Raw genomic sequence first — 144,179 nt, forward strand, 5'->3', positions numbered from 1 at the left:
AAACAAAAATCATCAATAATCCTGTGACTCGGAAGTGATTAGGCATGCTGGAGATGGTCAGTGAAGGATCAAAGACAGAGCTCTAGAACAAGAGGCCAAAGAGCAGAATACTGGAAGGAGTCAGAGAGTTGAAACATTTTGCAACCATTAGAAAAAGACTGGTTCAGGAGATTCATCGATGGTTGCTAAATACAGGGGTAGTGAATTTAATGAGAAGCAAGATATCTGCATGGTCTCAAAGTGTCTCCCCACAGACAGATTATGGGGGGGGGGGGGGGGGTAATAATGGACAACTGGACAAATTATCATGAAGATGGGTATCCTATGCCTCTGGATGTAATAGTCTGAGAAGGCCGCATCAGCTATGGTAGTACTATAGCTAGGGATACATAACATGAATCTAAACAAGAAGAAAAAACACCAGTAAACCCAAATTGATTAACATGCTATAAAATAATTGGCTTGCATTTTTCAAATGCCAAGTTAATGAAAAACAAAGACTAAGGAACTAGACCATATTAAAGAGATTACATAGATTAGGCAACTAAATGAAATACATGATCCTGGACAGGATCCTGTACTAGAAGGGAAAAAATGCTAAATAAAAAATTATTTATTGGAACAAATGACAATGCTGGATTACAGACTGTAGACTGTATTGATGCTAAATTTCCTGAATATAACAGTACTGTGGTTGTGCAAGAAAATATCTTCATTCTTAAAAAATACACACTAGCCGAAACCGGTTTGGCTCAGTGGATAGAGCGTCGGCCTGCGGACTGAAAGGTCCCGGGTTCGATTCCGGTCAAGGGCATGTACCTGGGTTGCGGGCACATCCCCAGTGGGAGATGTGCAGGAGGCGGCTGATCGATGTTTCTAACTCTCTATCTCTCTCCCTTCCTCTCTGTAAAAAATCAATAAGATATATTTAAAAAAAAAAATACACACTAAGGTAAAGGGACATGAAGTATACAACCTAGTCTCCAATAGCTCAGAAAACATAATGTGAATGTATGTGTATGGAGAGAGAGAGAGAAGAGAAGGAGAGAGAGGGAGAGAGAGAGAGAGAGAGAGAGAGATAGCACATTTTAAAAAATTGTTGAGTCTGCATAGAAGGAAGTTTTCTGTATTATACCTGATTAGGCATCTTGGAAATGGTCAGTGAAGGATCATCGTTTTTTGTAAATCTGAAACCATTTCAGAGTAAATCATCAAAAATTAGAGAAGAGGAACAGGGTAAGCTTTTACACTTTTTACATAAATTTTGTCATTTGGCTTGTTTTTCCTAAGCAAGAAATATCACCATTTTATGAGAGAATATAGGATCAAAAAAGATTAAGAGACCACTTCCAGAACAGGAGTCTCCTTGTTTCTATACAACCCCATTATGTTGCAATTCATTGGCCAAAATGTTTCTAATTCCTGAAAGCTTCAAGTTCACACTGTCTACAGCTACTACTCAAAATCTTCAACTTTTAATGAGTTACAAGGCTTCTCTAATAAAAGCACTATAAATTTCAGCAAATAGAATAGCATATCCAAGGGCTTGAGAAAGTAGCATATCCTAGTGTCTAGGTGCAAATTCAGTCAGTGCAGTGTTCTAGCGTGTGTGTGAGTGTGTGTGAGTGAGAGTGAGAGTGAGTGAGAGAGAGAGAGAGAGAGAGAGAGAGATCTTGAGCAAATTAATCATTTGTGCTCCAATTTCCTAAATGGCAAAGTAGGATCAAAGAAGTATCTGGTACCAAGCAATAGAATTGTTAGGCACACTGAATGAAATAATAAAGGTAAAGTATTACGTACAAATGTATAAGCACTGAATAAATTTTAGCTATTTTTATTTTAATTCAACCTGTTTAAGTCACCTCAAGTGGTCATAGTCAAATCATACAATTTTTCCCCCAATATCTGACAAAATAGGATATCAGAGGCTCTAAGAGGAAAACATCTTAGATATTCACAAACCTGAAAAGTAATTAATTGTAAGCAAATCACATTCAAAACAGGCTGATGCAGACTTATGGATTAATTCAACAGCTGAAACCTTTTGCTAATAAAGCTGTAGAGCTGCAGCAAGCTCCTTGTTAAAACAATCCATCATCTAAGTGCACAGATGAAAAGAAATTAGTTATCTTACTGTTAAATTTTTCTAACCTCAGAACAAGGAAAAAAACAAAACAAAAAAACCCCTGCATTTTATATGCTGCATATAAGATTTCAATCAGCTTCATACAGTCAAAATTTAATCCCAATTTCAACTCCTAGCACTGCCCTCTCTTGTTAGTAAAATTTAAATTAAAATTTAATTATCCGCTTTGGCACCTCCAAAGTCAGGAGCACAGGTACTTTACCTTAATTTAACATGAATCCAGTGACAACCTGTTATGTGACCAAAGTGTTTAGTACTGACAGATTAAAAATAAGAAAAAATGTAAAAATGATGACAATAAAATGTAAAGTTACTATGATTCTTTAAGTTTAAACACCCAAAACAAAACCATTTGGAAACCATTTTTCGGTGGTACTTACATTTATTTCTCCTTAACTTTTTAAAAACAAAGTGAATATTGTTTAGTGTTCATTTTTACAAAATCACATTATTAATTTACAGAATTTTAGGTTTGTTCATCATAACACTAAATACTCTCCAATCATATGCGTATTATTGGTTGCGACTGGAGGGGGGTCTGCAGGGCAAAGGCTATTGTCCGAGAACATCAATGTCTGCACACACAGTCTGCCCGCTCACCGACGCCTGCACCCCTCCTTGCTTCCACGCCAGTGGTTTCCCATAAGCAACACTCACACTCCCGCTCTCCCTCTCACCTCCCCGAACTCGCCAATATGCGAATTTCTCCAACTCTGATCAAACAAGCAGTCAACTGCCTACAGGTGTTTATTCAAATTTCCGTGTCCCAGACCAACTCAGTCTCCGGGATGGAACTGAAGCTCTCCAAAAGGTCCTTGTTTCACTCAAGTTTGAAAATTGCTAGAGACCCCCCCAAACTCTCCCCCCCGCACTCCCACCACTCCCAGCTGACTCACCCCCACGATCCGGAGGGAACGTTACCGCCGGACCCGGAGCCCGAGCCCGGCGCCCGCCCCCCCTCCCCGCCCCACTCCGGGGACCCAACTCCTCGGTCCCATCCCTGCACCCCAAGCCCGTCTCCTCACTTCTTCAAATCGCTGCTGAAGAGGCCCACGGCACCGGAGTTGGAAATGGCTGAGGTCGCGTCCTGACCCAGCTCCGTGGCCTCCCCTCCCCCGGAGTTCTCATTGTAAGCGAAGCTGTTGCTGGACATCGCGGCGGTGCCGGCGGGGGTCGGGCCGGTCCCGCTCGGGGTTCTCTCCGAACTGCAACTGCCCGCAGGACGCGGAACAAAACTACTTCTCGAGCGGAGGGGCACGCGCAGGCGCTTCCGGGCTCGTCACGGCTCCCGAAGCCGACCCGGCGCGCCACCCCCTGCGCATGCCCAGTGGCAAGCTGTCCCGAGCCCACCGCAGGCCACTCCGGCGCCGGCCTGGACTTCCCTTCTCCGGGTTTTTGCGGTATCTGAGAGGCTCCAGCCCCAGCGGTGCCGAGGGCTGGTTTCCAGGCTTTTAAAGTTTCATGGAAGGGAGGTACCCATTCTGCCCATTTTGATCCTTTATTAAAGGGGGTTCCCCGACCCGCGTGGCTCCTCCTGTAAACCAGTAGCTTTCAGATTTCTCCTGAAACACCATTTACACACCAGATCAACTTTCCTAAACACTTCATGATCTCTTTTCCCATTTAGGCTGGTTTCTCCTCTCCCTCCAGCCAGCCTGGGCCCTGCTTTCACAGCCACCCCAGGAACCTTGATCCAGGAGCCCTCCATTTGAATGAAACCTTTCTCTCCGCTGCATTTTGTAAGATGAGCATTACTGATATCCACACCTGAATTTTTTTAATACAAAAAAGGAGAGCTATATAATTTTCTAAATAAAATACTAAACAAGTATTAAATGCAAACATTAAAATTACCCAGTTGTTTTTTATCTGATAAAAGAATTTTTAACATTAAGAAATGTATTATACTTCTTATATAATTATATGATATATATTAATAGATATTGAAAATGAATAACACTTCATCAGTTTTCTGATTTAAATAAATAGTAAACTAGAAATAGAAGGAAATAGTCTTACTGTTTTTATGCATATGTAGAGATAGATAGATAATGTTAAAATACCTCCACAAAATATACAAAGTAAAACACACGTCATATTTAATAGTGAGACACCAAAGGCATTCCAGCTAAAGTCAGAGAAAGGACAAATATGCCTATTAACACCATTACCATTTAACGCTGTTTTATAGATTCTAGTTAATGCAATAGAACAAGAAAAATAAGTAGTGAAAAAGAAGAGAGAGATTATAATATTTATAGATATGATTGTCTTGCTGGACAATCTTAGAGAATATTATTAGACCTTTAAAATGATTCAGCAGAATGGCCAGATTCAAAATCCAATAACACTCCTATACACTGATAATATCTAACTAGAAAATGTAATTTTAAAATGATCCTATTCCACAGTGGCAACAAATAAGTCTTAAGAAATGTATTAAGCCTAAGTGAAAAAAAATTATAAAATTTTATAGTTTAAATATGGGGTGTGGGGGAGAAGACATGAAAAAAATATGTTTCTGGATAGGAATATTCAAATAAATCTATATATTTAATGCAGTTTCAGTCAAAATTCTTTTTTCTTACTAGATAAATTGAATCTAAAGTTCATCTGAGCCCGGCCAGTGGGACTCAGTGGTTGAGCGTTGACATATGAACAAAGAGGTCATGGTTCGATTCCTGGTCAGGGCACTTGCCTGGGTTATGGACTCGATCCCCAGGGGCATGCAGGAGACAGCTCATCAATGATTCTCTCTCATCATTGATGTTTCTATCATAACTAATTAATTGTCCTAGTACCATTCAGTTAGGAAATACTGTATTCAATGAATGGTACTAGGACAATTAATTAGCAAAAAATAAAGTTAGATCTCTATATTAGCTTCCAATGACTACTGTAACAAATTACTACAAATTTAGTGGCTTAACACAGCAAAAATTTATTCTCTTACAATTCCATAGTCCAGAAGTTCGAAATTAAGGTACACAATCTAAGGTATGGGCAGGACCACATTTTTCAGAGGCTCTAGGGGAGAAGCCCTTCCCTGACTTTTCTTGCTTCTAGAGCAACATTCCTCATATTCCTTGCATTCCTTGGCTCTTGGCCCCTTCTTCCACTCTTCAAGACCAACAGCATAGCATCTTTAAATCTCTGCCTTGTCTTCACATTGCCTTCTCTTGGTCTGTGTGGAACCTCCCTCTGCCATCCTCTTATAAGGACACATGTGAATACATTTAGGGCCCACCCCAGATAATCCAGGATAATCTTCCCATATCAAAATCCTAATTCAATCACATCTGCAAAGACACTTTTGCCAATAAGGTAATATTCACAGTTTCCAGAAATTAGGATTTAAGAATATAGTGAAGGTCATCATTCAGCCTACCATAATCTCTAACTCACACAATACCTATAAGTAAATTCGAGATTGATTAAAAATAAACCACAAAAATTGAATAAATTTCAGGAAAATATTTTAGGAATTGAAGGGTCTCATGGTTGAGGATTGGACCAAAAAAGCCTCTCAGCATAAATACAGGGTAGAAACAATAAACAAATATTTATAAAACAAATCCTATATAATAAAAGCCTAATATGCTAAGTGTCTGGTCGTCCAGTCATCTGCTCAACCAATCAAAGCATAATATGCTAAGGCCGCACAACCACTCGCTATGACGTGCACTGACCACCAGGGGGCAGACGCTCCAACTGGTAAGTTAGCTTGCTGCTGGGGTCCGGCCGACTGGGACTGAGCAAGATGGGCCAGACATGCCCTGAAGCCCTCCTGTGGTCTCTCCCTGGCTGGCCAACCTCCCACATCACTCCCTGGCCCTGATCGTGCACAGGTGGGGTCCCTCTGCCTGGCCTGCACTTTCGCAATCTGGGACCTCTCAGGGGATGTCAGAGAGCCGGTTTCAACCCGACAGCAAATGACTGGTCGCTATGATGCGTACTGACCACCAGGGGGCAGACGCTCAACGCAGGAGCTGCCCCATGGTGGTCAGTGCGCTCCCACAGGGGAAGCACGGCTCAGCCAGAAGGCTTGAGCCAGGCTCACAGCTGGTGACCACAGTGGCGGTGGCAGGGAGCCTCTCCCACCTCCGCAGCAGCACTAAGGATATCCGATTGACGGCTTAGGCCCGTGGGGAGTGGGCCTAAGCCGTCAGTCGGATATCCCCTGAGGGTTCCTGGACTGCGAGAGGACACAGGCCAGGCTGAGGGACCTCCCCCGCACCCCGCCCCGAGTGCACAAATTTTGTGCACTGGGCCTCTAGTTTTATATAAATAGTTCTAGCAGTCTTTATAATCAGAAAATGATTCTGTGTGTGTGTGTGTGTGTGTGTGTTTTAATATTTCTTTATTGCTTTCAGAGAGGAAGGGAGAAGGAAAGAGAGATAGAAACATCAATGTTGAGAGAGAATCATTGATTGGTTGCCTCCTGCATGTCCCCTAATGGGGATCAAACCTGCAACCCAGGATGTGCCCTTGACCAGAATTGAACCTGGGACCCTTCAGTCTTCAGGCTGATGCTCTATCCACTGAGCCAAACCAGGTAGGGCTTCTTATGGTTTTTAATAGAATTTAAACTTTACAGATTAGTGAAGACAGGAACTTGGAATTTCACAAGTATTTTCGAAGTGTTCATCATTTGAGTTTATTATTATAAGGAATAAAGCTACTTCTACTTTTTAAAAATATTTAAATTTGAATTATAAACAATAATATGATCTTTAATAACTATGAGTTTTCATTTGCTAAGCTCTTTTTAAAAAAAATATTTATTGTTCAGAGTATTACATATGTCCCCTTTTCACCCACTGACCTCTTCTAGCCCAGCCCTGCTCCTCCACCCCCACCCCAGGCCATTTGTTAAACTCTAAAAGTTTGAACCTCCAAGTTAACTAATCTACATGCACTTATCATGGTCCTAATTGATCTGTCCCTCCTTTACATTTCTTGACTTCATTGTCCCTAGTTTACTATCCTCCAGACAGTCTGGCCTTTCTGTTCCTTGTAATCTACCAAGCTTGTTCTGACTTGAAAGACCTTACTTCCTGAGCTCTCTGCCAGCAACATTCTTCCAGAGGGTCTTCAAAAGGCTGGTTCCTTCAGCTTTATTCAGACTTTATTCTATTCATCTGTTAAAGCAAATATCACCTATTCAGAGAGGTCTTCCCTGACCACCCAATCTATTATGACACCTCCTCCTGATCCCCACCCCCAATGGTTACAGAATTGATTGGCTCAGCTGATGTGTTTAGGTAGCTATAGGTCACTCTCTGATACATATTCCTCTGGAAGCTTTGCAATGCATTACAAAAAGGACAGTTTTTTTCCAGATAGAGTACAAAGTTTCTTTTGCCAAATGAACATGAGTTGCCATGCCCTCCTGTTTAGAGAAACCACATGATTAATTATTTTGGAACATGAAGAACTCTTCTGTAATTGAATTTATGCAATCCTCCAATTTACCAAGCATTTGCAGATTTTCATACTTCAGGTTTTCTAAAACGGTACACATCTGCAAATGTATACCTTAAAAATGTCATGACCTCAGTATTATATTTTATAATAAAACTAGTGGCCCAGTGCACAGATTCATGCACATTGAAAGGAAATTAATTAGAAGAAATATTTTAATTTTGCTATTCGCCCTTTCTCTATAATAGAAGTGTCAACCAAATTCATAATTGATGATGACAGATTGAAACACACATGTGCAATTGGTGCCAGTGAGAGCTTTATATGTATCATGCATGTGCAAGTCAACGTTTATTTTTAAATTGCCAGTGTATGTCATATGTACGGGCCAGTTGATCAGTCAGATGGTCAGATGGACATACGGTTGATCACTGAGCCTTTTATATATATAGATAGATCTGAAAAAATGAAATGTGATTAACCCAGATTAGATAATTACAAATGTTTATTTCAACTGATGATTTAGGAATAGAGAGACTATATTATTAAACTAGGGGCCCAGTGCATGAATTTGTGCACCTTGAAAGGAACTGTGGGCCCGCTCGGCTGCAGTAAGCACAGGGATGGGTCTCAGCCCATCCTCTGCACTCCTGCTCGGCCCCTCCCACTGCGACCCCCAGTTCTCCTGTCTGCCGGCAGCTCCACTCCTGCCGCCGCCACTCCCACACACTGACGGTGCTGGCTGGCCCTGCTCGCACCTGCTGAAGGCGCAGAGCGATTGGGGCTGGCGCCATCAGTGGGTGCGAGCAGCAACTGCTACCCCAATCTCCCAATCTCAGGAGCAGGGGTAGGTGGAGAAATCCTCAGGGGCAATCAGGACAGGCAGCCGCTGCTTACACCCACTGATGGCGCTGAGCAATTGGGACCAGTGCTGGGCACCGGCAGTGGGTGCAAGCAGCAGCTCTGGAAACGGCTGCGGGTGCAAGTGGGGCCGGCACTGACAGTGGTGTGAGAGGCAGCTGCTTGCCCTGATCTCCCCTCAGGAGCAGGGGGAGATGGAGAAGCCCTGAAGGGCAATTGGGGCCGGCAGCCACCATTCGCACCTGCTGATGGCACCGAGCGATCGGTGCCAGACGCCAGCAGTGGGTGCGAGCGCCAGGCAGGACTACGGCGTGCAGGAGCAAAGAATTTTCAGTAACCACCAGAGCCTTGCCCCGATGGCAGCGACCAGTGCCCCACCTTGGTCTGGTGCCCCCGCTCACCTGCTCCACCATCCCACCGTGGCTGACGCCTGCCATGTTCTGCGCATGCCCTCTGGTGGTCAGCACACATCAAAGCAACCGGTTGTTTGGTTGTTCCGGTTGTTACACTGTATAGTCAATGTGCATATTAGCCTTTTATTATATAGGATACCACAAAGGGAATATTTTAGGCCATCCTATATAATAAAGAGGTAATATGAAATGGTCATTATGCCGTGATGCATAACAACCGATCAGCAGGAGGGCAGGGCAGTGAGTTACAAGCAGTGGAGAGCTACAGGAGGGCAGGGCAACAAGCTACTTGCAGCGGAGAGCTACCAGCAGTGGTGGGCAGGATGGCCAGCTGTGGCAAGCAGCAGCGCACACTGATTCGTGCACAGGGCCACTAGTTTATATATAATTCCCTTATTTTATTTAAGAATTTAGATGGCCTTATCTCAGAAGCAAAGGCTTACGTTATACAAAATGATCATGTGTTGTTATACTTTTTCTTATAATACATTGAATATTTGTAATCAGTCCTGGGTTTTGAGAGAAGTTTAAATAGCTAGGGAATGTGCTTAGCCAAGTGAAGCACTACTGAAGTACAGGCCTACTGGAAATCTAATCTCATGTCCTCTCTGAGTTTCACTGAAGTCAATGAATATAGATTTCCTTTCTTCCTCACTTTTGCAGCAGGAAGGATGATCGGCCAGACTCAGATTTGAGCCCTGACTCCATCTCTAGCTAGATGTATGAAGGCAGGCAAGTTCCTAACCTTTCTGAGACTCAGAGGTTCTAAAAATCATTATTTAAAAATAAGACTCCTTTTTTTTTTCTTTTTTCAAAAAAAATATTTTTAAATTCTCACCTGAGGATATGTGTTTATTCATTTTTTAGAGACAGAGGAAGGGAGAGGAAGAGAGTGAGAGAGAAACATTGATTTGGTTGTCTCCCTGACCTTTCAGCGTAGAGGATGATGCTCCAACCAAATGAGCTACACAGACTGGGGCAAAAATAAAACTCCTTTTTGAAAAAGGAAATAATACTGTACCAAGTAGAAGTAAACTTCCTAACTTCTATGCTAATAAAATCTCTAGACTTGCTCCTAAATGTTGAAATGATATGATCAGCTCCCTTAGACATCCTCTAAAACTACTCTTTAAATGTTAAAGCTCTGAAATATTTACATGCAGAGAAGAATATGAATATTTTATTAATACAGTTAACAAATACATATGGAACTCACCTGGAACATGCTGGAAATCATATAGGGCACACACTTGAGGACAAGCCAGGCCTTATCCTCAAAGACATTATAATAATAGAAGAGAGAACCCTCTACAATGAATAGGTACAACACTACAACACAAGGCAGTACTGATGAAAATATTTAATAGCAATATATTGGAAAATACTTAATTTTTCTTTTTTTATAAATTATATTACATAATTCAAAAATCATTCACTCACATCCCATTCCATTGTTATAGTTCAATTGTCTTACTATGTGCCAGGCACCCTTCTAAGTTCTTTGCATGCATTAAGTCATTCAATATTCATACAATCCTATGAGGTAGTAGCCATTATTAGCATCCTCATTTCACAGTTGAAAAAAACTGAGGAACTGGGCTTGAGAAACTTCCCCAAATTCACAAAGGTAACAAATAGTAGAGCTGGTCTTTGAACCAAGGCCAGACTCTGAGGTCCACACTTTTAATTACTCTACTATAACTATACCACTTCTTCACATACTTAATAATATATCTCCTTGCAGGTTGTATCATATCAATATTTACAAAACTTATTTGTTGCATAACATATTTCATTTTATGACTAACCCTCTCATGATGAACTTTTGACTTTTTTCTAATCTTTAGCTATCACAAATTATGCTTTCATCATAATTTGATGGTAATATGTTTTGTAGTCTATTGCTACCTATGATTCTCTGCAAGGCAATTCTATGACTATTACAGGACCCTGACGTGGCATCACCCCCATTACTGCATCACTTCTCACAGATACAAGGGAGATTTACTAAGTGCAATGAGAGGAGAAAACAAATTGTGAGCAAATGATAAAAGAAATCACAGAGAAAACAATAACATTTGAACTAGATCTTAAAATATGGAAAAGTTAATTTATGCAGGTAAATGAGGTACAGAGAGACTTCATAGTAATGAAAGAATCAGAGGCATTTTCATAGACATTAGGATAATAGAGTAATTCTATATCTGAAGTGAATGTAAAAATCTTAAAGGCTTAAAATTGAACAATATAGTTTTTGAGGTTAATAGTTAAAGGAAATCAAAAAGCAGGTCCTACAATGGTCAGAAATAAATCCTCGTGATACTATAAAAAATTTCCTAAATTACTGACGTAGCACACTAATGCATTCAAATGTGTCCATGCAGCTGGAGCAAATGGTGCCACAACATTTGGTATAATCACAGATGGAATGATTATAATGGAAGTAAAAAAGCAAAAGGGATAAAGCCAAGCCGAATGGCCTTAAATTAGGTGGTAAATCACTCAATTTAAAATCTTGTAGTTCAGAATTCAACTCAAGGGCCCATGTTTGAGGAAACTAATGGAAAATTGGCTAGAAGTCATTCAGAAGGCAATGAAAAAGAACACTGCATTTATAATGGAAAAATATTTCAAATCACTTTAAAATTCAATGTTAGAATAGTTAAAGAAATCATGGCACTACAACTTGAGGAAATATGAGCCATTGTATATTATTAACATGAGTACTATTTTCTTAATCAGGACTCTTTGTTGCAAGCAAAAATATCCCCATTAAACCAACTTAGCAAAAAATAAATGGGAAAGAAGGGTGTGGGGGAAAAGATTTATTTTTTCTATTTACTTTCTTTTTTTTTCTTTATTGTTTAAGGCATTACATATGTGTCCTTACTCCCCCATTACCCCCACCCTCCAAGTCGTGCCCTCACATCCCTTTAGTGTCTGTGTCCATTGGTTATGCTTACATGCATGCATGCAAGTCCTTTGGTTGATCTCTCCCCCTCTCCCCCACCCTCCCCTGCCTTCCCCCTGAGGTTTGAAGGTCTGATCTCTGTCTCTGGATCTGTTTTTGTTTATCAGTTTATGTTGTTCATTATATTCCACAAATAAGTGAGACCATGTGATATTTATCTTTCTCTGACTGACTTATTCCTCTTAGCATAATGCTCTCCAGTTCCATCTATGCTGTTGCGAATGGTAGGAATACCTTTCTTTTTACAGCAGTGTAGTATTCCATTGTGTAGATGTACCACAGTTTTCTAATCCACTCATCTGCTGAATAAACTAACCCCAAATGTCAATAATGCTACTATTGAGAAACCCTGGCAGAAGTGAAACAGAAAAAACAACAAAAAACACACAGAATTTTTTCTTTAAAAAGATACGTTGTTGTTTGCTCAATAGAAGCAAGGAGAAATAGGAAGGAAAGAAAAAAAAATGGAAAAGAAAGCAAATAAAAATGATGGATGCTGATCTCAGAGATGATGAAAGAATTAGGGGCACAAGTATATTGGAAATCTAGTCCCTGCTCTACATGTAACTGACAGCGTGACCTTGGGACTCTTTGAGATTCGGTTTCCTCACTGGTAATATAAGGAACTGAGCTTATTAACTTGCCTCTGAGGTTCTTCCAGCTCAAAAATTCTATAACATTATCAATGATAGTTAAGCAGACTCAGGAAAAAGCTAATCAAGTTTTAATGATCTACATGTTCCTGGCTACTTTTAAATCCTGGACTTCCTTGCTATTATGGACACATTATTGAATTTTTCCTTTTGTTAACATTTTTGGTATGAAATGAGTTATGTTGCCAAACTTAAGCCAAATAGACTTTTTTTTCAGACACTGGCAACAGAAAAAAGTAACACACAGTCCATTTATTAGTGCTTTTTTTTTCAAATTTTTAATTTTCTTTTAGTGAGAATGAACACATAAGCCTGGACTCTGAAAAATTCTGTTATGAGTCTAAAAAGGCAAGAGAATTATTTTAGAATAAAAGAGATTAAATAAAAACCAAATGCAATATGTGAAACTTGATTGGTTCCTGGATTTAAAAAATAGTATAACAGATATCTTTCAGACATTTAGGGAAATATGACTATGGACTGTTTATTAGATGATATTATTGCATGAAAGTCACCTTTTTAGGTGTCATAATGATATTGTGGTTATTGTCCTTATTTCTAGGAGTTGTATGCTGAAATATTTATGGGTAGATTATCCTGATACTGCAAATTTCAAGCGGATCAGGAAGAAATAGCCTCCATAAAACATACATAAAAGGTATAAAAATGTTTTGATATATCTATATATTAAGAAAGAGAAATGTGGCAAAAAATTAATATTTGGTGAATCTAGATAAAGAGTATACATTCTTTGTTTCATTTTTTAACTTTTCTATCGGTTTGAAATTTTTTTGTGTAAACAAAAAGAAAAAGCACATATATCTGAAATGTCAAGGTTGTAAAGGCTCTTAAAGTTCTAGTCAATTTCTTTAATGTACCTAATAGAGAATAGACTGCAGTGTGAATTGGAACCCTCAACTGATCTTCTTTGCCCACATAAACTGCTGATCTGAGTGACTGAACATTATTTTGTAAGAGTCATCCACTAACACCATTGATAAAGGAAATGGATTATTAACTTTCAATTAAATGTGATTATAAAGAAACTAGAGGCCCGGTGCACGAATTCATGCATGGGTGGGGTCCCTCAGCCTGGCTGGAGATTGAGGTCAATCTGAGCCATTTTGCCCAGTCCCAGTTGAGGCTGATCAGAGCCGGCCAGCTGGGGGGAGGGACTGCGGGGAGGTTAGCCGGCTGCAGGAGGTTGGCTGTGGGAGCGCACTGACCACCAGAGGGCAGCTCCTGCATTGAACGTCTGCCCTCTGGTGGTCAGTGCGCATCACAGAGATCGTTTGACTGGTTGTTTGGTGGACCGGTCCTAACGGTCGCTTAGGCTTTTATATATATAGATGTGATAATAATGTAAGACTCCATCACCACACAAACAAAATAAACCAGAAAGATACACATGGCGTTTTTCCAAGAAATGCACTTGCCCATTAGTTATATTTATCTCCCCTCACCTTTTCCATTTTAAGCTTTGAAAATCAATGTAAAACATCTCATGATGTTAAATACTCTCTTTATACCTAACTATTATAATGTACTCATCAAGTATTAGAAAACTTGATTGTTTTTATACATCATGTCTACATCACAGAAATTTTTAAATAAGTTTTCACACTTAAAACTGATCTAGAAACACATCAGAGGCATAGTGTCCATTACAATCAGCATAATTTGTTGACTAGGTTGGTTATGAGGGAAGAAAGGTGAAACTCTGTGGTCTACTGATGCAAATATGCCATCCTAGTCAATGATATAGGATTTCTCTCAAGCCAAAGACATTGAAAGCCTGTCCTTTAGCATAGTAGCTGGAGCAATAATGTGCTACAAGTGACAGTCACACTGCCAATCAGTTGCAGAGATGGGACTTGAATTGCTTTCCCAAGTCAACCAAATAAAATGCTCATTGAATTAGTGTTTTATCCTCTAGGGATCAATGGATTTTATTTTGTCTACAGAAAGATCACTAATGACATCTACATTATCTTTCAAAACATATTTGTCTCTTTTAGCAAAGGTAGGAGGTAAAACTTATTTTATGATAACTTTAAGATGAGAGCCAATATTATTCCCACATGTGTCCCCCCTGAATGATTCGAATAAATCACAGGATTAAATAAATTATTTTGGACTAACTTTAACCAATCTATATGTCTCCATTTAGATTAAAGTTTCTCAAGGGTAGTGACTGTATCTTACAGTTCTTGATGTCTCTCTACCTAGCACAGATTCAGTAAATGCTATTGGTATTTCTTGCAATGAAAATAAAGGAAACTGCTAAATCTATTAATCCTGTGCAAGTTTTGAAAGATAAAGTTCTTTACTGTATAGTTATTTGATACTAGAGGCCCGGTGCAAAAAATTTGCCTAGCCTCGCTGACGATCGAAGTGCAATGTCTGGCATGGAAGAGCAGGTCCCAGCTGACCTCTGGGCCATGGGCAGCACCTGGGCCCCTGGGTCCCATGCGCCCCCCTCTGCCTGAGTCACGGCACCCGAGTCCCCACGCGGAGATGCGGTGGGCACGACCAGACGCTGCGAGCTGGTGTGCAGTGTGGGCCTCTGGGCTGCCCAGTGGTGCTACACAGAAGCTGGGTGGGCAGCATGCTCTCTCCTGGCCGGCCTCGCAGACCGGCTCCTGTGCCAACCCACGGGGAGCCTGAGCGGCCCCTGCAGTCCCAGCTGCTGCTGCCAGGCTCACCCGGAAGATGCTGTGCAGGGGTGGGGCAGGGTCCTCGTGGGCACCCTGCACTTGAGCGTGGGGGCTTCCCCGGTGTGTGAGCCCTGGCGTCCTGGCGGAGGGTAGCAGGGGGAATGAGAGCGAGCTTGGCGGACACCCCACATTCTCAGCGCACCTCTGTTCCCCTCACCCCCATCCCCAGGTAGCCAGCGAGAGGTCACCTCGCGTCGCTGATGCCTGCCATGTTCTGCATTGCCCCCTGGTGGTCAGCGTATATCATAGGAAGCGGTTGAACTCCTGGTCTCCCAGTCAAACTCCTGGTCAAACAACCACCGAGGGAAATATTTGCATATTAGCTTTTTATTATATAGGATTGCCTGGGTAAAATTCTATTGTTTGAAGAGTTTAGCAAAGGTTATAAATTTTAATTAACTCAGAGAGAGTGACGCATACTTGAGAAGATTTTATTTCCCTTTCATAATTGCAATCGATAGGATAAAATTGTCCTCAAGCAGTCATTCCTGTCACATTAGCATGAACAGTTAGTTTGAAGTCCCAAATGATATGTTCTCCCATTGTTTCATGTTTCTTGACTGTTAAGGCTAATAGAAAGGGCCCGAATTCATTAGAATAAAAATGTACTAAAAATATAATCTGACCCAATTAGTAAAAGAAGCTCTTTGTCTGGGGAAAGTGGTAATTCCAGTTGTCGGCAGCAGAGGTAGTTGTTTTCACAGAAAACATGAGATACTAATTGCTTATATTTGAGTTTCCTAATTATAATTTTAAATGTTAAAATCTTATAAATTATTGATTTTAAGTATTATAATTCCTTTATCTTGTCTTTTTCTTTTTGTCCTCCCCCCCCCCCCTTTTAGCGAGTTTATTTTACTATATAGGTCATTACTATCAATAATTTTTTGTTTACTCAGTTTTTAACTCTCTAATTGGGTCCTCAATACTACGATAAGCATCAATATCCCAGGTTGACACTAGCATAATTATAATACTTTTATAAAATGACTGTTTCTTGTTGCTCCTGTAATAAGATTTTAAATTAAATTTAACAAATATTTATTAAGTAATCATACAGCAATAGTACTGTGGAAGGTGGCATGGGAAAAATAAAGATGAACAAATGTCTACTTCAGCACAAGAGGTTTAAAGCAAGAGTCTGGGGATAGTGAATATCAGACACTCACCTTTGAAAAATATTTCATTCCAAATCCTCTCATATGACTATGTTAGGGTGGTAGTGTCCTGAGATGAGACTAGTGTCAACATTCAAAAGAATAAGAACAAATCCATGTTGACCTATTTGGTCCCTTCCTTCTTCCCCATTAATGTTGCTGCTAGAGCAATTACCTCTACTTACTAAATAATCAGTGAGACTCTGAGTGAGTTACTTAACCACTCTCAAATTCATTATCTCCAATAGTAAAATGAAGATAATATGAGTTTTAGAGGATGATAATGGTGGCCAAATGAGATATGAAATTGTGAAAGTATCTTTATAGTGCCTGTCACCTGTAGGTGCTCAATAAATATTAGTTTTTTTTTCTCTCTTTCTGTGTGTCTCCCAGTAGCACATCAACCCAATTGGAATATCTAGACATTTAGGACCACAAAGGAGTATGGCAAAGATAAATGATAATACTAGGCTGTTGCCAGTGATAATACTGTTAAGATGCTGACTTCAAAGCTTCTATGCAGGATAATGTTCTTCTATTTAATTTGTGTTCATTTCCCCTGTTCCCCTCACTCCTCAACCCCTACAGTCCTCCTGAGAGTCCCAACACTCCAAGGCTCCTTTCCCACTGAGTACTATACTTTCATAAAGTTCCGTAGTTAAAAAAAGTTGGAGATAAAACACAACAAAGCACACAAATGTTGATAAAGGAATAATAATTTAGATGGCCCCATGTGAGCAAATACAGGAAGAATAATAATAAAAATTTAACATATTTTATTTTTCTGATATGTGGGAAATTGGGCAAGATTTCTGAGAGAGAATGAATAACTTCAATCACTTTAAGTATGGTAAAAATCATTTTAAGATGTTGCCAATGAGTCAGTGAGATAATGCCTTATAAAACTAGAATGTATTTGTTTTTATCATATCCATGATGACCTATAACAGTTTTACTGCATTGAAATAGATGTGAATGTGTGCATCTGTTTGAAGCCCTAGGCAAGTCAGTAAGACTAGCACATTGTTTTTACCCTCTTTAAACAGAGGGCAAAAATAAATAATTCAACCAGAAACTGGTGTCTTTTGCACTGATCATGCATTTAATTTAAAATTAATATAGCCCTGGCTGGTTTGCTCAGTGGATAGAGTGTCAGCCTGTGGACTGAAGGGTCCCTGGTTGGATTCCTGTCAAGGGCACATGCCCAGGTTGCAGGATGGGTCTCCAGTAGGGGGCGTGCAGGAGGCAGCTGATCAATCATTCTCTCTCATCATTGATGTTTCTATCTCTCCCTCTCCCTTCCTCTCTGAAATCAATAAAAATATATTAAAAATAAAATAAAATAAATATAGAAAAATTCCTGAAATATACAGCATGGAAGCTATATTGGGACTATGTTGGGAAAAACTTTTGTTTTGTCCTAATTAAAGAAATTCTACAAAAATTGAAGTAGCAGTGCTAACATAATAACATTTTAGAATATCTTTACCAAAAAATACTTTCCTGGAGTTTTTTTATTTAGTCATTTTTTTTTTTTGTCTAACAAGATAATATTTTACAGTAAAAACATGTGACCTGATTTTATTTTTTTCTACTGAACTCAAGAGAATACAATTAAACCAGCAATTACTAGAGTTCAGCACTACCAAAATAGTTAAACAGCTGAAATGGTATTGATAAATTATTCATAAAATGTAATTTTGATGATAATTTCACATTATTTAGTAAAGAGTTTAATTTCCTATCTAAAAGTTATTATTTCCAACTAGGAAGTCTTACTCCAAATAAATTTATATTTTTGTTACATAGTAGCAAAAATTACTTGAAATGGCTGGAGGCAAAAACAGAATAACTCTCTGAGCCCAGCAGGTCATAATATTTCAATATAATCTAATGAGTAGAGTGAATCAGTAATACAGAATCATTGTCGACTATTTTTGCTCTTCTCCCTGGCACTAGAGTGAAGAACAGCATTTGTGGAATACTGAGCATTTCAAACAAGAGCCAAGGTAATTTAAATTTTTATTGCTACATTTAGTCCTTGGCTTTAAACAAACAGAAAAAAAGAAGAAAGCTCAAAAAACATAATTTACTAAATCATAGTACCAATCAAATCATGAACAATCCAAATGCGACATTTGGCTTTCCTTGGGTTCCTTTTGTGTTGCTAAGACATTGGACATGTCTGAATGACAAGCAATATTTTGCAGAAAAGGAGTTCAGAATGTTCCCTTGACAAAGCTGAGATAGGAATATGGAGCCTGAGGCTATCTTATTCTGTAACTAAAATGCTTTTGCTGCACTTCCCTCTTACTATTAATTGCCCTTGGGATGATTAACATTGGTTCCAAATTCCCAGTTCACAGGCTAATCAATCTGGTGAGGCTCCAGTAAATCTGCTAGGTAGCTTAGGTCAATTACATAAAAAATTCTATTCTTCCTCATGGAACAGAGTGTGGAATCTCAGAGGGAAGGCGGGGGAGGGTGGGTAGGTGGAAGGTAATCAACCAAAGACCTTGTATGCATATATGCATAACCTATGGACACAGACAATAGGGTGCTGAAAGTCTGGGGGTAGGGGGGAACAGGCTGGAAGGAGTCAACGGGGGAAAAAGGGAACTTATGTAATACTTTCAACAATAAAGAATTATTTAAAAAAATTCTATGCTTTCTTAGAGGAGCAATCAGTGACTCAACATATTAGTCATCAGGGTACACACACACACACACACACACACACACAGTGGTTTTAAATATAGCATAACCTTTTTTTTGCAGTTAAAATCTTAAATTTGAATCCTCTTCAATGAGCATCTAAAATACCAGCGAGCCCTGGCTGGTTTGGCTCAATGGATGGAGCGTCGGCCTGCGGACTGAAGGATCCCAGGTTTGATTCTGGCCAAGGGCGCATGCCTGGGTTTCGGGCTCTATCCCCGGTGGGGGGTGTGCAAGAGGCAGCCAGTTGATGATTCTCTCTCATCATTGATGTTTCTATCTCTCTCTCCCTCTCCCTTCCTCTCTAAAATCAATAAAATATATATTTTAAAAAAATAAAATAAAATGTCAGAGAAAATAATAAATATATTATTTTAAAAATCACTTAAAATGTATTGATTTTCTACTACATAACAGTTTACTGTGCTGGACACAGTGAATATTAACTTCTATAGCATCAGATAAATATTTAGTGAATGATTACCCTGTGCCAAAGCACTATTCTATGTTCTTCTTTATATGAATCAGTCCAATTAATATTTGCAACAACTCGATAAGCAGGAATAAGTCATGAGTTCTTCTCTTAGATTTGGGCAAGAAAGGTCCCACTCTGGTCTTTGTCTGGTTATACCACTTTCTGCAGGACAAGGCAATGTGCTTTCCTAGAACCTGCAACCTCCCTTCTTAACCACTTTGGTCACAAGAGACGTTGGCAATGCCTGGCTAAGTGGTCTAAGACCATTTCAGGGACTGTGTGACCCTTTCCCCTTTGTCCATTCTGCTTAGCAGTGATGGCGAACCTATGACACGCATGTCAGAGGTGACACGTGAACTCATTTTTTTGGTTGATTTTTCTTTGTTAAATGGCATTTAAATATATAAAATAAATATCAAAAATATAAGTCTTTGTTTTACTATGGTTGCAAATATCAAAAAATTTCTATATGTGACACGGCACCAGAGTTAAGTTAGGGTTTTTCAAAATGCTGACACGCCGAGCTCAAAAGGTTCGCCATCGCTGGAGTAGAGCATGCCACCTCTATTGCAGCTGTAAGTCCTTTGATCAACTTTGAGAGTTTGTCGCTCCATTTTCTTTGACACACTTTCTTCACATGGCTTTTGGCTCACCATTCTCTCTTGCTTTTTCAGGGAACTTACTCACCTGCTTTGTCTCCTTTGCTATTTCCTCTTTATACTCCCCAACATTTGAATGTTCAACTGCCTAAGGGCTCAGTCTTCAGTCTTCTTTTGTCTTTGCAGTCCATTTCTAAGAGGCCCTATAAATATGGGCAGAAGGTTCTAACAAATCTGTGTGTGCAGACAAACCAGAGTTCCCTTAGAAGAGCCACCAAAATGAAGGGCTCAAAAACAGCTTAGGAGAACAGTTAAAGGAACTGGTCTGGAGGAGAAAGGTCAGAGTGATGCAATGATTGTATGTCTTTAAATACTACTTTTAAAGGCTTCCAGGTAGAAAAGGGATTAAGCTTTTTCTGCATGTCTACATTAGGGAGAATCAGGACAAGTGAGTGGGAGCTTGAGAGTGGAAGAGATCAAATAAATATGGAGCTTTCTAGTCATCATAGCAGGAATGGCTTATCTTGACAAAGAAAAAATGCTCTGGCACTCATAGTATGTGGTCATGGATCAGGGATGTGGGGTTGGGGAGAGGGGAGGGAGTAATCCTATAAAATTGATCTCAAGCATTGGAAGGACTATAGAGTTAGATTATATAATGTTTGAGTCTACTCTAGTTTGGGAAACCTATAGTTAATTCTTACCTTAATAAACATAACCATGATAGTCATCACAATTCCTGAAGAGAAAATTAAATCTGGCCTATGAGAAGTTAAATCCAAATGAAAATACAAAAATTTTGTCATTGATTTAACATTCACATTTTATTCTGTCCTCTTTCATTTTCAGAAAGGAATCCATATGAAGCAAATCTACAAAGGAGAGCAGTAGAGGTGAAAATATCACAGAAAAGGCAAGTAGTTTGACGAGTAAATTCATCGAGTTGAAACAAGTATGAAAACTCATTACAACCTGAATTTCTCACACATTTCAGTTTCTCCTCCTCTTTAAACTTCCTAATAGAAAAAGTTGAATTCACATTATTGCCAACTCCACTATTTGTGCTCACTTCAATAAAAAAATAAATAAATTAGAAATACCTCCCTTTCCACATTTATTTTAATTTGGAGTGTTATGATCTCTCGGGGTTTATTTTCTGGTTTCTCAAAAGACCAAATCTTGAAAATCTCACTTTTAAACCCATAGGGAATATGTCTATTTCTACATTATTAGAGCAGGTAATTGAGAGGGAATAGGGTTTGATTTAACACCTGTTAAATTCTGTAGACTATATATCAAAGAAAAAGTAAATACAACAATAAAGTTCTATTTTATTTTATACTTGAAGATAATCTTGCTGACCATTGTATTACTTGTATATTAGTGAAATTGGAAAAGAATAAATTTATAATCTCATCAGCTTTTATCGGTGTATATGTTTCTTTCTCCAATTCAACAGTTTTGTTAACTCATTAAAGGCAGAAAAAGTCTTTTTTTAAAGTCATCAAGTCTCAAATAAATCACAGATAAAATAACAGTGATTCATTGAACACGTTTTGTGTGCCTGGTGCTTTACATATATTATTTTCTGTTATTAGCAGACTGCTTTGTATTTACAAATGAGAATTCTGATATTTAAAGAGTTTTAGTTACTGCTTTTCCAAGGACACATAACTAATAAGTTGCAGGGTCTAGATTCAAAGTCTGGCTTCTGTTACCCCATCCAACAGTCTTATCTACTACTAGAAGCCCGGTGCATGAAATTCATGCACTTGGGGAAGGGGGTCCCTCAGCCCAGATTGCAAGAGGACGAAGGCCAGGCCAAGGGATTCCACTGTTGCATGATTGGGGCCAGGGAGGGATGCAGGAGGTTGGCTAGCCGGGGAGGGACTGCGGGAGGGCTCCAGGGCGTGTCCATCCCATCTTGCTCAGTCCCTATCAGCTGTACCCCAGCAGCAAGCTAACCTACCAGTTAGAGCGTCTGTACCCTGGTGGTCAGTGCACATCATAGTGAGTGATTGAGCAGCCTTAGTGTATCATTAGCATAATACACTTTGATTAGTTGAATGGATGACTGGGTAACCAGACACTTAGCATATTAGGCTTTTATTATATAGGATGTTACATTCCCTATAAAGCATGTGGTAGGGGCTGTTTTTGCCTACCAAATATCTATTCTCTCCCTCTTTCTTATTGTAGAACACTGAATTTTAACTGAGCACTGCTTTTCAGCCTCCCCTGCAGCTAAAAATGAACAGGTGACTATAAAATATATGGAATATGTAATCTGTAAATGGAATGTTTTCTGGAACTTCTTTCTCCCTCCCTACCCCATCCTTGCTTTGTGAGATGTCCATGGTATACCTAGAGCTTTAGCAACTATTTTGACCCATCAGAGGACTTGAAGTTGTTCCCCTCAATGTCAGGCTAAACTCAGATGTTTTGAAAAGGATAAACTTTTGAAGGATAATTCCTTCATAGATAAAACTTAGAAGATAATGTAACTAATATGAAGTATAGTAGGAATTAACTATTAGTTTTTTAAAATCTTTCTCTGTACTATATTAGGCCAAAAGTGTTTACATTTTTACATGTGAAAGAATAACATAAAGATGTCTCTAAAATGCAGAATCCTGGGCTCAAGATTTAGAGAGTCTGACTAAGTTGGTCTGAGGGGATCTTTATTTTTAGCTAGCACTACCAGACATTCTAATGTTGATGCTCTGTATCCAAAAACTTTGTTAGAAACTACTATTAACTCTTTTGTGCCACATATTTTTGTTATCAATGTAGCCATTGTTAAATAAATTTGAATTTGATTACATATACACTATGCTCATAAAAATAAAATATTATTTAACTAGAGGCCCAGCGCACGATTAAACCGTGCACGGTTAGGATCCCTAGGCCTAGCTGCAATCAGGGCCATGTCCACCGCCCAGCGTTGCTCCTCCACCTCCATGACCCTTGCCCCATGAACCTCCATGCTCACAGCCCCCACCCCGCTACGCTCCTTGGCCTCAGCCATGGCCGCAACGCTCCTTCACCCCACCACCCTGCGAAGCTCCATACTCACAGCCCCCGTCCCAATCCTCCGCCTCGTGTCCACCGCCCCTGCCCCGCAACGTTCCTCCGCCTCAGCCACCCAGGGAAGCTCCATGCTCACAGCCCCCCACCCCGCAAGGCTCCTCAGCCTCTGCGGCCCCACCCCACCACGCTGTGAGAGCCGGACCAGTCCTTTGGTCGTTTGGACTCACAGCTCCCTCCTCCCACCACTGTGCCATGGGTGGCCGGGGGTCCGCAGCTCCCACTCCCTCAACTCCCTAGCCTGCTGTTTGGTCATCCGTCCAGTCATGACGGCACCTGGCTTTTTATATATATTAGGATTGCTTCCTTAAAATATACCCTCTTAATGTGGGACACTTTGGGATACTCCCAGATCAGCCATGCTTGGAGCCACCCAAATAAATGGTAACTGTCATTACCACATGTTCTACAATATTTTTTAAATTTTTGAATAGATATTCCATTTACCAGGGTTAAAAAATCAAGGTGTCCTGTACACCAAAAGGTGGTGGGTTTCATTCCTGGCCAGGGCACATTAGTGGCTGAAGGTGGAAGGAATGAGAAGTGGCTGCTAATGAGTACAGGGTTATTTTAGGGGTAATAAGGATGTTCTGGAACTAGATAGTGCTTGATAGTTGCATAACTATGAATATACTAGAAATCAATAAATTATATATTTTAAAATGGCGACTTTTACATGTGAATTGTATTTCAATTTTAAAAATAACTTTGTACATATTATTTCATATGAGTATAGATATTCTTATAGAATAAAATCCCAGAAGTGGAATTGGTGTGTCAGTGTGTCAGAAGTCATGCACACTTTCACTTTGCAATTTTCATAGATTTTGCTGAATTTTTCTCTAGGTTTGTGTGCCAGTTCATACTCTCATCAACATGTATGAGAGGGCTTGTTTTATCATAACCTTGCCAACACAGTGTGTTGTCAAACTTTTATCAATCTGATAGATTTTTAAGTGATATCTTGGTATAATTTTAATTTGCTGCTCTCCTATTATGAATGAAGTGGAGTTGTTGTTGGTTTTGGGGTGTGTGTGTGTGTGTGTGTGTGTGTATTTATTTATTTATTTATTTATTTATTTTTGCCTATTTCCTATCAAATAACTTTAATTCATTGGAAATGTTTGCTTGTACTGCCATGTTTTGCAACATAAGAATCTGTAATTCTTATGGCAAGAAGGAGCTTACTCTGTTTCCAACCCTCTCAATCAACCCCAATTTTAGTTTTACCCTACAGCCCAGTATATAATTACTCAAATTGCAATGATTCTCTCTAGCTACAAATTGAACCTTTACAGAAAATGAACCAACTGACATCAAGAGAAAAATAATCACTGAGTTTTTAGCCTTTGGATCTGAGCTTTGAAAACCAAACAAAAGGTTGCAACCTCTCCAAACTACAATAATCTCTCAATCCTGACTTCTGAGCCCGCCCCCCCCCCCCAACCCCCTCAGGGTTAAATCTATGATTTATAGCTCTTTTCTTCTAGCTAGAAACATAGACCATATAAACACTGTTCATTACTTAAACACATTTATTTGTATAGTTCCCTTCATCACTGATGATTAATGTGTAATAACTTGGATCAGAAAATGTGCCCATTTTCTGGGTGGAAAAACAGGTTCTGATGAGAATTTCCATGTTGAGATCAATGGCTAGTCTATCTGCCAATAATGTACAGCTATTTCAATTTTCAGCGGTAATATTTTAGATTCTACAATTTCAAAACAAATATTTTTACTGTAATTTCTAAAATGTTCTCAATTAAATTCAGTTCTAAGCAGATGTGTAATTTAAGACTTTAGTAGTACTTTACACCAATTTTCTCTTAGGATTTTCCCTACCTAGATCTGAAGGCTTAACATCTCTGAGTCTTAGAAAAGTTGTTCAAGAGTGTAGAAACAAAAGTCACAATTGCATTGGTTATATTACATTAGTGTACAAAAGCCACATGTTTTGTGGCTGCCATATTTGACAGTGCATTTAAAATAATTCCATCATTATAGATAGGACCAGCTTCATTGGTGTGCAACCCACGCAGCTACACAAAGCCCCAAGCTTAGAGGGATCTGTGTTTGGTTTAATGCTTTGCTGTTGCTGTCTTGAAATTCTTTATAATTTTTAGACAAGGGGCCTCACACTTCTATTTTGAACTGGGACTGGCAAATTATGTGTGGATCCTGATGGAAGAAAGTTGTATTTGGAGTGCATTATTATGCATCAAAGTAGTAAAGAAGACAGATTATAGTTGCAATAGACTTTATTGGAGAAGGGAGATTTGAACTGCTCAATGTTGCCATGAGCTTGTTTCTCCAGCCTGGAATAAAACACTTGTCCAGCCTCCCCTGTGGAAAAAGGGCCAACCAGATACAAATCTTCACACAAGATTTGTACTTGTGTGCAGTATAGCTGGGTCCTGCCCCCTTGGGACTGCCTCTTGCACTGACCAGCTGCTCCTACCCCATGTCCATCCTGGAACTAACCCTAAAGAAGAATTTTCCCAAAACTCACTCCAAACAAACACAACTCTGAATTCAAAATCAGTGAGCAAGTTTTTATGTAGGAATAATTCTCACACGGGTACAAATGTCATTTGAATCCAGTCTTCTCATTGCCTAAATACTTTCAGATAAAGTGCCAAGGTGAGAGGCAAGCCCATATCTAGATTCATAGCTGCCCCATAAACTGCAACAACCAAAAATGCTGACTTATCTGAACTACAATACCAAACCTTACATTTTCATCTTCCCATGCCACAAAGTTTTCACAATGATGATAGGTGGGAATGTTCTGTATTTTCCCGTCTTCCCATGCAAATCCTTTGCCTCTTTTTTTCACTTACTAGCATACTAAATAAACTTACCCCATTATGGTGATAATAGCTTTTAGAGAAGCATGGAGTAACAGAGCATAGCAGCCAGTAAAGCTCTTTCTGAGGTGTTTTCCTTGAAGTTTAGGAGTTAAGGAGCTATTATTTGTCAAAGAGAACATAGGGATTTCCAGATGTATAGCACTGGCGAATTTATCTCAAGGGATGTTGGGAAATGAATAATGGAAGGAGCACAAGCTATGTGCCTGGGAAGAAAACTTCAGGACAATAATTACCAAGATTATAATGAAAACCAAGTAGTAATGAGCTCTATTGGTTAAGCTAACTAAGGGAGCAAAAATACTTTGAGAAAATAAAATTTCAGATGTTTAATATAGCATTTTTACTACAACTTCAGAATAGCTTTGAGAACATGTAAGTGTAATTTAGAAGATAGTTCTCTATATAATGGAGTGGTAGGAGTGGCACTAAATGGTGTTAAAAGCACATTAAAAGTTGTATGTAATTCACAAGTCCATACTTTGGATTAAGCATGCCAGAAAGTGCTTGTGTTTAATGTCATATCTGAGCCTTCATTAGATTGTTGTGCCTTTGAGTTTCTGCAACTGAAAATTATAGAGTTAGCCATAATATTTTCCCCACCCAAATTGTTGAAATCTGTGCTTTTATCATTACACAACACAAAGAAAAAAGGAATGTCTTATATCAGAATTATTTTGTACTTTCACAACCAAAGTTACCTGAATGAAGACACTTTACCCATCCATCCATTCATTCATTTGCTCATTCATCAAACACCAAGATTCCCCCATTATTCTTTGCCAGATGCTGACCTAGGACATAGGGTCACAAAAGCAAGCGAGGTAAGGCTACTGTCTTCAATTAGCTTGCAGTTTGGTGGGAGTAGAAATATCTGTTTGGTGGATGACATTAATTTGGAGAAATTCTTAGTCTGATATGTCTTCTGTTCCTTTCTCTGTTCTCTTTCTAGTATTCCCATTATGCACATGGTACATCTTTTTTATTGTCCTACAGTCCTTGGATATTCTGTTCTATTTTTTCAATCTTTTTTTTTGTTTGTCTTTCATTTTGGGAGGTTTCTATTGATATATCCACAAGTTCAGAGATTCTTTCCTAAACCCTGTCCAATCTACTAATAAACTCATCACAGGCAGGCTTCGTTTTTGTTACAGTGCTTTTGATCTCCAGCATTTCTGTTCATTTCTTCCTCAGGATCTTCATATCTCTGCTTTTATTGTCCATCTGCTCATGCATGCTGTCTACTTTACCCATTAGAACCCTTAGAATGTTAATCATGTTTGTTCTAAATCCCCAATCTGATAATTCTAACATCTCTTCCAAGTCTAGTTCTGATGCTTGCTCTATCTCTTCAAATTGTGTTTTGGCCTTTTGGTATGCCCTGAAATTCTTTTCTTGATAGATGGACATGACATACTGGGTAAAAGGATCTGCTCTATACAGGTCTTCAGTAATGTGGTGGTGAGGTTTCTGGGGAGGGAAGCATTCTGTAGTGCTAGGACTAGGTCTCAGTTTTTTACTGAAAATATGCCTCTGGCCTGTGAACTACACAAGTGTTTCTCAATTTTTCCACCCTTTTCTGTGGGACAGGATGGCTAGAATTGGCTATTAGGTGGGCTGGAGTTGGCTATTTCCCGTCTCCCAGATTAGTTAGGCTCTGGTAATATATATCCCAGCAGGTTAGGCTCCGGTTGACTAGTTTCTCCTGAGGGCAGGCCTTGTGAAGAGGAGTGCTCTGGCCTTTCAACCTTGTTCCTTTCCCCCTCCTTCTGCCCAAAACATGAGGGGATTTCTCTCCAGTATTCACCATGAGAACCTGGTCAAGCTTTTGGAGGTAAAAGCCACAAAAGTGTGGGGCTCCTCTATGAGTGGGTCCCTCTGGAGTTTTTAACTCTCAGACTTGTGTACATTGAATCCCCAGCAATTTGTCAATTACAATCCAGGTTTTCCTACGTTGGCACTATTTCCTCTGGCGGTTTCTGCTTGTGAGTCTTTGCTCCGGTGAGCCATGACTCCTTGTATTCTCCAGTTTGTCTCTACTCTTGGGGGCAGTGGTTTTCCCTGTGTCCTCTTCTCTCATGGATCCAAGAGTAGTTGATTTTTCAATCTGTTTCTCAGTCTTTTTACTTGTTAGGATGGAGTGGTGACTTCCAAGCTCCTTAGATACAAAACCAGAAAGCAGAAGTAGAATATTTTAATATTTGTATTGTCAGATAAGGGTAAAACATTTTAATTTCCACTTCCCTGACTTCTGGTGACATTGGCATCTTTCATGTATGCCTTTGAATCTAATCTTAAAAGATGAATCAGTGTTCAGCAGAGGGAAAAATATGAGCAAAAGCATAGATGTATGAATTGTCCACAGTTCCCAGGGTGTTTTATGGGCACTGAAATTGCTTAGGATAGAGGATGAGAGAGTGACTTCAAGAAAAATGAGGCTTAGAGTAGAGAGGGCCCACAGTGCCAGTTGTTTGGACTTAATCCTGCCCCATAGTGCAGAGCTATTAAAGGGTTTTAAACAGGGCTGCAAAAGGTCAGATTTGTTTTCGGGGGAAAAAAGTAATCTCTCAGCTGTGAGAAGAGTGAAATGGGATGAAAGCACAGAGACCGAAAAGAGAAGATCAAATTGGAGGGAACTGCAGTGGGAGGGCAGGGGTACAGGGCCTGGAGGTGGAGGGGTACAGGGGCGGATGGGAGAGGCGTTAGGAAGAGAGAGCCATGGCACCACCTGCCAATTATCTGTGAGGGTGGGAAGTGGGAAGCCAGTTAGAGAGTCAGTTTTCCATCTGAGTGTTGCTGTGAATGGCTTTATATAAAAAAAGACAGTTACAGAGTGGCTACATTTCAGTAGGGCTTCTACAGATATTTTTTTTTTAACTTACAAAAATGCACATTTACTTAAGAGACAGACAATATTGGCTGACAAGAGCCAGTAATAAATGAACTGCAAGGGAAAACTAATAGAAACATATTTTTAAAAATGGATGAAGGGAAAAAATGTAAAATACAGGTGAATGAGGATATGAAAGAAAAACAGAGAGGTTTTAATATTTGTTTTTTTGTTTGTTTGTTTGTTTGCTTACATATCCTTTACATACAACAGCATATGCTCTGAAAATATAGACTATTAATTTATGGGAGACAATAGATTCTGAAACATAAGTCTGATGAAAATCTCAAAGTGACCACTACTCCAAACCGCCGTTGTTGAGTTCTCTTAAGAACCTGAGTATCACCGTGCAGCACTCCCTTAACCTCCTAATGCTGTTTAATATAAAGAGGAATGATTACCCTTATTTTATAGACTGGAGTCCTGAGGTATGAGATAAGTTATCTGTTAGTTATTTATTATTAGGCACTTATTTCATTGCTGGGGTAATTTTCATCTGAGTTCTGAAATCCCTTAACATTCCTGGACTACTTCCCTTCCTCAGAGTGCTTTTAGGCACAGCAATTACTGATGCTATTTCTCTAATTCTGTATATGCCAACCTTTGGATAAGTACTGATTTATCTTGGAATCAGTGATACTTTTTAATGTATGTCTGTAAAAATCATCTTTGGTTGAAGGGTACTGTGGAAAACAATGCTTTGTATTATCATCTTCCTAAAACTTCCATGAACTAAAACATATTAACTTAGGGAATGTATAATAGCAACATTGGGCATTTCCATCATTTTAATTTTATAATTTAATTTTTGGATAGTTAGCAAATATGCTGTGAATGTTTGTGCCCCCCGCCCCCAACTAACCCACAGTGTAATGAATGGTGTTAGGAGGTGGGCCTCTGGGAGATGATTACATCATGATGCTAGAGCCCTCCTGAAGGATTAGTGTTCTTAAAAGAGAGAACCCCTGCTTCTCCCACCATGTGAGGACATAGCCAGAAGGCGCCAGCTATGAACCAGGAAGAGGGTCCTCACCCGAAGGGCAGGTGCCTTGATCTTGGACTTTCAGCTTCCAGACTGTGAGAAATAAGTTTTTGTTGTTTATAAGCTACCCAGTCTGTGATATTTTGTAGTAGAAGCCCAAATGGACTAGGACAAGCACAAAGAAAAAACAATAATCATCCATATTCCTGCCATCCTTAACTAATCACTATTATCATATTGTCATCCCCCCCCCCCCACACACACACATTTTAAAAAGAGAAATTAGTCTAGTCTCATACTTGTTTCAGGGAATTCAAATAATAGAATTTCACAAAGAAAGAAAAATTAAAAGAAACTGTTGAACTGGAAATAATTTTGTTGTTGTTAATCCTCACCCAAGGATATTTTTTTATTGATTTTTAGAGTGGAAGGAAGAGAGAGAGAAATACATCAATGAGAGAGAGACACATCAATTGGTTGCCCTCCTCACACGCCCCAGGTCTTGACTGGGGTGGGGATTGAGCCTGCAACCTAGGTACATGCCCTTGACTGGAATTGAGCCCAAGAACCTTTTGTCTGTTGGCTGATGCTTTAACCACTGATCAAAACCAGCTAGGGCTGTAAATAAATATTTCTTTGCCATAAAATATATTATTTCCTGCAGGACTCTAAATACTCTAACATGTTAAAAGGCTGGATTCATTGTCCTTTTTAAAACACACACACACATTTTAATTGGATATATCATCAATGACTAATGACTTTCTGCTAAAAAATGAGAACAGCAGCATCTTTACACTCCCTCCAATCTCTTTATCCTACCCCAGTTCAAAACATTACCTTCTATTTTATAATCATAATTCTCATATAAATTTTAGCAGGCATGGCTAATGCACTGAAAAACCCTCTGTCTAAACCCCTGCCATTCTCAATATTTTCCACATGGAAGCAGCTGCTCCTGAAAACTCTCTCCCCCACTGTCAACTCCCAACCACAGCTTTTCAACACAATCAACAAGTCTGACTTCCTTCCTCCTGCCCCCACATCTCTAATAAGGTCCAAGAGAAAGGTAAGTGGGAAAATGCCTAGAGAATTAATAACTACAGAGTTTTACTTTGCTTGTGGGAGAGGGAAAGAAGCTATGAACATTCATGCATTAATAATTTTGACTCTATGACTTTTTGTAACACTGCAATGATCTAGAATGAGGAATGTAAACAGTAGAACTCAGGTGATACAACTGGCTTCTGAGAACTTAACAAGGAAGTGGTGACAGGAAGTCCAGGGAGAATAGGGTCAAGAGGCAAAGAATGATGGGAAGGGTATTTCCAGTGTTTCCAGTATCAGAGAGCCTGGCACAGGGGCTGCACCCTCATCTCAGGGGAGTGTAGCCAGTCTCTACTCATCTCCAGGCTTCCTACTCATTTAAACAGAAAGCTCAGTATTTAGAGCTAAACATCTGGCTTGACAGCAGGGAACATGTGTTAATGGTAGTTCAGAGGAATTGCTGTGTTTGCAGCTGTTTCTTCTTGATAAAATAATTGTTGTTTCAAATGGGAAATTATTATGTAGAATCAGAGTCAAATGAAAAAGTGGTGTCTTACCACAGCTTGATTTAGCGGTATATAAATAGGTTTTGGGAAAGGAAGGTATAACATTATAAAGCAAGATCATTATAAATAGTGGATAAGCACTTTCCTAAAGAACAAAAGGGAACAATACCAGAGAAACGTGACAACAAATGTGACAAGAGGCTTGGGTCACATGTCAAATCAATGACTACACGCGTTTTCTAACCCTATTTCATAGAAAACACACACACACACATACACACACACACACACACACACACACACTTGTTTAATCTGCTTTGCCCAGATTACAAATTTAGTTGTTTACTGAAAGGCACAGAAAAGCTGGTTGGAGCAGCTATTTGTATGATTTAAAAATATTTCCAAAGTATTGAGCCAAGGGTCAAACTGTAATTTACTTGCAAAACTATTAGTTGAAGAAAGAAATTAATTAAAAATATTTTTTTTGCCTGTATCTGCAAAGAGCAATTGAGAGAGTGCAGATGACTTAGGTCCTAGGATGAGAAGGTAGCCTGGGGGACTAAAAAGAAACAGAAGCTGAGAAAGAGATTGCAGAACATGCTACATGTGCTGATTTTCTTTTCCTATGATACTTGGCCATGGTAAAGACCCTAAACTGGCTAAACATAAAAAATGTGAAGGTCTTATGTTACAAGGGCAGAATAGATGGAATTTGGTAAGTATAGGGTAGCAAGAATTTCAGAACTTGGAAAACACAGACAAAGAATCTGGATGTAAACTGCTCCTCAGACTGGAAGATCACAATTGACTGATTCATTTTTCTCAACTCACTGATTCATTCTTCTGCCAGTTCAATCTTCTATTGAACCCCTTTTGCATGATTAATACATTTTATTTTATTAAAAATATTAATATAGCCCTGGCCGGTTTGGCTCAGTGGATAGAGCGTCGGCCTGCAGACTGAAGCGTTCCAGATTCGATTCGGGTCAAGGGCATGTACCTTGGTTGCAGGCACATCCCCAGTGGGGAGTGTGCAGGAGGCAGCTGAATCAATGTTTCTCTCTCATCAATGTTTCTAATTCTCTATCCCTCTCCCTTCCTCTCTGTAAAAAAATCAATAAAATATATTAAAAAAATAAAAATATTAATATACATGTACCATATAAGCACTTACTTTTTTATATTACCATGAAATATTTACAAAAAATTGGTCATATTTTAGGCTGAAAAGGAAATAGTGCAAAGGGTATAATTTGTATTGGCTACATACTCAGATCACAAAATGCAGTAAAAAAATAACCACTTCGAAATTTAAAAACACCCTCCTAAATAACTACTGGGTCCAAAAAATAAAATTAAAATGGAAATAACTGATAATTTGGACATTAATAATAATGAAAATACCACACTTAAAACAAATGGGAGTGGTTCTTATGTTTAGAGGACAATTCATAGATTAAATAATTTTATCATTGCAAAAAAATTTTAAGTTAATAACTAAGCATTTACCTAAAAATCTAGGAGCATAATTGCAAAATAAAGAAATGTAATTCATAAAAATTGGTCACATTAGTGAATTAGAAAAAGAAAAACAATGTATAAATCCAAAAATATAGTTTTTTTAAAGTTATATTTTATGTTGTTGGTCTTTAAGATGGTTATAGATAGATAGATAGGTAGATAGATAGGTATTTGTATTGATTTCAGAGAATAAGGGAGAGGGAGAAAGAGAGAAACATCAATGATGAGAGACAATCATTGATTGGCTGCCTCCTGCACGCCCCACATTGGGGATCGAGCCCGCAACCAGGGCATGTGCTCCAACCAGGAATCAAACCATGGACCTCCTAGTTCATAAGTCGACATTCAACCACTGAGCCATGCCGGCTGGGCTAAGATGGTTTTTTATAAAGATTATGAAATAGACATATTTTGATCAAAGCAGGTCATTCATAGACAAATCAGGCCACATCTAGGGCCTTACATAGGCTATATACTACTATAATTTTTCTCTTAATATTCAATAGTTTTTACTTGGTAATATTTCTTATTTTATTCACACGTATGTTGTTTGAATATCCACACAATATCAATGTGCCTGCATTTCCACCTACATCTCTAGGTGGAGGTATATTTATAAATATTTCTGCAGCAGAATAAAGTAAATATTGTCAGGAAAGAAGTGCTGTTTGAAATAGAAAAACATAAACATGTTTCTCACTGGACTTTGGACTCTGTAAGAACTAACTGCCCTTCTGGATAACTAAATCAACAGAGATTTCAACCAGCCGGACTATAATCACACACCAGTGTAATTGGTGCCACAGGGAAATCGGTGAAACTGGAAAACCAGTTGGGACAGTGGTGAGCTGTTTCTTGGATCCTGGAATTTTTCCTTAAGCCCAGGTCTGCTGCAACCTTTTCCAGCAAGGATTCAGGATCTAGAGAAGGGGCTGATGTACAAACGGATACACTACACAAGAAATATAAATTTAGAAGGCACGAGGAGCCAGGCGGAGACCTTACTCTCCAGTGGAGAGGCTCTCTGAATCCCCAGACCCATTAGCTTTTATTGACTAGAATACACATTTGCCCTTTAGCAAAGCAAACAGGCATATCAATGGTAACGTTTGGTAAACAATAAAAGGATTACCAGGTTAGGGGATTGCTTTCAGCCATTCGGCCAAAAGCAGGGCAATATTATGCTGATTTTCAGCCCTTGCTGAATATCAAAGTCCATTAGCCTTCCAGTAGACTTCTTGCATAATTATGCTAACTACTTGTTGGTCTTAGCCTCCCGAATGGGTCTTCATGTCTCTTTGTTCTGGGTGTGGCTCCTTTGGTGAACTTCTAAAATCATTTTGTTACAAACAAGTACCTAGCCATTGTTCTTATGGACACACCAAACAGAATGCAGATGTTTCCAATTGAGATAAATTTTGTTTAGAAATATAAATTCTATGTCTTTCTAGAATGAGGCTACTACAGAGTTAGGAGGAAAAAATCTTTGTACTAAATTGAAAAGAATTGTTCTTGAGAGATGAGAGTGCCTTTTTATTCAGTTATTAGAGGCCCAGTGCATGAAATTTGTGCACTCAGGGGGGTCCCTCAGCCCAGCCTGTGCCCTCTCACAGTCTGGAAGCCCTCAGGGGATGTCTGACTGACGGCTTAGGCCCGCTCCCAGTGGAGAGGCGGGAGAGGCTCCTGCCACCACCTCTGTGCTTGCCAGCTGTGAGCCTGGCTTCTGGCTGAGCGCACTGACCACCAGGGAGCAGCTCCTGTGTTGAGTGTCTGTCACCTGGTGGTCAGTGTGCATCATAGTGACCAGTGGTTCTGCTGTTTGGTCTATTTGCATATTAGCCTTTTATTATATAGGATTTCCTCACAGGAAATCATAAGACTAGGACCATGCCAAAGGGGACACATAGGTCTAATTTCTTCCTCACTGCATGAAAGAAAGACCATGAAATGTAACTGCACTGGATTGTTACAGCCTACCACATAGTGGATCATTAATGCCTCACATATGATGCCACTTGTAAATGGATAAGCCAGATGTTGGGAACCGTACTGTCAACTATGTGTACTTGTCACTTTTCATAGGTTAGCGGGGGACCAAAGGATCTCTGAGGGTGTGGATTGGGAAATCTCTTCTGGAGAAAGAATAAAGGTGGTCCCCCCTACAGCCATGGCTGCCATAGTTGCTGCACCTGGTCCAGGTGCTCCCCTGCCCCCCGATGAATTGCTTCGGAAAGGTGATGTGGAGAAGACTGAGGAGGAGCTGGAAGAGGATGAGCCCGATGAGACCCTCTCGGAGAGACTCTGGGGTCTGGCGGCAGAGAGGATCTGGTCCGAAGCCGGAGCCACTTTTGATCTTTCCCTCTTTGTGGCTCAAAAAACTGTACAGGTTTCCAGCGTAGCCTTATGGATCGGGACACCTTCCTTCACGATCCTGGTTCTTCCTGTTCTCTTTGAGACTGAGAAGTTGCTAATGGAGCAACAGCAGCAACTGCAACAGGGGCAGATACTCCTAGGGCCTAACAGGGCTGTCAGGAGGAATGCCAGGGGCTCTACCTTCACTTCCTGGAAAGATCTAGATTGTTACTGCTCTATTTGACCTGTCTTGGTGGGAGAAGTTTGCAAATTCAATACTGTTTGAACTGATTTTTTTCTTTTTCTTTTTGGCACCAAAAAAAACCTGGTTGGGGAAAATTTCCCCTTCATTGTCTCATGGAGAGACTCCCAACTTGCAACTGTGCCCTCCAAGCCTTCCTGACTGACTTCTCTCCTCACTCTGACACCACAGTGCATCGATGCAGATGGTCACTCCAACTCCAGCCATCCTGCCTCTCCCTAAGTTACTCCGAACCAGAAGGTCTCCTCAGTGTCTGCTTGTGGAGTAGGAACTGATGCCAGTGGGAAGGATGTACCCCTGACCATTAACGACCGTTTTGTTTTGACATGCACACTATATGAAATACAAAATGCATTACAGCTGTAGCTGCAAAGCAGCCACTGTGGATTTCTATGTCTGTTGGAAACGAGGGAGGGCTGGCAGCAGTTTTAACCGCAGGATGGGTACTGTGGAGGGCAGAGCAGGAGCTCACTTCCTCTGCACATTTTGGCCATTAGACCTGTGTGTGTGTCTAAAAGAGAAAAGAAAGTCCGTGCTCACTTTTGTAATTAAATACTTAAAATGATTTAAAAAAATAAAGGTGGCCTTAGGTTAGATTAGAGGAAGAAAGGGCTTCATCTTCTCTCTTGGTTCATGGCAACAGGACCAGACTCTGGTTGAGGAGGACATGATAGAGACACATAACCGTAGATGACAGGATGACCTTGGCTACTTGTGACACACTGAGGACTAATGAGGGAAATGGCTGCAGAGGATCCTCAGTGCAGGCAGTGGCTGACTGACTCTAGGACCAATACTTAAATTTCCATTTTATATTTTTTTCTTTTGTATGTTCTAATTCTCTTTTTATATTTTTGAGCCTTCAGTAAATTTTTAAGTGCTACAGTCCAAGGTTCTTCATGTGGGAAATTAGGAATGGGGCTGTGTTTATAGCTGAGACAATAGTTTAGGAATGTGAATTTTCCTCCTTCTGTACTCTTCCTGAAGTCAGCTTGGTGGTAGTTATCAGAAAATTAAATTGGCATTCTGGCTGAGTAGAGCGTCACATGCAAGGCAATAAGCTGAGTGCAAGTGGACACTATTGCCAATGTGAAACAGCTTCCCCACCTCCAAAAGGGGGAAATTGATTAGGGGTTAGGCCATGTTTTGATATTATATAGATGGGACTATCCAGCCAGCAGATATTTTAGTTGTAGATGTCAGTCACATAAGAAGAGTCATTCACGCCAGCTAGGCAAACTTGGCAATTAAATTGTAACAGCTTGTGGTACTTTACAACTACTATAGAAAATGCAACTGAAGAAATAAATTACCCATGGTTAATAGTTAATTATAAAATAGTGAGATTATTACCATCTCCAAAATGCCTAATATTGAGCAGAATATGATAAACACAGAAAATTGAGTTTATACCAAATGAAAACCAGATTTAAAACAAATGCAGCCTGCTTCCCATATCAGTTTCTCTCTACAATCTCTTTGACAAGATTGAAGGGACAAGTTGACCATCAAGACATGGAAACAAATGTTTATATGTTAAAACAGGTATTGTTTGGCATCGCTTTGTTTATGGGCCAAAGGTACAAATTTCTCCTGTTTCTTGGGAAAATTCTGTGGTTTTTGTTGCTGTCATGTCATAATTCCTATAATGCTGCTTAGGAGTCTTAAACAGATGCGGAAGGGATTATTTGCTTTCTACTATAGCATGGTGGGAAACTTAGGTTGATTTGCAAAGTACTGTAGTTCTTCAAAGGCACAAACATTTATTTGTTTGTTTATTTATTTATTTTATTATTATTATTTTCAATTCTCACCCGAGGATATTTTGCCATTGCTTTTTAGAGAGAGTGGGAAGGGGAGAGACAGAGAGAGAGAGAGAAACATCGATGTGAGACACATAGATAAGTTGCCTGTTGCATGCTCTCTCCCTCCTCTCTCCCCGCACCAGGGGCCTGGCTGGGGAGGAGCCTGCAACCAAGGTACGTGCCCTTGACTAGAATCAAACCCAGGACCCTTTAATCCACAGCCTGACACTCTATCCACTGAGCCAAACCGGGTAAGGCAAGGCACAAACATTTTAAAAAATGTAATTTAATATGGGCAGCTAAGAGGAAAGTGCACATAAAAAAATAAGTATCTTTTTATTTTCAGCATCAATTTTGTCACAAATATGTTGCAGTTCAGTTATTCTGTGTATATATAAAATTTCTGCAAATTTTGACAATTAAAGAGTCTATTTTGATTGGTAAGATATAGCTTGTTTGGACACAATTATGAATTTTACATTCATCACAATAAATTATATGTACACTTACACTGTACAGATATTTTAATGAGCTAGAACAGGGGTTGGCAAAACATGGCGTGAGGACCAAATTATCACACCCATTTTTATGTATTTTCTACATGACTGCAGTTGGTCAAACTGCAAAGTTTGAGGGCACACTCTCCAAGACTGCTATCACTCTGACACTACCAGGAAGTTTGGAAGATTCCCCAAACCACCCAAACCTAGTGAATTTTGTAGTTCACTAGAAGGGTTCATAGCACTCACTGAAAGTTATTATTATACTTACAATCATGATTTATGACAGGGAAATTATACATATTAAAATCGGCCAAAGGAAGGGAAATATTAGACACAGCTTGGGAGGGTTCCTAAGGCAAAGCTTCCGTTGTCCTCTCCCATGGAGTAATGATCCATTACCATCCCAGCATCAGTATTTGACAATATCCATGAATGGGTGTCAGAGTTTTGTTGGAGCTTCATTTCATAGGAATAATGGATTGATTGATTACCCACACGATTGAATTCAGTCTCCACATCAACTGATACCACGTGACTCAAAGTCTTCACCCTAAATCACATGGTTGTTCTTTCTGGTGTGGCCAGCTAGTACCCTGAACAAAGACACTCCTGTTTATGATGACATAGATCGCCTTCCAGAAGCATTTTTATACCTGTTGATCAAAAGTAAATTAATTACACATTTAACATACAATTAATGCCGGTATCAATGTTTAGTCCTAAGCCATTAATGGGCAAATGTTACTGGTAAGAAAAAGGATGGTATGTAGGGCGTCTCCTTGCTAGGGTTGGATTTAAACCTCTGAACATTGTTTTGTGCTTTTGTGCATTGAGTAGGTTGATTAAATTTTGGGAAAGATTCAGCAGTAAGGGCCTTATTGTTCCATCAGTAAACTTTTACCAAGAGCCTCCTTTCAGCAAGATAACCAACAGGCACACAGTTCTCCACTTGTTCACTTATCTGCTCCAGATAATGTGGGAGAAAAAATGGTGAGAAAAAGTGGTGATTTACACGCTAAGGCACTGGTTATTGCATTCAAAGCAGTTTTTTTCTAGATCTGTAAAGTCAATTTTTTTTTTCCTAATTCTAAGCCCTGTGAAGATTTGGCCTTTTTTGCACATATTATTAAAATAAAAACTAAGCTATATTCTTTCTCCTGAACTTATTTGTAGATTGTTACAGTAATGGATGATCATTAAAGAAATTGAAAGTAAAGTAGAAAAAGAAAACAAATAGTCTATTATTTCATCTATCTTCTTTTCTAATTTTAGATCTTAAAAATGAAGGTGTGCCTTTCCTCTTCATACTCTATATAACTTACCTTTTCCCATTTATTATTATATTTGTTCTTACAAATTATTACAGATTAAGAAAAACATTTTAATTTTTATATAATAATCCTTGCATGGGTTTAGCATTGTTAATTTAACCATTTGACTTTTGTTTTCTACATTTTTCTCAAATGGTGTTTTTGTTTCTTTGTTTGTTTGGTGGAGTAATATACCAGAATATCATTCCAAAATCCTTTTTATAAATTTATGCAAGCTGATAGGATAATCCAGAATCTTTCCTCTAATGCAGCAGTTCTCAACCTGGGGGTCGAACGACCCTTTCACAGGGGTCGCCTAAGACCATCGGAAAACACATATATTATTACATATTGTTTTTGTGATTAATCACTATGCTTTAATTATGTTCAATTTGTAACAATGAAATTGGGGGTCACCACAACATGAGGAACTGTATTAAAGGGTCGCGGCATTAGGAAGGTTGAGAACCACTGCTCTAATGGATATCAATTGCTTATATAATAAAACACATGTATTTACATAAGTTAAATTTCATAATCAAGTCAAATAAGTTTCTTATTTATAATTTTCTTTATCTTAGCAAATACTAAGACGTATTTAATACTATATTCATTTGCATGTTTAATCAATTGAATTTTCAGAAATGTTGCATATGAGGAAGAACAAAAATTAGTGTTGTCTAGGAAATATCAGTGAAACTTATCTTGGTCAGTGTGGTTTGGCCGGAAATGGGCAGTCACCGAGTAAGAGGATTAGAGGATGCCCTTTACAATTGGGCCACCCAGTGTGGTTTCAATCTCAGCTCTGCCTCCTAGCTGTTGTCCTGGATGCCTCCACCCTGTCCCCTTTTCTCTGCAGGTCATTTTATCATGACTTCCACCTTCCACCTAGAAGTGCATGACACTGCCCCCTGTTGCCCAGCCTGACCCCTCAATCCACTCTCTCAGTATTGGCAAGGTTCTAGGTTCTGAAGTGAGGAATTTTTTTCCTCATGCTAGGCGGAGCTGTCTGCTGTCAGTTCCTTGCTGTGCTTCTAGTGATAATAGCTCTTTATTTAGCTTCCTTTCTATTACAGCGTTTTTCTCCCTAGAAATTTGGCATGAGTTTCTGAGGGCTCGATCAAGGGAAGCATCTCACACTGCATCCAGAATTGTCCTCTCTCTCAGACCCCAGCCGATGTCCACAGAATAAACCTGGGCTCTCCTATTCCCCCCTCTTTCCCTGAACTCTTTCCCCACCAACCACATTGCCCATGAGAGGATAAAAAAGAGTTTTTGTTTCCCAGTGGCTTCAGGGCTTCAGGCTTAGAGGCTGGCTGTCAGCATCTCCCACTGCTCCTCCCAGGATGCTCCTGGATCCTCTTTAAGCTGTTCCCTGGCGAGCCTGTCTACCGGCTACCCTGACATGGTTAGACATGTCTGAGTTCTCAACTTCTTAACTTGAGCCCTGACATGGTTAGACCTGTCTGAGTTCTCAACTTCTTAACTTGAGCTAATGCTCTGGAATCCTGATTCCATTGATTTAGAAATTATTGGACTTGATTTTTTTGTGTTAACATGTTTAATTTCTCACATTGCTAAATCTCCACTGATTTTATTTTTTAAATTCCTTTGTGTACCAGACAATTTAATCAGGAAACTGGTCTAATACTCTTGTGAAATGTGATTTATTTCTCCAGAACTTTGCCTGACAAAGTAGCTGTTTTCTGTTCTTATTTTATGATCATTGATGTTTCCTTGCCCTTTATGGTGAAAAGTGGGTGACAAAGCAGGCAAAGGGAAGGCAAATTATTTTTTTAATTTTATTTGTTTTTCAGAAATTTTATTGTTTCTAAAAAATCTTTTTAGGCATGGCTGGCATGGCTCAATGGTTGATCATCAACCTATGAACCAGAAGGTCACAGTTCGATTCCCGGTCAGGGTACATGCCTGGGTTGTGGGCTTGATCCCTAGTGGGGGGCATGCAGGAGACAGCCGATCAATGATTCTCTCTCATCATTGATGTTTCTATCTCGCTTCCCATCTCCCTTACTCTCTGAAATCAATAAAAAATATTTAAAAATTTTTAGAAGCCTTTACTACAGCTTTTATGCACTATAATAAAATATAGAATTATATGGCAAAAATTCAAAATGTATGGTGAAAACTACTATTAACAAAGCAAGTAACAAAAAGAGATTAGAAAAGCCATTAGGTGAGTGCAAATTTGATGTGAAAGAAATTTCTTTGGCTTTATCTCCATCGTTCTATCCATCTATCTCTCCATCCATCTGTAAATCCATTCATTTATCTATCCATCCATGCAATCATTTACCTTCCGCCTATGTCAGATGTTCTGACCATCAAGGATGTGAAAATGATCAAGGTGTGGTGTGTGCCCCACATGAATATATAATCTAGAGGGGGACAGAAATGTGTCAAGAGGTATGGCATTCCTTTGGCCATGTCTGACTTGAGCTGTGGTAGACAGTAACCACGTACACTGATGGCTCCTCCCAGTATCCACTGAGTTTCTCAGCTTTACAGCCTCAGGGATTTCCCTGAAGCTACTGCACTGCGTGTGTGTGTGTGTGTGTGTGTGTGTGTGTGTGTGTGATTAACACCCTAGGGAAAATCCCAACCAATGGAGGACAGGAATTGGTAGCTAAATGCCTCTGTCTTCTCATCCATCAAAAGACAATTATAAGGAACGTTTTACATGGTTCCTCAGAGAATCCCCACTGGGATTTGAGCCCCAATTACCCACAGTTATAAACTGCTTAATACTTTCCCCTTTATTGGCTTTCCTTTATTTACTTATTTCTTCCTTCTCCCTCACTCTGGCTTCCTTGGAACACCATCCACATACACTACTTGTATCCAATTTCCTTGTCACTTTTACTCAAGGTCCTGCTTTTGACAGAACCCAATTTTTGTATTTAATACAAAATAATAATTTCTATAGATAATAAAGATATAAGCAGAATTCTCTTGTTTTATAGAGGACGAAACAACTAATTTCTTGGGTAGGAGTTGCCAGGAAAGTTTATAAGTCAATTGCAGGAGCCAAAGAAAGGAAGAAATTTGAAATTTATAGTTGAAAGATAAGGTTCTCCAATTTCTTTAACTAGAGTTTAACATGGGATATGTAGTCCTTGGATGATATAATGAAGGCTAATTTGCATATTTCCTGTTATTTGAGTGAATTACATATGCCTGAGTTTTTATGGGCTTTTGGGAGGCGTCAAGGATGAAATAATTTGGAGCTAATGACCAATCCTTGAACTAAGCAGATTGAAGAACAAATAATAGGACAGGTCTATGTTTTGACCATTGAAACCATTCTTTGGAACAAGGAGGATGTCTGGGGGTAGGAGAATGTCAGAAAACCCAGGCTTGGTCCAAGGATAATGGTTGTGGTCAGGAAAGAAAGGACAGTTTGCTTGCAACACTATATGGTGGGTTTCTACTGTCTTGTAACCAAGCTTCCAGGGCAATGTGTGCCAGATTCCAAGATAGAGGGGCTGTGAAAATTTAAAGAGTGTCAAAAGGAAAAGTTGTGATTCATCAAAGCATTGTAAAACACTAAAATCATAAGAACCTCTCTGGGGAAACCCATTCACCAGAACCTAGATCTTTGGCTAAGATCTCTGGAGAGAATGAGGTTTGAGAAGGTCCATACTAGTGTTAATGGGAGGAACAATGTCCTCCCTCAGCTCCAGAGCCTTAAACTATACCAAGAGACAGGCACAACTATCAAAGTTCCAGAGGTCACAAATGGAGGGAAATCAACTGTGGCAGCCGTTCCACAGACTGGTCAGATGGAGGAGGTTATGCAACACAGATGGGCAAGAGCTCCGGCTCTCAGACCCAGCGACTATGGATATAGTTATCCACATCCTTCTGGCTGTTTCTCCCCAGTCATCTGGTAGTCAACTTAACCAACAAGATTATGGCACTTCTCTCATTGTTGTTGAACAACAACATGAAATTCTCTCCTGGGGCAATAGAATAAAACCTAATATAGAATGCAATGACAAACAGTACAAAACTCCAGATATGAGGTGTCTATTGTTCATAATAATTCTTAAAATAACATTCAGATTCACTTCACCTGTCTGGGTTCCCATTTTCTCATTTGTAAAAGAGAGATAATAATACTTATCTCCAAAGGCATGTCATCTATGAGAAAATGTGTGCTGAGCCTCCAGCACCTCAGTACCTGACAATGCCAGACATTCCAGGTAGTTTAGCTATCTCTACCCTCTCCTCCTGCAAGGTAAGGAGGAGAATAACTGTTCTAAATAAATCTGATTTCTTTTTAAAAAATCCTCAGCATTGAAGCAAAGAGGGAGCATCTGAAAGTAACCTTTCTTTTTTAAAAGACCTGATAATCAGGTTTGGGGTACTTCTTTGGGAAGATCAGAAAATGGTTAGATTGCTGTGATTATTTTCTTTCTTACAAGAGTATCCTAAAGATATAGTTTGCAATTTAAAAATTATAAACTGTTTTTTCTTTTGAAGACTTTTGTGAAATTGCATAGACATTAGGTAATATCAAATATGATTACATAATTTATGGCTCATGAAACAAACAAAATCAATTTTCTGGAATTGTACCTAGATAAAAATAATGGTAGTCTGCCTTCTGTCTCTTTACACAAACCATCCAATGTAGTCACAAGCCTGTAATAGTTATTTTACTACATTTACATATTGCTATATATTATATATCACTACATTTATATTTTACTATTTATGTATAATTGTATATAGTATATATGTACATATAATATAGTATGTTATATGCTACATAATATATTTTACTATAATACTATATTTTACTTTTTCTTATTTTTTATAGTATTTCAAATATGATCACTGATAAATGCCTCCTTAATATTTAGGTATATGTATCTGTATGTTCATAATGTACATACTAGTATATATACACAATAATATATTTCTGTCTTGCAAAATAAGCATAAGTTCACCATAACATTCTTTTTTTTATATGTGCAAAGTTGTTTATTGCCATGTTTGATGTTACATTTAAAGGTAACACATTAAATGAAAGCAAAATGGTTAAGAAATTATGGCACATTTACACGATGAACTATTTCATAGCTAAACTGCTATATAATGAGGAAATATTAATAAGCTAACATTAGTGAACAATATAGAATATATAATTGAATAGATAAAAGGATTTCATCCATGCAAATAATACATGAACCATAACATTCTTATGCACTCTTCTAGGAAATAAAATGAGCTCTGCAGTTAGTTCTTGCATCGCACTGGCCCAATACCCTTTGAAATTCATCCATGGTCTTTCTATGAAGTTAACGTTTAGAATTCAGAATTTCAGTCCAGAAAATTTTATCATAGCAGCTGCACAATTCTGTTTGTATTGACTAATAAATTGGTTGCTCTTAATCTTATATTTGGGCTCACTCTGATCAAAGATGTTATGTGGCAATTACTTTTAAATATTTTTTTATTGATTTCAGAGGGGAAGGGATTAGAAAAGAGACATAGAAACATCAATGATGAGAGAGAATCATTGATCAGCTGCCTCCTGCAAGCCCCACACTGGGGACTGAGCCTGCAGCCTGGGCATGTGCCCTGACTGGGAATCATCAACGTGACCTCCTGGTTCATAGGCTGATGCTCAACCACTGAGCCATGCTAGCTGGGCGGCAATCCCTTTTATAAGCAAAGTAACAGTAAACAATTATTTCTTGAGTACCTTCTTTGAGCAGAATACTGGTTTAAGCTCTGTGAATACTATAAAGATAAAATTTCTACCTGTCTTCAGAAGAGAGATAGATACATTCATTTACTCCAAATATTGTGAGCTACCATATATGCTGGGCATGTACTAATGATTGATACCCCTAGGATATGGTATATCATGAATTCTATAAGAAAGATTCAAACTGTTTTAGATACTATGGGAGAGGAGAGACAAATTTGGATTAGGGATAGCCAGTATGGATCTATTCAGGACATATTATTTGAAACTGGCCACGAAAGATTGATTGGACTTTGACAAGTGGAAAATGAGAGGGAGAAGGACATTCTTGGTAGAAGGGACTCTATGTGCATCTATAGTCTTAGTTACACTGAGACTCAAAATATACACTTATTTTTGTTATGCTTCTTGTGTCCTGAACTACAGAATACTTTTATCCTATGAATCATAAAAGAACAACACTGTGATGTAATTATCTGAAGGATACCCAGACCATTCAGCCTTTTGAATAGCATATAATCATATGGGAAAGGGTGATTACTTTAGATACAGTTAGCTGGAGTTAGCTTAGGTGGTGAGCTTGGAAGGCAGTGAGCTGGATAATGGGTGGTAGTGTGACTACCTCACAGTTCTGTAGGTCAGAACGCATTAGGCTAAAATAAAGATGTCAGCAGGGCCAGGTTCCTTTTTGGAGGCTTTCTGGGAGAATCATTTCCTTGTTCGTTTAGGTTGTTAGCAGAATTCAGTTCCTCGTGGTATCTCCATTTCCTTGCTGGCTGTCAGCTAAGGGCTGTCCCCAGCTTTTAGAAACCACTCAAATGCCTTGGCTCATGAACCCCTTCCTCCATCTTAGAAGCCAGCAATGCTTCTGCCTTCCACTATTAAGGATTCATCTGATTCCATCGAGCCCATCTGCGTAGTCCAGGATACTCTCCTCCTCTCAAAACCCTCACCTTAATCACATCTGCAAAGTCCCCTTTGTCATGTGAAGTAACATGTTTGAAGGTTCCAGGATTAGAGTGTGAACATTTTTGGGGGTACTATTATTTGGCCTACCACACAGTGCCTTCTCTCCTCTGCCACCCCTTAGAAGTACAGCCAGTGGCAGAATAGAGAGCGACATATGCTCCTGTTAGGGCAGTGGTTCTCAACCATGGCTGCACATTAGAATCACCTGGGAATCTTTTTAAAATCCTGATTTCTGGGCCTCATCCTCCGGAAATTCTGTTTCTTTGTTACTAATGTGTGGGCCCACCCCATAGCAAAGAAACAGAATTTCTAGAGGATGAGGCCCAGAAATCAGGATTTTAAAAAGATTCCCAGGTGATTCTAATGTGCAGCCAAGGTTGAGAACCACTGTGTTAGGGTGTCTGGGTATCAGTAACAGTAGTCACAGAGGGGGCGGGGCAGAGTTAGGGAGGGTGAGCCACTGCCACAGATAAATCCAATGGTAGAGCTGTCCAAAGGACCGAGATATCATTTAGTCATGTCCTAGACCTTGCGGGAAATTTCTTGGGAATGGACCCTATTCTTATATCTAGTACCCTAATTTATCTCCAACATATAAAATATTGTTTACTGCCTAGTGGGTGTTCAGTAAATACTTCTTGACTCACTATGTGGAAACTCAGGTCAGAAGGGTGAATTGGTATGATTAAGGTCACACAGCTTGTTTATGGTAGAGCTGGATCTAGAAACTAGTTTTGATTTTTCATTCATTGTTCAATCAAATTTAGAAGGCAGCTCCTGGAAAAATGAACTACTTCAACAAATGAAGCTGCCTGTATGCTTTCTTTCTACCTTGCACATAGCAATTCTTCCCTCTTTATAAAATATTGCTAACCAAATCTATAAATTTAATGTTTGCATCATGAGTCAAGAGGTCTGAGTTCTGTTCTCAGTTTGTCTGTTCATTTTCTTTATGGCTGAAGCAAATTACTTCACCTGTTCAAACTCAGTTCATCCATCATGAGAAATGTTAAGGTTTCTTTCAACGCTTATGTCCTGTAATTCTACATTTCATGAAAGCTAATGAATCAATAAGCTTACCCATGGACCCAGCATACACCTGAATATCTTTATATCAGTGTTCTTTCTAAAGAACATTTGCAGACATTCAACATTTCTTCTATCAGAATCACCTGAGGTGATTCTGCAATGAATGAATTTGATTAATAATTGTTGGTTTGGAAATATTTCCATTAGGCCATACTTCTCAACCCTTTTTACCTCTATAGTAATAGTAGCCATAAAAAATAATTATCTTTATGTGGTTTACTGAGGTAAGAAACCTTAGACTTTTTGCCAATGTACATCTCACAGAAAACTCTGTCCTAAGTATCATTAAATGAAAAAAATAAGTTGCAGAAAAATATACAGGGTGTCCCAAAAATGTATACACACTTTAACAGCTGGTAGTTCAATTTTGAAAATGAAATGTATTTTTAATAAACATTGCCTTTATAATTATTAAAGTGTGTGTATACATTTTTTGGAACACCCATATGTCTGTTACTATTTTTTTAAGACAATGCCAAAACTTTGTATGAGTATATATGTCTGCATGATTATGTGTTATATATTGTATATGATTTTGTGAGTGTTATGTAAATTGTATATACAATATTATAAGAATATTAAACGGAACATACCAGGTTGTTAATGAAAGGAAGAGATAACAGAAGACAAAGGATAAAAAACTTACCCAAAAAAAGCGAAAGCACCGTATGTTTGCTATGAATCTATGTATGCATTTATGCAAAATAATGTATTTGTATATAAAGACATTTAAAAAATAAAAAATTCAGATTCAGGGCCTCTATCTTAGATCTCTTAAAGCAGAATCTTAGGGATAGGAGATGTGGAGAGGTGGGGACCTGTACATTAACAAGTATTTCAAGTGATTCTGGAACAATGAAGTCTGTAAATTTTTGCATTAGGTGCTAATGTCACCAGCGGTAAACAGCATATTTGGAAATTTCCACCCTGCAATTTCCACCAAGCAGGCTCAGCTTATCCTCATTGTCTTGGAACATATTAGATGCATAATAAATAGCTGCTGATTATTTGGGTCATTTGGAGGACAGATGGAGGGAGAGAGGGCCAAAGTGGTGAGAGAAGCAGATCAGCTGGGCTAGATCAAGCCTAGGAGAGAAGAGGAAAAGCACCTGGGAACAATGGGCTGGGCCCCTTTGCCATTTGCAGACATTCAACAAATACTATTTGTTAGGCACTAAATTCACGAGGGAATTTTTCTGTGTCTTATTTCATTTACTTCTTCAATAATCCTTTACAGACCCAAAGAGGTGAAGTGAGTAGCCCATGTAATATCATAATTAGAATTTGAACATATAATTGGGTTTTGAGCACCGAAGAATCAACCAGATACGAGGCTGCTGCTAATAGGATGGTGAGCACAACAGATTGTTTGCTCTTTTTCATATCTAGAATCTTGCAGCTCTGCCAGGATCATCCCTGTCTGATGTGAGTTATTAGTCGACTGCCTAGAAGCAGCTTGTCATATACCCTAACCTGGATCCCGCCAAAGACAGATCACAGCAAAATGTGATTTTTGTTTTCACAGCAGGGAGAAAGTGTTTCCCAGCTGACTTTGCATAGCACAAGCTTTCTAAAGGCCAAGGCAACTTCCAAATCTTCCGCATCTACCAATTCTGGCTCTTTGTAGCTTCATCTGCTAAGTGCTTTTCTGTTAGTGCAGTAGGAAAATGAAAGTAGAGGAAAGAGATACCCTTAGTTCAGGGGTAAGGTAATGAATCGTTCAAATAAATTCCTTATGCATGCCCATTTTTCAGTAACCTCATCCCTGGTGTTGCGGAGGGAATGGGGAAAAATCAGAGGTGTATATTTTGTGCCCAAATGCTTGAAAGTCAACAAAACGGCATCTTTGTTGTCCACGAATATTAACTTGATCTCTCGACTTGTGTGGCCTTCCCCCCCTTTCCCACCTGCACCCCCCCCCCCTCCCCCATCATTTCCGAAGTAGCCATTTTGCAGATTCCAGAGGATGGGAGCCGGGGCTGGACCCAAACCTCTGCGGAGCCAATCCGAATCAGTAGCCCCGCGGCTGATCTCCGATTTGGCAGCAACCTAGAGGGACCGGAAGATGGGAGGCTGGGTGTGCCAAACTCCATTAGCTAGGGCTGGGCCTCCAGGACAGGGGGTTTGGAGCCAGCCGCAGAGCTTCTCCCTTCCCCACGCCTCTCCGTAAGCAGCTGTAAGTGTGGTTAGATAGCCACTAGCTCCCCGGTGTGTAGCCTGCGTCTCAGGCTACCTTCCCGACCTGCGGCCGAGGTGTCAGCGGACATACTTTTTTTTTTTTGTCCACAAAATACCACCTCTTCTCCGAATCACATGTGGCCGGTTTTAAGTCGATGACAACACAATCAAGTCCACCTAAACCAGTTGCTGCTCAAGATAAGATGCGGTCGGGTAGCACCTGCCGGGGTTGCGGGCTGGATCCCCCCCCCCAGTTGGGGGCGTGCAGGAGGCAGCCAATCAAAGATTCTCTTGCATCATCGGTGTTTCTATCTCTGGCTTCCTCTCTGAAATCCATAAGCATATTTTAAAAATATAAATACATAAAATACCCATGTTGTAAAAAAAAGATGAGATGCAGAATCTCAGTCGGGCCCAAGGAATGTAGGACGGATCTAGCAGCTCCCGAGTCCTCGTTCCAGGCTTCCTCCGCCCCCACTCAGTTGTCGCCAAAGCCCGGAGCGCGGGATTTCCCCGAGGAACAGGACGGCGAACGGGAGCGGCGGCGCGGCCGGGAGCGGCGCACGGGGCATGCTCAGTGGCGCGGCCGGCTGGGTGGCCCAGCAGCTGGACCCGGATCTGCTCGGCGCTCGGCGCGGCGGCGACGTGAGCGCGCAGGGGGGCGGCGGCCTCGCCTCGTCTCTTTCTCTGCGCCTGGGTCGGGTGGGTGACGCGGAGCGCGAGAGAGATGTCGGATTTCGACAGTAACCCGTTTGCCGACCCGGACCTCAACAACCCCTTCAAGGTGAGCGTCGCCCCCAGCCTCTCCCGCCGCCGCAAGGTGTCCTTGTTTGCGGAAACCGACAAGTTCCTTCGCGCCCACCGCGCCCGCCCCTCGGCTGCTCTCTGCCGCCTCGACTGGGGCTCCGGGCCGCGGCGGCACTCCTTTTGGGGTTCGCGCCCGGGGCCCCCGCGTCACTGGCTTGGGGGTCGGAGCGGAACCTCTTCAGCTCCGCTTCCTGACCCTCTTCCCCACGTCCCCGACTGAGGAGCGTCATCCCCTGGCCCCGGAGTGGGCCCGAGCGCCCGAGGGCTCCCGGCCTCCTGTCGGGAGCGGCCCGGGTGGGAGCCCTGGCAGGTGGAGTTGTCACCTGCCAGGCTGGCTCGGCTGGCCCGGCCCGGCCCGGCCCGGCCCGGGCGGCGGCGGAGGGGGAGGGAGGGAGCTTGCCCTCCGTGGGGTTGTCATGGGGACCCGAGGTGGCGCCGAGGAGCTCTGCCTGGAGTGATGGCCGAGGTGTGTAGAAGAGGTGAGGGCACCGAGTAGGCTGCAATTTAAAAAAAGGGGGATGGTGGTGGTATTTTTATTTCTTAAACTTGTGTTGCGCTCAGAGATACTTGTGTGGCGCTGCCACCCCTCTCTCGACGTTTAGGCTGAGGTTGGAGGGTCTGCTATCGAAGTAAAAAATGAACACACCTGTCAAAGAATAGTGCAGGCGGACGATCACCTGCCCACCTAGCTGCTCCTGGGAAGGGGAGCGCCGGGCTGTGTTCCAAGCTCCCCGTGCGTCACCGGTCCTCCGGGCTGTATCAGGATACCGTTCCCTCCCCACGTGAGCTCCCGTCCTTCTCGGAGACAGCCTCCTTCATCAGCCTTAGCCCCGGGAGGGTCTGGCTCAGGAACGGCCAAGGGAGGAGGCGAAGGAGTTCATGATCTGCGCTTCCCTGAGTGCAGTAGCTAAACAAGTAGCTCCCGAAAAGCACACCGGGTTTGTCCATGAGCTCCGCTGCCTAGGACGCGAAAGTTGTTCCCAAATGCTGGTTGGAAGGGAAGTCGTTTCTTAATTTCCCCTGGATATAGGCAGTAGTAACCTGAATTCGTAGTCTCACAAAATGAAATCGTAACTTTAATTTGTGGTCACGTGAGTGCCACCCTTGGCTTGTTGAGTTTACATTTCTTCTTTGTACTCCTGGTTTGATCTCTGATGAAGAATCTGGAAGAGAAAAAAATATCCCAATTTTGATTTTTCGCCTGATAATTTGATGGAGGATTGTGTTAATTAGATGACCCTGGTTATAATTGACAATTGGACGCACTCTGTATAAACGTAGAATGGACCCATTTGTCACTATCCTTTGCCTCTAATTTCACTTGAGAAAATTCTGTGCAACTGGCAGGGAACTTTCAGGTTTTTACAGATGATATGGTTGCATTTTAAGGAGATTTTTCTCACTCAGAAGTGTAGTATGTAGTGTCCTATCATTCCATGTTGTGGAAAATCTGATTATTTAGTCATAGAACTTCTAAAGAGAGATTTCATAACTTGCCAAATGGGTGTTATTTTAAAGTTATAATATTAAGAACATGTTAGATTTTCCTTATTCACTTAATTCATTAATGCTATTTTTCAGTGTCTGACATTGTGGCTATCAGTTTCCTATTTGGTCATTCCATTTCATACCATATTTTATATATCTGGTTCTCTTTTATTAAAATTTTTTCCTTTATATTGAACTTATTGGGATGACAGAGGTTAACAAAATTATACAGGTTTCAGGTGCACAGTTCTGCAACATGTCATCTGTACACTGTATTGTGTGTTCACCACTCCAAAGCAAGTCGTCTTCCATCACCATTTATCCCCCCTATACCTTACTCCACCTCCCCCTACTCCTATAGCTGGTGTTCTTGCTATTGCACGACATTGTCTTCTTCTTAGCCCAGAATGCTCTTTTGTGACATCTAGTGTTGCCATGACACTTTCCTCGTCTGCCACACATAAGGTTTCTGTACTAATTCTAACCCCCCAAATAGTTTTAAATACTCATTGATAGTGGCATAAAATTATAAACTTTTTGTTCTTTATAAGTGGATGCACACAGAGGATAATTTTTATTCAGGTTCATAAAATATTTCAAGGGATGGATAATTTAGGCCTAAAGAAGACCTGATTGCACACATGTTCCTGTTTATGGTCTTTCCTTGTTTTTATTGACAGTCCCAGCACAGTGTATCTGACCCTTTATCTTTCCATTTGTTTCTAGCTGCCCTTCCTCTTTCAAAGTCAAACTTGGCATCTATAGCATATTCTTTCTTCCTTCACTTTTGCCTGCCTTCTATGTAAATGCCATTTTTGAAATAGCATTTCTGGTCCTCTCTACCTAAATATAAAAAGTTTCTAGATCCATCTTTGTATTACTTTATAATCACCTTTCTTTTCAAATATGTTAATATTTTCAATATTATAAAATAAAGTTCATATTTTCAAAATATATGATATTTTATATTTGGCAACTACCTAATTACTTGATTAAAAGCTACTTGATTTCCATTGCTTTTTCAGAGTTTTAAAATATTTCTTTTGCTTCACTTTCATGTTAGGAACACTTTTTAAAAAAAAATATATATTTTATTGATTTTTTTACAGAGAGGAAGGGAGAGGAATAGAGAGTTAGAAACATCGATGAGAGAGAAACATCGATCAGCTGCCTCCTGCACACCTCCCACTGGGGATGTGCCTGCAACCAAGGTACATGCCCTTGACTGGAATCGAACCTGGGACCTTTCAGTCCGCAGGCCGACGCTCTATCCACTGAGCCAAACCGGTCACAGCTTAGGAACACTTTTTGTCAGCATCTTCATTTGAGCCATGTCATGAAAATAATTTCTGATGATATGTCTTTAGGTAATGTGACTACAGTGGTTTACTTGATTTTATTAGCTGTTGTAAAGTTATTTGCTGGATTCAGTTCATTTTTTTGATTGATTGCTTTATTTTAGGAGTTGTGATAGGCTCAGTTAATAAGTTTATGGCATTTGATTAATTTTCATTGTGCATCAAGAAACTTGGAATAACTGGAAATGTATAATAATCTGAAAAAAAGATTATTATATGGTCGTTTTTGATAATCGAATCTTTAGTAAAATGTGGTTTTAAAGCTAGAGAGGAAAACATTTTCTGTATAGTCAATGTATTTATTGAGTAATTGCTGAATGTTATTTATTCTTTTCAGTTATCATTCTTTCAACAACTATTAAAGAAACATTTCTATTTTTAAGGATATTAGCCTAACATGGCAGCAAACATGCTTGGAAAGTGAAATAAAAGGAGAGAGTTTAATAACCAGAGGAGAGATCAGTAATATAGGATCTTATAAGTCAGTGAAAGAGTGTATGAGTACAGGTCATTATGAGTGTAACTTGTTCAAAGGAGGGAACAGTAAGTGGCCAGAAAATTTTCATGTCTCCTAATATGATTTAATATATGGTATTAATGTGCTAATTGATTGTATTAGAAAATTCACTGTAGAAATAAGTTAATGTAATTTCTTAAAATAGAATAAAAATCTCAAAGTTGGGAAAGGAAAATCTTAAAATGTATTTAGTTAGAGCTTATTCTATGTATGAAAAAAAGCCTAGATTCATGCTATTTTACATTTGACAATGACCCTAATTTCTTCTTGATTAAGAACCTTTTGATTTCTATTGCTAACTTGCAACTTGCTCATTCTTGTTTTTTTTAAAATCCTCACCCGAGGATATTTTTTTCCATTGAGGGAGAAAGTGAGGGAGAGGAAGAGGGAGAGGGAGAAAGAGAAAGAAACATCCATGTGAGAGAGACACATTGATGGGTTTCGGCCAGCATCGGCCCCTACTGGTCCGGGATGCAACCCAGGTGTGTGCCCTTGACTGGAATCGAACCGGAGACCCTTTAGTGCACAGACCAATGCTCCAACCACTGAGCAATCCTGGCCAGGGTTTGCTCATTGTGTTATATCCAGGTGTAGGTAGTGCAGAATTGGCATTAGAACTTAGATCTCCTGATTCCAAGTCCACTGCTGATGGCACTCTATTTGGTTGCACTTTGCACAACAAAATTCTTGTTTTGTATTTGGTGCATTTGATCTTGGCTTTGTCACTAACCAACCATGAGACCTTGGAAAGTTACTTAGCCACTCTACATCTCAGTTTACTATTCTGTAAAATAGGATAATGATACCATTACCTTCTCCATAGGATTGTTAATAGGATTAGATGAACATACATTTAGCATGTAATAAGTGCTCAATGCATGATGGCTTTAATCTGATAATAATAAGTAGTATTAATAGTAATTCAAGGAATTGTATTTAATTACATATAACCATATTATTCTTAGCTTATTAATTTGGTGAAGTTCATGTTCCTTTTGACTCTTCTAGAGTGCTAGTAGTAGTTTTTTGGCAGGTCATAGTTGAGGAATTAAGGTAAAAAATAATGAAGTGGTTTGCCCTGAGTCACCCTGCTAGACTAATTCCAGGTTGTCTGAATTCTAATGCTTTATCACTGCATATGCTTCCTCTCTAATTAAGTAACTCTATTAAAATGGAGCACAATGTCCATTTTGTTTTGGCCTCAAAAATTAATTCTCTATCTCTTAAACATGGCTTACAACTCAGCATTCTTATTTATGTTATCTTTTAAGTTACAGTAATGTTGAAAGTATTCTAAGAATTTAGTTGAAGTTAAAAATTGAAAACCTCATCATTAAAAAGTGACCCATAATTCAAAGATGTTACCTATTTTGTTTTCATCTACATTAAGTTGATGTCACTCCTCCCTTATCCATTTAAATTTTAAGATTGGAGATATTTTAGCATTAGGAAAGGATTTTGAGTATTTCTTCTGTAATAGTTTAACATTGCAAAGTTTTATCTTTCAACATTAATATGGACATAGTGATAGTAGTAGTTATGGTATTTTACATTCAGATCAACTGTGTAAGTTCCCACTCGTTTTTCTTAGGTTGATGTTTTTAAAAAGCATGTGTTCTGCTGCTGATTATATTTCATCAAATTAAGATGCATTATTATTTACCACTGTCTGTTATCTGTCACTGTATAACAAATAGTCCCAAAATGCAGTGGCTTAAAACAATTATTTGCTTACTATTCTCTTGCTTAGCTGGTCAGTTTGTTTACTTTTGAATGTTAGTGGTTGAAGTCATTCAGGTGGCTTCAATCATCTAGCCCAGCAATTTTCAACCGGTGTGCTGTAAGAGTTTTTAAAATATGCAATACCTGACTATTTAGTCAGAGGCACAGACCCCTTTTCCCTTAGATTGTCAAATAAAAAAAATGACAACAGCCAACACAACAGTAGTCCTCTGGCATGAATGCCCTGTCTTGAACCATAAATGTATAGGTCACATAATAGAATTGCATCTTATTGGTCATGTCGCATAATAAGGTTGCATTTGATTGGTTAATTCTTGGTACCAGAAATCCTTATATACAAGTATAGGCACCTGATTTTTTAAAAAGTCACTTTGGAGCAAAAAGGGGAGGTAATTACTATTATTATTATTATTTTTTTTGTAAATCAAAATTATACCTGTTTTTTGTCAGATTGGCAAAAAATATAATTTTTGTGTTTGTGTGCTGTAGAATTTTAGTAATTAGTTTATGTGTGCCATGAGATGATGAAGGTTGAAAATTGCTGATGTAGGCCCTTCACTGAGGCTGGATTGTTTAAGATGTCCTCATTAAAGTATCTCACAGTTACCTGGGGCTGTCAGTGGGGGACAACAATTGGTTCTCTTTCATGTGGCCTCTCTACTAGGAATAGTTTAGGTGGTTTACATAGTGGCCACATTGTTCCATGAGGGTAAGAGCTGAAGCTGCAAGGCTTCTTGAGTCATTTCACTTCAGCTACATTGTTAGTCAAAACAAGCCACAAAGCTAGCCCAGTTTAAAAGGAGAGGGGAGGATTAGATTCCACTTCTTGATCAGAGCAGCTGTGTCCCTCTTGATACAGACCTAGGACCTGGAAAGATATACCCAGAATCAAATGGTGAGACAGTTACAGGATAACCTCAATACACACTTCTATTCAAATAGGGGAGGAGGGGGAGGCACTATTGCTGGTCCATAGCAAGTCTGAAATCCAGCCAGGTTCCTGTATTTATTGTCCCCTACTTTAGGGGCAATGAGTGTTCCTTGATTAGGTACCACTTCTACTACCTGGAAGTCTTTCCTTAATCTTTTCCTTCTGCTTTTGGCTCCACCTTCTGAGAAGTCATTTTCCTCTGTCATAAATGACCCCTGTTTGCAGCTGAGTAGCATTTTCAGTCAGCTTCCTACCTGTTGAAAGTTGGGAGCTCAAAAGCCTCTTTTCATTTTGAAATGTCTCAGTTCCTTTTAGTTCAGATTGGCACAACTCTCTTAACAATTTCTTGTTAATCTTATCAGGGTTCAAACTGTACCTTAAAACACATCCATTATTCTTTTTGAGACAGTTGTTTTTATGTAGGCTAGATTGTCAGGGTGCTTGGGATCAACACTCTTAAGTTATTTAGAAAACCTTTTGTCTAGATTGAGCATCTCCTATGACCAGTGAAAGCTCTCAGGCAGGTATAAGGGGAAGCTGCTAATGGGGGTGGGGTATTTTTTTTTTTTTACCAAACTAGTATTTGAACACAGTTTTATTTTGGTCCCATGAGTCTAACAATAATCATAATGGAGATGATGGTGACTGAAAAATTTTGAAAGTAAACTCTTTTACTGATATTACCAAAACAAAGTTTTTGTGTGGCTTTTTTGGGGAGTACAATTAATATTTAGTAGTGCTGAATGCAGATTCAGGACATTTATTGGATATTTTTTTAATATGATTCACCAGTGTGATTTAGTTTCTGAGAAATATATATTGGATTAATGAAATTAGTGATCATTTTTAAAAAATGAAAGTACAATATTCTGTTCTGATCTATCCCACAGGTATGCCAAGTACTTATTTAAAGAGTTGGTTGAACAAAGTAGAATGTGCCCAGAGAAGAAGTCAGAATAGTCATGAGTCTGGAATCAAGCTCTAGGAAGAATAATTGAAGTTTAGATTACTCAGTAGGTTTCCGTCTACAGAGGCTAAAGGGAAGTACGAGACATTCAGATACTTGAAAAGTCTTGATTGGTTGAGTAAATAAACCTGATTTTGCTTCAGAGGAAAAAAAAGACCTAAGGCTAATTGTCAGAGCTTACATTGAGATACTTTTGTCCTAACAAAGATTTAAAAGCATCTGTTAGAATAGCCTGACAATGCTTTTTTTTTTGTAATGGAGTTCCCCAGTACTTGAAGGAATTCAAGCAGAATTGGGATGACCTATCAGAGATGCTGAGGTAGAGATTTTTTTAACGTTGTTTTTGATTTTACAGAGGGAGGGCGGGGAGAGGAGGGGGAGGGGAGGGAGGGGTGGGAGGGGGAAGGGGAGGGGAGAAGGCGCACAGTAATCGGCTGCTTCCTGCACACCCCTACTGGGTATTGAACTTACAACTTGGGTTGTGCCCTGACTGGGAATCAAACTGGTGAACTTTTGGTGCATGGAACGATGCTCAACCAACTGAGCCACAGTGGCTAGGGCTGAGGTAGAGATCTTTGTATCTTAAGTTTTTTGTACTTTGAACTTTGTAATTACATTTTTGTACCAGTGTGGACCATTTTGTGAATTAATAAACTCTTATCTTTTAATGTGTTGGTATTAGGATTGAGTCTGATCATCTCAGCTAGAAAGGAGGCTTCATGTTTTAGGGGCCTGCTATGCTCTGAGCCTCAGTTTCTGCTGAGGGAATAGCCCTTAGTGGTTGCTTACACAAAGGTGATCATGTCCTCTGTTGTGTGACCCTTGCCACACTGGCCTCAGCTGACTGGTCTTACCAAAAGTACCCGGCCCAAGAAAAGCCAGTCTCTGAGCTGATCAAAAGCAAATAAAATTGTTTAGTCCAAAAATTTTGCCCCAATAGGAACAAAGATAGCTAACTGTGCTATCAGGAAAGTGAATGAAAGCACGGGGGTAGGGGGGGAAAGTCAGGTAGTTGTAGTGGGAATAACTGTGGAAAGACATGAGGAAAGAGCCTAATTATCTTAATCATGAAACACTAGAGTAGAAATCATCTGGCCTGGACTTCTGAGGGTTATTTTCTAGAATTCTTGTCCCTTATTAGAACTGATCTTGAGCTACAAGAGATATTGCCATGTCTTGAAGAATTCCAACTTCTGTGAAACCTGGCATCTTTTTTAAAAAATAATTCCTCCCTTCCCCCAACATTTGAGGTGACCAGAATTTGTTTCATTCAACCAGAATTGCCAAAAGGTAATGCAAGGTAACATTTTCTTGTGAAAACCATGATAGAGTTAAATCTGTATTTAGACTTAATATAGATCTGAATGACAGAGTATAGGTCTACATGATAGAATTAAACCTGTATTTAGTTTTTGGTGGTAGAGATGTTTTTAAATCACATAGGGGAAATTTCCCAACTTTCAATAGGTGTGGGAAGTAAAAGATGAAGTGGAGGGTGATTGGATTTGATTTTGTACCAAGTCTTATCACTTTATGCATATATACATAGCCCATGGACACAGACAATAGTGTGGTGAAGGCTTGGGAGTGGAGGATGCGGGGCAGAGGGGGTCAATGGGAAAAAAACAAAGGGGACATCTGTAATACTTTCATCAATAAAGATAAATTTTAAAAATATGTTTTTATTGATTTTTAGAGAGAGAGGAAGGGAGAGAGATAGAAACATCATCGATTGCCCATCTTCTGCACGCCCTCCCCCGCCACCTCTAGGGATTGAGCCCGCAACCCGGGCATGTACTCTGAAGGGGGATTGAACCTCGATCTCCTGGTTTCTGGGTCTATGCTCAACCAATGAGCCATGCAGACAGGGCCAAGTCTTACCACCTTTATTTTGTTACTTCTGAGGCAGCCTATAACTTCTGACTTCACATGGTAGACCAGCATGGAGCCCCTGTTCTCCTCCCCTATGCAAGAACTGCCACAAGAAGTCTTTGTAGACCTATACACAGAGAGCAATCCAATAATCTCCTTCTCCCTGGTGGGTGCTTTTAAGAATTAGTAATATTAGTTTTTCAGTTGATGGATATTTGCGTTGTTTCTACCTTTTGACTATTATGAATAGTGCTACTATATGTATTTGTGTACAAGGTTTTGTTTCAACACATGTTTTAAAATCTCGGGTATATAGCTATGAGTGGAATTGCTAGGTCATATGGTAACTGTTGAATCATTTGAGGAACTGTTGGACTGTTTTCCAAAGGGGCTGCACTATTTTACATTCTTGCCAGAGGTATATGAGGGTTCTGCTTTCTCTACATCCTTATTAACACTTGTTATTACCTGTTTTTTATTCTAGCCATCCTAGTGGGTGTGAAGTATCTCGTTGTGGTTTTGGTTTTCATTTCCTTGATGGCTATATGATGTTGAAGCATATTTTTATGTGCTTATTGGCTATTTGTATATCTTTGGGAAAATATCTTTTTAGATCCTTTGCTTATTTTAAAATTGGGTTGACTTTTTTGTTATTAAGTTGTAAGAGATTTTTATATATTCTGGGTACAAGACCTTTATCCAGGTATATGACTTACAATATTTTTTTCTATTTGTTGATATTGTCTTTTTACTTTCTTGTTAATGTGCGTTGAAGCACAAAAGTTTTAACTTTGATTAAGTCCAAATTATCTGTATTTTGTGGCTTGAATTTTGATATTGTATCTATGAATCCTGTGCTAAATCTGAGGTAATGAAAATTTAATCCTATGTTTTCTTCTAAGAGTTAATAGTTTTAGCTCTTTGAGTTAATTTTTCTTTATGGTGTGAGGTAAGGTCGAACTTCATTCTTTTGTATGTGGATATCCAGTTATTCTAACACCATTTGTTGAACAGACTGTTTTTTCCCCCCATTGAATGATCTTGGCACCCTTGTCAGAAATCTCTGTACTTTTTCTTAATCTTGCTAAACAAATGGAATATTTTATCTAAAAAGCTCTTTATATTTCATGCAGAATGGCTCCCAAATACCTGATGATTGTCCCTAGAGTATATATATGTTAGCTTGCCCAGCTTTCAAAATTGCCAGAGCTAGTGTTGCAACTGCTTCTAAATCTCTGCTTGCTTTAAGATGTTCTTTTTTTTAAAAGAAACAATGTGATAAAGGGTTTTACACTTGTTTTTAGAATATAATTTTGAACACACTATCAATATTACCAATTTGATTTTTCTTTTTCCATAAAAGAAACACTTCCATTTATTTTACAAAATACAGATGAATTACTGAATACATATTGGAACCTCTTAAGCTAATAAAGAAAGGGAATAAGTGTATTATTGTAAGGTGTTTTGCTTGAGTGTTGTGAGATCAAACATTGAGTATTGGTGGGATAAAACTGGAAGAAGGGATTTGTAATAGCTATACACTGATAATTTTAACTTGATTGTTAAGTTAAACAAGGAAAGATAAATACAACACTTGAATGCAAGTGACTTAGTTTGTGTAGCTATTAAAGGTTTTTGCTTATCAGTCAAAACAATGGATATTGTAGAAACATTATTACACAATAAATAGTGGCCTAGTTGTATGCATGCTGTTGGCAGCCATTTTACTTGTGGGAATCCTCTAATGGTGGTTAGAATCCTCATATGGGGATTTGGAATAAATATAGAAAGTGGTGAGAAATGAAAGTGGAAAGTGGTGGGAAAAGAGTAGGAATATTGGCTAGTCATGGCCAGGAGTTGGTATACTAGTGTAATTTTACTACCATTTAGCAATTTCCCTAGAGCTGTTAATACTTGTTTTAGGTTGATTTAGTCAATCTTTCATTTTATTTTTTGGCATCTGAGTCATAAATTTTAGTGAATTTGCTTGCAAGTAAGTGGCATATTGTAAAAATGCAAATTAATGTATTTTCAAAACTAAAAACAAATATATTACATGCTTTTTCTATTTGATTAAAACAACTTTTTATGGAAATGTTTATATTTGAATCTCAGGAGTACTTAACCACCATGTAGAGTTGAGTTTTCAGGAAAATATTCTATGAACTATATGTATTGCAGACAAACATTTCTGTGTCTTTAACCTGGTGTTAGGGGGGTTAGAGGAAGGAGTAAATGAACTTTGCAGAGCTTTGTCTTCCACTAGCAGAGGGGAGTAGGTAAAAGGGTGGTTCTAGAACCAGGCCGCCTACCAAGTTTGCTTCTCTTACTTCCTAGCTAGGTGACCTTAGGCAAATTACTTAATTTATCTGCCTTCCATATATAGTTGTTTTGTTTGTTTGTTTGTTTTTTACATTTTTTACAGTTCCAGGAGTTGTTTTTTCCCTGCTGAATCAAGACAAAGATGGGAAGCTCTTAAAATAACAGTGCAAGATTATCTTTGGTTGCAACATGTGATTATTTATCCTCCCTATTTCATCCCTAAATTGCCTATATTTTCTAAGGCAGACTGTAATTTTTATTAACTTTTGGGTATTAACAGAAATAGTAACAAAGACAAAACATACAAATTATTGGTTGTCTTACAAAGTTTAGGGCTTTTTATATATCATAAGAACTGAGGGTAATAATGAGAGCTGTTTATTTTTATGACAAATTACCTTGTGATGTAAGTTTTCTTTAAGTGTTGGAAAGTTGTGCACACTTGTTTTCCAAAGTGGCTATACCATTTTATATTCTTGCCAGAGGTTCTTTTTATGATATTTGAGTCTGTTCTTAATGTTATGATTGCTTTTTGAAGTCATGGAAAGCTAGCAGGAGGTGAATTCTGGTCTCACAACTGGAATTCTGAACATTCCCCCCTCCATCCCCCGCCTCCCCAGATATATTGTTGTAGAGAATGCTTAGATTTGGTGGTACTATGATTTTAAGTACTGATCTGGGGAGCTTACCTACCAAGTTATCAAGAGTAGATTATTTGTTTAGTCAGAATTTGTTTCATAAGAAAATCTTCTATGAACTATACATTTACTCTTAAGTGGAAAAACTATATTTAAAAGTTAAATACTTATAATATGACCTAATTACTGAGACCTTTTAAAATTTGTTCACATAATTTTGCTTGGCACATTTAGTGGTATTTTGGTATTTTATATATTAAAGGAGCAGATGACATGATATACTGTATATAGAGAACCCTAAAGATAAGTGAATTCAGTAAAGTAGCAGGATACAAAAGAAATATCAAAAAATCAGTTGCATTTTTATACACCAATAATGAGCTCTCAGAAAGGGAAACTAAGAAAACAATCCCATTTACAATTACATCGAAAAACCCCACGTAGGAATAAATTTAACCAAGGGTGTAAATAGCCTATACTTGGAAAATTATAAGATACCAAAGAAAGAAACTGAAGATACAAATAAGTGGAAGCATGTACCATGTTCATAGATAGAAAGAATTACCATCATTAAAATGTTTACACTACCTACCCAAAGCAATCTATGGATTCAACGCAGTTCCTATCAAGATACCAATGGCGTATTTCATGAAACTAGAACAAATATTCCACAAGTTTATATGGAGCCACAAAAGACCCTGTATAGCCACAGCAATCTTGAGAAAGAAGAACAAAGTTGGAAGAATAATTCTCTCTGATATCAAACTACTATAAGGCCATAATAATCAAAACAGCATGTATGCATGGTACTGGCATAAAAACAGATGTATAGATCAATGGAACAGAATAGAGAACCCAGAAATAAACCCACGCCTCTATATTCAACTAATATTTGACAAAAAAGGCAAAAACATATAATTGGGTAAAGATAGGCTATTCAATAAATGGTTTGGGGCAAATTGGACAGATACATGCAAAAAAGAAAAAGAAACTAGACCACCTTCTTACACCACAAGAATAAATTCAAAGTGGATTAAAGACTTAAATGTTAGACTAGAAATCATAAAAATCCTGTAATCTCTGGGTGATAAGAGTCAATAGGCACTGCTGATTTTAAGTTCACCTTCTTCTTTAGCAGTCATTTATCTAGATGGTAAGAATTTATCCATCTTTGTAATTCCTGTCCCATAAATCATTTCACCAGTCATTCATTGTCCATTCCCAAGTGTTGTTTTTTTTTTAATTTTTAAAGACCTAAAATATGCTCTTTGATTACTTAGAGTATAAATCAAACTTAATATACATTTGTTCTCACATTAATCAAATCTGACATGAGCAGGTTTGTATTTTGAAAAACTCCCCATTCTGGTTTATCATGAAGAATAGATTGGGGAGCTAATCAGAAGATGGGAAGAAGACAAGTAAAAAGGCTATTGTAATTTACATGTGAGAAATACTAGCATCTTGATCTAGGGTGGGGGGCAGGTGGAGAAGTGGATAGAAAGAAAGGAAAAGCAAGAAAGGAAGGAAGGAGAGAGCTGGGGCTGATAGAAGCTTGAGGGTGATATATGGTTGAATGAATGTTTTTGTTTTTATTTGATTGTGTGCATTTTAAATATGACTGGGACTTGAAATGTAGGTGTGAGCCATCCTATTGAGAGGAAGCAGTTGAACATAGAGAAAAGGATAACTGAAAATATGGGTAGAGATGCAATTTAGTTATCGAGAGAGGTCTCCCCCCAGCCCAACCCCTCAGCTAAGTTTTGCCAAGTTGGCTTAAACTTTTGAACTGTAGGGAGTATCTAATACGAAGAAAAATAAAGGATAAATTAAAGACTAGAGTTATATTTGTGTTATTCTCCCTCATTTTTTGAAGGGAAAGAGAAAAAAGGGTAAAATGAGTTAAACAGTAATTTAACAGCAGTTTTTGATCAGTGAGTGTGTTGTGAATCAGTATGTATGCTAGGGAGCAGTAAGTATTCAGACCTACTAAAATCTTTCTCTCACAACAGATTTTATTTAAATACTAGAGGCCTGATGCACGAAATTCATGCAAGGGGCTAGGCCCTCGCAGCCCCGGCTTCGTCCAGAAGGTCGTCTGGACGGTCGTTCCGCTGTTCAGCCGTCTGGTCTAATTAGCATATTATGCTTTTATTATTATAGATAGTTAATGGCACAAACTTTTTATGTAGAGTTTTAATGGAATACAAAATGGCAGAGAATATTGGTTTCACCTGTTCCAGTTTTAAGGCATGAAGATGGGTTCAGGTTACCTTAGGTGATAGAAATCTATTGTTAGGATTCTTGTAGGAGGGAAGGTAGCCCAACAGTCACTGAAGTTGTACTGAATTCATTCTCTGGAAGCTAACAAGTTGTCTCCTCAACTTCCTTCCACCAAGTAGTGGAAGTCATTTTCACATGAAATCAATATGTATAAAACGGAAAAATTGAGTTGCATTGATTCAAGTGAAGATTAGAGGGTTGATCTGTTACCCTCTTTTCCCTCTTGTGCCCTCACACTTCCTCTTTTTCTCTTCACCTTGAGGCCCTTTTAAGGTTCTGCAGTACCATATGAAAGAAAACTCCTGTAACAACAAGTTATTACTCACTAACTAGAATAACTAGTAACTCTGTGTGCCCTGTTTTTGCTTTGGTGATTCACTGGCAACTCTAGTTATTGCCATTCCCTTTAGATGCTGTATCTACTACTCTTTTTTCTGGTCACTATCTGGATCTACGAAGTCTTCACTTGCTGACTATAAACCCAGTTCTAAATTAACTGCAGCAATGCCACATCTAAAAATTTGATTAAAATATTCATATTTCTATTTTCTTAATTTTCCCCTGAGGCACACATTCCCTCTTGATAATCTTTCTGCTCTTCATTTTTAGAAAGCTTGGGAGGGGAATCCTGGGAAGTAGAATGATTTCATTCCCTCCTTCCCATGTTCTTGTGGAGCAAGCCTAGGACCTTTATTTTTTGTCTGTGCTGTACTTTTAATTTATCCTTACTACTTGAATTTTTGTTGTTGTTGCCAAGTTTGAGGTTCCTTATTCAGTAGCTGGTTTCATTTGGTTAAGGCAGAAGGATTTGGCAAGGTGAGGGTGGTTATGAGAAAGTTGATAAGGCTGGAAAGGTAGGCAGGTGCTGGGTTAGATGGTCAGAGCCTTGTATCTTATTTCAAGGAATTTGTATGTTATCTTATAGTTAGTGGAGAGCCTCTAAAAAAATTGAAATAGATGAGGGACATAGGAGAGGGGTTGGAAGAGGGGAATGACAAGGTTAGCTATTAATTTTTTAAAGGTAATTTTGATATCTGTGTTGAGGAAGATAAATAGGAGAAGGTACCTTATAGAAAAGAGAGCAGTGGTCTTCAGACTAGCAGCAGCACAACACCTGGGAAATACAGATTCTCAGGCCTTCCCCCAGACCTATTGAATCAGAAATTCTGGGGGTGGGGTGCAACAGTCGGTGTTTTATTTGATTCTGATGTATGCCAAAGTTTGAAAAGTAAGGATATGGAGGCCAATGAGGTTACATTTCAGTTTGCAAATGTTTTTCACATTAATTATGTAGTTGATTTAGTTGAGATGTTCATTATGTTTGTGTTTTATATTCATAATTACATTCACAATCAGAGAAATCCTATATATCCTATATAATAAAAGCCTAATATTCTAAGTGTCCAGTTGTCTGGTCAGCCATTCAACCAATCAAAGCATAATATGCTAATGATATGCTAAGGCCGCTCAACCGCTCACTATAATGTGCACTGACCACCAGGGGCCAGATAGTTGACCAGTCACTATGAAGTGCACTGACCACCACATGCTCCGACTGGTAGATTAGCTTGCTGCTGGGGTCTGGCTGATCAGGACTGAGCGAGACAGGCCAGACACGCCCTGGAGCCCTCCCGTGGTTCCTCTCCAGCTGGCCGACCTCTCATGTCCCTCCCTGGCCCTGATCATGCACCTGCGCTCTCTCGCAATCCTGGCTGAGGGACCCCCCCCCCCCCCCGCCAAGTGCACGAATTTGTGCACCGGGCCTCTAGTAGAGTAAATATTTAGGTTATTTCGATTGAGTTATTTGCAGGAAGGCCTAATATTAAAAGATTTGAAAAGCTGGGATAATGTGGTAGGTAATTTGTTATACTTCGGAAAGGGGAGACAGTCCAGGGTTATGTGGGAAAATAAACTATGGTCAGTGGAAGTATTGGAGTAGAATAAACAAGTAAGAGGTACTCAATTTTGAATGCTCTAGATCAGAGGTCCTCAAACTTTTTAAACAGGGGGCCAGTTCACTGTCCCTCAGACACTCCACACATGCGCACTGCGGGCCCGGGACCAGTCGGCTGTTAAGCAGGACAGGCAGCAGCGGCAAAAACTGCCGGATAAATGTTTCGGCAGGCCGCATGTGGCCCACGGGCCGTAGTTTGAGGACCCCTGCTCTAGATGTTACCTGTACAAGACATTGATTTGTAAAGTGGTACTTGGAATCTGTATTAGGGAAAACTGATGGAAGATATAAAAAGAGGAGAACCTGAACTCTGTGTGGAGTCTGAAGGAAAGGATGGTGGGTTTTTCCAAGATTTGTTAAGATGCTCTTGTGCAATCAGTTACACAGCTATCAAGATGTGGTCTATTTTTATTCTTTATATAATTGCGGGCATCTGATTTGCATCCAAACCAGTCTCCTTTTGTTTTTCTTTGAGGGTGCAAAGGCTGTGTGTTTAAATTTCAACTTTGTTGAAATGGAACTAAGTAAATCTGATAATCTTCTTTATTTTACTCTATTAGCTTTGCTGGGTGACCAAAAGTACAGATAAAGCAAATGCTTTGTAAATTGTGTCTTAAAGGATAAGTAAATTTTTGTCCCCTTCACATTTTATTCCAGGACCCATCTGTTACACAGGTGACAAGAAATGTTCCACCAGGACTTGATGAATACAATCCATTCTCGGATTCTAGAACAGTAAGATTATTCTTAATTGAACTACTTTTAAATGTTAAAAGTGAAATTAAATAGCAATTATATATCAATTATGGTTTTTTTAGTTGAATGGTTAAATTTATTTAAAACAGGCTGTTAGTATTTTATTTAGAATTTAGCAATTTAATTTTTTTTAAACAGGAAGTAATATCAGTAGTAATTGAAACTTACTTTGATGGTCCTAGTGAAATACTGCAAATTTTCTTTTATGTTCTACAAATTAAGTTGCTAACAATCCCTCTAGTATGTAAATCTTACTGCAGTACTTTAAATAGGAGAGGGAGGTTTGTTTGTTTGTTTTTTTTTTGGTATAGGTGTTGTCTTCATGGTAATGTAGGGTGATGTTTTCTTACAATGAAAGAGACCTATGTATGTAACTGTACCATGAATATTTGTATGATTGTCATTTGAATTATGTTATTCTAAATAGTATTAGCCGCTGGTAGACTAGAACCTCTGGAACTTTACCTGGCCTAGGAACATATTCTTCTCTTCAAAATTCATTGATTTATAAAATGTAGGAGTACGAGTAAAAATCCTTGTAGAACAGGGGTTCTGTACCCTAGATGCATATTAGAAACACCAGGGGAACTTTATTATACTGCCCATTAGTACCCTAATCTCTTATAGTTAGGGCAGTTTTGTTGTTTGTTTTTATTTTAGCCCTTTCATTGTGAACCAATTTCGAGAACTACTGAGGTAGGTTCTGTTTAGAATGCTCCTTCAAAATTTCTCTGGCAAATAATTTTGTCTTCTGTGTTTGAGTATTTACTTAAATGTCATACTTATGAGGTCTCTAATTTTAAATAATTGTTGGCTCTTGAAATATTAGTCATCCTCTTGACAATACTAGAGTTGTATGCTTGGTTGTACATATCAGTATAATGATCCTTATTTGATCACCTTTTTCAGATATATGTTTTCATAGTATAGAAAATAATTTTAAAAGGTTATGCAGGAGCTCTGGTCAGGTGGTTCAGTTGGTTGGAGCATCATCCCATACACCAAAAAGGTTGTGTGTTCGATTCCTGGTCAGGGCACATACCTAGGTTGTGGGTTCAATTCCTGGTTGGGGCATATAAGGAAGGCAACCAGTTGATGTTCTCTCTCATATTGATGTTTCTCTCTTTCTCTCTCCCTCTTCCTACCTTCCTTTCTCACTTCCTCTCTCCAAAATCAATAAAAAATATCCTCAGGTGAGGATTAAAAAAATATTACGTAGAATTTCACTTGGAAATATTTGTCAAGATTTATTATATTAACTTTTAATTTTTTGAAAGAGCTTTGTATGAAGTAAAAGCAATAAGATAGGAATGAACTTTTAAATTTAAAGCCCTCATTTAGCATCCTTTGCTTATGTGTAGCAACTGCAACCCAGGCTGGTATCACTACAATTTAATTGAGCAAGTAAATTTCAGATTGAACCATGTTAAATGGCCAATAAGTGGACCAGTTTTGACATGTAAAAATGTCAGTTTCATTTGGGGGGGTGGAGATGGGAAAAAGACTTGAAGTCTACTGATAAAGAATAAAACAAAGTTTTCATATAATTTTTTAGAAGATTTTACTAGCAGGAAATAGGTTTAACCTTAATAGGAGCAACTTTACTTTTTTTTTTTTAAATCAGTGATAGTATTCTTTATCAAGTTGTCTACTTTGTGTCATGTGCTTTATATTATCTTATTGGATTCTTATAACATTCAGAATGGCTATTTTCTAATAAAAAATCCGAGACAAAGGCCATTCAGCTTGTAAGTGGCAGAACTGGTTTACTAACTCATTTGTTTTCTATAAAACCTTTGCCTTTTCCATTTTGCTAGTAGTGTCTTTAGATTTCCTTTTATATCTAGTTTTCTGTTTGAATGGACATGTTAGGACAGGGGTGGGGAATGTCTGGTCTGCGGCCGTATAAAGGCCCGTGAAATCATTTGTTTGGCCCTGCCAAGGCATTAGCGGTGAATTAATCAAATGTTTGAACAAATATAGCAGGCTAATTTTTAAGTTGATAATTTTGTATGCCTTTGAATGATGTTATAAATATCTAAATGGCCCTTGGCAGAAAAAAGGTTCCCCACCCCTGCTTTAGGGTATTTAAGAAAAGCAACAATTAAATATTCAAATAATTTAAATAATTTATATATTCACTCTATATTCTAAACTCAGAGAAGGGAGTTGTCACAGTATAAACTAAGTCTGTTGGCAGTATAATGGAAGGCTATTGAGCACTTGCATATGGCTAGTGTGAATTGAGATGTGTTATAAAAAAGTGTATACTCTTGAGTTATGAAATCACTTTTTTGTTCGACCTAAAATGCATTTTCCTAATGAACTTATGTTGAGCATGATGGGTGAGTTCCCTGGCCTATCCTCTAAAATTTAGTATAAATTACTAGAAGAATTAGTTCATCTTTGAGACTTGGTATGTATTTATGGAGAATGTTTCCCTTTTAAATTAGGTAACAGTTGAAAATGCCTACTGCAATTTGGTTCTCACTAGTTTCAGCCACTGATGATGGCCTTCGTGGCTTCAGACAGGATGGCATTCATATCTTCTGGTAGGACATCTATGTGTATGGGGGAAGTGTGGAGCTGCTGATACAAATCATTAGTGATATTTTTCAGGGCTTTAGTTTATTGTCATATTGATTTTCGTCAAGGATAGGCTACCTGGACCTTTTCTGTTCTGCTAGTTGTTGCCATATATAATTTCTGTCATTTATACAGAAGAATCCTTTCTGCCACATATATAGTAAGATCTGTACTTTCTGGCAGAAAGAAGAACCAGGAGAAGAAAATGCCCCATTTTGGTATGCCCACATTGTTATTTCTGACCATAAAGGGACACAGGTAATTGATTTATGAAAATAAGAGCTGCCTCTAACTAAGATAATTCAGGACATAAAGATAATTCATACTGAGAGTCATAAAACCTGGATTCTATTCTAGACACTGGCGCTAATTAGTTGGTAACTTTAGGCAAACCATCTAATCTCTTTGGGCATCTTTTTTTTTTTTTTAATATATTTTATTGATTTTCCACAGAGAGGAAGGGAGGGATATAGAGAACCAGAAACATCAATGAGAGAGAAACATCGATCAGCTGCCTCCTGCACACCTCCTACTGGGGATGTGCCCGCAACCAACGTACATGCCCTTGACCGGAATCGAACCTGGGACCTCTCAGTCCACAGGCCGATGCTCTATCCACTGAGCCAAACCGGCCAGGGCTCTTTTTTTTCTTTTTTTTTTATGCGTAAAAATAGAGGCAGGGTGGAAAGTGTTGAGTTGAATTATTTCTAATATAAGTTTTTCTTTTGAAAATGGATAAAAATTTTAGCTCCAGGGATTGAGGAGATATAATTGTATTTAGCAGTTTACCTATCTCTAATACTGAAAAAACATTTTCTGTACTGTAATGCCTGTCTTTATTTTTTTCTTGTTGTGCATTTCTTTTTTTAATCTTTTCCTTTCTCCTTTTCTTTTTACTATTTTATTTTTTTTTAGAGCTTATTATCTTTTCTTTCCGGAACCAGTCTTTTTGTTTCTAATCCCAATTAATGGTAAATATGCCTTCTATCCTCTTAGTGTCATTGGTTAGAAATACCTGTGTCCTCTTTAGCTCAAAAGCTTCTTTTTCTTCTTCTTTTCTTTTTTTTTTTAACACCTAATCAGTTGCCACATCCTGTCACTTATACCTCCAGGAGATTACCGGTCTGTCCTTTTCATTCCTATTAAACTCTCCTAATTCAGGTACTCCTGTGAAATAATATAGTGGCCTATCCACTTACCTTTTTCTTCTTTTTTGCACTGTGACTGGAGTTAGAATTATTTTCCTAAAGCAGAGGTCTTATTAGGTCTACTCTCCTTAGAAATGTGCACATGGATTAAGCATTGGCTGTTTAGTAGTGTGGCAATGTGGGGCCCTACGTGATTTGACCTCAGATTGCCTTAAAAATTTTTTTTTCTGGACTCTTATTTAGAGCAGTTTTAGGTTTACAGAAAAATTAAACAGAATGTATAGAGTCTTCATGTACTTACCCACTAAACTGTCTTTTTAGTGCTATCCTCTAATGTGCCATTTGCTCCAGCTGAAGTCATCTACTGACTAACATCCAGTTCTTTTGAGACCACCACCCCTTAGCCTTTTATGAGTCATTGAATGGAGTCAAGAGAGACTCTGTGGTCATACTGCCTGGCTTCCCTACATTATCTTCACCTTCTTCACTGGGTCAAGATGAACCTCTCATACTAGATACATTACTTTTCTATTGCTGTGTAACAAATCACTACAAACTTAGCAGCTTGAAAAACTGCACATTTATTATTTCACAGTTACTGTGAATCAGTAACTGAGTCACTTGTTCAGGGTTTCATGAGGCTGTGATCAAGGTGTTATCTGGGCAGTATTCTCATCTAGAGGCTTGATTGTGGAGGAATCTGCTTCCAAGCTTATTCAAGTTGTTGACATTGCTGGCTATCAGCTGGAGATAGCCTCAGTTCATAGATGCCATCCACAGTTCCTTGCATGTAGCCTTCTCCTGATGCTCACCTAACTTCATCAGGTCTTCAGAATATCTGTCACTCTAGTCTGATAAGATGAAGTCTTATATAATGTAACATAACCAAGAGAATGACATCCCATCACATATATCATATTTTGTTGGCTAGAAACAAGTCATGGACCTGCTTGTGCTCAAAGATGTGACTCTAGGAGGGGATAATCATTAAGGTTCACTTAAGGGGCTGTACACTACACTGAAATAAGAATATGTTGCTCATCATCTCTTCACATCCATTTAAAAGGGTCAAAGTGGAGCCCCCCGAGCATCTATCTCTTCTACCCACAACATTTGTCTAAATTCATCAGGACTAATCTCATTATCTCCCCCCCTTTGTTTAATATACACATTTAGTTTTATTGTATATAACAAAGCAACTTGTACACTTTTAACGTTTAAAACAGCAGCATCTTTCCAGTGAAACAAAAATAAAATTTAAAAATAAACAGGAACAAAATTACAATAGAGAAATGTCAATTCCGAATAAGATCATATAGGTTTTGCTGATTGTCCCATCGAGTGGCAGGGCTCAAGTCATCATTAGGAGAATTGTATTTACTGCAAGGATGTCCAGTAAACATCACAATTAAACATGCCAAAGGAGAAGCCATGTTGTCAAAATGCCCACTTAATCCACCCAAACATCTCAAACCCACCCTTTGCTGACCTTCTATTATCTCCCTCTTTTAAAGTTTTTTTTTCTTTTTTTAAACGAGAAAGTAGACAGATACATGTTGGTAAATGCTAACTGTCCATATTCACAGAGACATAGTGTAATCTCTCAGCCCAATATACAGAGAAAGGAAGAACAAAGCTAGAATTCTGTGCACTACTACACTGGGGCCTAGGAACCTCCAGCTTCCAGCAGAGCTAAGGCAGCAGAAGGTTTTTCTTTTTTCCCACAGAGCATGGTGGTGTTGATTTCATAACGTTTTTCTTAAGACAGGAAGGGGTAAAAATGAATTTGGAACAGAAAGGGGCACAGAGTCTTTTCCCATTGTATTCTGCTGAAGGTATCTCCCTGCCCCCCAAATAAGGTGAGAACCATTGTGTAAAGGAGAGAAAAGAGACCTCAAAAACAAGGCGACTGAGCACAAGAGGGGGCGGGGGGGGGGGGGGGGGGCGGGGGGGAGGGACTACAAACCCAGGGACTGGAGAAAATTAAAAAAGGTTGGAATCCATCAGTGTTCATTAGTCATCTTCTCCTTCAACTTCCTCTTCTTCCCCCTCATCATCTTCATCTTCACCTTCATTCTCATCCCTTCTTCATCAGTATTTTTCAACCCTTCCTCTTCATCATCATCATCTTCTCCTTCCCTTCTTCATCATCCATGTCAGGAACCAAATAGTACTGTAATGGATTTGGCCAAATGTCATCTTTGATGATGACTCCTAACTCATCTGCACCTGCATCAGGATGGTCAGTAAACCAGGTAAAGAAGCTCTCAGGTTCCTCATGCTGTCTCTTCCTGCTGGCTGTATTCTGTGTTTGACTTGAACGTTTCGTCAAATCCTTTCCAGATTTCCATATGATTTCAGTGGACTTTGAAGATGAACCACCAGATAAAACTCTTTGGAGAGAACTTTATTTTCTTAGTAAGGATTTTCATAAAAAAAAAAAAAAATCTATTCTGTAACCTGATTTAATATCTTCAAATTCTGTCACTTCAACTCTTGTCAAATAATGCAGCACCTCTTCATCCTCTTCTCCAAGCAGTGCAGTCACTTGTGGATGGTTGACAAATATTGTTACCCCCAAATTTGGGATTTTGGTGATCAATTCTGACCTGTTTGTTATATTTCTGTTCTACTTTCAAAATCTCCTCACTCGATTGTTCATTAAGTCTATTTCATTTTGTACATCATCAATATGTTCAATTGCTTCTTGCTATTCTTTTTCTCCCTTTGGCAAGTCCTGAGGGGTTGGCTTCTTCTCCAGCTTGGGGGCTGGAGGCGCTTTTGGTTTCTTCATTTTGGGTGGAAGTGAAGACTGGCGTTTGGGGGCCATGCTGTGAGGAAAGTCCGAGGATCTGAACACTGGGAAGTCACCGGGCTTGAAGACGCTCTGAGCACTCTCGTTATGCCCTTTATTCCATTTATGTCAGTCTCTATAAGAAGTCCCATACTCCCAGGGTGCTTTTAATCTCCTGGATTTTAATCCTCATGATTCTCTGCACATTCCTTATTCTGTACCCTTCTACTTCCTTAATTTCTGAACCTTTCTATTATCACAGTCCATTTTCATCAAAATCCCATGTATCCTTATCCTTTTCTATGAGTGTTTTCTCTTTTGCTCTGTGGAAACTGGCCTATTTATGAGGACACTCTTCCCTTGCAATCATCTTAAAAACTAGCTGTTTTTTCTCTCACAGTTCTCAGACAATTGGGCATAAAGGTGGGGTAGATATGTTATTTCTCATTTCTGCTTCCAGACATTCTTCCTTTTTCTTCTCTAAAAAATACCCACCTTTGAATCTCATGTCATCAGATTATATTTGGGTCTCACTACTCTTTGTGGCTATCATCTACTGAGCCCTAAATTTTATTACCCCTCATTTCTCTTTCTAAAAATGTCTTAATTTTATTTCTTGATTTACCATTACTCTTTCTAACATTTTTTAAAAATTAAAAAATATATATTTTTACTGATTTCAGAGAGTATGGGAGAGAGAGAGAGAGATAGAAACATCAATGATGAGAGAGAATCATTGGCCTCCTCCTGCATACCTCTACTGGGGATCAAACCCACAACCTAGGCATGTGCCCCAACCGGGAATTGAACCATGATCTCCTGGTTCATAGGTTGACCTTCAACCACTGTGCCACACCAGCCGGGCTCTAACTCTGTTCTTATTTTGAATTCTTAGTGGTTGTATACACAATATTTTGCCTCTCAATGCCTTGACCTCATTTCTTCCATTGATTTTTGTCTTCCATGTTATCTCAAGTCATTCACTCCTCTGGTCATATCCCTAGACTCATTATAGTCACTTACTCTTCCATAATTTTAAATTCAGGTTCTTTTTCGTCATTCCTATAGTTCCTCAATATCAACACATCTTTAAACTCTACCAGGACCTCTAGTTTGTTTATCCTACTTTGCCACTGCCCTTTATTCACCTCTTGTTTTCTCTCAACTTAAATTCCACATTCAGTCATTATAATCACTCCCTTGCATGCATCTTCAACTCCTTGCCTTTCCCCGACTCCCTTATTTTAACATAATCCCTTGGCTAAAACCCAAGCACTGGTTAAATACAACTCTATTATCTGCCCATACCCTAGCAGTTAAATGTGGTTGGAGAAACCATGCTGAAGGGTCTCACTTTCAGTTCACGACAAGCTCTGAATTGTGCTGAATATTCTAGTTATTTAACTGTCCACTCTCTTCTTCCTCTTTCCTTATCTTTAAAACGTTTTCCCCATCTTCATTCTTGGCTAATAACCTTGCTTATTTTACTGAGAAAGTTAAAGCAGTCAATAGAGAACATGCAAGGACTTCCACCATCACATTTACCTACCAGCATTTACACTCATATATGCTGCTTTCTTGACTTATTTACAGATGAACTATCTGTGCTTCTGTCTAAAGCCATTCTTTCTATTTGTGCACTAGATTCTATACCTCCTCACCTTAAGAACTTTGCTAAATCACCCCGCCTGCATCATTTGTTTTTTTCACTTTCTGCTGGATTATTCCTATAAAAAGTATGTTGTGTTTTCTTCCATCTGAGGGGGAAAAAAACCCCCACAAAAATCTATTCATGTGTTTTAACAGATTTTTTTGAAAATATAATTAATATAACATACACTCATTTAAAGTGTACAATTCGGTGGTTTTAGTGTAGTCATAGAGTTGCACAAGCATTACCAAATTCTAATTTTAGAATATTTTTGTTCCTCCCACTTCCAAAAGAAACTCTGTACCATTTAGCCGTCACTTCACATTCCCTCTCCCTTTTCAGCTCTAGACAACTACTAATTTATTTTCTGTCTCTATAGATTTGCCTATTCTGGACATTTCATATAAATGGAATTTTACAATATGTGGTCTTTTGTGTCTCCTTTTTTTCACTTAGCACAGTGTTTTAAAGGTTCTATATTATGGCATGTATCAGTACTTCATTTCTTTTTATTGATTAAAAAATTTTTTTAATGCTCACCTGAGGATATTTTTTAAAATAAATCTTTATTGTTCAGATTATGACAGTTGTTCCTCCCCCAACCCCCATAGCTCCCCTCCACCCGGTTCCCACCCCACCCCATGACCTTACCACCCCCCCCCACTGTCCTCGTCTATAGGTGTAAGATTTTTGTCCAATCTCTTCCCACACCCCCCACACCCCTTTCCCCCCTGAGAATTGTCAGTCCACTCCCTTTCTATGCCCCTGATCCTATTATATTCACCAGTTTATTCTGTTCATTAGATTTTTTTATTCACTTGATTTTTAGATTCACTTGTTGATAGATATGTATTTGTTGTCACTTTGTTCATAATTTTTATCTTTACCTTTTTCTTCTTCTTCCCCTTCTTAAAGAATACCCTTTAGCATTTCATATAATACTGGTTTGGTGTGATGAACTCCTTTAGCTTTTTCTTATCTGTGAAGCTCATTATCTGACCTTCAATTCTAAATGATAGCTTTGCTGGGTAGAGTAATCTTGGTTGTAGGTTCTTGCTATTCATCACTTTGAATATTTCTTGCCACTCGCTTCTGGCCTGCATAGTTTCTATTGAGAAATCAGCTTACAGTTGTATGAGTACTCCCTTGTAGGTAACTAAATGTTTTTCTCTTGCTGCTTTTAAGATTCCCTCTTTGTCTTTTGCCCTTGGCATTTTAATTATGATGTGTCTTGGTGTGGTTCTCTTTGGATTCCTCCTGTTTGGGATTCTCTGTGCTTCCTGGACTTGTAAGTCTATTTCACCAGGTAGGGGAAGTTTTCTGTCATTATTTCTTCAAATAGGTTTTCAATATCTTGCGCTCTCTCTCCTTCTAGCACCCCCATAATTTGGATGTTGGTACGCTTGAAGTTGTCCCAGAGGCTCCTTACTATCTTCATATTTTTGGATTCTTTTTTCTTTTTTCTTTTCCGGTTGGGTGTTTTTTGCTTCTTTGTATTTCAAATCTTTGACTTGATCTTGGGGATCCTCTAGTCTGCTGTTGGATCTCTGTATATTATTCTTTATTTTAGTAAATGTATGCTTAATTTCTGATTTGTCCTTTTTCATATCCTTGAGGGTCTCACTAAATTTCTTGGAGGTTTCTAGAAGATTCTTGAGTAACCTCATAACTGTGGTTTTGAACTCTGTATCCAGTAGTCTGCTTTCCTCCATTTCTTTTGTTTGTGACCAGTTTCTTTGTCTCTGTATTTTGGCTGCTTCCCTGTGTTGATAAAGTGGCTTGTGTGCTAGGTGTCCTGTAGGGCCCAGTGGCTCAGCCTCCCCAATTACTTGAGGTGGACACTCTTGGTGCACCCCTTTGTGGGCTGTGTGCACAGTCTTGTTGTAGTTAAGCCTTGATTGCTATTGGTATCACTGGGAGGAATTGACCTCCAGGCCAGTTGGCTGTGAGGACCAGCTGTGTCTACAATGTGCTGGAGACATCCTTATGGGGCAGGACTTGCTTCAGTGGGGCTTTGGCGCTCACTGAGTCTGCCCCTTGAGTGTGTCGCTTATGGATGTGCAGAGTTGTAATCTGGTATGGTCTCACACTGACAACTGGGTACACTGGCTCCTGGATCTCCAAGGAGGTGCAAAGTCAGCCACTGCCTGAGGCCACCCAGGAGGAGCTACAGAGAGATCTGCAGATTCCTACTCTTTGTTGCCCAGATGAGGCCCAGCTGTGAAGCAATGCAGGCTGCTATCTAATCCTTCTTTTGGAGGCTTTGACGCTCTTTGACCCAGCTGCAGTTTGTTAGGTTTTAGATTGCAAAAGAACAGGCCATTCATATGCAAAAGCCTCTTCTCACAGCTTGGGTGGGGTCTCAGGGAATCACCAGGGCGGAGCAAACAGCAATGGCTGTCGGTCAGCCCTGCCCCGGAGAGGTCCCCAGGTCTCTGTGTCCCCTGGCCCTGTGCAGGAACAATGATCACTGCGAGCACCTCTGAGAGAAAGCCGCCCTCGTGTTCTGGTCTGATGCCAGACAGTCCAGTTTCTCCCCATATGAGTCTGGGTCCCCAGAATCTCGCCCGGAACTGGAGTTCAGAGCAATCAGGAGCTTGTATCTCCCTCCAGGTTGAAAAACAACAACAGCGCACCCAGTTGCCAGCCCATTTTGCGTGCGCCTCTGCACCTCTGCATCTCCTACCAGCTTCAATGCACTTTTTTCTTTCCTTCTAGTTGTAGAACTTCCACTTAGCCAGCTTTCCCGTGATTCTAGATGATATTTGTTTTGTCTTTTAGTTGTAGTTTTGATGTGGTTGTGAGAGGCAGCAAGTATAGGTGTATACCTATGCCGCCATCTTGGTTGTTTCTCTGAGGATATTTTTTCTTAGGTTGTTTATATATTTGGTGTTATGTGTAAGAAACCATTGCCCAGCTGAAGGCCATAAAAACTTACCACTGTGCTTTCTTCCAAGTGGTGTATAGTTTTAGTGTTTACATTTAGGTTTATGATCCATTTTGAGTTAATTTTTGTGTATGGTAAGAGATATGTTTAAAAATTTATTCTTTTTCATGTGGTTATCTACTTGTTCCAGCACCAGTTGTTGAAAAGACTTTTTTTCTCATTGTATTATCTTGGTGAAAATCAATTGATGATAAATGTAAAGATTTATTTTTGGATTCTCAGTTTTATTGTGTTAATATATGTCTATGCTTAAGCCAATACCATACTGTCTTGATTACTGTAACTCTATATCAAGACTTTATCTTGACCTAATTTTCTTTCTATCCATTTCTAGTATCCATTTTCTTCTCTGAAGTATTTTCTTTGTTCCCCATTGCTGCAGAACTCCTCTGAAGAGTTGTCTACTTGTTTTTGTTTTTTTTTCTCAGTCCCTTCTCCTAAAAGATACTTCAATAAGGGTTTTGTTCCCAACAGTGTACCAAAATGCAATTGTCAAGGTAGCCATTGACTTCCACATTACCTTATCCAATGGTAAATTTTCAGTCTTAGTCTTACTCAGTCTATAATCAGTACTGACATTCAATCAGTATCACATTCTTGAGACACTTTCATTTGGCTTTCAGAGCACTTGAGTTTTTCCTTTGCTGGTATTTCTCGTACTCCTTCCCCTCAACCCCAAATATTGGAGTGTATCAGGAGTTAGGCTTTGCTTCTTTTATCTATCTATGCTCACTCAAATGGTGATTTCATCCAATCTTACAGCTTTAAATACTATCTATATGCTGGTGACTCCCAAATTTACATCTCCAGCACAGACCACTACTCTGAACACCAGACTCATATATTCAACCACCTACTAGATATGTCTACCTGGATGTCTTAGAAATTGCAAATTCAACATGTCAAAACTGAAATGAATCCCATGCTTGTAAATCTGCTCATTTTCATTCTTTCTTATTTCTGTCCTACTGGTTGGTTAGTCCAAAACATTGGTACTGTTTCATTATTTCCATTTCCTTATCTCTCACACTGTTTTGTCAGGAAATCCTGTTGGCTCTTCCTTAAAAATACATCCAGAACTGACCCCTTATCTCCATAGTCATGACTTGGCTTAAGCTGTGGTCATCCCTCGCCTGGATTACTGCAGTGGTGGTTTCCTAACATACCTCTATCTATCTTTGCCTCACTTTCATTTATTTTCAACTCAGCAGCCAGAGTGATTCCTTAAAAAAAGTCGAGCATTTCAGTCCCCAGATTAGAACTCTTTATGGTAAAAACTGAGAGTCCTTAAAATAACCTATAGTTTGGTCTCTAATATCTCTGTTATTTATCTCCTTACACTCTATTCTCTCATGTATTCCTATCCAGCACACTGGTCTTTCTCATATATGTTGGGCATTCTCCTGACTTTGCACTGACCATTCCCTCTGCCTAAAATGATCTTTCCCCCAGATATCGGCAAGGCTGACTTCTTCACTTCCTAATCACATTTGTAAAATTATCCCCACTCCACCTTTACTCACAACCCATTTATCCTGTTCGTGTTGTTGTTGTTGTTCCATAAAATTTATTGCTTTCTTAAGATACTCTACAATGTGTGTGTTCAATATACGTATTGTTTAACTTTCATTGCTAGAATGTAAGCTCTGTGAAGGTGGTAGGGATGTTTACCTGTTTTGTTCATTAATATATTCCAAGTGTCTGTAACAGCTTTTGATACATGATAGTTGGTCAATAAGTGTTTGATGAATTTATGTATGGTCATGCTTCTGTTTCTTTATGTGCCTTTCTCTATTTGGAAACTCCCATTCATATATATATCCTATATAATAAAAAGCTAATATGCAATTGGTTGTCATGCCCTCATGCCATCTTGCTGTAACGGCTCAGACTCTCAACACTGCAGGGAGAGGAATGGGGACCAGCCAGGCACAAATGAGCTCGTGAGAGAGGAATGGGGACCAGCCAGGCTGTGAACCGGGAGAGGGACAAGCCGCCCACCCCACGGTCCTGGGTGCCAGCGGCTGCACCTGCACCTGCGGCCTGGGAGAGGGACAATCCACACGCCCCACGGTCCCTGTGGTCCTGGGTGCCAGTGGCTGCGCCTGTGGCCCAGGAGAGGGATAAGCCGCCTGCCCTTCGGTCCCGGGCACCTGCGGCTGCGGCCCCGGGTGAAGCCGCCCGCCCTTGGTCCCATGTGTCTGCGGCTGTCCCAAGCGAAGCCGGCCTGGGTCCTGGGTGCCTGCGGCCAGCCAGAGGGAGGGAAGCCTGGGTCCTGAGTGCCTGTGACCAGCCGGAGGAGGGAATCCTGTGTCCCAGGTGCAGGGCAAGGCAGAGGTGGTTAGGGGTGATCAGGCCAGCACGGGAGCAGTTGGGGTGGTCAGGCAGGCAGGCAGAAGTGGTTAGGGGCGATCAGGCAGGCAGGTGAGTGGTTAGGAGCCAGTGGTCCCGGATTGCGAGAGGCAGTCAGACATCCCCCGAGGGGTCCTGGATTGGAGAGAGTGCAGGCCAGACTGAGGGACCCCCCCCCCCCGCCCCCATGCACAAATTTTGTGCACTGGGCCTCTAGTGTGTATGTATGTGTATGTGTGTGTGTGTGTGTGTGTGTGTGTGTATTCACACATATATCTTCTTTCCATGATGCATCTCCTCCCCCAATTATTCTCATCTTTAAAAGTCTTGTTTTAAAATGGTTATCTATTCCGATAAAATTATTTCTGTTTGTCCCAATTCTAACATTAGTATATATCATTTTCTTTTTTTTAAAAAAAAATATATTTTATTGATTTTTTACAGAGAGGAAGGGAGAGGGGTAGAGAATTAGAAACATTGGTGAGAGAGAAACATCGATCAGCTGCCTCCTGCACACCCCCTACTGGGGATGTGCCTGCAACCAAGGTACATGCCCTTGACCAGAATCGAACCTGGGACCCTTCAGTCCGCAGGCTGACGCTCTATCTATTGAGCCAAACTGGTCAGGGCAGTGTATATCATTTTCATACTAATAACAAGAGAATCTGTGTTAAGCACAGCCACAGTCAGTTCTTGTCTGCTCAATCAGAGGCTGATAAAGTCAGTGAAAGCTGCAGAAAGTTTTAGGTTTCTTTTGGCAGTCTCTCCACTAGGTGGAAAGGATAGGACAGTGGTTTATAGAAGCTGTAAACTAGAGGGGAGTTCTCAAATTTCAAGGTGTTTAAGAATCACCCTAGGACACTCCATGACTTAAACGAATCTTGAACCTTAAGTAATTTATTTAATTTTGGAATTTTCAGTGCAAAGATTTCACTGTATTATAAACAGTCCATCTATTATTGTGTTATCATGATTGTTTTAATGTTCTAAATTCTATTGAGCCAAAATATGTATCTTATTATAACTTTTATTTATTGGTCCTGGTTGAATTTTCCAAAGCCACATAGAGCAGGCAACTGTAGTATGGTAATTTGTGTTAAAATGTAAAAATTAGAAACAACCTAAGTATCCATCAATGAATGACTGGATAAATAAAATTGTGTGTGTGTCTGTGTGCGTATGCACATACATATATACATACTAGTAGACCCACACAATGAAATATTATTTAGCCATAAAAAAGAAGGAAATCTTGCCGTTTGTGACAACATGGATGAATCTGGAGGACATTATGCTAAGTGACATAAGATAGAGACAAATACCTTTTGATCTCATTTATATGTGGAATCTTAAAAAAACTATCAAGCAATTGAGCTCAAAGATATAGAGAACAGATTGTTAGTTGCCAGAGACAAGGTGGGGATGGGCAAAATAGGTGAAGTGGGGAGGGGGAGGTAAAAAGATACAAACTTCCAGTTATAAGTCATGGAGTTATAATGTATAGCATGGTCACTATAGTTAAAAATACTGTATAGTATATTTGAAAGTTACTAAAAGAGTAGATTTAAAAAGTTCTCATCATAGAAAAAATATTGTAACAACATGGGGATAGATTTACTGGACTTATTGTGGTGATCATTTAGCAATATATACAAATATCGAATCATTATGTTATATACATGAAACTGACAATGTTTTATGTCAATTATACTTCAATAAAAAATAAATAAAAGAAATAACCCTGAACTTTCACAGAGATGTTTTAAAATTTAGTCTACTCCTAACTGGTGAAATTTCATCCACCAAGGGAGAATGATATACAGCTTTGCTCTGCCAGACATTGTTTTTTATTCTGCCCCCAAGTAGCTTTCTTCCTGTTCTTCTGACTTGTCTGATTGTTTTCCTTCATCTCTGCCCTTCTGTTTTTCTCAATACCTAAGGTTTTCCCTAGGGTCTGCCAGAGCAGACACAGTTTCAGGATTGTCAAGAGAAAACCTCATCTTACTCTGGTACATTCAGTTGTACTAGAGTGGCCACTTTTTCCCTATAGATAGGTTCACTTTCCTTCCAATCTGTAGTTTTTGATGAGTGTAAAATAAGATGATGTACTTAGAAGTGACCATTGAGGCAGAAAGATACTCCTTCTTGCATCTCAGATTTCCCTTCTGGTATCATTGTTCCTATTCCTAAATAGAAGTTTTTTGTGAGGGTCTATTGGTAGTAACTTTTTCAATATTTATCTCCTTGGTTCTCAAATGTAATTTATGGGATTTAGAAATCTACGTTGACACTTTTTCTCTCATCAGCTTGGCATTCTGTGTGGGCTTCCATTTTTGCTGTTGAGAAATTAGCTCTCAGTCTTAGTAACTTTTTTTAATGTAGATTTGTGTCTTTTTTCTCTTGCTGTTTTTAGGATCTCTTGTTTTTAGGATTTGCTCTTTCACAATGAACTATCTAGTGTTATTTTTTCGTAATTTGGCTGGGTTTTGGAGTTTTGACTTTGAGAATCAGTTTCACAATGAGGTATCTAGTGTTATTATTTTTTCTTAATTTGGTTGGGTTCTGGAGTTTTAAATTTGAAAATCAGTGTCCTGACATTCTGTTTGAATATTGACTCTCATTCTCTCTGTTCTCTGGAACTCTTCAGTTTTTTAGACTTTCTCACTCTGTTATCTCTCTTAACCTCTCGTGTTTTTCTCCCCTCACCCCTCTCCTATATTCTATGCAATTTCTTTAGACCCATTTCTATTTTTCTAATTATCTCTTTATCTTTATCATTGTGTAGTCTGCTGTTTAACTTCTCTATTGTAATTTGAATTATTACAGTTTTCATTTTTAGAGGTTCCATTTCTATCTTTTAAAGATGATGTTTATAGTGTCTCCACTGTTGGCTATCAAGTTTCTGTATTTGTGTAGGTTTGTTTCTGTGTCCTTTCTGTTTGTTGGTATTTCTGTATCTTTGGCATCTGCACCACACCCTTAATTACTATATCTTTAAAATAAGTCTTGATTAACTTTCCTGTTTTTCTTCAAAATTGTTTTACCTGTTCTTAGGCCTTGGTTTTTTCATATGTATGTAAGAATCAGCTATACTACATTTTATCTTTGTTGTGCCTGGCTTCCTTTTCCGAGCTGCTATTTGCTGTGTCTGTATAAAATCCTGCTATATTGGTGTCTTCCAGCTTTAATAGTTTTGATCTTTGAATTCCCTTAGCAGCTTCTTCTTTATGTTTTCTTTTCCTTCCTCTGTCTTCTTGTCATTTTTTTCTTACGGTCATTACAAAAGTATTTTAAAGCCCTGGCCGGGTATCTCAGTTGGTTAGAGCATCGTTCCGATATGCCAAGGTCAGGGCACATATAAGAAGCAACCAATGAATGCATAAATAAGTGGAACAACAAATCGATGTTTCTCTCTCTCTAACTTTCTCTCTCCCTCCCCCCCTCCATCCCTCCCTCACTCCCTCTATCTCTCCATGTCCCTGTCCCTCTCTCGTCCTCCCTCTCTCCCCTTTTCCCCTTCTTTCCCTGCTCTCCCTTCTCTCAAGAAATAAATAAATAAATAAATAAATAAATAAATAAATAAATAAATAAATAAAAGTACTTTAAAATTAGTGTAGTATATTGGGGAGGAGAAAGCAAATAATAGAAAACTATATAAAGCAAAAGATACAAATCCCTCTGATATTAGTTTGCTAAGATCTTTCAGAAATTTTTCTGAACATGTACAAATGTGTGTTTATAAAAGTAAAAATTGTCATATACGTACTGTTTTATAGTTTGTTTTATTTCATTTAGTATTTAAAAATGCATTCTTCTATAGCTGTAACACATTCCTTTTAATGATTGAATTCCTTTTAGTTTCATATGTATATACAGTAATTTAACCAGTTCCCTTTTTATGGGTTTGTAGATATCTACCTACTTTTTGATCTTGTAGCTTTCAAATACTGCTGGTCCTAATCAGCAAAGTGGAGGTTGTGCAGTTTATTTCACATTACCTAAGGTCTCTCCTCTTAACTCTTTTCAAGGGTATTAGTGGGGTTCTGTCAAGAACTATCTTCTTAGGGCACTGGCATATACCTTTCTTAAGAGGGAAGAGTTGATAGTTAAGCTTGGTATAAACCTTTAGTTTGGTGCTATGTGTATTTTACTAAAAAGAAGTACTCAAAGGTGTTTGTTTGTTACATGTGGTATCCTAGAGGAGATTGTGATGTAGTGTTAGAGGTAGCACCCAGATTGAAGAGTACAGAAATGAATGAGAAAATGGAGATGGAGAGCTTAAGCAGGTCTTTGTCGCAACTTGACTAGGAGATGGTAGGGGAAGAAGAGAGGCAGTTCTTAGCATTTTGTTTTTTGTCGGTATTTTCCCTTTTGAAAGAAGTTGAAGTTGGATCTCTATGTTATGTAATTTTCCATTTTCTTAATTTTCCTAGCCTCCACCAGGCAATGTGAAAATGCCGAATGTACCCAGTACACAACCAGCAATAATGAAACCAACAGAGGAACCTCCACCTTATACACAGATTGCAAAGGTTAGTTCATGTTACTTTTGCAAATTCATATGGAAATTACAATATCAGTATCATTTACTTCCAGAGCTAAATAATTTTTTAATTGTTGCATTCCATATTGTTTACTTTTTAACTTACTTTTGAGTCTAGGTTAGCCACCTTGTAGACTCTATAATGCTCACATGTCTTTTTCAGCTTATAACATTTGCTTTATTCCATGATTAGCAATTACTGAATTTATTACCTTGGTATACAGTTTTTATAGTGAATATTTTATTGCCTTTGGTATCACTTTTTAATACACAATGCCATTACAGTAACAATGACAGAATTATAAATATTACTGGAAGAGAGAGTTATAATGGCTAAGCAAGAGACATTGGTAGGAATATGAGAAAAATACAAGATAAAAGTAGATGACTAGGAATGCTGCTATCACATAAAGGCAGGTGGAGGTATAGATCAGAATTTCTGAACCATGTCCTTTCATGCCATTATTTTATAAAATATAAGATGTTATGAGTTCTTGCATTGAGAACCTTATATGCCATTTAATCCAATTCATGAGAGTCAATTCAGTTGCTCTTTTCTCCATTTGTCTGTTTTCCTCAACACTTCCCTTTGTCTTTGTTATTCACTCATTTAGGCACAGTGGTGACATCAGCTTATTTTCATTTTCTGATTACCTTAGGACTCTGACCACTCTTAGGATTTTTTCTGTCCTAATGTACCCAATATTCCCATGAAGGTTTTCATAACCAAAAAGATCAAATGGATCAAATATCTATATAATATTTTCTGAAACTGAAATCTTCAGTAAATTCCTATACTTTGGAAGAACATTTGAATTAGGTTTCTAGCATAGTAGAGGGAGAAGAGATAGCATATCAATGTTTCAATATTTTATGCTTATGACAACCTATTCACTTACTATTTTTTGTGTAGGAACATGCCTTGGCCCAAGCTGAACTTCTTAAGCGCCAGGAAGAACTAGAAAGAAAAGCTGCAGAATTAGACCGTCGAGAACGAGAAATGCAAAACCTCAGTCAACATGGTAGTATCCAAGATGCTTGAAATAAAAATAACTTTAAACACTTTAAATAATGTCTGCACTGGCTCTAGGTCATTTTGTTTGTGAATAAATTCTGCCCTGTTTTCCATTCTAACAAGGAGATCAGACACAGCAGATATCCTACTTGATACTGTGTAGCTCTTTGAAATTGGCTGATTTGCATAGTCTTTTGATAGATTAGAACAGTGTTAGCCTTATCACACAGAAAGTGAATTCAAATATGATAATTTTGGTTTATTCTAAGGCCATGAACCTTTGATTATGCACTTGAACTGTCTTTGCTTCTAATGAAATTTTACGAGTACATGGGAGTGTGCCCTACATTTGACTCTTCTAGTTTAGTTAGCCTACCAGTATTTTCAAATGATTTATCCCTGTCCTCACAAGTATTTTGTATCTGTTAAATCATGTGAAAGAAATAAGTCTGTGGTGACTCTAGAAACTTTAGGGTATTTTGATGATGCCAAAGAAATAAATAAATGCTGAATTGATTATTAGCTATGAAATCTACTCGGGCTATTATTACCAAAGGCCACTTCAAGAGAGTATTTTAGGGAAAGCTAGCAGTCTCTGGGTATGAAGGGATAAGAGAGCTAGACAGGACTTGAGTCATGGTTAGTATGTCTGGGATAGTGATGGGATGACAAGACTAGGACAGCAATAATAAATTATCTGTTTCTTACCTTAGAATGTGTAAATCCAGGGGCTCCTGTGGATACATTTATTATGGGCCATTTTCTTATTTGCAACATCAGAGACATCTCTAAAAGGAGAAACTAAAGGTGTAATTGAGATCAACATTTCTGAAATACCTATAACTGAAAGCTATCCTATTTCCTTAGCATTGAATAATACAAGGTATTTCTATGAGAGATATTTTAGTAAGGGTTGTAATGAAGAGTGGGAAATTAAGAGTTAGATTTGTAGTATGTTATACATTTAATCCTCAATACAGTTCTCTGAAGGGTGGTATAGTTGTTATTCTCATTTTTCAGATATAGAAACACAGTCTTTAGAAGCTTAAGTAAGTTGCCCAAGGCCTCCTAGACAGTAAGTGGCCAGGCACGTCTGGTTTCAAGTCCTGTTCTTTACATATGTGCTCTGTTGCATCTCACATAGTGTGAGACTTGTATGAGGAATGCATGAACTACATGAAATTAGAAAAGAATAATAACAGTGGAGACGTGTGGGAGGATCAGAAATAGGTCATGCTTTTTTCTGCTATGAAATTTTTTCTGGCCTGGAAAATCTAATTTTAAAAGGTTGTGAGATTATCATATCTAAAATGATAAAATGGCCTTTAGATGTTATTTTTACTCTCTATATTTAATATTTGACTTCTTGCTTTAATTTTATATTTTCCTTACTGTTTCCTTATTTTCAGTCTAATTGCTTTATATAGACCCTTTACCTTCCCCCTTCACAGTTTGAATTTGTTTTTTCTCTAGGTTTTTGAAGGTGCTATAATTCCTTAGCGTCTTTCTCATGACTGTTTCATGTTTTCTTATAGTTTTGTAATTTTACTTATATGTCTTTTGGATTTTTTTTGAGACTTTGGGATTTCTGAATTTGATACTTTTGGTATTGGTTAATCTTGTGTGTTTTTTTTTCATGGAGTTAACAGTAGAAAATTCCAAAGATTCAAAAGCTTGGTCTTCCCTCTCCACACGGGTTAGAAATTATATTTAAATATGTAAGACACTGAGGAAGAAATTGTAGAGATTTAAAAACTGCATGACCTGCATGTGAGAGCCAGGACTTTGAAAGAAATTTTTTAGGGCAGAGTCACAGGGTATGTGTCCCTATGCTCTTTTTCCTTTTCTCATTTCAACTGTGCATAAATGGTTCCTGCTAAATATTATATGACCCTGGAAAATTATTTTACCATCCAATGCTTTAAAAGATATAAAGACTGACTTTTAGAGTTCTCCAAGAATGTAAAGAATATAGTGTTGTGTTTGTAAAACACCTATTAAAACAATAGATACTGTTCTTTATTCTGAAACCAAAAATAAGAATAGCACATATTTGTCCTAATGTAAATAACTTTTTTTTTTAAATTTTGCAGGCAGAAAAAATAATTGGCCACCTCTTCCTGGCAATTTTCCTGTGGGACCTTGCTTCTATCAGGATTTTTCTGTAGACATTCCTGTAGAATTCCAGAAGACAGTAAAGATTATGTACTACTTGTGGATGTGTGAGTACAGAATAAATTATATATTCAATACATTTTATATTTTATTGTCAAAACTCACCTTTTTTGGAACTCATATTAAGGATAGTATCATTAATTGGTCTTTTTCTATAGATTTTCTAATTTTCAGAGTAAAATATATATTTGGGTACTTCAAAATTGTACTATATGTGACAATCTAAGTTCTTAGCTGAAGAAAACCTATATATTAAGAACTGGCATTCTCTTGAGGAAAGGTCTTTTCTGTTACATAGGTAGAATTTTGCAGTTATTTCTTTTCCTTGAAAAATCTTCTCTGGGCAATATTTACTTTGAAAAAAGTAGGCATATATTTTTATGTAAATGAAGGCCATTAAACATTCTATTAAAGCATTGTGACTATTTTTAAAAGGGGCTTAAAATATTATTATAAACTTATTTTTCTGATAGCTTTGAGTACAATTTATACTTCATTTTCAAGTGGGGATGAATACTAATATTATTTAAAGTACCTAATTAATATAGGAGGTTTTATTGAACAGGACATTAGGACATACATTTTATGTTATGATGCTCACATTGCTTTGAGTATAATTATAACTCATGGTATACCATAATAAGATGTCAAGCTGTTAATAGTTTGCTGTATGTACACAGAATTTCCACTTACTCTGTTTCATTTTCATTCCAGTCATCTCAGTCCCATTTAATATCATCATGTCAGTAGGAGAGGTAACTTCTCACCTGCACAACCTCTGGGTTGATGGATAATTTGTAGGGCGCATTCTTTTTTTTTTTTTTTTTTAAAAATATATTTTATTGATTTTTTACAGAGAGGAAGGGAGAGAGATAGAGAGTTAGAAACATCGATGAGAGAGAAACATCGACCAGCTGCCCCCTGCACATCTCCTACTGGGGATGTGCCCGCAACCCAGGTACATGCCCTTGACCGGAATCGAACCTGGGACCTTTCAGTCCGCAGGCCGACGCTCTATCCACTGAGCCAAACCGGTTTCGGCTGTAGGGCGCATTCTTGATGGAGGAAATTTGTGTGTTTTTACTGTATGATCAGGGAGCTTTTCCCCCCTTCAAATATGAGGTAATTTTCCTCAAAATCTTTTAGGAGCATTCTTTATATAATGTGAACTTGCTCTGGAATGTGAGAAATGATTCCTTATGGATAGTACATTTTTAACCCTCATTTTGGGTTTGTGTTTGTTGTTGATGTAATATATTTTGCTGAATTCCTAGTATCAGCAAGGATTATACTAGTATATTGTTAACATTAAAGGTTTTGATTCTGTGTTTGTACATGCTAACCAACTCATATTTTATTTAATCAACACAATCATATATATGCAAATATATAATAATTATTTTTCAATGGGCAGAAATTGGCTTAGCATTTTAGGTATATGTTCTTTGGCTTAGTGAAAAACATATTTTGATGGTGGAGATGGGGGTTGGAAGAAAATTCAATAAGGAATTTAGTAAATAAAAATTGAATGGGGAAGATGATTAATTTTAACCCAATGATTAACTGGTTTCCCAGTGCCAATTTGTTTAAAATAGGTCTGTTTTGTCTTAGAAATATGTAACTTTTTGAGGTTCTTAGAAATGATATAGTTGGCTATAGTTTTTCCTAATCCTATTCAGTTGGCAGATCTGTTAACTGTATTCAAACAGGGCCCAAGATTCCAGTTAAGGTTCTTATTTGAAGAAGCATTAACCTGGAACAAAGTGAAATCTAGTACCAGCTCAGTAATGCCTCTAAATTTCATAGAATAGAAGTATTTAAATAAGTTCTTTTTAAGAAGTGTCCACTTGTTACTGATTTTAGAGTTGACTAATGCTTTTACACTGTAATGATAATTACAATGAGCTAACATTTATTGAGGATTTACTTTGTGCAAGGCACAATGATAATCACTTTTATGTACATTGTGTTATTAAATTGTAACCACACTATGAAGCAGGTACTATATTACTTAGTTTTATAGATAGGGAAACTAAAGGATAGAGAATATGAATTACTTGTCCAAGATTACACAGGAAGGAAGGTTGGAGTTGGATCGCTTGACTCCAGAGCTCAGAGTCTAGAGTTACATGTTATACCACCTTCAGAGTATCAAAAATGAAGAAGTAATTGACATTTTAAACCCAAATACGACAGATATGCTTTCAAAGATACCTTACTTAAAGTGCTTAGTAAAGCAAATTGAAATTTTATATGAAGAAGAGTCATTCAGCTTGCAAATGAGGTCAACAAAATGGACTAAATATTTCAGTAGTATTCTACCTACATTTGGAATCCAACAAGTGGTTTGGAATTGGATAGAAATTAGCAACGAAGTCATTCATTTCACATTACCTTGCCTTTCTGTGTGTGTTTTGATCTCTATAAAGTGGACCAATTGTTTAGTAAGTAGGCCTAAACATTTTACTCTTCATTGGAGTGCAAATAAATGACTTTTTGATTATAGTTGTTGGTTACTATAAAAACACTTTGAAAAAGATCTTAATAGATTACACAAACTTAAATTGATATCTTTTATCTAAACCTGGAAGAATTTCTGTAAACTTTAAGATACTCATACCCATATATTTTCTTTTTTAAATAGATTAGTAGATAAACCTTTAAAAATTATTTCTCTAAAGGCTGATATTTGACTTAGAACAGTGATAGCGAACCTATGACACGCATGTCTGAGGTGACACGCGAGCTCATTTTTTTGGTTGATTTTTCTTTGTTAAATGGCATTTATATATATAAAATAAATATAAAAAATATAAATCTTTGTTTTACTATGGTTGCAAATATCAAAAAATTTCTATATGTGACACGGCACCAGAGTTAAGTTAGGGTTTTTCAAAATGTTGACACGTCGAGCTCAAAAGGTTCGCCATCACTGACTTAGAATGTTCTGAACATTTAATACTTTTTAAGGCAGTTAGATGCCATTTTAGTGTTACAGAGTAATAATTTTCTATCTCACAATCTTTTCGATTCTGTTTTTAAACCCTCCTTAACAGAACTACTTTTATTTTGAGGCAAAATATTTTGAGTAAATTTGTTAATAAGGAAGCTTTCATGGGAGTTAGAAATCCTAATGGGACTAAAGTACTCCCTCTGTCCCATAATAATAGTAGCAGTTGATGAATGTAATTTGTCCCATAATAATAGTAGCAAAAGAAAATAAATATAGAACGTAACATTTATTATAAAAAAACTAGATTAAATTAAACAATAAATTAAAAATAGTACTCCTAATTTTTATTTTGAGTGTTCAGATAGTTTCTGGATTTTTCAGTAATTTCGTTACTGCATTTTAAACTTGTAGGTAGGATCCCTTGGCTGCGAAGCTTTGCTTTCCCTGTATGCATGAGCTTAAAATTATTGGAGCCATCATTCTTCATTGCTTCCAGCATAACTTGTTGAAGTGACAGAAACGTATTATCCAGTATTTCGGGAGAAATATTATCAAAGGCTAATATGGTGCCTCTTCTGCTAAGAGGAATATGTCTAAGTTTTTCAAGTTTTTCTCCGTAATCTTTGCATTTACGTCCACAGTTTTGTTTTTTCAAAAAATCAACATTAGCATAAGATTCTCCTTGACAGTTATTTTCGGAAGCACATTTCCAAATTCTTAATATGGTCATTCTGTTGCACTTAAATTGTTTTGCAGCTAACGTAATTGCACCTTTCTGCAACTTTTCCTTTTTCTTTTGATGCATCAAGAACTGGACTATCGCAACTCGATCTTTGCTTGAAAACTCTTTTTTTCATCTTACTTTTACAATGGGTTGATATTCAACTGAAATAAAACAATTGATTTCGATCAGCGGATGAAATTAGAAAAGTAGTTATAATTTGTAATAATTAGATTAACCTAAAAATTGAAAGATGTGTCAAAACAAATGACAGATGTCATGAAACATTGATTTTGATTTGAAGGCTTTGCAATTTTGCGCTACAACATAACTTACAGCTGCATTTGCCAATAATTCCCATTTAAATATTCACTTGCTACTATTATTATGGGACAGAGGAAGTAATTATTAGTAAGACGTTCTTGTGTAATAGAGGGGAATGGAATTTTAAGGCTGGAAGAGCTCCTGCATTTTTATAGATGAAAAATTGAAATACACAGAGATTGATTAGCTCAATAGTATTATATCACTATTATCTAGATCTTTTCCTCTGGAGCTTTTTCTCCTGTTCGAGAGATTGTGTATTTATCTAGTTGTTAGATGAGAGCAAATTAGATGAGGCATCCTAGAATGTGTGTTTTTGTCCTGTTTCATTAACCATTACTCTTATTTGATTAATAATTTAAAGAGATTTTAAAATTTGTTTTTAATGTGAGTTTTTTATTTAGATTCACTAGGTTTTTATTTTTATTCAACTAGTAGTTTGTCAATATTCTTTTATTGTATTGATAATTCGCATTAAAAATTATTTTCACTTTTGAAAGAATTTATTTTCTATAATAAATTCAGCCAGTAATAAATTTTTGAAAGTGCTTAAAATGATTATAATGGGTAAATGTGGTTTTTAGGATTATAGTGTATAGTTATATGTTATCCAGACTTTTTGCTTTTGGTCTGTCAGGGAAAGTAATTATTAATAACATATGAAGAGTTTGCCAAGATCTATTTGTGTTAACTAAAGAAAGGTCTGCCACTGGAGCTGAAATGCATCATAGTGTACTTTTTTTTTTTTTTTAATAAGTATAATCCTCTACCAAAACACAGTTTGAATCCCAGGACTTGAAAAAAAAAATGGACAACTCAGTAAAGATGAATTAAAAATCCTGATTATTTTTAGTCCAATGATTCCAATTTTATTGTTTAAAAATGTCATAATGAGATTGCACAGGTTACTTCTCTTCTGTGTATGATCTGCTCGGAGAGACGTCTGCAGACCCACTCTGTAAAAATATAGTTCTGAATGTAGGATCTTTTCCCTCCCAAGTTCTGGTTCTTTTCCTGGCAGGCACTACTTTCTTCCTGAGTCTTCAATCAAGAGACATATCACATGTTCCCTTCTCAGGGGAGAGGCCCTTTAGGTAGTGCTTCTCTGATTTACCTGTGTAATTGCCCTTTAAAAAAAGGGCCAAAAGAATTTTTGCCAAACAGTACATGTATTAGGACTCCTTTTCCTGTGATTACTCTATTTTCAAATCAAATGCATAAGAAACAACAATGTTTTGAAAAATACTAAATGAAAACATGGTGTAAAATACATTCGCTCTTGGGAAGTATTTTTTTCATTTATAATTTTTGTTGAATGAACTCATAAATTGATTGTAAACATTTCTATTTTGTTTTTTGATTCCACAGTCCATACGGTAACACTGTTTCTAAATATCTTCGGATGCTTGGCTTGGTTTTGTGTTGATGCTACAAGAGGGGTTGATTTTGGATTGAGTATCCTGTGGTTCTTGCTTTTTACTCCTTGTTCATTTGTCTGTTGGTACAGACCACTTTACGGAGCTTTCAGGTAAAATGTGTGTACTTTAAAATATGCTCTTTAAAACCTGTGAAGTAAATACTCATGGTACACTTTAACGGGAAAATTGACATTTTCATTAAAAAATTTTTTTATTATTGTATAACACCTTCAGAAAAGTCGATAAATCATATGCATGTGTATTCAATCACAAGTGGTCATTATAGCCTAAATCTTAAATGAAACTAGGTAACGTAAATGCATGTAATGTTTAAAGTGAATCACTTTCACCTAGCAGCTTTGTAAGTATGTTCTGTGTAAATTCACTTTTGGTTTTTCAAAAGACAGCAACATTTTAAAACTATTTGGACTATAAGATGAAGTATAATACTTTTCATGGTATATTTAATTGTTGGTTAGGAGTTACATTTCCTAAATGCATATTCTGTGGGCAATTAGTAGGTGTTGTGGAAAAAAACAGTTCATTAGTTTTCCGTTTGGGAAAGGCTGGATAATAAAGTTAAGCAAGTTACTTCATTTTAGGATTTCTTAGACTCTTTAAGAGCCTAGTGTGTTTTATGATTTGACCATGAAACCATTATTATTATACTTATTATTTTGTCAAGCACCTTTTTAGACCATTGTTTTAAGAAATAAACATTGGGAAATGCTGATTTAGATGCTAGCACTGTTTGAGTCCACATATTCAGTTGTTTATCAACTCATTTTTATTTGAATAAACTAATTTATGAATAATGAACCTCTTTCAACTCTCATGAATGAGAGGTAGCATTACTGAGAAATAGGCATGTACCAGTATTGTGCAGATGATATATTAGGGAAATGAGAGGGTCACATTCAATTATTTAACTTTTTTTCCATTTCAACATAAAATTTCTTTGGTTAACTAGAATGCTTACCATCCCCACCTCACACACACAAAATATTGAATTAGAAACCCAGATATGTAAACAGATGGGGTTGGGGGGACAAAAAGAAAAGAGAGAAGATTGAGAATTTGGAGAGAAAAGGTGTCACTCAACAGAAAACTAAATTGGTTAGAAATAAAATGCAGGGGAAAACAGGTGGGAGGAGAGAAAATGAGGAAAGAACCTTTGGGTATATATTGAAATATGGGAGGTTGGTTGTCAAGGAATGGGGCGAGGGACCTCTGTAAATGTGGGTTGGAGAGAAATCAAAAGGAACTATCTACTTTCTGCATGATGTAGGAAGAGAGTTCTTTTCCTTGTTATATAAGCCTGGCTCACAAGGTTTATCAATTTTTAATTTTTTTGACATCTGGCCTCTGCCTGCCTACTTTTGTCATGTTACCAGTATAACCATAATGATACTGGTGGGTGGCAATGGGGATGTATCAATTTGAAATTTTAAAAGTGACCTGAGACTAGAGATTTTGGATTTTAAACCTCTATGATTAACGTAGCCAAAAAGACTATTAAAAACCAGTTTTTGCCCTGGCCAGTGTTGCTAAGTGGTTAGAGTGGCCCTGGGACCACAGGGTCACAGGTTTGATTCCCAGTCAAGGGCATGTACCTGGGTTGTGGGTTTGATCCCTGGCCCCGGTCAGTGCATGAGTGGGAGGCAATCAGTCGATGTGTCTCTCTTACATCTATGTTTTTCTCTCTCTCCCTCGCATTTGCCCCTTCCACTCTCTCTAAAAAAATCAATGGAAAAATGTCCTCAAGTGACAAAACAAACAAAAAGCCAGTCTTTTGCCATTTATTACTTGAAATCACTCAGTTCCTTTTATTCTCTTTCTTTGCCAGTTGTAGGCTAGATTTTTAGCTGAATTGCAAGCCTTTAGAGTATATCACAAATACGCTAATTATCTGGGTTTCACTATTTGGAGCAGAATTGAGAGGAAAAAAATTTTATGGGGAAAGTTGAAATTAGAATATTTGAAATCATTAATATACCTACTCAGTGTATAACTTTGGGATTTTCTTCATCCAGAAAGCCAAGTGTTGGTGAGCCAAAGTATCTTTGGAAGTACTTAGTAAAGTTTGTTAAACATTTATTAACCACAGATTTCTTCCATAAATATGAAACTCAAACCAGATACATTGGATATGATTATTTATATTAAAAAAGGATTTTAAAAGAGATTTTACTTATTCATGTAGGTGCTTTACTAATATTTGAGATTGGTTTTGATAGAGATTTCTGCCTTTGAGAAAGGGCAGTCGGGATATTTAAGGGCTTTGTATTATATTTTAAGAACGATGATTAAGAAATGAAGCAAACATCTGAACATACTATGTAAGTCCGTAGATAATGGGTAACTAAAACTTTTTAGGCTGGGCTTACATACACACACACACACACACACACACACACACGCGCGCGCATATATATATATATATATATATACTTTAATCCTCACTTGAGGATATTTTTCTTTCTTTTTTAAAAAATACATTTTTATTGATTTCAGAGAGAGGAAGGGAGAGGGAGAGAGAGATTGAAATATCAATGATGAGAGAGAATCATCGATTGGCTGCCTCCTGCACGCCCCCTATGGGGGATTGAGCCCGCAACCTGGGCGTGTGCCCTTGACCGGAATTGAACCTGGGACCCTTCAGTCCGCAGGCCGATGTTCTATCCATTGAGCCAAACCGGTTAGGGTGATATTTTTCCATTGATTTTTAGAGAGAGTGGAAGAGAGAGGGAAAGACAGAGAGAAACATCGACGTGAGAGAAACAATAATTAGTTGCCTCCTGCACGCACCCCGACCAGGGCCCCGGGCTGGGGAGGAGTCTGCAACTGAAGTATGTGCCCTTGACTAGATTCAAACCTGGGACCCTTCAGTCCGCAGGCCAATGCTCTATCCACTGAGCCAAACCAGCTAGGACTATATGTGATTTTAAAAGTTAAGTTTATTAGGTATCAGAATTAAACTTGGAGTTGCCATTTTGTCATTTATATGTGTGTTTTTTAAAAATATATTTTTATTGATTTCAGAGAAGAAGGAAGGAGTGAGAGATAGAAACATCACTGATGAGAATCATTGATCTGCTGCCTCCTGAACACCTCTTACTGGGGATCAAGCCCGAAACCCGGGCATGTGCCTTGACCAGGAATTGAACTGTGACTTCCTGGTTCATGGGTGGACGCTCAACCATTGAGCCACACTGGCTGGGCTCATTTATATGTTTTTAAAAGATTATAACTGTTCTTAATTTTATGCTTCCCCAAATCACTAAGCATTATGTAAATACTTTAAAATATTTATTAGGCAGTTATTAATGAGGCAGTGTGTTGTTGAAGAAGTATTAACTATTGGAAACATACTGAGAAAAGGTTAGAATTCTGGCTTCCCCACTTAAAAATTGTGTGCTCCTAGGAAAATGCAGTAAAAACTAGCAGTGCCTCAGTTTGTTGAGTGTAAATTGGTGATAGTATTTGCTGAGTTGATAAGAGGATTAGAGATAATGTATGCAACATTTTTGGCTTTGTGGGTGGTCAACAGTTCACCAAAGATGTATGGATGACAAAAAGCACCTGAAATAGTGCTCAGCAACATTAGGTATTAGGAAAATCCAAATTGAAATCAGATGAGATGTCACTATATACTTGTTAGCATGGCTAAAATGTAAAGGGTTGACCATACCAAGGGTAGATGTGGAGGAACTGGAACACTTATATACTGCTGTTGGGAATATAAAATGGAATAAATACTTCATTAAACAGTTTGGCAGTTTCTTAAAATGTTAAACATAAACTTCCCAGGTGTTCCAGAAACAATCTAAATGACTATCAGTAGGTGAATGAATAAAATTGGTCTATCTATACAATGCACTGCTACATAACATTGAAAAGGAAGGAACTTTTGACACATGCAACATTGAGTGAATCTCAAAATAATTTTGCTGAGTGAAAGAGGCAGACAAGAAAAAAGTATATAGTGTATGATCCCATTTATGTAAAACTCTAAAATATGAAAGCTATGCTGACAGAAAACAGTGGGTGGGGTGGAGAGGGAGGGATTACTTATGTGCATAAGAAACGGGATAAGTATGATTTTTATTGGAGAAGGTTCATGGGTATATACATATGTCAAACCATTGAACTGTACATTAAAATATTTGCAGTTTATTGTATGTTAACTATAATTCAGTGAAACTAGTAAAAAAAGGAAAACTACATTTTTTTGTTAAGATGTTTTGTTGTACAGCTGGAAATTGAAAAGTGAGGTTGCAGTAATAAAAACAATATCTTCTAGTATTTGGATAAAGGTTTCACATAAATTATGTTATTGTAATATCAAGCCTCAGGTAGTTGCCGCTGGTATATTTAAAAATATTTTATTTTTTAACATTGAGTGTCAGTCTGCATGTGAATATAAAGGTATTAAGAAAAATGACATTTTCTCCTTTTTTCTCTCCCTCCCGCGCCTCCCCCCCACCCCCCGCCTTTTTTAAAAAGGAGTGACAGTTCATTCCGATTCTTTGTATTCTTCTTCGTCTATATTTGTCAGTTTGCCGTACATGTACTACAGGCTGCAGGATTTCACAACTGGGGCAACTGGTAAGTCATTTTATTACTCTAGTTAATCTGTTCATCTTGTATCTTTATGTGATTTTTGGCTTCCTAAAAATAGTTAACAGAGAAAAGCCACATTAGCAAAAGGAAATAAATAAAAGTAAAAATTGCAGTTTTTAGTATTTAATTTTCTAAGACATAACCTTTTTAAAAACCATTCTATTTGAAAATTATGTTCCCATTTTTAAAATTGGCACATTATATCTAGTTTAAATAAAATGTGTATATCATGGGCACTAAGAGGAAAATTTGTAAAAAGGAGACTGAGGAGTGATCAGATAGGAAGGCCAAGGACAGTGGAAGGGAGAGAAAAGAAATCCAAGGGTTTTAAGGAAAAGGGACCTATTATGTGTAAAGCACTATTTTAGGTATTACAAACCTGTTTTCATATACACACACATGTGCATGGACATATGTCTTTGAAGAGTGGAATCACTGCATCACATACATATATATTTTCTTTTTTATTGAATTTATTAGGGTGACATTGGTTAGTAAAATTATATAGGTTTCAGGTGTATAATTCTATAATGCATCATCTGTATATTGTATTGTGTGTTCACCACCCCAAGTCAAGTCTCTTTCCTTCACCATTTATCTCCCTTATACTAACTCTTCTACCTCCCCCACCTCCCTTCCCTCTGGTAATCTCCATACTGTTGTCTATGTCGATGAGTTTTCTTCTTCTTCTTGTTTTTTTCTTAATCTCTTTACCTTTTTCACCTAGCCCCACAACCCCTCCTCCCCTCTTACAGCTGTCAGTCTGTTCTCTATCTGTGAGTCTGTTTCGATTTTGTTTTTTAGTTTATTTTGCTGATTAGATTCTACATATGAGTGAAATCATATGGTACTTGTCTTTCTCTGACTGGGTTATTTCACTTAGCATAACACTCTTCAGGTCTATTCATGCTGTCACACAAGGTAAGATTTCCTTCTTTTTTTATAACCAAATAGTATTCCATTGTATAAATGGGCCACAGCTTTTTTATCCACTTATCTACTGATGGACACTCCATCTGCTTTCAAATATATACATATATTTTTAAATAATATAATCATTCTCCGTATGACAAAATGGTCACTCATTAGGAGGTCCGAAGACGTGGACACTATTTGGACCCAGGCTAGGAGGTAATAGCAGATTTATATCTCCCTTCATACACTGTGGAGCAGACACTCCTTGAATGAAACAACAGGTGGAAAAGAGCACATCTCTAAAATTATCTCCCTCTCTGAAATCAATATATGTGTGTGTGTGTGTGTGTATATATATATATATATATATATATATATATATATATATATTTATTTATTTTTAAGAATTCAACTTTAAATTTGTAACTCAAGTTATAAAAGAAAGAAGAGAGAATCATCGATAGACTGGATAGACTGCCTCCTATATACCCCCTACTGGAGATTGAGCCCACAACCCGGGCATGTCCCCTGACTGAGATTTCAACTGAAACCCCCAGGTTCATAGATGGACATTCAACCACTGAGCAACACTGGCCTGGCACAATTGAGTTTTTATAAGATAAGAGCATATTCTGGGCAAATTTACTGCAGTGTACATAAACTAAAATGAGCATGTAACTACAGTGTATTGAGGACTTACATTTAGTATGCTACTACTGAATTGGAGTAGTGACTGGCAATCAGATAACTTTCAGTAGCTTTGCAGATCTAATGCAGATAATATATTGATATTTTAAGTCCTAGGAAAAAGCATTCATTATCTTTTTTATTTTTTAAGATTTAAAAAAAATGTTTTTATTTCAGAGAGGAAGGGAGAGGGAGAGAGAGATAGAAACATCAATGATGAGAGAGAATCATCACCCAGCTGCCTCCTGCATGCCCCCTATTGGTGATCAAGCCCACAACCTAGGCATATGCCCTGACTGGGAATCGAACTGTGACCTCCTGGTTCATGGGTCAATGCTCAACCACTGAGCCACATAGGCCGGTGCATTCGTTACCATTTTAAATAGTGCTTAGTCTTTGGCATTTGAGGAAATGTTTTAAATATTTAATTAAGAAATACTGCTTATGTTAAAAGCACAAGTTTTTTTTTATTATGAAATTGAAGTAATATCTTACTCTTTAGCACAAACTTTGAAAAAGTGTTAAAATTGAGCACAACAGCATGTGCAGTAATGAAATAGCACAGGAGTCTGCAAGTGATTGTGCATGTAGGATGACCTATTTTAAGATGAATCTCATGTAATTCAGCAGATTTAAACTATTTGAGTTAATCGTAGATTTACATACACATATAAAAAAAATAATTCAGAGAGATCCCAAGTATTCTTTCCCTAGTTTCCCCAGTGGTAATATCTTGGTCAAACTATGGTATAATACCAAAACCAGGATTATGACATTAAGTCAGGATAGAGAACACTTCATCACCAAAGGATCCCTCATGCTGCCCTTTTATAGCCACATTCACTTTCCTCCTGCTCTGATTCCCTCCTTAACGCCAGCAATCACTAATATGTTCGTCATTTCTGTTATTTTGTCATTTCAAGAATTATATAAATGGAATGATATAAATTATATAATTATATAAATGGAATTATACATTGTGTAACTTTTGGCTTTTTTCCCCTCAGCATCATTCTTAGGCGGTTCATTCAGGTTGTTGTGTGTATTTATTCCTGAGTAGTATTTCATGATATGGATGTACCACAGTTTGTTTAACCAGAGTTGAAGGACTCTGGAGTTCCTAGTGTTTGGGCTATTATGAATAAAGTCACTATAGACATTTGTGAACATAAATTTTTATTTCTCTGTGATAAATACCGAAGATTGTAATTGTTGGTTCATATGGAAGTTGCATATTTAGTGTTTTTTAAGAAACTGACAGTTTTCCAGAATGGCTGTACCACTTTACAATCCCACAAACTATGTGTGAGTGATTCAGCCTCCACATCTTCACCAGCATTTGGTATTGTCACTGATTTTACTTTAGCCATCCTGATAGGTGTGTAGTGATATCTAATTGAGGTTTTAATTTGTATTTCCCTAATAACTCATGATGTTGAACATCATTTCATGTGCATATTTGTGATCTTTGTATCCTCTTTGTGAAATATATCTTCATGTTTTTTTTGCCCATTTTCCTATCAATTTTTTTTTTTTTTTACTGTTGAGGTTTGAAAGTTCTTTATATATATTCTGGATGCTAACCCTTTGTTGGATATATGGTTTTCAAATATTTTCTTCCATAATTAAGCAGAATTTAAAATGAACTTTAAAAGAAAGTAATAATGAACTCCTAGGCTTAAAAAATATAAAATCTGATGGTATACACTTAAGGCTGGAGGTTGATATCTGGGTTTGAATTCATACTATGCCATTTAGCTGTATGACCTTGGGCAGGTACTGAATAGCTCAGTGACTCAGTTCCTCACCTGTAAAATAGAGATTAAAAACAGCATTATCTTATAGGATTGTTGTGAGAATTAAATGAGTTAGCATGTATAAAGAACAAGAACATTGCTTGGTTCATAAGAGCTGAATATATGTTAGTTGTTAATGTTATTTTTTAATGTGCATTGATTTATTTACCTAATTATACTTTCTTTTTGTTACTTCATAGTGGTTGGATTTCATCCCTTACTGGTCTCAACAAAAGTATTCCTGTTGGAATCATGATGATAATCATAGCAGCACTTTTCACAGCATCAGCAGTCATCTCACTAGTTATGTTCAAAAAGGTAAATGAAATTTTATGTCTGCAAATTTTTATAGTGAAACTCATTTTCCTATTTTGCTCTTATTGTAACCTCAAGCCATTTTTTTTGTTCTTTTTGTGCAAGTTTGCTCTCTGAGGATTACTTTTTACAATTAATAGTTAATGCATAGATATATTTTTGAAAATTGCATCACATTTTTAACTTCCTGTAAAAAGGAAATATTTTAAAATCCTGTTAACTGAAGGCTTTCTGCATTAACTGAAGAGTCAACCTTATTTTTAAAATTTGGATTATTTAAAAATATTCTGATTTCTTTTTTGAATATTAAATATATTAGCCTGATTAGTGAAGTGTGATGTGTGCATTTTATTTGTATTTAAAATGTAAAGACACTAAATTATTTATATAAGGTGTAAAGTAAGCTAGTGACAGGTTCAGGCTGGGTTATGACATGAATTTTTGTTTTTAGTGACTGCTCAATTTTCTACACTTCTTCCTATTGAATTCCCATGGCTGTTTTCACAGCCTTAAAAAAAATCATTACATAGTGTAGGAGAGAAATCCGTGTTTTTATTTATTTATATAAAGTTTAATGGTGTTTTATGATGCATTACAGAAATGTTTTCTATTCTACATGTGTTCAAACTTGATATACAAACCCTTGAAATAACACCTATGTTTTAAAATGATAGACTTTTGATAGGTCTCACTCTGAAGAAAATAAGTCTATACAACATTTTTCTTTATTTTTTAATGCCCAGTTAATTGAGATATGTACAAGGAGTGGATAGAAATAATTGTACTTTATATTTAAGAACACTCTGTACTCTTGAAATATTTTACTTGTACATTTGCCTTTTGTCCTTCTCAAAACTCGCTGAAGGTTAGACTATTTTTTTCTGTCCAAATTTTGCTATTCATTTTCTGTTAATAAAGCTTTTATTTTCTGAACTACACACACATACTATTGAAACTCAGCGCTCTAAAGCTACTGAATCCTAGTCATTTTGCATTCTTCCTCCTCTTTGAAGCCTTCTGTGCTATAGTGGCTCCTCTTCCTCAGTCTTCATAATTGTGTTCTGATTCTTCTGCCTCTGAGCCTATTCTTTCTCTTTCATTTATTTCTTTGTCCAGTTCATTAGTAAAAGTCTTCTTAAATGCAGTCAGTTCACTGATTTTTGTGCTGTAAAATCTAAAGACCTCCAAACAAACCTAGCACTCTGAAGATTTTTGAAGTGGACATGAGGTGGGAAATGGAATTGTGGTGAATGTGGGAGGTAGGACTAGTCCTTTTCACAGCTCCTGGATCCAGACTTTCTACTCTAGTCAAACTGTACTATGTATTCAGTTTCTTAAAAATACATCCTGCAGCTTCCTTTGCCCCAGTTCATGCTATGCTTCTTAACTTTCAGGTTGCTTCATCTCTACCAGTGTTCTTTAAGCACTTGTTCAAATCTTCCTGCCTCTTCCACAGAATCTTTCTTAGGGATTATGTCATCCTCTATTTTATCAGGGAACTTGCTGTCTGTATTACACACTGGGATCTGGGCATAAGCCACTTTATGTACCTTATAGTGCACATTTTCTGGGTACCCAGCTTGTTAAATTCCTCCACAGTGAATATATCTTGTTGCATTGGAATTAAATGAGAAGAGCTTTGGAACCACACAACTCAGGTCAAAAATCTGACATCTTCACATACAGCTGTATGGACTGAGGCATGCTTCTGTAACCGCTCAGGTTCATTACCTTCACCCATACTCTAAGCTCCATGGCAGCGGGACCTAGTCTGTGTGCTTTCAGGCTGTATTCCTCACATTTAGAACAGTGACTGGCAGTGATTGGCATGTGATAGGTATAAATATAGGTTGAATGAATGAGAATAACTGCTACTTTTATGGGATTGGTGTGAGGATTGAATGAAATAATGAATGTAAATTGCATAGCACAGGGCCTCAATTAAAATTAATGTTCTTTTCTGGTCTTTTGACCTCTTCATCATGTTATATTCAGGGTCTGGTCTGATGTGTAGTTTTGTTGAGTAGGTGCTTGTATCAGTCAGTGTTCCATCAGAGAAACAGAACAGAATAAAGCTATTTATTGAGATGAATTGGCTTATGTGGTTGTGGGGGTTGGCCAGATCAGTCTGAAACCCACAGCTGGGCAGTCAGGAAGGGTTGTAAGCTCAAGCAGAAGCTGAAGCTCTAGTCCACAGGTGGGATTTTTTTCTTTCTCAGAAAAACCTCAGTTCTGTTGATAAGGCATTTTAACTAATTGAATCAAGCCCACCCAGATCATTCAAGATATTCTCTTTTTTTCAGAGTGAACTGATTATAGATGATAACCATATATGCAAAATACCTTCACAGCAACACCTAGATTAGTGTTTGGTAACTGGAGAGTATAGTCTGACCATTATAACATCTCTTTGGACAATTTATTCCAAATATATCATAGGGGATGCTTTCTAAAACTAGAAATGTAATAAATTTAGAGTACAGTAGAGGGTTTTGTGGTATGTTGCAGGTTCCATTCATTTGTTAAACAACCATTGAAGAGTATGTGTTAGTGTGCCATATGCTCAAGGAGTTCACATTGTGGTGTGGAAGAGAAACAAATGAATGGGTATCAAAATCCAATGATTTAGTGGCCATTGTGTGGCCAAATATAGGGAGCACACAGGAGGGACATCTAACTAAGTTTTGGAGATCTCTTTTAGTAGTGAGGTCTTTTTGTATTGCCTTGGGTGAGAGATCATGATGAACAGGAGTTACCTAAGTAAAGGATTAATGGGGAAGGAGAGGATAAGTAGGTACCAGGTAGCAGGGATACCATTTTCATATCTAGCTGCAGGGAATAGCATGGTATATACAGGGAATTAAAAGTAGCTGAGAATGGATGGGAAATAAGCCTGGTGCTTGAGTCCTGCAAGGAGAAAGTGAGCTGTTGGTGGTAGAGGAGAGGTAAAGATGAGGCTGAAAAAGTAAGTGTACTTTTATTCTGTAGGTCTTGTAAACTAAGAAACCTTGTTAAGAAATTTGGATCTTGCCCCAGCCAGCTTGGCTTGGTGGATAGAGTGTCGGCTTGTGGACTGAAGGGTCCCAGGTTTGATTCCGGTCAAGGGCACATGCCCGGGTTGTGGGCTCGATCCCCAGTAGGGGGCGTGCAGGAGGCAGCCAATCAATGATTCTCTTTCATCATTGATGTTTCTATCTCTCTCTCCTTCCTTCCTCTCTGAAAACAATAAAAAAATAAAAAGTAATAATAATAAAAAGAAGAAATTTGGATCATCTCCAAAGAGTAGTGGTGGGCCATAGAAGAGGTTCAAAGAGGAGAGCAGTTGAATTGATCTGATTTGAACTTTGGAAAGACTATTCAGAAATAGATTTGGGATTTGTGGGGCACCAATGTGGTACTTAGAGAAATTAAGACTTGGAGATAAGCTAGGCAGCTGGTTACTACTAGAAAGTAATGATGGTAGCCTAAACTGAGAAAGTGGCAGTAAGGTAACCGTAGCACGGGGAAAATGAGCAGGTAGTGATTGATTTGACTTGGGCCTGGAAGTGGGGGATGAGGGAAGACTCAAGGATGACAACCCAGTCTTTTAGATGGTGGGTCATTCAGGAAGAGAGCATCAGATGTTTTCAACTTTACACATGGAGAGTCTAAACTTCTAGAGGGGCCTAAAGTGTAATTAATCACTTTGTAGGCTTTTGGATAATAAGTTGGGAGCAAAGGAAAGAGCTTTAGGCTGGATTTCTAGACTTGGGAAGTATTGACTTCTTGATGTAAATGGAACATAGAAGGTGAATATGAAGTGAGAAGAGGGTCTAGGGTAGAATACTCCCAACAATTAAGAATCTACTGAGGGAAGAATGTGGAAGAAATTTTAACCAGCAGTGGTGGTGGTGGGGAATGTGTGGCATAGATGCTTAATAGAGTCAGAGTGTAGAGGAAGTGTTTATTTTGCAGCTGCTGTGTAACTGACTGCTGTGTGCAGCACTCTAGTCTTTGACCTGCAATGTTTTTCCCCAGGTAACAATTCTTCAGGATCCAGTTGCATGAAAAGAAAGGTTTTAGAGCTGTGCTTGTTGTATTCCAGGCATTCAAAAGAAGTATGACTGCTTCTCAAATCAGTATATTGATATGGAAATTGTACAACATACTATATTTTGGTTGGCTTTTTTTCCTGTTACTACATAATTAAAGAAGTTCCCAGTTATTTCTTTTTTATATGTGTTCACTGTCTTTCAGTCTGTATAAGCTTTTAAACTTATCTGAATCTCATAGTCTTTATCTGTGAAAGAAGGAATTTAGATGAGATGATTTTGTGACGTACAGTCAATGGGGATAATATAAGCTAAAATGTGATTTGAGCTAGCTTTCATATTTGTAATGGCATAGATTTCTCTTACTTTGATAGAAATTGAGATCCGATAAAAGCACCTAATTTTTTTCTTTTTCACTTGCTCAAAACTGGCTGTTTAAAAAAAAATAAAAAATAAAAAATTTGGCATTATGTAGCCATAGTTTATAACCACTAGGGGTCAGGCTCTTCATAAACCCTCTAAAAGTTATCTGTGCACACACTATTTTAACTCTAGAATTGTTGTTTTAATCGGCTATTTTGTGTTTCCATCCCTAGCTAAACACATTCTGTGATATATGTTTATTGCTCTTACAGTGAATACAATTTTGAGAATTTTGTTGGCATTCTGATATCTTGTATAGTTGGAGTAGGTAATCATTGGTATGTAGAATTCCCAGTATGAACATTATGGTAACTTAACATTGTTTCCCTCGTAGCATCATCTTACAATCCAAATTTAAAAAAAATTGAAATGCAAGAATACCTGTCTCTTGTACCTCTTCATAAATGAGGGAATAGTTCAGCCTGTACCTTTCACAGATAGATTTCTTAAAATTTTCATTAGATTATTTCTAAATGATGTTTTGTTTTTTAAATATCTTCTTTCTATAGTAAATGATTAGAATTGAATAATAGTTTGGGGTTAAGGCAGAGGTGTTATAAGTGGGTCAAATAATAAATGAATGAATCACAGGGGAATATGTATGAGGGGTATCCAAAATTTCCCCCTTTTTTAAATTTGTGTGAGAGCTAGAATAACTTAGTATGGAAGACATAAATAGATAATACATAATTCATATTCCTCTTGGGACCTAGTTTTGAATGATTTTTTCCATGAAACTTTAAAAATTGTATATAGACTTTTGTGTCCACATTCATCAGGTAATTATTAGTAGTAAATCAAGTATTTATAATGCTATACATAACATATTTTTATTCAAATCTTTATATATATATTTTAACAGCTTCATTGAGGTATTTAAATATGCAGTTTACTCATTTAAAATGTACAGTTCAGTTGTTTTGAATATATTATTAATCTTTAAAGATTGTGGGAAAAAATATATAACATAAAATTTGCCATTTTAATCAGTTTTAAGTGTACAAGTCAGTGACATTAATTATATTCATAACATTGTATAACCATTACCATTGTCTATTTCCAAAATTTTTTCATCACACCAAACAGAAACTCTGTAGCCATTTAGTAACTCCATTTCCCTAATCCTGGTAACTACTAATATACTTTCTGTATCAGTGAATTTGTCTATTCTAGATATTTCATGTAAGTGGAATCATACAATATTTTCCTTTTGTGTTTGACTCATATCACTTAGCATAAAGTTTTCAAGGTTCAGCCATGTTGTAGTATGAATCAGAATTTCTTTGTTATGGCCGAATAATATTCCACTGTATGTACATGCTACATTGTGTTATTAATCTGTTGGTCACTTCGGTTGTTTCCTCCTTTTCGCTATTGTGAATAATGCTATGTGTGAATATTGGTGTACACATATCTGTTTGAGTTTCTGCTTTCAGTTTTTGTGGGTATATACCTAGGAATGGAGTTGCTTGGTGATCAACTTTTAGCTTTTTGAGGAACCACCAAATTATTGTCCATAGTGGCTGCATTATTTTGTATTACTACCAGCAAGGGTTCCAATTTCCCCACATCTTTGCCAACACTTGTTATATTCCATTTTTCTAATTATAGCCATCCTAGTAGGTATGAAGTAGTATGTTTACTTTTTAAAAAATTATAGAGCGTCGGCCTGCGGACTGAAAGGTCCCAGGTTCGATTCCGGTCAAGGGCATGTACCTGGGTTGCGGGCACATCCCCAGTGGGAGATGTGCAGGAAGCGGCTGATCAATGTTTCTCTCTCATCAATGTTTCTAACTCTCTATCTCTCTCCCTTCCTCTCTGTAAAAAATCAATAAAATATATTTAAAAAAAAAAAAAAAAAAAAAAAAAAAAAAATTAACCTCTGAGGTAATTACAAACTAAGCATTTTACTTTGTAACACAGGTACGTATAGTCTACTAGAGCAGTATTGCATTTATTTGCTAACTTTTTAATAACGAAGATAATTTTAGGTCATTTGTTTATTTCCTAGCAGATAAAGAAACCAATACTTATTCAGGGGCTCCTGCCACAATTTATGTCTTTATTAAAGGGTGTAACAATAAATGGAAATGTTCTTCCCCTAAAGGAACTAAAAGCATGTGGGGTATCAGACATGTAGATAAGCCCTCCAAAAGAAGCAGCATAATTTGCATCCCTAAAAGATGTACTAAGTGTAGGAGGTACTCACAATAGGGAAAGCCACAGCTAGTTCACGCAGAAAGAGGACAACAGTATTGGAGTTAGGCCCCAAAGGATGAGTGGGATTTCAATAGCATGAAACTAAAGTTGGTAATTCAAGAGGTTACAGAAGGGGGACATCTGACCTAGATCTATGGACGAGAGGCTTTATAGAGGATTTCTTGGAAATGGTTGATTGAAAAAATTGGGCTTATGGATCCATAGTTTATTAAACACTCAAAATAAGAATAAAAATATTTCAAAAACTCATTTATTTGTATTTTCCCAGCTTTTATAAAAGTTAAAATAATTTTGGTACGACAGGGGTCTTATATTAACAAAAGCATGAATTATTGAAATGGTGTTTTATAAGCTTTAATGAAAATATGTTTGGAAAATTTTGATTAAGTAAAGTACCATGGTTCTTTACTTTCCATCTAATTTTTTTTTTTGGTCATACACCACCCCAGTGTACACTAAGATATTTTTGAAGATACATTAAGGAAGCAGCGTTCCCTTCTGGAATTGCATCTTGTTAGTGACCCATATGCAGATATTTAAAAATTAATTTTAAGTTTTATTAGTGCAACATATTTACATAATTATTTTATCCTGAGGAAAACTCCCAGAGACAGGGTAACAAATATTCTTGTTTTATGGAGGTTTTGAGTGGTGATAGTATGTGAGCATTGTGCACTGAATACTTATGTAGTCTTTTCCCTCTAGGTGTCTCTCTGGGTCTATATAGATAGACTATTGAGAAAGTGTGCTAATCCTACCTTTATTTTGCCTCTGTGCTCTGTGGAGCTATGAATTTCATTTTAAGTGTTTAAACTATGAAGCCTGTGAATATATCACATCAGCTACTCAATACGAATTTGAAAAAGGAAATAACAAAGCAAATTCAAAGAAATGTTTATTTATTACATGTCTATAAACTTGGAGGACCTAGTGAACCTGTAATTACATTGCACTGTGACTGGGTCTAGTAAGTAAAGAAGATTTATTAGATTTCTACAATGTACTTCATTTACTAGAATCTAATCATATGTACTCACTGTGAGATAATTTCTTAAACATAGGAATTGTAATTTATCTATATTAATGTTCCATTAAAAATGTGATTTTGAAAGAGGAGTAGAAATAATCTATACTTATAATAGTGCTATGGTTACTAGAAGAAAGGACTTTTAGGGTTTACCAATATGTGTACTTGTCAGTCCTCTCCTTTTCTCCCTAACATTTTCACACTTTGATGCACGATAATATTGCATGGCCTTGCACCACTATATCAGAAGAATTCAGGAGTGCCTGGGTATTTTTATCTTTTACCCTGACAGTTCTTCATTCCTTAATATGCTTTCTTCCCTTGCCATCTGTAGAAGAGTCCTTGGTTTTTTCCCCTTCCTCTCCTAATCATTCCTTGTTGCTGTCGGTACCTCTTAAATATTGGTGTCTTAGATAGACTTTGGTACTTTTTAAAAAATTTATATTTTATTGATTTTTTTACAAGGGAGAGAGATAGTTAGAAACATCGATCAGCTGCCTCCTGCACACCCCTACTGGGGATGTGCCCACAACCCAGGTACATGCCCTTGACCGGAATTGAACCTTGGACCCTTTAGTCCGCAAGCCGACGCTCTATCCACTGAGCCAAACCAGTTAGGGCTTTGACTTTCCTCCTACTTTGCGTGTGTGGTGTTTTAAAAATTGCACAATAGTCTTTATTTTTCTCAAAAAGTTGAAAAAGAGAAATGCAAGACATTTCAGTGTCTTGACTGCATTATAAAGTGTTATATGTAAACAATTTTTTTTTTTAAAAGATGGTGTAGCTATAGAGAAAACAATGTTAAAGGAAATGCAAAGGAAGGAAAATTTTCATAAATCACAGAAAGTACCAGCCTGATAGCTTGCTTCCCAGTGTTTCTCAGAAGATAGAATGCAAACCAGAAGGACTGTTTTGTTTAGATTGGTTATAAAATCAGACAAAAGAAATCTGACACTTCAGAATCTATCACAGAAAATCAACTATGGAAGAAATAAAAACTTTAAAATTAAATTTAAGTATCTGGATATATAGAAAGTTCAAGTGTTTTGACAAGTATAATAGGTTTTATGTTGGTAAAGTTGGTTAGTTTTTCTAAGCTGCTACTTTATGATGTAGACAAATCTAATCATTCCAGTTGTTTTCTAAGGGAAGAAGTTAGGAGCTACAATTGCAACAGTTGTAAACAATACTCTAGTAGGCCCTAATATTATTATCTAGTAACTCACATCTTTTGAATTAAAGTTTTGGTAGATTTAGATGTTCAGTTTAAAACTATTTTTAAAAGATGGGCAGTGGGATGTGGCCTGATCTATAAAAATATCAGTAAGCAAAGAAGTGACTGAATATACACTTTAGGTATAATTAACTTAAGTATCTTAGACTTAAGAACAAAGCCCTCATTCACCTACAATATTCACTCCAGAAATATGGAGGCTATATCTAGTGAGCTGAGATTAAAGTCATGGGCATATTACTGCTCATTACCTCTATATATGGCAACTGGTAGAAGTGGGTATTTATATTAGAAATCTTAAAATTATCTTTGTATAATATTAAATTTTACAAATTTATCTGCAATCCATTTATTCCTCCCAATATTGTTCCTTCCAGGAACCTGTACATTCTTCTTTGGTAGTCTTAGGAATCTTTTTAACATAGTTATTTTTCAAGAAAAGGAGATTTTGCTTTGGGCATTAAAATACATACCTGGTTCTGCCATATTTATTATTAAATATCTCTTGAAGTATTTGATTCGTGGTTGAAGGTAGGAGTTATCCACATTGGAGGGGATTTGTTATTTTCGGAAGTCTTTTTGTTATCTACTTGAGAAGTTCTTTTTGGGATTTATCCACGTTTTCAAGAAACTGTTCAAATACTTTTACGTGAAGACCTAGACTGGTCTAATAATCTATGGTTCTATGTTTGATATGGGATTCAGCTTTGTTCTCCTCTTTTTCCTCTTCATTAGTGGAAATGGCATCTAATTCATGGCAGATGGAGCTTACAGTTGGAACAATAAGTGGATCAAATGGATGCATTTTCTGTAAATCAGTAGACACTGAAATTTGACCTGTTTTGGGATGAACACTAGAAGGGCTTCTTAGCAACTGGTAGAAGTGAATACTTATATCAGAAATTACGTAGCTAACATTGATATCCAGCCATGGAAAACAGTACTGGAGCATGATCTCCCACTCAAGCCAGGCTCCACATTTGTCATATTTTATGTCATTTGGATATCTGGCTACTTTCTTCAGATGGTCCTTCAAATGCTCCCATTGCTGAAGTGAACTGTGATCCTTTTAGAACAGCGGTTCTCAACCTGTGGGTCGCGACCCCTTTGAGGGTCGAAGGACTCTTTCACAGGGGTCACCTAAGACCATCGGAAAACACATATATAATTACATATTGTTTTTGTGATTAACCACTATGCTTTAATTATGTTCAATTTGTAACAATGAAAATACATCCTGCATATCAGATATTTACATTACGATTCATAACAGTAGCAAAATTACAGTTATGAAGTAGCAACAAAAATAATTTTATGGTTGGGGGTCACCACAACATGAGGAACGGTATTAGCCGAAACCGGTTTGGCTCAGTGGATAGAGCGTCGGCCTGCGGACTGAAGGGTCCCAGGTTCGATTCCGGTCAAGGGCATGTACCTGGGTTGCGGGCACATCCCCAGTGGGGGATGTGCAGGAGGCAGCTGATCGATGTTTCTCTCTCATCGATGTTTCTAACTCTCTATCTCTCTCCCTTCCTCTCTGTAAAAAATCAATAAAATATATTTAAAAAAAAAAAAAAAAGGAACGGTATTAAAGGGTCGCGGCATTAGGAAGGTTGAGAACCACTGTTTTAGAAGCTTTGTTGAAGGTCATCATGAATTTTGTTTCAGGAACACTAGCTTAAAATCTATCTTGACCAACCAGGGCATATTCTTCTAAGTATTTATTTATTATGTTTATAGATTTTCTGACAAAAGGGTGATTTTTTTCATTTTGGTGCAATTTCTTTCTAATATCTTGACCACCCTTTACAATACTCAAATACTCAACTATCCCCGACTGTACTGTGGAGGACAGTTTTCTAACTGATTCATTATAGACCCAACAGTGAACACCTCTTCTTCTAGAACAGCGGTTCTCAACCTGTGGGTCTCAACCCCTTTGGCAGTCGAATGACCCTTTCACAGGGGTCGCCTAAGACCATCCTGCATATCAGACATTTACATTACGATTCATAACAGTAGCAACATTACAGTTATGAAGTAGCAACGAAAATAATTTTATGGTTGGGTCACAACATGAGGAACTGTATTTAAAGGGCCAGAAAGTTGAGAACTACTGGTCTAGAACATACCCAGAGACAATGTTTAAATTCATAGTCCTCTTTCAGTGCTCGGTTGATGATGTGTATGGCCATTGTCATGAGGGTCCAGCACTTAGAATATATGTCTGCAGAACTACAACATCTCTTCACATCATCATAGTTTATGTCAATGTCAAACACCAGTTCGTTTTTTTATGATCCTGGAAAGCTCTCAGCTTCACTGTATTATGTTTATTGAGTTTGTGGGAATATACTGTACCTATATCAATCTTGTATGGATTCAAGGTTGTTGAAGGATTGGTAGCGAAATGTAAATATCATCTTTAGTGTGAATGATAATTAACGGTGTTGAGGGTAATTCTCTTTATCACTCTGCCAATGATAATATTAGGTGAAGAGAAAGAGCTCCTAAAGCTTAAGCAGCTTGGGAAGCTCAGCGGGGTCAGATGCCTCCATGGAACTCAGTACTCAGCCCCAGCAGGATAACCGCAAGAATTGGAACCACACTGGAGCCTCTACTTTGTGTTCTTCATGGACAGTTTCATTTGTCAGAATTGTAGCTACCATGTATATGCCAATGGTTTCCAAGTCCATGTCTCTAGCCCATTCCTCTCTTGAGCTCTAAACCAAATCTTTACCTGAGTAGGTATTCAGTAAACGTTTGTAAGAATATATGACTGTTGAACCTAACCAAGCATCTCCCCCTCTCCCCCAAATCAGCCTATCCTCTCTATTCTTTTTGAAATGACTTCCTCGTATCCATACTTAACTTGAATGTCTTTGACTCATTCTGCTTTTTTTCACTTGACATTTACTCTATAATTACGAGTTCCTATACAGGTTGGGGGAAAGGACTGACTTTGGTGCTCTGCCCCCATCCTCCAAACCTGCTTTGATTGCATTTCATTCAGGCTTCTAATTTAGATCTAATCACAGTGCAGTGTAATTACAGATTTGATTTTCGGTCTCTTCCTCTCTCCCCCCCAAGTTTGTAGGCATATAATAAATATTTGTTCCAATTTGTTTTATTATTTCCTTTCTCAAGTTTGTATTAAATTGAGTGGCTGATGTTATATGTATTGATATGCTTCATTGTTTATGCATCTTAAAACACATGCTAATAGAGTATTTTTGAACCTTACCCATGAAAAGAAATCCCAAGATTTGAGTGATAAATCAGTATGGACAGACAGTTCACAGAATTGTTCCTTTGTAAATCCTTTAAAACTTGACCATTCACAAAAGGTTAAATGTATACAGAGTGGACAGCAGAAGTATCTTTGAGGACATAAATAGTGCTTGGTACATTAAATGATAAAATTATATCAGAGGACTATAATATGGTCATTGGTGTATATATAGCCAATATAGAAATAGGTAAGGTGTTATTTTCTTTGATTTGTCTAGGGTAGTAAATTAATGTATTAAAGTCAGAATGTATCTTGTTATGTTAAACTATTTAATTAGGTACAGCAGAAAACAAAGCTTTTTTCATTTGATTAAGTTCTTTAAATTATTTTTGGTTTGGTGTAGGCATAATTATTTTTTCTGGATTGGGGATTAAAAGGAAAATCTATGTTAAGAAAATATTTAAATACAATATTTTGTGTCAGTGTGATGGCTGATGTTTTTGATCTTAGGAATCATGCCTAGAATCTACTCCTTTTTTCTGAGTCATGTTATAATTAATTAAAGAGCTATTGAAAGTGAATGTATAGATGACCACTTATCTTCTTCTGCTTTTTTGTGCCTATGTAGGTACATGGACTGTATCGCACAACAGGTGCTAGTTTTGAGAAGGCCCAACAAGAATTCGCATCAGGTGTGATGTCCAACAAAACTGTCCAGACCGCAGCTGCAAACGCAGCTTCGACTGCAGCAACTAGTGCAGCTCAGAATGCTTTCAAGGGTAACCAAATTTAGAGAATCTGCAAACAATACACTGTTACCTTTTGACTGTACTTTTTTCTCCACTTACTGTATTCTATAAATATTTTTATGTTCAGTACACACAGCATGTATATCTCCTATTTACTTGTTGCATGGGCAAAAACCAGAAAAACTTCCTTGTCTTATTATTTACCTAACAGTTTCTTAAGATTTTAGTGCCCCTTGCAGAAAAAAATATTACATGCTAAATAAATATTCTCCATATTTTGGGGGCGATGAATGTTCAGCAAATTATTTCAGTGACAAGACACTAAAATTAATATGGTACTTATGATTAAAAATGCACTTAGTAATAGCTGCAGTCATTCTTTCAAGAATCTTAGACTTAAGGATTACACATTGGAGCAGTAAATAGATGCTTCATTTCTTTTTTCTTATTTATATTGCAAGAAATAGACCATCAGAGACTTGTGGATTTTTAGATTGACTTGCTTTTTTTAGCAGTTTGTCACCAGTGAAGAGCCTATGTGCATTTCGTAGTAGATAATGTAAATTTTATCTTTTTATTTTCTTTTTTTAGAGTAGCTGATATTTTGATATCATTCTATGATCTTGCATGGGCACCAGGTTTTTTAAATTAAAATAATTAGTATTTTGGGTTCTGCACTGCTTATGGTTGTACAATTGGGGAGTCATTTGTAAAATTTTAAAAGTGATTTTCTGTAATAGTTTCTTTTAAATAAAAGTTTATTGGGGTGCAATATGAGAATATAATATGTAGTGCATTATCCAAAAGAAAAGGTAGAAAATTGATGGAATAGAATGTACTGATGAGAATACCTTTTTTTTTTTGAATTTTCAGTATTCATATCATAGTAAAATATTACCGTATGAAACATTGGTATATTCTGTGGCTACTCTTTTTAATTGAACTGAGATTATGTTTGGCAGCTCTTTTTGTGTGTGTGTGTAATTTTTAACAGAGGTATTAAAGTCTAGTCTTAACTCCTTGTCCATAAAGAACGTACGGTATTTAAGGGATTTTTTTTTTAGTATCTCATCTTTAGTGGCATTAAATATTAAAAGACCCTGGCATTTTACATATAATTGAATTTCTAATACATATCAGTCTTTCAAATTTTGAGACAGACTGAATATATTAAAATTTTTCAGTAATAGAAAAAAGAAAACATTTAATTTGCACCAAGCAAGAAAATATACAGTTGAATGCATTAATTATGAATATAATCACTTTAAAATTATTACTATGCAGCACAGGAATTCATTCTTATAGTATATTTGGGTTGAAAGTTTGAATCATCTTTAATACTGATTAAGAGACTCAATACATTTGTAAAGTCATGATATTGTGTTTTACAAGTAATTAGCTAATTTAAGATTACAGAATAGTGATTTATTCAACTTGATTTTAAGTAAGGATCATTTATTGGATTATATTATTTGATATTGCATATCCCTTAAAAAAAATCAGATGGGCACAAATGGTTAAATCATTTTCATTTTCTCTCCAAATCTGAAGTTAAAATGAAGTCCATGCTGGGGCTGGATGGTGAGTTCTTACTATTTATGAAAGAAGCTTGGCATGATAGTGCTACTAGGTGACATAGATCCATCCCAGTGGTGTTTACAGATTTATTTGGGACTTTATTGAAGTAATATACTTGAAATGTATTTCTTTTATTTTAATGAAAATAGGCTTCAGAGTATCAATTTAAAGCTGTTTGTGAATATTTCTGATCAGCGATAATCTCTACCTACTTTCTCAACCAAATAAGCCAGTCAAGTTTTTCAGAATCTATAGTCTTATTGAAAATTTGTTTCATCAGTGTGCTCTATTGAGTGTGGATTTTACATATATTGAAAATGTTCACCACAAAATACAACAAGAACACCATGTCCATATCTCAAGCCCATTTTTTATTTTTCTTTAAAGTGCAAATGAAAGCTACATCATAGAGACTTTGGAAAAATGCTGAGATACTTTCCTTCAAGAACAGGAATACCTTTATCCTGTAGAACTCCCCATTGTTAAATAGCAAAGAATAATTACAACCAACAGTATCTTTTTGTGTAGATGGGGAAAATGTTGTTATAAATTCAGTTATGTGGGTTAATACAAGCTTATGAGAGAATTGTTTCTTAAGAACATAAATGTGCATTAAAATGAGGGCAATGCTTACAGATTGATAAGGTGTAGGGATTTTAAATTCTTATATTTTCTATTAACAAAATCAGTAAATAGTCACATTTTCACCCAGCAAAAGATTGGCATTTGTTAGTGTTTTATGCTTCATATTAACATTACCCATTATCAGAATCATGAAATGGTTTTTTACAGTGTAAGCACCCATGTCATTTTTTAGTCTGCAATATTAAGTGGTGGCTGTTTTTATTTAAAACTGAAGTTGGAACACTGGAAAATCCTTCCTCAGTGACTTGTAATTTGGGACTTGGATTATTTATGTAGGGATGTTTGTATATTTTGTCAGTGAGTAATACTGCGCTGCCATCATGGTGACTGTCATGGTTCTATATAAATGCCCTCCATCTGTCCCTCTAATGTTGCATGTCTCCGGTGGTTTGGAAGTTTTGTATATTTATTGTATTAACACAGAGTGTTCTAAAATAAAATGCTGTTTAATGGATGTTTGTTTGTATAATTTTAAATACTTCATTAGCATTTCAGAGGCAGAAATTATGCTGAGGGTTTAATGTATATAGAAATTCCACATTTGAATTTAAAAAATAATCTGTATAATTCTGTCATTTGCTAACAAAATAAACATATAAAAGATTAGTTAAAAACTCTCATCAACATAAAATGACAACTTTTCTGTTGCATTAGACCTTTATAGGTAGAGGGATATGAGCTTCACTCATAGTAAATATTTTGACCACTTTAAGGTCAATATACACAGACTGCCTAGAGATTTAAAATGGAGAAATGTGTTTTGTGGTTCAGATTTTTCCTAGTGGGTTAGAATAAGTGCCTGTGTATTAATAGGTCATTGATGTGAGTGAACTTGTGTTCTGTTTCCTAACCTCGCTATCTATTGCTGTTTTATGTATCAATGAAAATACCTGTTTGATTTTTCACTGGTTATTTAAAGAGGATGTTAAATCATGTTCATGATGAATCTTATATTGAGAAATATGTGTTCAATTAAAATAGGAACAGCATTTTCAATTTTCTGGGTTTACCTAAAAAATGAGTTTGAATTGTCATTGGATATATCTCCTTCTATAAATCATGTTGTGATAATGTATAGTTTGCATTTTTGAGGAAATTTATGTTAAATTTATTAGTTGTTTCTGTAAATTATTTGTAGTAGCATAATGTTTTTATCTTTTTCTGAAAACACTGAAATTAGCATTTAATTTTATCTTTCTTGGTAAAAATGTATGTTTAGACTGTTACTATATAGAACTTATCATTTTATCCATTTTTCCCCTTTAGAATTACCATGGCTGTCACACACCATTTCACTGTATCTCCTTCCATTTTTTCCTTAAGGAATATGTTTAGAGGAATCTGTTGATTTCCTGTGATTAAGACCTTTAGGAGTGAAATAAAAGTGGCTAATAAATTAATGATGGTTAAAAATAAAAAAAATACCTTATTTGATGCCCTAACTGGTTTGGCTCAGTGGATAGAGTGTCAGCCTGTGGACTGAAAGGTCCCAGGTTCGATTCTGGTCAAGGGCATGTACCTTGGTTGTGGGCACATGCCCAGTAGGAGGTGTACAGGAGGCAGCTGATCGATGTTTTTAGCTCTCTATCCCTCTCTCTTCCTCTCTGTAAAAATCAATAAAATATATTTTTTAAAAATACCTTATTTGATAAATTTTGAAGTACCATACTATAAATTTATTTAGAATAATATGTTTTAAAATATTAGAGTTGTTTTAAGTGCTCGTTTATTAAACTAAAAAGTTGTATCTCGATGGTTAAATATTATGGAAAGTGAAGTATTTCCATTAGAGATTAGGTTATTGATTGGTATTTTTAAACCTATTTTATGCCTTTATCACAATATATAGAGAGCAAGAAAGAAATCTATCAAAATTTACTAAGCCAGGCATTGCCACTGTTCTGTCCTATATAGTAGTAGATACAGTATCTTTCATTGAAAGATTCTAGGAAAATAGGGAAAGACTTTTCTCTTGTGTTCCTACCATTCCTGAGGGTTCCATATTTACCATTTAACCTTGTGATTTTGGTAGGACAAAACTTACAAACTGTAGAATTTTCATTGGCACTGTTAATGTTTTCAAATGGCAAGGGACATGGGAGCCACCATGTAACAATGCAGTGAGTATTAAATTTTATGTTTATCTAAATCTTGATTTGTTGTTCAGCTCATATCTTTCTGGGCTTGGCATGGCTGATGTAACTAAAACCATCTTGCCACTAAAACCCATTTTATCTTTTCTCTAATGGGGACAGAAAATAATTAAGTCTCTTCTACCTAGTAATGTTTCACATACGTTATGTATTATCTTCTTTTCATTTAAACAGTCCTAATTTATAAAATAATAGTATGCAAATTTTATTTTTTTAACACTTAGATATAATCCCACAATTCTCCATAACTTTAAAAATATTTTGTGGGTCAGTGATTCTCAAGATAAATCATGGTTGTGGTAGTTGTTACTATTGGCAATTTGTACGATTCTTCAGGTGTTTTGGGGCTAGGAAAAAAAATTGCCCCAAATCACTGTGTTTTATCTGGTGATCAGGGTGATTCCTACAATGTTATAGTCACCTCCATGAAAACTGAGCACACTGGGCATACACATTTCTCAAACTCATTTTTTTCTAGTATGAAAGTAATATATGTTGAACAATTGAGAAATATAGAAAATGATAAATGAGAAAATAAAAATAATTTTTCATTTAGTAATAGCACTGCCAATATTTTATTGGATTTTTCCCATTCTTTTTCTATGCATACATAGTTTATGGAGTGAAGAGATATAGCAATGTTTAACTTTTTGAATTCATAAAATTAATACACTTCAGTCTAAATTATAGGAAATATTGGTAAGCAAAAGAAGGTAAAACTGCTCATAATTTTATACCCATAAGTAACTACTATTAATATTTGGTTTATGTCTTTCTATTTATTTTCTCATAAGACAACTTTTTCCCTAAAATCAAAAAATAAGATTTCCCTCTATATTGTCATAGATCCTTTTAGGGATGTTTATCGAGCTCTCACATGCCCATTTCTTTGGGGCCCCTGAACACTACATTGGTACTGGATGTCATCTAGCCATGGTGGACCCATGCTTGGCTCATTACATTTTTTTCCTGGGTAGATGTGTCCAGAACTATACTGTTTTAGTGGCAAGATGGTTTTAGCTGTACCACATTCTTCCATGAGGAAGGAGTCACCATCAAGCTGCAGAATGAAGCAGACATCGAGGACAAGTGGGATGGAAGGACATAGGAAAAAACCTTGATAGCTTTGCATTTCCTGTATGGGGCCTGACTGCTCACCCATATTTCGTCCCATTAATCCCAGTAATATTTTTATTCTGTTTTCTCTCTGAGCTACTTTGAGTTGGTTTCCTGTTACTTTCAACTGGAGAATTTTAACAAACACAAAGGTTTGTAATCTTTTTGCAATTATGATGTAAATAATATGTTGAACTTTATTTCACACTAGAGTCCCAGTGCACGGATTCATGCACTGGTGGGGGCGTGGCCTGCGGGGATCAGCCACTGTGGGAGCGCCGCTCATCCTCGTCAGCCAAGTGGCTGTGGACCCACCCTCTGAGCGGCTGCTCCCTGGTCCGGCATCTTCCATGGAGCCGGAGCACTCACCTCTCCAGGGGACCCGGTCGGGGCTGGGTCCAGGGACAATAGCACTGAGAGGTGGTGGAGTAGGCCTCAGTCCCACAGCGGTCACGAACCTGCCTTCCAGCCTCCCGGGTCATCTCTTCAAGCCCAGCAGTGGTGCTGCACAGCCTGCAGGTGTCTGGAGGAGGTGGCAGGGGCGAGGAGGCGATGATTGCAACCCGAGTTTCTGCCTGTTGGCCCGGGGTTTGCAACAGGAGCAGCTGCTCATTCTGGTCAGCTGAGCGGTGCTCCCACTGTGGTAGCGCACTGACCAACCGGGGGGCAGCTCCTGCATTGTGTCTTCCCCCTGGTGGACAGTGCGCATCATAGCTATTAGTCAACCGGTCGTTCTGGTTGTTCCGCCGTTGGGTCGGGCTTTTATTATAGAGGATAGGATTGCTGAATGCATTTCTATAACATTTAATAGCTGTGCGGCTAGCTACCTTTATATACATGTATCAAACTATTTTTGAAGTACTGTTATTCCTTCAGGTTCTGTTTTTTATTTGTTTATTATAAATAATTTATCAAGGAATATATTGTAGCTAAATTTGGGGACCCAGGCTTTTTTTCTTAGGACAGATTGCTGGGTCAAAGCATAGGTTCACTTTTTTGAGACCTTTGATGTGCATTGCCAAATTGCTCTCCAGAAAATTTTATCAATTTACATCTCCATCAGCAGTCTACGAAAGGACCTCTTTATCCACACAAGGCGGCCTTAGGCAGCCAGCCATTGAGCCTAAGTAAAATTAGATTGGTTTTAACACCAGGTGATGTTAATCTTCACAATTTTTTTAGAACTCTTAATTTTTGAGATCAATTCTAAATGATATTCTGTCTGGACAGACAGAAGATTTTCTTAATTTACTTCTAATAACCTTTACTCATTGTGGGCATACTATATACCAGAGACTATACTAAATGCTTTACTTATGGTATTTACTCCTCTCACCAAACCTATGATGCGATTTCTATTATTGACCCAATTTTTATAGAGTAGGAAATTATTCTAATCACCCAGTGAGAGAACAGAATGCCTGTCTCTTTTGGGAGAGGCAGCTAGAACCATGTCGCCTGACTCCTGCCAAGTGTGAGGCTGCTGCCGCCGTGTGGTGCCACCTCTCTCCAAGACCCTGTTTCTTTTCCATCCTTCCACACTTCCAGTAATTCATATCCATCTTTTAGGGACAGTGGATCCTAGGGAAAAAAATCAACCAAGAAAAAATTACAGCATATATTTCTGATGTCTCCAGACCAAGGCCTACCTCCATAACATGTGAGTACCTGCTGACTGCTCTTCAGCAGTATTAACTGACTAATGGTCTTTTGCTTCTGTATGTGTGTTTGGAGAAACTTTTTTTACCTGGCTTTTTTTTACCTGGGACAAATTACTTAATTTCAGTTAAGTTACTTAGTGACAGTTAATTTATCTATAAAATGAGGATAATAGTTTCTATTCATCGGGTTTTGATGAATAAATGAATTATATGAAGTGCTTAGCACAGTACTTGCACATAGAATGTGCACAGTAATTAAAAACTCTTGCTGTCTGCCCATGTGTATTGATGGCTCCCAATTCTCTTATCTCCAACGTGGTCTTCTCTCCAAAGTATGTTCCTAGCTGCACATGGGACTTCTCCATTGGCAGCCTAAGCTGGACTTTCCCACCTTCCCTGTCTCTGTTTCTCTTGGATTCCTGATCTTGGTGGTGGCATCACTTTCCTTCCTGTGCCCAAACGAAATACCTGGGAGACATGTTAGACTCTTTCCTTTTCTCCCTTTACCCCTTCTAGTCAGTCACCTGACTATCCATTCTTTCCTCCTAACATTTACCTAATGAATCTCATTATCTTTGCTGTCACTTGCCTTAATTCAGGCTTTATTCTCTTGAGAATACATTATAGTGGTTTTCCCCAAACACAGGCAGTTGGTGGACTGCTTGCCTTCAGGTGTTAGATTTTTGAGGCTATTTGACTACAAAAAGCCAAAGAGCTGTTAACATCTAATTTTTGATTGATTTTTCTTTTCCTATGTGGTTTTGCTACTTCCTCTTATTTATTTATGTTTTTATCTATATCCTGTGTCCCTAAGCAAAGTGAACAGTTCATGTCTTAAAGATTTATCTTGGAGAACTCTTCAGGGTGAGGAGGAAGCTGCAAGGAAGAAGATAGTGGTAGGGACAGCAGTAGGATGGTCCCAAACACATGACTATGACTAAGCAGCTGATAGGGGTTATGAAATAAAGACAATTATTGGTTCTTGTTGATTTAAAGAGTAGGCAAAAGTTTTCTTTGATGATCTTATTCTTTAGTGTTTGAGTTGAAAAAGGTACTGAATTATTGGAAACTACTGAAATGACCCACTTAAGGAAATATCAGGCATAGTCAAGACTGTGCTTAGGTGGCTTTATGTAAAGCAAAGACTTTAAGGAGAACTAGGAGTAAGTTGAATGTGTTCCGGAAGGGCAGTCATGGCAAGTTCATCCAGCAGCAAAATTGCTAAGTAAAAACTAAGGATGAGCGGGAAGCACACGCGAGGATTCCCAGCCTCTGCTGAAATTTAAAGCCAGAGTCCTTTCTTTTGTGGATTAACTCTTCAGAATGATGTAATAACAGCTGAAAAAGTAACTTGAAATTTCCAATTTTGCACAGGTAATTTAGATCATAATTTGAAAAAATTTTTCTTTAGTGATTTGGATAATTCGTTCAGCTTTTAATTTTGATTTCTATTAGAAACCTGGAAGTTGTCAGGTATGTTTGGAAACCAAAGCATAAATGTAGTTTCAGGTGTCACAGGCCTTAGATCAGGAGAATAACCATTTTTGTTTATTCTATCAAGTGAGTGCTTCATGAGATATAGAGTTGAATAAGAGTTTATGAAAAGGGTTGTTGGTGTCATCTTTGAGAATTCAGCTTCTGGATGAGGCTCTTTATGGGCAGGTTACTTTCAGGAAATGTGGATATGGAACTGCTCCTTGTTTGGCTTTTAATTTTGGTGTTTTTGTTGGAATAGGAGAGTGTGACCTTCAGTAGACCTTTTTCTTTGTCATTACTATACATATTTCTTTTTTTGTAAAGCCTTGGGTGCTTTGGAGCATTTTCATAATTCTTAGTTTTACTTTAAAATTAAGACATTTGTATAGTATTTGAGAGGGTTTTTTCCCCTCTTTATAATGACATTGATGCTTCTCTGAGGAATAAATATATACAGTACCTATTTTGAAGTTAAAGCTAACCTAAGGTAGGTATATATATCTGTTACTAATGAATGGAATAGTTGAAATACCTGAATATCTTTTTTCCTGATCAAATTATATACATCAGAATTGAAAGAAATAGACTTAAAAGAATCAAAATGAGTTTGCAAAATCTGGTTTAATTCAGATCTGGGGAAAGGAAGGGAGCAACATGTTGTGAAAATACATATGCACAGGAACCTAATCAATGCTAGACAAACAATGTATTAGTTTACAATATAATAGAATAACCACAAATTTGAAGGCTCAAATTGAGTCCATCAGCGGTAAATACAATTTCATATTTGGCTCAAGTGGCTGTTGAATTATCAAGTGGTGCTCAGTTCCTCCAAAGCACCTAATGACTCCCCCCAGACTTGGAAGGAGTTTCACCACAGTCTCAGAAGAAATCCCAGTTGTGCCTGTAACGCTTTTGGCCCTTGGGAGTCATTGCTGCCCAAATACAAATGCAGGCCAGGGATTTCCAGTGGCCACGTGTTATTGCACAGAGAAGTCTGTTCTAGGCCAGACTCTTATGGCTAAGAAGGTGTGAGATCAGCCCTTAAATAGTGGTCTAGCATTAACATGGTCTATCAAAGCATGTTAAGAAATAGCTCCTTAGTGATTATGTACCAGCTACTAGTTATCACACTAACAGAAAAGGCAAAAGGGCAGCTTCACATTTCACATGAAAGACTAGCATTAACTGGGCCTGCTTGCCAGCTTAACGTTCACATAAATCTAGTGATTATTTTAATTTAGACCCAGAAAAAATGATTTCATACCAGTCTTTTCTTCACATAGGTTTGTGTAGCATTAAAATCATTATGGGTTAAATACTAGGCCATAAAGGCAAAACTGTTTAACTCTCCTTTGCCAGAACAGAAACAAGCCCTGTTCTGACGCCTGTCCAGTTTCCAAAAAACAAAACATACATACACCTTTGTTATTGCACATCTTTCACACAGACTTGTGTATGTATAATATATATATATTTTAAATATGCTACACATAAAAAAAGACTATGGCACTTTACAGAATACGTGTTTTAACAAAGATCATTACACCACAGATGTTTGAAAACTATACAAAAACCCTTACACAATTAATGTAACATTGTTGAATTAGCACACAGGTTTAAAGAATCCACAGAGTCCAAAACAAGTATTTCTGCCTTTTTGGAGTCCATTGAGAAGCCCAGCCATCACAAACTTTAAGCACAAATGCAGGCAAAAATAAATAGGACTTTTCTGGTAGTTGTAATGGTGCAGGTATATTAGATTTTTAGACTGAAGCCATTAGGGGATAGAAATTAGAAAAATAGGTGTGGGTCAATCAGTCTAATTATTTTGTACACATTTATTTCAACATATTCTTCATATTTAGTGTGTGTGTGTGTGTGTTTTTAATCAGCTATGCAGTTTTGGTCTATATTTGCATGATTTTGGATGTTCCATTCCTTCCAACCAAAGCTTGGCTAGTGAACTGAAGGTTTAAAAGGCCCAACATTACCGCTTACTAGGTCAGTGTTTGAGTAGTTTCAGTGGTTTGGGGTTTTGTGTGTGCATGTGCTTTTTGTCTTCTGTAGCATTGAGAATAATGAAGTAGACACTGTCAAGTGACTTTTATTATCAAGGTGATCTAGGGATACACTGCCACCTTAACCAAGGAGCAGTTGGGCAGTAGGGATGAGGGACTTGCTCAAAGGATCCTCTGGGCTATGACAACTTGTCTGTAAGGAGAGTGAGAATGTAAAATTCGTGTTAGAAAATGGGTTATCTTATACCAAAAAAAAGTAGAGTGAATCTTCTGATGATACATTTAAGAAAAATTGGTGTTTTTATCAAAATTATTTGCCTGATGAAGCGAATTTCTTTTTTTAAATGAAAATTATTGCCAGGGCTTGCTGGCATCGGGACTTGGTTAGAGCATATAAACACTCCATCAGGTACAGGAGCCAAATCCAGTGGCTGCCATAACCTATTTCTATGTGGTGTCAGAGATAGATTAATGTTTCTTGAACCCTTCCCTAGGCTGTTATGAGGCTATGGATTTACCCCTTCTCTTGTTAAGGAAAGTCATAAGATTTACATTTTGCTTATTCTGAACTTTGGACTAAGAGTGGTGAGCTCATTAAGGTCTGGTTCCACACCCTTTCTTCTCCTGCCCTTAACTCTTAATCTATAAGAAAAGATGGTTTCTGGTATAGGCCAAAGGCCAAAATAGAATGAGACTTTAGTTGTTCCATTCCATCGACACATAAAGGAATTAGTTTTTCTGCACTAGGCATGGTTATAAAATCTGAATCAGGGTTCTATGTCTGGTGGCACTTAGTACATAATACCTTGCCCAAACAATGTATGTAATTATTTGTTAAATTTTCAAAATGAAGCAAGCCCTCAAGTGAGCAGATTCATAAACCTAAAGAGACCTAATCCTTCCAGAAATCTGGCAGGTCCATCCCACTTGCTTAAGTTGTTATAGAGTGTTTCTGTATCATCCTTCAATTCTGATCTTAGGATAATATCAGACTAGGTTCTTTCTGGCCACTTTGATCATTTCAAAGTAAATATGAGGTGATGGCTAATACCATTTTCCTGAATCAATGATATTGTTAATTTATAGAAACTAGATTAAAAGCACCCAAAACTTTTTTAATAGTGGTAGTTGATTCTTTTTGTAAACAGGTACAGGCAGGTGCTATAAGTTTGGTTTAGCTCTCTTATTTTGCATTAAATTTCTACTCTGTTTTCCTGGGAATGAAGCCTTTGATGCAGCTCAGCATTTGCAACAATTTAATGTTATTTTAGTCTGCTTTCAGGATCAACCAGTAACTAAAAAAACTTAAGTCCCATGATTAGCTCTTTTTTTTAACCCTTTTCGGTTCAACATGGCGCTAGGAGCAGGTCCAACGTCGAGGCTGAGATCGACACTGCAAACCGATTCAACATTCAATCCCATCAATTAATTTGGACCAGACTGTTTGAATTCCAAAAATAAAATTGGACCGCAAAGGGTTAATGCACAGAATGGCATTTTGCTGCTGTTGGGGTTGAAAATATAGCTGACTACAGCATGGTTACCAAACAGTGGGAAAAGGTCTCCCCGTAAGTGCTGAGGTTCTGGCAGTTTCTCCCAGTGAATATCTGAATGAGCCACATCTGGTTTGGAGACCTCTGTCCTGGAATGAGGAAACAGTGAGGTTTCCTTTGGCAGTCAGTGCAATCCCAAGCCTAGGAGAAAAACATGTGATCTCTGGTGGAAGAGGAGGCTGGGCCAGTACTGGCCCTACTTGGCTGCTGGGAAGTGGAATGCATTTGTCTCCACTAGCAGGATTTTTTAATTCTCATAATCTTATAGGCCCTTATTTTTTGCTTTAATCTTGGAGTGACAGTTCAATTGATTCACCTGACCCTGGAATTTAGCTTCCAATAAGTTCCACAACAGAATTCCACAGTCCCTGCTTGATCCCATTGGTGAGCTAAGAAAGAGATCGTGTCTTGCTATGATGCCTTTTAGCACACATCCCACTCCGAGTAAGTGTGTAGTCTTCAACTGAGACACTTGAAAGAACCAGGAGGAAACAAAAACCCCACACCTCTGAATAGCCAGCAAATCTGGCTAACAGTCTCTTCTGGTTACCAGAGAAATGCTGCTTTCATGGTTGAGATCATTCTCCTTCACTGCGCCTTGGGGGTGATGCTGTCTGACACATGTCAGGGTTTATGTACTGTTTTCATGTTCCATCTCTTACAATTTGCACTGTGGCCCTCATGTGCAGTCACTTTGCTTGGCTGAATGTTGCCTCTCATTGGTCCTGTTAAGGCTCAGGGCTGTGGAATGTGGATTTGGTAGGTAAAGGCTAGTTCTTCACTTGACTCAGATGATGAAACCAGAGGTGAACTGTTTCAGAAGGATAAACAAGGAAGAAAATGGTATAAATGTCTCTTCCAAATTAAAGGAGGCAGATGAGGTTTTTCCCCTCTTCAATCTCTTCCTGTACTTTGTCACTGGAGGTTGCAATTTCTGCTTGTGCGGAGAAGATGGCACAGATGAAGGTGAGGACCATCCCACCGATGGCAGTATAAAAGGCCCAGCCCAAGGAGCAGTCTCCAGGTTTGTAGGCCGATGCATAGTGTCCACAGTAGGCAACGGCCTTCTGGCAGCCCCAGCCAGCAGGGTAGAGTATCAAGCCGAGGATAAGGAACAGGCCTGCAGGGCAGAAGAGAAAAGAGGTGACAACCCCATGGCTCCACAGATTTGTTGTCATTGTTACTTGATTTACCTTCTTTGGGCTATGGCATCCTTTCTGCAATAGCAAGTGTTAGGGGCTGTTTTATACAACTAATCTGGCCTGATCAAGAACTATTACCACTTTATCAGAAATATTTTTAGCCTCTTCTGTACATGGTTGAATGTACACCCACTAATCATTTCCCTTCCAGGAAAGCAAATGAACTGTTTCTTCTCACAGGGCTCTTATTGAGGTGAGAATTTCCCTTGGTCTAAGGCATTTATGGATTGCCTAGGGCTGGAACAGCAGAGTGAGCAATTGCTACAGACCCTATGGCCTGCCAAAGACCTGATTTTTAAATACCAAGGAGTTCTATCCTTATAAACTAATCTTGGCTCAGTTTTCTTTTCCTACCTTTACTAAAATTTTCTGGGTTTATCATACCAAAGCTTCCAAGTTACTTAAAGCAACTTCCCCACAGAAAGAACATGACTGAATCTGTGGTAATATTAGGTGTGAAGGAAGATGAGGGACAGTGTTTAAACCACAGGTCACAATTTCATAGAGCTGTCTTCATCCTGTGATAGTATCTCACCAACCATGGCAGTTCACTACCTCCCAAATTAATCCCAATGTTCTGGTCCAGTGGTCAGCAAACGGTGGCTCGCGAGCCACATGCAGCTCTTTGGCCTCTTGAGTGTGGCTCTTCCACAAAATACCACATGCGGGCACGCATGTACAGTGCGATTGAAACTTTGTGGCCCATGCGCGGAAGTCGGTATTTTGTGGAAGAGCCACACTCAAGGGGCCAAAGAGCTGCAGTTGGCCGACCACTGGTCTAGTGTGAGCTAGAACACAAATCAGCAAGATAATGACCACAGCAAAGACGCACTAAATTGAGATGGTCAGTTAGTGGTTAAGAGCTCAAAATTGGGATTAAGATAGAGGTTTGAATTCAGCTCTGACATTTATAAACTGGTTGACCTTAGAAAATCTTAACCTAAGTATGATTCCTCACCTGTAAAATGGGCTAATGTTTAATTCATAAGGTGGTTGTGAGTATTGTAGTATGTACAGAGTACTTTCTACACCCATAACAATAACAGCAGTAACAACAGAACTGGAACACAGACTAGTACCTGACAACAGGATATAGTTTTTGCAAACCCCTCCTATACATAGCACAGTTTAAAGCAGTGGTTCTCAACCTTCCTAATGCCTCAACCCTTTGATACAGTTCTTCATGTTGTGGTGACCCCCAATTTCATTGTTACAAATTGAACATAATTAAAGCATAGTGATTAATCACAAAAAGAATATGTAATTATATATGTGTTTTCTGATGGTCTTAGGTGACCCCTGTGAAAGGGTCGTTCGACCCCCAAAGGGGTCGCAACCCACAGGTTGAGAACCGCTGGTTTAAAGTGTCCCAGTTATGAGTAAGTGGGTCAGCTTATTTTTTTAGGGTATATTTTGAAAGGTGTAATGATTTGGGGATAGGGGAGAACCCAAACTACAATGTAGTCCCCTTGAAAGACTAAACCATTCTCATCTGAACAGATCTTACTTAGCTGGGAGATCCAAAAATTACTGAGCTAATTTTTTTATGTTCCCAAAGCCTGTGAAGAATCCTAATTAATCCCCATCTTGTTCCCTAGGAAACATCACCAAGCAAGGTACCTGGAACCTTGTACTTTCTCCCTCAGGTCCTAAATTACCACACTGGGGCTTAGATTCAGAGGTGCTCTCTGGCATGCAGGCCCCGGGCAAGGAAGCGTGAACTGCTCTGCCTTATAAAGACCAGTGTGTTCGTATTTTAATCGTGGCTCCAATTAAATATTACACATGTTAGTATTACATGGCTTAAACAAGCCCAGTAAGCAAAATTAATGCATTTTAATATGATAGGGACAGAAGACAGAAAGCATGGAGTTTGTTGTCACATAGCAGCTCTGCTACTCTGTGCCAGGCTCACAAAATACCTTAATTTGGTTGTCTCAGATCCTTCGGGGAAGTAGGCAGACTTAAAATAATGAGTACAGCCAGGAACATTCACTCTAGTTCTTCCTAGCTCTCTTAGGTGCTTCCTGTTATGATAGCTCAACTAAAGTTCCCAAAATTGTTTAGGCCACCTGAAATTGTTTAGGCTACTGGCCAAATGTGAATGACAATAGGGAGACATCATATAAGGGTGCCATGCTTATGAGTTATGCAAAAGCCTCAGCTTGAATATTTATAAGCCCACAGGGCAGTCCACATGGGAGAGTAATAAATAGTGGACTGTGGTATGTCTCCAAGTCTTAGTGGCTGTGATGTGTGCCGAAACCACACGCTCTCAACCTGGGCAGCCAGCCTAGACAAACACAGTGCCTTATCCAAATTCTCCACGGGGCAGAGAAGTTGCTGCTGTCTACCCTACCCTGGTTGCTGACCTCTGCTCCCAGCATTCATCAGAGTTGTCATTAGCATGGTTGATGCCATGAAAATGGAAGCCCTAGGTCAAGGGAAAGAAAAGAGGGCCTACGGGTAAGCAAAAAATGAAAGTCACCTTGATCATCAGTCTGGGTATTTAGAAAAAGGCCCTTCTAGCAAAGGAATTCCAGACAGTTTAGTGACTCAGGTGGACCTTTCGGCTGACTGCCACACTGCTCTTGGGGCCCAGCACAGCTCTGAGCAGCTGTTCTGGTCCTAATAAGCATCCCTTAATGAAGCACAAACATCATCTGAACATAATCTTTTGCTAACTAGTAAAATTACAGAGAAAACCCCATTAAGTTTTCCCATCTCTCAGAGTAAAGTCCAGCCCCCTCTACCTGGCCTTCAGGCCCCATGTGATCCAACTCCTTACTACCTGTCTAAACTCACCTCTGCCTTTTACACCCTTGTTTTCTGCTCTGGCCACCTGGCTCTTCCTTGGACACACCAGGCATACTCCGGCCTTTGTACTTGCTATTCCTCTCACCTGTTGTGCCCTCCTACCAGGTATCTTTCAGATCGTCTTCAAATGCCACTTCCTCCTCAGTGTGGTCTTCTGTTCCAAACTATTTAAAATTCAACCACCTACCTCTCCCCTGCATGCTGTCCCCCTTCCTTGCTTTGTTATTTCTTCTTAGCACTTACTACAGACACAGACTATATTACTTTGAGTCATATGAAACTGTCAATATTTGACCTTTTTTTTAACCTGAATAAATGGTCAGTTTATATGGCTCAACCTACTGTTTTACTTCATTATTTTGATTGTTATCCTACTTTTAAGCTCCACGGGGTTAGGGATTTTTGTATATTTGTTATAAAGCTAGTTCTCAGGATTGAGTTTCACATAAGAGCTGAGCCAGGATATGATCTGATTTTCCTATGCAGCTTTAAAAAGGCAGTTCCTGCCTGGCTCTCATGGCTCAGTGGTTGAGCATCGACCTATGAACCAGAAGGTCACGGTTTGATTCCCAGTCAGGGCACATGCCCAGGTTGTGGGCTCAATCCCCAGTGTGGGGCATGCAGGAGGCAGCTTATCAGTGGTTCTCAAGTCTTATCATTGATGTTTCTATCTCTCTTTCCCTCTCCCTTTCTCTCTGAAATCAATAAAATATATTTTTTAAAAAGGCATTTCCTAAAGTTAGGCCAGCCCATAGTGGTGTTTGGGGCCTTTCTACTGCCTTAATGCATCGTTTCAGGGTGTGTTTGTTTTGTGGAAAGCGATAGAGAAAGTAGGACTAAGATAGTGGGCATTTGATATTCTTTTGACTGGCACCTCTCCCAGGGAGAGGGCCCAGCTGGGAGGAGAAGGAAAAGTAGACACGATGATACTGGCCAGTAACCAAAGAAAATGGCTACTCCTGAAAGGAACTCAGAGGGCTTGTCATCTCTGCCATGGTTCGACTTGATAGGAGGCACCCAGAGTCATACCACTTTCCACAACCTTAAAAACTATCCTAATCCTTGGGTCCTCTATCTTCTCTCTTGCTAACCACCTCCCAGTTCACTATACCAAGAAGATGCCAGCATCTGTTCATTGTGGGAGTCACCTGGGGAATTACTCAACCTTACCTGGGGAAGAAAAAATAAAAGGAACTGATGGTTAGTCACTTGGACTCCCCTACAGATGCCACCACACGCTGGAGATAGAACCCTGACAACTTCAGAGGCCCACCTGTTATGGGTTCACTCAGCGAGATAGACCACCGACTCAGAATTTAAATTTAAGAGCCTTTATTAAGCTGGCCAGCTGACTGCAGTCCCCGCACCCTGCCTAAGCAAAGGCTGAACTGCAGCCCAGACTGCAAAAGTTACAGCATATTTGTTTGCAAAAACTACAAAGTTACAAAGCTTTGTTTACGCAATTAGTTCCCAACACAGTATAGCATTATCACCTCCCTATCTATGTTTTCCAGGAACAGAGCACAGCATATTGAGGAGGGACCATGAGACCATATCTCAAGGCCTGACCTGATGTCAGTACCTTCCTATCTATGTGTTCCAGGAACAGACAGCACAGTGCGCCCCGTTTGGCCAAAGTGCCAGATATGCAGCCCAGTACACACCTTATGGTGGCTTTCTCATGATCAGATGGGCACCAGCTATTACAATGCAATGTTTATCTTGCCCCTCTGCTATTTTAGTAATATTTCCCCCTACCTGGAATGAGCTTTTGGACTCAATCCTGGATTCCCATCTTGCTGCACAGGAATTTTCAGAGCCTCTATGGGCAACTTAAACATGTGGTTTGGGTTTAACTCAAATAATTAGATTCCATGAGCTGTGTCTCATCACTGCATTTCCAGTGCCAAAAAACATAGAAGGTGTTGAAAAAAAATGAATGAAACCCACCAGGAAAAGTAAAGTCATGGTCTTCCTGCTTTCTTATCAACATTCGGCACTATGATTAGACCAGCCACAAAATTATAGATCTTAGGTAACTTTTTTTTGCTACTGCCCTGGATTTAAACAATGTGATACCAAATCCCTTAGGTGGAAAGAAAAACATCTCCATAATCTAGCCAAGTCCCCAATTTTGGAAAGATGAAGCATTGCTAAATGCACTAAATATTATTTTGCTTAGTCTAAAGATTCCCACCTCAAGCTTTAAGAACATGGGATGCTAGGAATGGAGGACCCAAGTCTGAACCACAGCTCCTAAGTTTGTGAAAAAGTGGGCAAAGGCACCATGGCTATTTCTCATCTTTCCCTCCCGATCAGTCACAGTTTTACAACCTGCTGGCCAAGGGAAGGGACTCAAAGTTTTTGCTTGGTTTTTTATGGGTACAGAAGAACGCCATTGTTCCTGTTCTGAAAAATGTAAAAACTAAAGAAAGGCTGGCTCCTTTCTACAGAATAACAAGCAGGTCTTTGGACATCACACTTCTACTTCCTCTTCAGACAGACTTCTAGACTAAATAGTAAAGAGTGACTAGCCCTGGTTTGCAAAGGAAATTTACTACGGACAGGAAGAAAGCGCCATCTGTTAGTGCAACTGGCATATGTGGAGGCCCACAGTGAGAGACATGACAGCTTCCACAGGGTTGTAATCAGGAAGCTCATACTAAAGCTATGAAATTTCCTACTGTCTGGAGGGTGCATTCACAGCAGACAGCTAGTAGCAAGCTTAGTATCTTGATAAACCTGGGTTCCAACTAGGTAATTCCTAAGGTGTGTCCACTGAGTGCACTCAGGTGCCTGTTCTCACACCAGGCACAGCAATGAGTGGTCGTGACGAGAAGAGGAGTAGGAGAGCACTGGGTTCCATAGGCTAAACATTTTCAGGCCAGTGCTACTCAAGGAATCTGGTCACATAATACACATCACCATTCCCTGAACTAGGGCCCTCATCCTAGTTCACATGTCACCACTTCCTGCCAGAATGTTATTCTCTGTGTGCTCCTACCACCCTGTGAACATCTCTTTTCAGCTCTTTATCACATTATTTTTGTATATTTAATCAGCAGATTTTTACTAAGTTACCTACTAAGTGCCAGGCATTATTTTTAGCCCTGAGGATATAGCAGTAACCTAGTCCTTTGGGGGCAAAAAAGTTTTATTCCTCTTGGTATATGTCACAGTTTTGTCTTAGCATTTACCATAATAAGCCTCATGGGTGTGTTACAGGTTAAAAAGGTCAAGAATTCAATTTATTTCTGGCTTTGAAACAACCATTGACTCACATAGGAACATAGCAAGAGAGTCCATTCCCCTTTCAACATATCTCTGAGAAAATGAAAAAACACAAACAAAAAAAAACCCAAACAAAAAAAAACCACCAAAAAAGTCACCCAATGTTGATTATCCCTACCAGGTCTACCCTGTGACTCAGAGGTCTGGAATATGGGCCTAGCTAAGCCTTTGCTTCGGTTTTGTTGACCCAGCTCAATTCCCTATAGCATACGCCCAGGGGGCTGTTCCGGCCACCACCACCCTTCCCCTTACCCCTTCTCAGGCAGCCATCTCTGTAGCAGGAAGCAAAGGCAAATAAAGCAAGAGGGTGACTAGCTTCCTGTATCTCATCCCCATTCTGGGACAGAGCTCCAAGAGCATTCCAGGCTTACAGGGGTGATAGCTTGAAAAAGTATTGCCAGTACTGGATTAACCTAAAAACTAAGACAAGATAGTCCTTGCATGAGTTTCAGATCATCTGCCAGTGTTCTAGCTCCAGGTGGGAAGATGGCCTCATCGGCTTTTCCATTTCAGTATCCTTTGCTGTTTGTTCTTCCTTATCTTCCCAACATCTACGCACTGGGGAGCCAGGCTCAATCCTCTGTCCTCTTCTCTACATTCTCCTTATTGATCATACTTGATCCCACAGCTTAAAATACTACGTCTAGGCTGAGGTCTCCTGAATTTTCTCCAGCTTTGAACTCTAGATTTGCATATCCAACTGTTTACTCTTGACCTCCAACCTTTACTTGGATATCTAACAAAGTGCTTGAAAATTGTGTCCAAACCTAACTTTTGATTCCCACTCCTCACTTTAAAACCTGGTCTTTATCCTGTGGGCCTCATCTTAGCACATGGGAGTTTAGTTATACCCAGCAAGGTCAAAAACCTTAGAATCATCTTTGACTCCTTTCTCTCTCAGAGCCTACATTACTCCATCTGCAAAGCATTGGCCTTCATTCTCGCTGTTCCCTTTGCTTAGAAAGCTCTTTCTTCTGATTACCCACATGGCCAACTCCTTGATCTCTTTCAAGTTTTTGATTAAATCTTTTTTCACTGAACCCTACCCTGACTTCCTATTTAATATTACACTTCCCTCCCCTTATCACCTCAGCATACGCAATCTCTCTTACCCTGGCTATACCTTTTTTCTTTCCTTCCACAGCACCCATCACTTTTAACACACTATATAATATACTTTTTTGATTTACTGTCTGTTTCCATCAGTCTAAACGTAAACTCCATGAGAATAGAGAACCTTATGGCTTATTCTTTATGTATTCCAATTGCTTAGGACAATATCTGACATGTAATAAGGTGTTCAGTAAATATTTATTGGATGAATGAAAGGAGAGGAGCTGTGATACAGATTATGTTCTATTTTTAAATGAAGCTAGTGTGGAAAGTTCTTGCCAAGTGTTGTAAGTGGTTAGAGGAAAGGCTTCATCTGATAACGTGAATCCCAGGGGTTGACAATTTTGGCTAACAGAACGAACACCAGCCACACTTACTGGCGAAACACACACAGGCTCTAACCATGGGGCTGGCCTTTTATTTGACTGCAAGCACTGCAAACTTCCTTTCTGGCTACAGAAATAGCTGTTTGTGGAGATCTCACAGGAAAAAGTAGTAAGTCAATTAAATGTAATCAGTTTTAAGTTATCTAGAGATCAACCTTAGTTGAGCCTCAAAACTCTGAATGTTTCCAACTATGCTTGGCTGCGGTGAAGACAGCTGAAAAGACAGGCTGTGGCTAACTCGTGGGAACTGCCCAAGACACCAACTGGGCGGGAGTAGCAGGGCAGGGGTAAACCTGGAGAAGTGCAGGAAAATGACAGAGGCAGAGGGGTAGACAGGGGAAATGAAGGAGATGGGCCATGGCAGTTTGCAGAGAGGTAAGGGTGGTTTCTAGAAGCAGCATGAGCCTGGAGAATGGAAAAATTAACTGAAGGAGTTAACACTGAAGGCAAGAATGTAGAACTTCTCTATAGCCCAGGAAAAGACCCACTCCTGTCAGCAGCGCAGAGGGCAATACCTCAATCCCGGGGGGTGGGGGGGGGGGGGGGGTTTCTGTGCTTCCAGTAGAGGAATAACATGTTAGTTATTGAGGACAGTTGATGTACAGAGTTATGCAACAACCTTATGCATGTTAGTTGACATTTATCTGTATACTGACCCCTCTTTTCTGTTTAAATTGCCTCCCTGTCCCCCCCCCCCCTCCCCGCCCTGTTATCTCCTATGCTGACATTGGAAATCATTTTGGCAGTCTGTAATAGCTATTTGTGGGTCATTAACTGTTGTTGGGTGGGGACATTTTCTCTTTCACAATACCTTAAGGCGCATGGGCCACGAAGTTTCAATCGCACTGTACGTGCGTGCCTGCACGTGGTATTTTGTGGGAGAGCCACACTCAAGGGGCCAAAGAGCCGCATGTGGCTCGAGAGCCGCAGTTTGCCGACCACTGCCTTAAGGCAAAAGGTCAGTATTATTGAGGCTGTGCTTGTAGGAAGGTGCATCACATCCACTTCCCTATCCATTGAATTTGCTGTGGAGCTACTTTCCACCCAGAGATCATGGTATGCACCTGTCAGTTCTCATGTGCAGGGACTTGGGAAACACTCTAGTGATCATTCTCACTCACCAAGACAAGGCTAAACTAAGTTCCTTGCGCTATTTTAAGAAAGAAAAGATTCAACTTAAAGAATTTCATGGGTGAAATAGAAATAAAAATTACAAGTAAATGGTTCATCAACTACCTGGAAAACTAACTAGAACAATGGTAGTAAAAAATAGAAGTCTTATTATGACATAATATATATTTGCCCCATATAAAATAGCATTGGTTCCAAGGCTGCCTAGATGCCTCAAATTTGTATGTATTTTATACTCATACGAATTCCTATTCAATGGTAAACTTACTGACAGAGGTGAGGAGTGTGTTCCCTATTCCTTGGCTTCTGTGTCTCCATCCCAAACCCACACTCAGTTCTCTACACACAGTGTTATTGATCAACTTCATGTGTCATTTCTGGTTCCCATTCCTTTCCAGTCTTCACATCTTTGAAAGGTTTTCTATGATAAAAAATGGTAGATTCCAAATAAAGATGACATGGAGTTATTAGTAGTGAATTTTGTAAATTCACTACTAATACACTAAAGCTGGAAGTTTGTACAGGTGATTAGAGTCTTTTAATAATCATACTGGTAATTGTTATAGTAACAATGGCAGCAATTCATGCTATGAGAACTACAGTGTGCCTAACTGTTAAATTGCATCCCAACAAGCTAATTTAGCCAGATTATTCTTTCCAATGAGTGAATAATAAAGTTGTACTTCACATTCCAAGTGAGCATCTGTTTTCTGAACTATTTACCTGCAACTGGGAGAAATTTATGAAATACTGTCTTGATAAATTATTCATCTGACATGTGGGGTCAAGAAAGTGCTCCTGTTTGACTATAACCAAAATACATTGATATTTCAAAATAAGCTGCCAAAATAAATAAAATGCAGTATATTGTAGAGTAAAAGACACAAAAAATTTAGTTACTGAGCTATGAAATATTCAGGATAATAAGTAAATTTCTTGCCTGCTAAGGTCTTGGGGTCCAGATAATGTTAACTAATGAAGCAGGCACCATCTTTTCAGCGTGAGGTCCCTGTGGTCAGCCTTGAAACACTGAACACAGCCACTGCATTGTACTTTGAAATTTTTAATATTGGCTATATGTATTTTTTATTTCATCTGTACTGGGGCTATCATTAAAAAGAGAAAAAGATTGCTGGCCATTCAATAAAGCTACTGGGAAGATTGTATACAGGAACTGAACTCATTTACAGATATGGCTGCCTGTGCGACAGCCCAGTTCTTCATTGGAGATGCAGGTCACGTTTGAAGTAGCATCACAGCTGAGAATATGACCATTGCATTAAGAGTGCCTGGACTGCTGGTGTGAATATTCAGAGCCACACTTAAGGGATTATTTGTTAATGCAACCTGAACATAGACCATCCATGTCTCTGTGATAATTTATGGCTGCAATTAAGTGGTTACCATGGCAAACCACTTTCCACATTTTATTTGCATATCAATTGCTATATCTGAATTTTAAGAGAGTTACAGTTTTCTTCTAGATCTTCCAACTGATTCTTTAAAAATAGATCCCAATCCCTAGATTTACTTAAATTAATGCCTGCTTGGTCCACTTGCTTTCAAATAGTAGCTTTTTTATCTAATGACACAGTTGAGTTCTTTGTTCTCTTTATGTATAAATTTATTTATATATAATACAGTCCTGGGTGTGGAAACTCAAATAATTGTAGACCTGAGTCTACAGGTCTTTGCACTTAGTAGGCATCCCATAGAAACTCCTTGAGTTGAAATTTAATTCTGGCTGCCTTATAGCAGTTCTGCATTCTTTAGTTTTTACCAAGGGATTACTAAAGGTTGATGAATTAGTAAATGTGCCATAATCAGTGCATTCTTACACTGATTTAGACATAGAACTATTAGAACTGATTTCTGGTGGAGGTGTTATCTGTCTGGAGAGCCAGAAATCAAGAGCCTCGTTTTGACGATCAGAAGCTCCCAGTACATCTTTCTCAGAAGGAAAACCAGGGGATGCTCCCTATACTTTCCCCACGCATTTTCTTTGAGGATATTTTGAAGTTGGGCAACCAAGGTCGCACTACCTTCTCAGAGAAAGCCAGGTGGACTTTTCAGGTGTAAATTTACGGGGCAAAGTCCCTGTGAAAGTCAGGAATCTCTTCCCCTTTCTGTCTGCTTTTTAAGTCCCTCTTCTTATCTCTCTCCCTTCCATAGTGCCTGCCTGATCTGATCTTTTTGGCCTGGGAGTGAATGGGTAGGGCATGGGATAAATCAGAAAGGTTGCTGGGACCGGGTTGAGATGTGGTTTACCCTGTGAAAAATGACAATTAGAATATCAAGTCCTGGATAATGACCAGGTATATTTTATATGCCTATATCCATACTTCCACATACATTCTGTTTCATGACAAAGCAGTTCCACAAGCAGCAAAGGCAAAACTCTCCACTCTTCTCTCTGATTCTTACCCTTTTATTCCTCCCCATTTCCCCTCTTCATAATGTCCTCCTTCATCCTCAATTATTGCTCACTTGCAATAAAGATGAGTCTGCACACACCAAGTCCTGAGCAGCCACAGCCAGGAGCAGTTCCCATGAGCACACCCTCTACCCCAGCCCAGTAGAGGCAGAGTTCAGCCCCCAGCAATCTATCTGGTCTGACTGGTGGAGCAGCTTGTGAAGCAATCCTGCTGGACTGAGCCGGCTGTAGACAGATAGAGGGCTACAGGGAGTAGAGAGCGTGAGAGCCAACCAGACACAAAGATGCAAATAGGCCTAGGAGGGGAGACGGAAGACAACAGGCAGCCAGGCCGGCATCTCATGAGCTAGTTCAACCCTCATGGCAACCCCAGTGGAATAGGCCAAGCCAGCACAAGTGAGCCAAATCCTGAGCTCATTTTAATGGCTTCTGTCCCAAACCTGAGTCACTGGGGATTCCACAGATTTCAAGACAGCCCTTCATGCATTTCCAAAAACAAACTGCTTGATGCTGTCATGGAAAACCTGGATCTTCGCATTCTATGGTTTCACTATGGATTACATCCAGGTCACAACCTAAGGAAGACAGCTGGCAAATCACCCTGCTGGGCGATTACCCAGCTTTTGTAATGAATCCCAGAGGGCTATGAGCCGATGTGTGTTTCTGGCTCTGCCAAGTCCTGGACAAGTCCTCACCAATAAAGACCAATCAGTCTGAGATTTATTCTGCGAGGGAAGCCTGAGAAGCCACCTGCAATCAAGACTCAGCTGCTAGAACCTGCTCCAGAAAGGAAAGGAATGGAGAATGTATATGTCAAGGGGAAGAGGAGTGAAAGAGGTTCTTTGCTTCCCCTCTCAATTCAACTGCTATTTTAAAAAAATGCTCTGAGGATACCTTAGTCACACCAAAGTCAGAGGACTGCTCTATACTCTTTAGCCTTAGTTCAGGCAGGCTTTTAAGGGGCCAGAGAATAGCACTATACAGCGGTTGATTTCAACAGAGCAAGGTCAATTATAAAGGCTTTTATAAAATACACCCCTAGTCCTTAGAATGCAGCAATTCTAGGAAACATAAAAAATGTACTAAAACCTGCCAAGAAAACAGAAATACTTGTAAGTTTTATCATATATACCTACCACTTATTATCTATTATGTGCCAAGACCTGTATTTAAGCCTTTCTCATATATTATCTAATTTAATTCTCAAAACATTATACCCATTTTACAGGTGAGAAAACTGAGGCTTAGAGAAGTGAGGTCAATTGGGCAACACGTCACAGCCACGTTAAGGTGAGATCAGGACTGATCCAGGACCATATGAGGCTTGAATTTTTAATTGCTATTAAGAGTGAGTATGGAACACCAAGGGTATTTATGCACAAATATTTAGGAAATGTCAGCTGGGTGTCCACATAATGGGCCTTGAAAGTAAATCCTGCTATCTGGGTTAACTTAACAGTGAAGAGTTGTATTTTATTATTATTTTATAAGTAACCCAGATCTTGAGATTTCCACTGAAGTAGCAGGTTCTTTCACATCAGCTTCTAAAGTAAAAATATCAAGATTATTTATGTTATGTTTTTTATAGACAACGAAGGCTATAACACCTGTGGCCTATTCTTTAAAATTAGGTATAATAAAGGAATATTCTTACAAATCTTGTAATTGCTCAACCAATTGTATTTTACAAAATTGCCATTTTTGCCAAAATGAAAGGTGCAAGAATAAATAGTCTGAATGTATTTCCAAAGAGTTATGCTGGCAACAGCCTCCTTTCTCACCATTTGTTTCGGTGTCAAATAGATCCAGGCAGGGCTGAGAGAAAGCGGGCAAGAGGAGAGAAAAGACTGATGCTCACAGCTGCGGCAAGTCCTTGGCTGAGGCTGACCACATGCTGTTACAGATTGGCCAAGAGGAGAGAAAGCAAGTCAGCTGCTTCGACACACTTTCTCAGCCATAGATCCAAGGACCATGGCTGTCATTTATGTTGGCTTGAACTGCCTGGTGTAGACCTCCCTGAGGGGAGAAAGAGCCCACTGAGCATCCCTTACAGATGCCTCTCACCCAACCCCAACACGAGGGAGTTGGCGGACTAGTCCTTCTTTCCTGTGACGACTTCTCAGAGAGATGCTCAACTGGAAGGAGAAAAGCAACAGCTTTCCCTGTATTTCAGTGCTTAGTCTTAGATCAGTGGGCCCTAGAGAGATAGTCTGATTATACAGGAATTTCTGCCTCCTGCCAATTTAAAATTTTTAGTAATTTCAGACTTAAGATCCTGTGTGTATGCAGGGGGGACATAAGTGATGGGGGTTGGGAGAAAGTTAAGATTTCTAGTAGGAAATCTAAACTTTGGAGGAGACCTGTGACCAACAGACTTGCACGGGGGATATGCTGCTACTTTCTTCTCTTCAACCCTTCTTTCCAGAGGCCTGATACAGTCAGAGAGAGAAAGAGGGAGATTGATAGAGAAGTCAGAAATAGCTCATTGGAGTGTGTGAATAATACCGAAGATATGTACTAATCTTTGTGCCAAAATGAACGTTCTTGCCATTTATGTGAAACAGCCAACAAGAGCACCAAAAAAATTGTTGGACTAGTCCACTTTCTTAGAGACTGAATTCAATGGACTAAACACTCTATTAAAAACTGCATGCAAATAGTCTTTTAAGACTGAAGGGTATCTAAAGTTGTTTCTGCATGACTGTAAAAACAGGTGTGGTGGTATAGCCCAAGAAGTCCCAGCCCTTACTCTAAATGGCCACTAATTTGCTAGGAGATACTGTCTCTCAGGATGAAAAGCATTCCTAGGGATGACAAACCCATTTCACCTGCATACCAGCATATTGATAAAGCTCACTGTAAATGCATGGAAAATTGCCTCTCTGGTCAACCAGAACTCTTCAATAGGACTAATAAATTGTGTGCTGGCTTCCTGTCATCTGCATGTTCACACTGACTTCCTAAAAGCTTTCGGTAATACTTCTCAACAAAAGTTTGAAGATATACACATGAATATAAACACAAATCCTTGAGGCCCTGTGTGTCTGAAGGGAATAAAGATAAACTTCAAATTTCAGAAGTGAATAAAAAAGAGGACAATGTTTCTTCTTCCTCTAACCAAAGCTGAAATCAAAAGTCTAAGATTAAAAAAAAAAAACTAAGGTAAAGTCATATTTTCCAAACTCCCTATTTTTCAGAAGAGGAATGCCAGGATACAGAGAGGTGGTACATTTATCTCTGGGCCCATTACCCCCTACACACACATACTCCCCCCTTAAGATTTGAAAAAGGAAAACATTTATCTTATCAGCTGTTTTTTTGGGGGGGAAAAAACCGTGTTTGATCTGTTTACTTGGAAGCCAGCCTGCTGAGCTCAAGAGTTTGCTATCAGGCAGACCAGAGTGAATTCATTTAGGCTGTTTCTTTCCAGGCCTGGACACCAGGCCCAGCGCTTATCCTCACTGTCAAGGAGTTCTGTGCACACACTTTAGAATTTGCTGAGGGATTGTCATTGTGCCCTTCAGTTAGGGTTGTAGGTAGATTGCTGTTTCTCCTGTTAGAGTTCAGAACAATAAGCAGCTTGGTTATGATTGTTGAAATGTTCATTTCTTTTCTGAAAAAGCAAGAGTCTATCCCTCTGCTTCCTTGAGGATGTCTTCACTCTGCCTCGCATGTGCGCGTATTTCTGCCATCTAGACCAAGTCCCTTGAGCCCAAACTGACTCCCTCCCTCTTGGCTCAGGATCCACCTTTCAAAGCCACGTGGCAAAGTCCATGAAAGAACTGTTGGCCTTGGAAGTTTCTTGCAGTTCACAGCCTCCCCTCTCAATCACTGTAAGGAGCTCATACTTTTCTCTCCACCAATTTCTAACCAGCTCATCAGTGAAAAATCCCCAGAAAGTGGAAGTTAGTTTATATTTTCTGATCTGCACGGAACATTCTCCAGGCTCCAGGAGACAGACAATTTAAACCAGCACATGAAACTCAGAGCAGCTAGCTGATACCAACTCCTTTCCAGCTTGCTGCTTCCCCTACCAAAGCTGAAATCATGGGGTTGGGCTGACTGGTGGCAACCAGCTCCCAGCTCCCCTCCCTAAATGGACACCCCACACTCACATTCCTCCTCAGCATAGAGCGCTTGCTGCAGGTGGGACCTAACTCCCCAGTGGATGCACTATGTAGAAAACATGCTTTTAATTTAATGGGAAAAGCAGAGTCGTAGTAGTTTCTTCAACAAAATCCAACAACTTGGAACCCGAGGAAACAGCAATGAACAGGAACATGAGAGCAGAGAACAGACACTTCCTCCAAAGAGGGGAGTAAAACAAAAAAAGGGAGTGACCAAGGCAGCGTGCCCACGGTGCTGAAGACAGACTTTTGCAAAATCAACCTGACCAGACAAAAGAGGGTCTTCAAAACGCACAGTAAGTGAGTAAGCAAGTGTGTGCGCCCTGCACAGAGCCCCTCCCGCTCCCAGGCCCCGTCCCTCCTCGCACGCTTACCTGCAATTCCTTGCAACAGCCCGCAAACGTTGAAAATACTTTTCTTCATGATGCTCTGCACACACATGGTGAAGACAGACACCAGGGCCACCATGCAGAGGATGAAGATGCCCGCGGCTAAGAAGATGGCAGTGGCCTGCCAGAAGCCGCTGGCGATCTCCCCGAAGTTCTCAGCGTAGGGTCCGCACAGCGTCTCTCGCGGGACGTGCTGCACCCCGGGGTTGCGGATGCAGCGGGCGTAGATGCCCAGGGTCGGGTGGTGGGGCTCCGAGAGGCCGCCCCGCTCCTCGGGATCCGTGCCGCCGTGGGTCTTGGCTTTCCCAATCAGCCAGTCTGCGCTCATG

The 144,179-nt window shown here is 38.3% G+C and overlaps 3 protein-coding genes and 2 pseudogenes across 9 annotated transcripts in view; 2 read left to right on the forward strand and 3 right to left on the reverse strand.

Annotated features, from left to right (window-relative positions):
* The window catches only part of AP3B1 (adaptor related protein complex 3 subunit beta 1), a 188,031-nt gene extending 184,614 nt beyond the window's left edge, over nucleotides 1-3,417 (reverse strand). For all 4 annotated transcript variants that reach the window (XR_011471189.1, XM_070412228.1, XM_070412229.1 and 1 more), the window contains exon 1: nucleotides 3,172-3,417. Coding sequence is in view for 3 of the 4 variants with exons in the window: in XM_070412228.1 (XP_070268329.1) it covers nucleotides 3,172-3,299 (128 nt within the window). In the remaining variant the exon portion in view is untranslated. The remainder of the gene's footprint in view (nucleotides 1-3,171) is intronic.
* A 31,784-nt stretch (nucleotides 3,418-35,201) lies between these two features.
* On the forward strand, nucleotides 35,202-35,634 carry LOC139008102 (mitochondrial import receptor subunit TOM22 homolog; annotated as a pseudogene).
* Nucleotides 35,635-49,858: 14,224 nt separating this feature from the next.
* Nucleotides 49,859-117,434, forward strand: SCAMP1 (secretory carrier membrane protein 1). 2 transcript variants are annotated; one of them, XM_070412231.1, is made up of 9 exons: nucleotides 49,861-50,023; nucleotides 66,780-66,857; nucleotides 84,790-84,888; nucleotides 85,813-85,921; nucleotides 88,008-88,136; nucleotides 93,456-93,615; nucleotides 98,012-98,113; nucleotides 101,727-101,844; nucleotides 114,637-117,434. In XM_070412231.1, exons 1-9 carry the CDS (start codon nucleotides 49,967-49,969, stop codon nucleotides 114,799-114,801), a joined length of 1,017 nt encoding a protein of 338 aa, XP_070268332.1. In that variant the 5' UTR covers nucleotides 49,861-49,966; the 3' UTR covers nucleotides 114,802-117,434. The 2 variants fall into 2 exon arrangements, with proteins under 2 accessions (XP_070268333.1, XP_070268332.1); XM_070412232.1 differs by lacking the exon at nucleotides 66,780-66,857 and having other exon boundaries at nucleotides 49,859-50,023.
* LOC139008373 (DNA primase small subunit pseudogene) lies at nucleotides 111,352-112,971 on the reverse strand (annotated as a pseudogene).
* A 6,554-nt stretch (nucleotides 117,435-123,988) lies between the features above and the next one.
* The window catches only part of LHFPL2 (LHFPL tetraspan subfamily member 2), a 142,237-nt gene continuing 122,046 nt past the window's right edge, over nucleotides 123,989-144,179 (reverse strand). For all 3 annotated transcript variants that reach the window (XM_070412234.1, XM_070412233.1, XM_070412235.1), the window contains 2 exons: nucleotides 143,836-144,179; nucleotides 123,989-128,080 (listed from right to left, as the gene is read on the reverse strand). The exon at nucleotides 143,836-144,179 is cut by the window's right edge and continues 286 nt beyond it. In XM_070412234.1, coding sequence (XP_070268335.1) covers nucleotides 127,824-128,080; nucleotides 143,836-144,179 — 601 coding nt within the window. In that variant the 3' untranslated portion in view covers nucleotides 123,989-127,823. The remainder of the gene's footprint in view (nucleotides 128,081-143,835) is intronic.

Source organism: Myotis yumanensis, unplaced genomic scaffold (assembly GCF_028538775.1).
Source record: "Myotis yumanensis isolate MYYU_CA2020_CCGP unplaced genomic scaffold, mMyoYum1.0.hap1 SCAF_4, whole genome shotgun sequence".
In the NCBI taxonomy this organism is placed as follows: domain Eukaryota; kingdom Metazoa; phylum Chordata; class Mammalia; order Chiroptera; family Vespertilionidae; genus Myotis; species Myotis yumanensis.

Bases quoted from the DNA above. Each gene is read 5' to 3' on its own strand.
- SCAMP1 (XM_070412231.1), top strand. From the start codon at position 49,967: ATGTCGGATTTCGACAGTAACCCGTTTGCCGACCCGGACCTCAACAAC. The intron at 93,616-98,011 runs GTAAAATGTGTG...TTTTTTAAAAAG, and splicing joins CCACTTTACGGAGCTTTCAG to GAGTGACAGTTCATTCCGAT. The intron at 101,845-114,636 runs GTAAATGAAATT...GTGCCTATGTAG, and splicing joins CACTAGTTATGTTCAAAAAG to GTACATGGACTGTATCGCAC.